This window comes from Solanum lycopersicum, chromosome 2 (assembly GCF_036512215.1).
Source record: "Solanum lycopersicum chromosome 2, SLM_r2.1".
Taxonomy (NCBI): domain Eukaryota; kingdom Viridiplantae; phylum Streptophyta; class Magnoliopsida; order Solanales; family Solanaceae; genus Solanum; species Solanum lycopersicum.
The window spans coordinates 17,517,704-17,661,882 of record NC_090801.1 but is presented as its reverse complement, the minus strand read 5'-3'; the positions used below and the strand labels follow the sequence as shown (position 1 = coordinate 17,661,882).

The 144,179-nt window shown below is 34.0% G+C and overlaps 2 protein-coding genes and 1 long non-coding RNA gene across 5 annotated transcripts; 2 read left to right on the top strand and 1 right to left on the bottom strand.

The window, feature by feature from the left end:
* The first annotated feature begins 67,117 nt into the window (after positions 1–67,117).
* Positions 67,118–68,405, top strand: LOC101246579 (large ribosomal RNA subunit accumulation protein YCED homolog 2, chloroplastic). Its single transcript, XM_004231681.5, has 6 exons — positions 67,118–67,312; positions 67,396–67,560; positions 67,662–67,847; positions 67,917–67,997; positions 68,073–68,118; positions 68,202–68,405. Exons 1-6 carry the CDS (start codon positions 67,205–67,207, stop codon positions 68,273–68,275), a joined length of 660 nt encoding a protein of 219 aa, XP_004231729.1. The 5' UTR covers positions 67,118–67,204; the 3' UTR covers positions 68,276–68,405.
* Positions 68,406–68,627: 222 nt separating this feature from the next.
* Positions 68,628–105,665, bottom strand: LOC101246878 (uncharacterized). 3 transcript variants are annotated; one of them, XR_003245108.2, is made up of 9 exons: positions 105,380–105,647; positions 100,534–100,932; positions 88,974–89,026; positions 88,471–88,866; positions 82,791–84,270; positions 82,194–82,288; positions 73,024–73,165; positions 69,633–69,759; positions 68,628–69,479 (listed from the first exon to the last, which is right to left on the bottom strand). XR_003245108.2 is itself a non-coding variant. In XM_010317521.3 (8 exons), exons 3-8 carry the CDS (start codon positions 89,006–89,008, stop codon positions 68,833–68,835), a joined length of 2,805 nt encoding a protein of 934 aa, XP_010315823.2. In that variant the 5' UTR covers positions 89,009–89,026; positions 100,534–100,932; positions 105,380–105,665; the 3' UTR covers positions 68,628–68,832. The 3 variants fall into 3 exon arrangements, 2 of the variants coding, with proteins under 2 accessions (XP_010315823.2, XP_004231730.2); XM_010317521.3 differs by lacking the exon at positions 69,633–69,759 and having other exon boundaries at positions 88,964–89,026; positions 105,380–105,665; XM_004231682.5 differs by lacking the exon at positions 69,633–69,759 and having other exon boundaries at positions 105,380–105,641.
* LOC104645652 (uncharacterized) lies at positions 69,268–71,399 on the top strand. Its single transcript, XR_739473.4, has 4 exons — positions 69,268–69,407; positions 69,675–69,714; positions 70,224–70,419; positions 71,044–71,399. It is a non-coding gene; the product is annotated as an uncharacterized lncRNA (long non-coding RNA).
* Positions 105,666–144,179: the final 38,514 nt, after the last annotated feature.

Genomic DNA, 144,179 nt, shown 5'->3' with positions numbered 1-144,179 from the left:
ACATCAAATTGCATCAATTAAAATAAATTAATCAACAATCTATACTCAATTAGTCATAGGAAATCGCAATTTATCATCAATTTAAAATTTAGAAGAAAACCCATCAGAATTGGAAAACCCCATGAATCGAGTATTTTGAAATAAACTTTGAGAGGACATCTTGGGGAAATGAGTTCCAAAAGTGAAAAAACTCATACCTTATTGAAGATTAATCGATGAAATGGAAGTAAAATCCTAGAGATATCGACCTTCTTCTTCAAGTTTTCTTCCTTTTTCAATTGAGGAATTGGGGAGAGAGAAAGTAGAGAGAGGTGATAGCTTTTGGGTTTGCATGAGTGAATAATGACTTAAAATGACCCATAATCTATATATAATCACCTCCTAAATTATCCAAATCACCCCTCACTTTAATGGGACTTTTTGTGAAGTCAAAATGTCAAAAGTATAGTTTTACCAAATCAAGGAAGTGGCTCCGCATCGCGGGGACAACACGTATTATATTTTTCAAAAATAAATTTTGGGAAAGTGAGCTCCATGTGGAATGCGCATTGCGCTGAAGTCCACTAATTCTTGACTTTCACAGACTGCTTTGGCAGCCTGCTTACCCTTGGGGTTCTCCTCCATGATCCTTCGGGTGGTCCTTGGGGCGTCATTATTGGATGTTTAGACCCAATATATTGAACTCTACATAATCAAATTCTTTGTAAAAGTATTAGGCTTCATTCGACCTTCCTAAATGATCCCCAAACATATCGACCTCAACTAGTTCAATTATGCTAGTTTTCGGACGTCATAGACGTTCTTTGACGTCTTGGATCTAAAACTTCTTGGATGAGTTATATACATTATTTTAGGTCTTAAAACAGTATTTAAATCCTTATACACTCATTAGGCTCTATATTAGGTCTCAACTTTTCGTAGTGTTACAAACGTGAAGTGACGATCAAGACCTTCGACGACTAGATGTATATGTGCTAGTATGTTTTATAGAGTGACTTTGCATGTTGTATGTGTTGTTTGGAGTCTAAATTTATAGGAGAGACCCTAATAGCTAGATGATAATGTTTATGATTTGAAGTGCAGGTACAACCCCACTTAAGACCTAGAAAGGGCCCTAGAAGAGGACCCCATCTCAAAGGCAGGATGTTTCCACGCAGTGTTAAACGACGGCCACAAGGGATGGTCAGTCGATCAAGCGAAGACCCATCGACCTTGGGCGTAGAATAATCCTGCAAGTCCTGCACAACAGCGGGTCTCTGATTAAAATGACGGACCCCATCAAAGGGGCATCGTTTGAACAACGGTCCACGTTTGAAGGGCTGTGGTTTGGTCTACAAAAGTTGTTTGCAATCCGGCCAAGCTTGGAGTGATTTGGTGTAAATTCACCCCATTCTTTTAAAGTGAATGGACAGTTATTTCATGTTTATTTATTTATTTATTATAAGTGTGTTAAACATTAATACCTAAAATTAGACTGCACTTTTAAAAATCATAAGCCATGTCCCAAGAAAAACTCTCTCAAGACTACTCCATTAAAGCTTGAACTCAAGGTAGATCTAGGATTAAAGATTTTGGGTGGTTTCTTCACCAAATCTCGTGGTCTTTCTTCATATAAGGTATGGTAGTTCATCTTTTATTTTTCTCTAAAAGGAGCCAATCAAAAGGCTTTTCAAAAAAGGTTTCATAATCCTAGATTCTTCCATTTCAAATTCCAAATACGGGTTCTTACATGAAAATGTGTTAATGAATGAAATATGATATTATTGATGTTAGTTGATGATTTTAAGATCAAAAACTCACTGAACCCATGCTTATGCAAATTTTGAACTTTTGACGTATGAATTGATTTGATTAACATGATTAGATAATTTTAGAACAAATGGTTTGTTTTTTTTATATTGTGATTATCTACTGACATTAATTCTATATTATGATGAAATATTGGATAATTGAGAAAAGGTGGTGAAAGCTTCGATGAAGGGTAAGTTGATCTATATTGCTTAATTCTTGTTAAATTGATCTTGAGTGGTATGGTCCACTTATGGTTGTGGTATTTACTTGATGTATATGATCATATATGTGAATTGTGATTGTGGCATTGAAGGCATTGAATATGAAGTAAGATGAAGTTATGTTAAATATCCATGTGATGTCTTCTGAAGTTGTGCATGTGTGTCTTGAAGATAATATGTCTAAATGAAGTATAATGCACATGTGAAGCATTATAGTGTTTGAATCACGATAAATATAGTGTGATCATGTTTAGAATTCAATGATATGAATAATGGTGATTAGGTAAAAGGTGTACTCAAATGTACTCACAAAACTATTACTGAATGAATTAAGTTAATGAATGTAAACGGGGGATTATAGGGTAGACAGTCTTCATGAGTAGAAATGAAGTGTCTAGATCATCTTTTCTATTCCTAAAGAACTCTAGTAATAAAAAGGGGGATTTTTGGGTGAACACTCTTTGGTAGTTGAGTTGAAGTAGTTACGAGCAACCTCACTATTCCAAATGAGCTTTACAAAGATAAGTTGGAGGTTAGATGCCTTTTGTGAGTTAAAATGTGATATTCCAAAAGTAACCTCTAGGTATAAGTAATCTTTGTTATTTGAGATGTGGTACTAAATAGATATACTTTAACCTATAATTAATGAATAAAATGAATGTTTAACACTCCATGGGGGAGTTATGATTAGCAACGAAAGGATTTGAAGAAGGGGTAGATACTTTTCATGAAAAGAGATGTTGTATCCAATGTATCTCTTGAGATGAGTGCTCTTCGTTAATTGAGAATGATTTACTTAGAAGTAATCTTCTTATTCGTTAACTAAGCACCCGCATAGGTAAAGCTGTTGGAGATCCATGTAAAGGCTAAACGTATGACCCTACCTTAGGCAAGTGGGGATCCTATGAAGTGCGGACACATCATTGCTCACTTTTGATTATAAAAAATAAAAATAAAAATACATTGTTTCCTGTTGAATAAATTTATATTAGTCTTGCACACTTGTGTTACGTACAACACCATATATGTTATAGTAAAATTTAATTATAACTAGTGAATTTTTCGTATAGATGTTTGAAGAATGATTTTAAATAAGTAAAAGAGAATTTTTAAATATATCTATCTTAAGCTAAAAATATTTGTAAGGTATTAGTTTCATGAATTTTTTTTGTTTTTTTACCCTCCCTAACAGCTCCCACCTATTGTGCTCCCTTGGTGACTCAAACTCACAACCTTCGGGGTGGAAGTGAAGGGTGCTTACCATCCGAGAAACTCCCTCTCATCAGTTTAATGAAATTTTGTAGTCTTGAATATAGATTTTTTAGAATGTTGAAATAAAATTTTATGAAAATAAAATATTTTAAACGCGTGCAAAAACTATTCAAAATAAATTACATTTTTTACCTTTTTATAAGCAAGATGTGTCAGACCCAAAGGTACCTTCGAGATATAACATGGCGTATAGAACCCCGAAGGATTCCATACAAGCCACATAGATTTCATAACATAAGAAGTAGAATAACAAAGAGTAAAATAACACTTTAAGTCCAAAACATTTTTATAAAAAAGCGGAAGTCTAAACTCATATCTCATCTTAGCCATCGAATACAATATAATGAAATTGGTTCTAGACCATACATCTTGTCGAAAAAGGGAATACAAGAAAGAAACTAAAACAATAAGCTCTATCCTCAAAGAATGAGGACTCACCAATGCTAGGAAATCTCGAACACAACATTTAGATGCAATGTAACACCCTAAAATGAACTAAGGTGAACTAGAGCTTCGTGAATGTTTCTTGAGTTAATATTGTGGAGTTACAATGATATTGTTAGGAAGTGTGTGAAGTTTAGTTATGTTTGGATGTAAAACGTCCAAGAACGTCAATGATGTTTTCGCAAGGTGAGCCTCAGAAATTGTTTGTATGTTCTCATGTGTTTGAATGAGTTTTATGTGTTCGTTTTGTTTGAAATTTGTGTGAGATGTTCCTAAGACCTATACTTATATGTTTAGGTAACTTTCCGGCACGAGTCCACCTAGGACCCACGAGGGGCCCTAGAAGAGGACCCCATCTCTTTGCAAGAAGCTCCTAGCAGTGACTAAACAACGGCCACAAGGGACGGTCCGTCGACCTTGGGCATCGACTGGACCTGCAGGGCAAGAAATCTTGTACATGATATATACCAAATCCCAACCAATGAACCACCACCAACGGGCCGTTGATGGATAGATGGTCTGTTGGTTCGAGTCGTCTGTGAGGCTACAAAAAAGTTGTAATTTTTCTGTTTTGACTTGGGGTGTTTGGTAAATTCACCCCAAGTCTTTTATGAACAAAGGGTGATAGTTTTAGGGTATTTTAGGTATATTAAGGTGTTTCAAACCCTAATACCTAATTTAATACTTCTTTTCTCAAACCTCAAAAACCCCTCTCTTAAAAGACTCTCTCAAACTCCATAGAAGCTAGTAATCAAGAAGGAGCTAGGAGGGTTGTGGGTGGACGTTCCTTCATAAAACATCTGTGTGGTTTCTTCTATTTTAAGTGTGGTAGTCATTCTTGAACTCTTTTCCATATAAGGAGCCCTTTCTAATGGATTTTCAAAAAGGGTTTTCAACCCTAACTTCTTCTATCTTTAACTCTAAATATGGGTCTTGCATGAAAACATTTTAAATGATTCAAATATGATGTTCCTAATGTTAATTGGTTATTTTAATGCTAATATTTTAATGAAAACATGTTAAAGTTTTTTATCAAATTTTGGCTTAGGGAATGGGTTAAACGTGCATGGTTTTGTAGTCTTTGAACTTTGGTTTCCTTATGTTTATCTTGAGGTTTAGCTACTTCCCTAACAGCTATTTTGTGATGAATTATTGAGTAAATGTGAAAAGGTGTGAATAATTTGAAAGAAAGGTAAGTTGTTTTCCTTATTAAATCTCTTTTTCAAATGCTCTTGAGTGGTATGGTTCACCTTTTTGGTGGCGGTGTTTACTTGAATTGTATGAATGAATGAAGTTACTTGTGTATTGTGAAACAGACCATGAATGATTATTATGTGAAGTAATATTATTGTGATGTTAATATTGTTAATGTGGCTTATGAAGTTTATTATGAGAAGTATGCTAGAGATTATGTCCAAATGACTTATATGAATATGTGAAGCATGTTAAATGTGTATTGTGGTGAATGAAGGACTAAGAAAAAAAGAAGTTAATGTGAATTAAATGATTCTTATGTGAAAGGTGTGTTCACGTGTACACACATACACTTGAATGAATGAATGAAGTTGAGTTAAGTCAAAAGGGAGAGTTTTGGGGTGAACACGCTTCATGTGAATTGCTTGGCAGCAATCGCACTACATCCTAAGCACTTCCTAAGATAGTTCGGAGGATGAATGCCCTTCATGAGTTGAGTTGTGGTGTTCACTAGTAATCATTAACATATAATATATAATGTTGAGAATCCGTGGGAAGATATGCTTAGCGCCGAAAGGATATGATGAAGGGGTGGTTACACTTCATGAGTTCAGATATTGTATTCCAATGTACCTCTTGAGATGAGTACTCATCGTTAGTAGAGAATGAGTTACTTAGTAGCAATCTCCATATCCCTTAACTATGCGCCCGCATAGTAGTACCTATTGCGAAATCCATGTAAAAGCTAAAAGAAAGACCTCACTCTAGGCATTTCGGGGGACCCTTCTCCGATAAGGGAAGTATCGGGATTCCATGTTTAGATCTCATGGTCTATGTCGGTTAACCTAACCCCCACAAAATAAATGAAAGTACTAGGTCTTCTAAAAACAGTGTACTACTTAGGGTAGGTAGTGGAATGGGACTCTATCGATCCATTGCACTAGGTAGGAATTTTTAAAGGGGAGTCTTGGTGAGTCTTATATGAATTGAATGAGATAAGTCTTCTAAAAGAGGTACTACCTAAGGTAGGTAGAAGAATGGGAAGTCATCTACTCATTGCGCTGAGTAGGCGTTTCGAAAGGGAAGTTTTGGTGTGTTGTTTGAGTGTTCTTCTATTGCATCTGTCATTTAGTGGGAACTTGTTCTCCCGAGGCGAGTAAGCCTAGAAGGGGTAGTCTTGGGGATGACCTAGGTGTGCATGGAAGGAGGTGTTGGGTGTTTCCTTCATGTCTTACCTTGTGAGTCTTAGGATAATCCTAGCTAGGGAAAACTCCTACGGAAATGAGGTTACTTCCTCTTGGCTTGACTTTGGGAGTTCACTGTTTTGGGATTTAAAATAGTTCACTGTAAAGGCAAAAGTGAATTCACTATAATGTTCAAAATTGTTCACTTTAATTTTGGAAAGCTTACTGTGAAATGGTCCTTTTGTTTAAAATTATGGAAATCCTTCTCTAAGTGTTAATTGATGATTCTTATGTTGTTTTACTTCTATATGCATGAAGGTTTTACTTATTTGGCATGAAGGTGTATTTTTACTAAAATGTCTCTTTTTACATGTTTTTACATATTCCAGACTTAGTACATTGTTTGTACTAACCTCATATTTTTCTATACTCTATAAGTATAGGTTTGGAAACAAGGTTCAAATCTAGAAGGCAAAGCTTGGAAAAGATTCTTTCAAGACAAAGTATGTCCTCATATATTCGAAGGCACAGTTCCTGTCTTCTTAGTTTCTTTATGTTAAGACTTATCATGTATTTCTTTCAAGTGTAAAGGGTCGTGTCCCTAAGATATTATGTCGTGTTTTCAAATTTGGCTTGTGACGATGAGATTTTCTTAGTACTTATGAAAGAATTCCTTTTTATATTAAATGTCGTGAAAAGTTTTAAATTCCGCACTACTTTTCATGACTTATGCAATGAATGATGATTAAAGGGCTTGTACAAGACCCCAAAGGGTCCAGTACGCCTTGTGATGACCCAAGGGTTCTCCCTAACTTCTAGGGGCACTTTCAGGTCGTGACACGCAAAACTGGTGACCCTAACTGTCGGACCCTACATTTGGCAAAAATGTATATAAGAGTATGCATAAATACAAAGATGAACCAAGTATGGTATCTATGCATAAAAACATTTAGAATAGTCTTAAAAGGACATTTCATTGAATAACATGCATTTTAACAATTAAATCATGATATAAGAGAGTTAAATACATAAGTCATAACATCACGGTCAATGCAAGTTAATTCAACTTTAAATCATTGACCACATATAAGATACTCCTTTAGTAACCTGAGTTTACTTTCAGTCTTGTAGTGGGATAATTAGCCTTAACCGACATAGAGACCATGTGAGCTATAACATGATCACTCGGTGGCTCCCACATCGAAAATGATTGTTCTACTTGCCTTAGGTAGAACCATGAACTTCTATCTTAAGTTAATCCACTAGATAATCAACCTATGAGGGAACATAGTTTAAGGGCTAAAGAGATTTTTACTAGAAACTCGACCAATACTAAAGAGAGAGCTCCAATCTAAAGATATTGCTTCTAGACACCCAGCCTCTACTAATAAGAGGTTCTTCTATCCCACATAAATATCCACTCAGTGCTAAGCATAATTCCCACGGAGTAGTCAATTTATACTTATTCTTAAAATTCATGGAAAGGTGCCTTTGACAACCAAGCCAAGCTAGTTTCAATAATATAGCTCTTACTCATTGATTCATTTAGAGGAGAAAGCCTTCAACCTAAGAATTCTTTCTATGTGAGAGAACCTTTCACAACATGGTTGCAAGAGTTTAGGAGAATACTCTTTCAACAACACAATAACAACAGCATAATTGATACTTTACTCTCAAAATACCCTTAAACATTTACATAACTTTCAAAAGATCATGCATAAACTAATATTTGGTCCTTCCGGGGTTCAAAGCTTACTTTAAATAACAAAAACTATAATTCAAGCAATAGATAGGGATTATATCACAAATTCATGTGATACTATCACTTCATGCTTTAGATCATAAAACTCATCTTTCATAATCAATAACCCAAATCTTAAATCACAATTATATATCGTAGGGGTTCGTATAGGTTCATGGGGAAACATCATAAAAGCATTACAAATCATCAATTCATGCATATTAATAAATATTTTAATCAATAAGATCAATAATCAAAGGAACCCATGGTAATTAAAAAACCCTAATTCATTGGTGAATTATACTTTTTCAAATACAGAATTTTGGGGACTCCATGAATCAAAACGATTAATGGATGAAAACTGTCATAGCTTGAATCAAATTGATAGCCTTTAATAGATAAATTGGAACCTTAGGTTGAAACCCTAGGTGACTTATTCTTCTTCTTCTTCTTCTTTTATCGTTCTCCTCCTCCTTCTCCTCTTCCTCCTCGTTCTTCTAGAGAGAGAATACTTGGGAGTAGATTTAGTTCTCTTTTGAATAATTTTGAAGAAAGAATTAAATGGGGTGAATTTGGGCATAAAAATTCTTATATAGGGGTTCTAAATGTAGGCAAAAAAACATAATATAGGGATTAATTTATAAGGAAAAGACCATACTAACCCTTAAAAATTAGTATCAACCATGACCGATGAGACGCCACCAGCAGACCGATGATGGACCTACGGTGCATCATTTCCGTCCATCAGTAACTTCAGAGAGATTTGCCAATCGACGAACCCTTGGACCACAAAGTGTGGGTCGACCTACGGCCCGTAGGTCTAGTTGTGGTTCTGGGTCTGACCCTACACTACAGTGACCAATCGAGGACTCTACCTACGGGTTGTGGTTCAATTCAAGGGTCGTGGGTGGCCTCTAATGGATGGAACTTGTAAGTACATCAATTTGGCAAGATTCACTCTTTTGGATTCGAGCTGTTATAATTCGAGTCATTTGATTTCTAACGACTTGTTCCACCATTATTCAAAGGCACCTCATACGGAATCTCAGATATTCTTTAAATCCACCCTCAATTTAAAATTTGAGTTGACACGACGAAATGTTGAATTTGGAAATTGACCTGGGTTGACTAAACTTCTCCATAGCATCGTGCGAATCGCTAGACTTGGGATGATAAGTTAAAAACTCTAAAACAAAAATTCTTTTAATTTTCCTTCTTTATAGTGGTAAACAGTGGCAGGGATTACTTCAAAAAATCCAAAAGCTACATCACAATGGGGAACAATAGAAAGGAGGACTTTGTGTGACAAAAGGGTACTTTTGTCAAGATTCGACCCCAAAGATCCAAAATCTCGGGTTTAGGATTTTTCATAAGTTGCTTGACATACATGTAGGCTGTGCATTCTAAACTCAATAGTTGGACATGTATTTACTTACATAACATCACGTAGATTGCCGGAGATTACATGTATAGACCTTCAAACAAGAAGTCTAAATGGTTGAATATGGAGTTAGTTGTGGTTTATCCTAATAATAGACTGAATTAGTCAATGTTAACTTTATGATTACTTTTGGGTGTTAACCTAGAAAAAGCGAGTTGTGGGTAATCGGGTTCCAAATCAAAGATTATCCAAAAATTATCGTCTGCAAGTGCATAGGTAATGGCATCTTTTTTCCGATTTATATATATATATTCATGTTAACTATCTCCAAAGTGAAACATGTACAATGCATATTATTGAAGCCATAACGGTTGAATGTGAAATGATGAATTATTGTCAATTTGATGCAATAATTATATTTACAAGTGTGTTTTTATTTTGTTGTGATTGTAATTATGGTTGTGTGACTAAAAGTTTGATGGAGTAACCTTACGGTAAATTTACTAACAGTTTGCTCAGATATTATTCAAAGACAATTTACCAATAGTTAAATGGGATACTACGTTGGATACGAGATAATATTGGCTAGTTTGAGTACCCGTCTGATATAAGATATTAATGGGTTGCTCAGATACCATGTCTGGTACATGCTTGACTCTTTCCTTACATATTATTCCATGAGTGAATCAGATTTGCTTAGTATATTGTGGTTGTTACATATTGGTCCATGACTGACTGAAATTTGTGTTTAAATGTTCTGATGAGTTTTGTATAGAATGAAATTTCATGTTTTACACTGTGAATGACATCTCAGGAATCATTGAGTGTCGGAGTACTTGAAAGGGTCTGATGAATAAATTATGGCTTGTTTTATATTGTGGGGTTGTGGACCTATCCCGTAGATTGTGGAGTTAAGGTTATATGGTAAGAGACATTGTAATTGGTTCACCAAGTTGGTCAAGGTCAAAGATATTGTCATGAGAGCTTCAGGATAGTATTAGTTAATCTATTCATTATTTGTTTTGGTAGAGGGAGAAAAAATAATACAGAAATTTTAGTGTTGGAAGGATGAATAATTCTAGAAAGTCTTTATATTATAGAAGGGATAAGCTATGATGGGTTTGGGGTGGAGTGGCCTGGTTGGTTGAGCTTGTAACAGAATGAGATAGGTGAATTGAGATAGAGTGCATAAGTTCAAGGGTAGTATTACTTGGTAGTGAAGTTTGTAATTGAAGGATCAAGGTCCTAATTATATCCCTAAGTTTAATCTTTGTTTCATTATATATGTGTTAGTATGTGGTGGATCAGTAATATCTACTAGTACGTATGCTTTGTACTAAAAATTATCATGTTATGCCAGTTGGCATAGTCTAATAACATGATCAGTCATGTTCTTAGGCGGAGATGAAGATGATCTCTAATAACTTCTACCTCTATTTCCTTATTGTGATAGTTGTGTATTCAAAACCTTGTAATCTGTTAGAAGATTTTATATCTATTTTGGATAGTTCCTTGGGAGGGTTCAATATATTTCTTTACAAGTATACCTTATATTTTAATTTTAAAATATTTTTAAATATAAATAAGGTGCTTAGTTAAATTATGATTCATTTTCGCACTGTATATTTAAAATGAGGGTAAAGATTTTCCTACTTAGGTGCTAGACTAGGTGTTCGCATGGACCAGTAAATTAAATCACCAGGCTAGATTTTATTAATAATAATAAATTAACAGGACAAATCGAGGCCCGAAATGGGCCCAAAATGGAATAGCAAAAACAAGAAAAAAGGAATTAGGACAAGATTGGATCACATGGGTCTACTTATGTATTCTCACTCTGTAGTAATGGTTTTCAAAAGGAATATTGTTCTCCACCTCAACATTCATTATTCTTCTAAGATGGTTAAGAAGGTGAGGTTCTTAAACGGCATAAGCTTTTCCTTTTTCTCTAGGTGATTAACACTTGAGTTCCTACAAGTTGTGTATCGTAGGCAAACAACTTTTAGAAGTAAGACTCCTAACTTTGTTCCCTTTTGTTGGAAATCTCTATATTCTTATGAGACGATAAATATAGCTTTATATTCCTTTTTTAAAGATATGTTATATTCTTATAAGACTTTGTAATTGTTGTTCATCTTGTATTTCAAACATACTTAGAATAAAACTTTGAACATCTTTGTAAGAAAACAAAGTTTAAGAACTTTCACAACTAGAAAATTAAAACTAGTAGCGAAACTAGAATCAGAAACAGATTTTAAAAGAATATACGAAATATTTTTCTTAAAAAAGCATTTTGTTAATATGTGTCTAAAGAATCTTACTGATTCCAACAAACATTGCAGAAACACGAAGTTACCAAGTTTAATGAACCGGTGAAGAACAAAAGAATAGAAGAACTGAAATTAATTCACAAATCTAAAATTCATAAAACACGTAATAGAATCTGGAAAATTTTTAATAGGAAAAAAATCAAGTCCACTGAACTCACAGTGTCCCCTTAAGGAAATTATTTCCCTCAAGTATCCGAGGTTTGATTTGGAATATGACCTCCCAGGGTAAAATGATCTCACTCACTAGAGTATAGATACCAAAAACTCCAGTGTCAGCGAACCACTCAATGGCAGTAAAGTACACTTAGAATAATATATTTATTAGTTGAAGAAGAATTCCATGAATTCTTTATTAAAATGAGAGGAAATCCCTTAATTTATATAAAACAAAGGAAAGTGCGAAAAGGTTCTTATTGTGCCTTACCGGAAAGGTCACAAACCTTTGGAAAAGTCACAATCTTTCAGAATGGTCGTCACCTTTCATAAAAATCACAACTTTCCATAAAAATCACAACTTTTCATAAAAGTCGCAACTTTTCAAAAAAGTCACAACTTTTTGTAAAAGTCGCAACATTCCATAAAAATCACAACTCTTCATAAAAGTCACAACTAATTCATTATTCATTCGCACCTTTATAAAATCCAATAATCCCCCGCATGAATGGGGAATGACTCGAAGACAGAGAAATGGACAAGTATGTGTACTTTACAAGCAAGAATTAATTGCATCTGGATAAGTAGGTTTCCCCTTGGACTTTCCGTAGTGAACATATGTCGGATATACTCAGTCAATCGGTAGATGCGATATCTTTGAAACTTCTAACTTTGGTGTATACCTAGACAATCATATGTCACACAATTAACCTTTTACCATTTATGGTTCTTACGATTGTGTTCGTTTTAGCCATGAACACCTCCTAGTTCTTGAGATCTCCAGTCTGCTAGATAGAGTTACCGCCATGATGACTTGTCCTAAGCCGTAAATTCATTCCCTTAGATGATCTTTTAACTTCCTCTCTAGTTAGGCCTTTTTGTAAGTGGATCCGACACATTATTATTTGCATTACATAGTCAATTCTAATAATTTCACAAGAGAGTAGTTTTCAAACGATATCATGTCTATGTCGTAATGACGAGACTTGTCGTTATACGTCATGCTCAATTCCCTACCTATTGCATCTTGACTGTGAAAGTGTATGCATATTAATGCCAATGGTTTGGGCCAAAATAGAATATCTATCAAGAAATTTCGGAGTCTTTCAACTTATTCACCGACCTTATCTAGAGAACCTAGCTCAAAGATCATTGTAGAGCTAGCGATACATGACTCTTTTGAAATATTTCTAAGAGACTGCTCCTCTTCCAATAGTAAATCCATATCCACTCGCGAATTTTACTTCATTCGTCCGATGATTTAATTTGCATCATTATATCTTTCAATATTATTGGATATTGTTTTAATGCAAGACATAGTTTTAAGTATTATTTTAAAATACTCCAAAACTCTATTTATTGTCATCTAATGAATTTATTTGGGATCACTTATGAACTGACTCAGTTTAAAATATCAAATGCTATATATGATCGCTCACACTATATGATATACATCACGCTTCCCAAAACTCTAGCACAATCCAATTGTGAGTCACTTTTGCTTTCACTCTTTTGAAATGCAAAGCTCACATTTATTGGAGACTTGAATATATTGACATCCAAATATTTGAACTAGTTAAGTACCTTTTAAATGCAATGAGACCGTGAAAATGCTAAACATTATGGAGTTCTAAGAATTCGTATATCTAAGATCGCATTAGCAACTCCAATAATTTTCATTACACTTGCTTTATAGCATATCTTTAGTAACATTAATGTCATTAGTGTCTCTATTGATGATCAACATATCACCAATATACAAACAATGACCTTATGATTTTGATGTAAACACATTTATCACTTCCATCATTCTTCAATTCATTTGCCGACATGGTTTAATCAAATTACGTCATTGTTTGGGTGCTTCCATAATGTGACTCAACAAGTTGACACATTTTCTTTTATTTACCAGGAACTACAAAATCCTCGGGTTGATTCATGTAAATTTCTTCGTCCAATTCTACATTTAAGAAAGTTCTTTTCACATTCATTTGATAAATTTGGAGGTCATATACTAAACTAATAATTTTTGCATCCGACGGATGTAATTCTAATTACTAATGAGTATATATATATTGACAAGATCAAAACCTTGATTTTTTTTGTCTAAAGCCGTTTACCCAAAGTCTTTCTTTATATTTTTCAACAGTTCTATCAACTGTTATTTTACTTCTAAAGATTCACTTTAAAACCAAAGGTTTATTTTCTTGAAGAAGATGAACTAACTTCCAATATTGTTTATTGACACCATCTTTCCAAAGAATGAGTACAGAAGACACAGGAAATATTACAAAATTATATTCGAAGGAAGTAAATGTCTTTTAACATTTACTAAGCCTCTAAATCTCTTTATTAAATAAATTATCCTTTTCATTTCCTAGGCCTTTTAGACCCTTCTTTAGACTACTCAAGTCTAATTTTACATTCCACATTCATAGGTCCGATTTTAATTCTTTTAGGAATAGGAACTTGGACTTTGACTAGATACCCTCACACTTTGAAATATTTCAAGTTGGATTTCCTTCCTTTCCATTTCTCATATGGAAAAGATTGTATTCTGACCAAACAAAAACGCTCTCTTTCAAAAAAGATAAAACTTTTTGTTGTTCCCTTTTGCAGTAAGGATAGTTCCTCCACACAAGTTTTGTGTAAACCCGAACTTATAAATAATGCATCCATCATTTCTTTCAACGTACGGTTTTTCATTAGATTGAGGTGAATATGGAAGTAGTTTGATGGATATTCCACTTTCCAAACATATTTCTGCAGAATAAGATTTATACTCTCCATTCTTATCACTTCTTATATTTTTTCACACTGATTTTTAAACTTCGACATTACATTGTTTGGACATTGATATTGCTTCATCCTTACCATTCAGCAAATAGACATAGTCATTTCTAATGCAATTCTCAATAAAAATAATAAATATTTTTCCCACCATGAGATGGTGTTAACTTCATATCACAAATATCAGTGTAAATCAACTCTAAGGGATTAGAATTCCTTTCAACAAATTTATAAGAATGCTCAACATACTTAGATTTCTCAAAAACTTGACATTTTTATTTATTGCAATCAAAGTTAGGCAAAACTTCTAAGTTGATCAGTTTTCCTTACAAGGTTTTGTAATTGACATGCCCCAAGTGTTCACATCACAAATATTGACTCAAGCAAGTAAGAACAAATAAAAACATTGAATTTGAAAAGCTCTTTGCGAGGTAGCTTTTTCCTCACTAATATTTTATTCCTATTTCTTACTTTGTATGATACAAACATTGTTTAGATTGTCAAATGTCCTTTTCAGAAAAACATTTCCATAACTTTCAATATGATTGTTATAGAACTACCTATGAACAAAGTTTCATCGGGTTCAATAAAGACAATATAGTCCAAATGTTATTTTTAAAAAACATAACAAATGACTATTCATCAATATTCATGTCTATGCAAATACTTCTATTATAATCGAGATATATTTTCATGAAAAATCACAACATTTTAAGTGATTTTTTTTTCATAAAAGAACACAATTATTTTGAAGTAGTATATATATAATTTAAATGTTTCATACTAGTCACACTATATACTAGTAATAGAGAAACTCAACAACCATAATACCAAATATACTCCAAGAATTTTGTGGGTATAACATAATACAAAAGTAACATTGAATTTCATATCTTTTGCTCCAAAGTTAAATTAGACACCAAGTCTAATCATAAGCAAATAACCCTCACATTTCAAATGTGATCTCAAAATAAAATTTCAAGTATTTGAAAATAGTTTTTCCACATATTTTAATGTTGGAAACATTATTTTACAAAAGAATTATAGTGCTGCAATTCTCTTTGACAATGTTTACACAATGTCAAAGTTCATTCCATAGGGACACAAAATCACAAATTCTAAGTCACTGGTATTTTTCCTCTATCATAAATAGACGTACCACTTAGTATTTTAAATATTAACAATAAGGACAAAAAAATTGTACAATTTATTTCTATATTACATTGAAGTTTATAGAAAATCAAAAGTATAACACTGACTTATTATATGAAGTTTTCATATTCTTCAAACCAATTGCATAGTCCAATTTTTTCGGAGTATAAAACCACAAAAGTTTTTAGTCTACAAAAATCAGACACATTAACATTTCTCATGGAGTACAAAACTACAAAAGTCTTTTTTTTCTCCAAACAGAATAACACATATTCTTTATTACATAGAAATGTTTTTCTTATCAAATAGTCTTCCAAATATAACATTTTGACATACTATTCTATCAAACAAAAATATGCATCTCTCATTTTTGCAAACTAAAGAATTTTAAAAGCAACAACATTTTCGAAGTAAAATTCATTCCACAACATATGGTTTGCAGATTTTTTACCAAAGATACACATAATAAAAAAAATAAAAAATCAAAGATGATAACTCTTAGAAACTATTTTCCTTCTTAGATAATTTAATAAGAAGGTTACATGGTAATCTTTAAACAGAATAGCATAAAAATTTTCTGTTACATTCTCACTTCGACCTTTCTAAACAAAGCAACGAATTATGGAGAATTAATGCATTTATCTTTTACTTCCATGATCAGATTCTCTCAATCAGTAGAATAGAAAAAATACTAACAGTAGAATAATTTCCTTAAGATAGTTGTTCATCTTGTATTTCAAACATACTTAGAACAAAACTTTGAACATATTTGTAAGACAACAAAGTTTAAGAACATTTTCACAACAACAAAATTAAAACTAGTAGAGAAACTAGAATCAAAAACAGATTTTAAAAAATTATATATGAAATATTTTTCTTAAAGAAGAATTGTTGTTAATATGTGTCTAAAGAATCTTACTGATTCCAATAAAATTTGCAGAAACACGAAGTTGTTTGGTAGTGGAGCCTGATTAATATATATAATTGTAACCAAAAATAATCTTATTTATTAATTTAAATATACCTCACCGCCGTGGAAGTTTACAACACGGGGTGTTACCACGAAATATTGGGTTTTCTCTTTCTCTTTCTAGATCTCTCATCTCTTTCTCTTGAAAGTTCTTGTGTTCTTCATTCATCTAGTGTATGTGCGTGAAATCGATCCTAACAACTGGTATCAAATATGAGGAGATTCACAACAATCACTGAAGATGGATAGTTCGAAGCTTGCAATTGAGAAGTTTAATAGATCCGATTTTCGTTTCTGGAAGATGCAGATCGAAGATTATTTGTACCAGAAAGATCTTAACGAACCGTTGATCGGGGTGAAACCAGAATCCATGAAGGAGGAGAAGTGGAAACTCAAGGATCGCCAGGCTCTAGGGTTGATCCAGTTGACTTTGTCAAGAAACGTGGCGTTCAACATCGTGAAGGAGAAGACTACGTCCGGTCTGTTGAAGGCAATGTCAAACATGTATGAAAAACCATCGGCTATGAACAAGGTATATTTGATGCGTAGATTGTTCAATTTACAGATGTCTGAGAATAAATCCATTTCTGATCATATAAGCGAGTTTAATATGATTGTGAGTCAACAAAATTCTGTGGATATTAATTTCAAAGATGAAATTAAGGCGTTGATTTTGATGTCATCTCTGCCCGAGTCTTGGGATATTGTTGTTGCTGCAATTAGAAGTTTCATGTGGATCTGAGAAACTGAAGTTTGATGAAATTTGTGATGTTGTTCTTAGCGAAAGTATTTACAAACGAGAAGTGGGAGATTCACCGGGCAGTGCTCTCAGCATTGATAGAAGGGGGAGAAGTAAGACGAAAGGCCAAAATCAACATGGTCGATGAAAATCAAAAAATCGAGGAAAATCCCTAAACAGATCAAACGTGACTTGTTGGAACTGCGGAGAAAAAGGGCACTTTCGGACGAACTGTACAAAGCCAAATAAGAAACAGAATCAGAAATTTGGAGATGACAATGATTTTGTAAATTCACTAGAGGACATTGGGGATGCTCTAATCCTTAGTATGAACAGCCTGGTTGAATCATGGATTTTGGATTCTGTTGCATCTTTCCATTCGTCTCCAAGCAAGGAGTTGTTCCAAAATTTCAAATCTGGAAATTTTGGAAAAGTATATCTTGCTAACAATAAAGCCTTAAAGATTGAAGGAAAGGGGGATGTTTGCATAAAGACCACCTCGGGAAACCAGTGGACATTGGCAGGATGTCAGATATATTCCTGGGATCAAGAAAAATCTGATCTCTGTTGGTCAATTGGATAGCATGGGATATGTAGCAGAGTTTGGGAAAGGTTCGTGGAAGATCGTGAAAGGTGCTATGGTAGTAGCTCGTGGCACAAAATCTGGAACCTTGTACACCACTGCAGGGTGTATAAACATGGCCGCTGTTGCTGAAGGTGCTTCCGGTTCATGTTTGTGGCACAAAAGACTTGGACACACGAGTACTAAAGGAATGAAAATGTTGGTTGCAAAAGGAGCATTAGAAGGTATGGAGTCTGTTGATATGGGTCTTTGCGAGAGTTGTGTTATGGGAAAACAGAAAAGAGTAAGCTTCACAAAGACTCCTAGAGAGCCAAAAAAAGTGCGGTTGTAAATGGTCCATACAGATGTTTGGGGACCATATCCAATATCATCACTTGGAGGATCCAGATTCTATGTTACCTTCATTGATGATTTCAGCAGGAAGGTATGGGTTTACTTCTTGAAGCATAAGTCAGATGTGTTTGCAACTTTCAAGAAGTGGAAAGTTGAAGTTGAGAATCAGACTGGTTTGAAAGTCAAATGCCTAAGGTATGACAATGTAGGAGAGTATGACAAATCAGAGTTCAAGGCATTCTGTGCAGCTGAGGGAATCACATTGATGAGAACAGTTCCTGGTAAGGCAAAGCAGAATGGAATTGCTGAGAGTATGAACAGAACATTGAATGAGCGTGCAAGGAGTATGAGGATACACTGTGGACTGCCCAAAAAACATTGGGCGGATGCTGTGAGCACAGCTGCATACTTGATCAATAGGGGACCATCAGTTCCTTTAGAGTTCATGATTCCAGAGGAGGTATGGACAGGAAAAGAACTCAAGTACTCACACATGAGGATTTTTGGTTGCATTGCTTATGTTCATGTTGATCCAGAAAAGAGAGATAAGCTTGATGCCAAGGTTGTGAAGTGTTACTTCATAGGCTATGGTTCTGATTTTTTAGGTTACAGGTTTTGGGATGAAAAGAACAGAAAGATCCAAAGACATTGTGACATGACATTTGATGAGTTTGTCCTGTACAAGGACAGAGAGCAGAAGGTTCTATAGATTACAAAGCAAGTGGGAGTTGAGGTTGAGTTGGAGAAGAGTAAACCCAGAGATGTCGAAGAAGATACTCAACCAACTCCTACTGAAGAATCTGAAGTGGAGCAAGTTACACCTGAGCAGGTGTTAAGGAGATCATCCAGATCAATCAGGGCACCAGATAGGTATTCACCTTCATTACACTATTTATTGCTGACTGATGAGGGGGAACCAGAGTCTTTTGATGAGGCCCTACGGGTGGAGGATTCGATCAAGTGGGAGCAAGCCATGATGATGAGATGAGGTCACTTGAGAAGAACGACACATGGGTGTTGACTGAGTTACCTGCAGGGAAGAGAGCTTTGCTGAACAAGTGGGTGTTCAGAATCAAGACTGGACCAGATGGAAAAAGAAGGTTTAAGGCTCGTTTAGTGGTTAAAGGATATTCACAAAGGAAAGGTATTGATTATGCTGAAATATTCTCTCCTGTTGTGAAGTTAACCTCTATTCGAATTCTGTTGAGTGTTGTTGTATCAGAGAATTTGCATTTGGATAAAATGGATGTAAAACAATGTTTTTACATGGAGATCTGGACAAAGAGATCTATATGGAGCAACCGGAAGGATTTGTGGTTCCAGGCAAGGAACACATGGTGTGCAAGCTCACCAGGAGCTTGTATGGACTAAAGCAAGCACCAAGGCAGTGGTACAAGATGTTTAACTCATTCATGACCAAGAGTGGATTTTGCAAAGCTGAAAAGGATCCTTGTTGTTACTTCAAGAAATACACTGATTCATATGTCTTTCTACTCTTGTATGTGGATGATATGTTTATTGCAGGATCTAGTATGAGGGAGATTAACAATCTGAAGACAAGGTTGTCTATAGCGTTTGAGATTAAAGATTTGGGTCCAGCAAAGAAGATTTTGGGGATGAATATTTCTCGGGATAGATCTGTTGGCACTTTAAATCTATCTCAGGAGTTGTACATTGAGAAGGTGATGAGCAGATTCAGGGTTAATGATGCTAAACCAAGGACTACTTCATTGGCAAATCACTTTGAATTGTCAAAGGAGCAGTCACCCAAGACTGCCGAGGAGCGTGATCACATGGCACTTGTTCCATATGCTTCAGCAGTTGGTATTTTTATGTATGATATGGTCTTCACTAGACCTTATATAGCACATGCAGTGGGAGTTGTTAGCAGATACATGGCAAAACCTGGGAAAGAGAATTGGGAAGCTGTGAAAAAGATGATATGGCTGGCAGATTATCTTGAGGAATTGGGCAAGAAGCAGCGCGAGAAGATTCTTTATTCAGATTTCCAGAGTGTCATACAGTTGGTGAAAAATCCAGTCTATCATTCGAAGACAAAGCACATCAGAAGGCGATACCATTTCACTCGCAGGGCAGTGGAGGATGATGATATTTGCTTGGAGAAGATAGAGAGTGCAAAGAAACCGGCAGACATGTTTACCAAATGTGTTGATGTTGGGAAACTGAGGTTATGTAAAACCTCGGTTGGTCTTCTATAGTTGTTGCTACATATGTTGCGGTGCGGTAAAGATGTTGATGATGAAGAGATTTTTTTTTTGAGAATGTATTGTTTGGATGACTGAGTCAGTCTCCAAGTGGGAGAATTATTAGGTAGGGGAGCCTGATTAATATATATAATTGTTTACGCGGTTTAACCTAAATTTTAGGCTTTCCTATTTATTCTCTATTTATTCTCTGTAACCAAAAATACTCTGATTTATTAATATAAATATACCTCACCGCCGTGGAAGTTTACAACACGGGGTGTTACCATGAAATATTGGGTTTTCTCTTTCTCTTTCTAGATCTCTCATATCTTTCTCTTGAAAGTTCTCGTGTTCTTCATTCATCTAGAGTGTGTGCGTGAACTCGATACTAACAGAAGTTACCAAGTCAAATGAATTAGTGAAGAACAAAAGAATAGAAGAACTGAAATTAATTCACAAATCTAAAATTTGTAAAACACGTACCAGAATCTGGAAAATTTTTAATAGGAAAAAGATCAAGTCCACTAGAGTTACATATTACCCCGATTAAGAATCTTAAAAAAAATTTCTTACGCAAAATTTTGAAACGTTTCGGCTCATATTCTCAACTCTCATTATGTTGATGAGTTAATCAAATACAATTTTTCACACCTCAATCTAATTTGGAGCATGAATTACATTGAATTGTTATTGAGGCAAGTATATATTAATAAATAAGGTAATGGTTTAAGTGGTTAATTTCTCTATGTAGTTGGTATTTGGCAATACACACACTAACATTTACATATTTGTATCAAAAGTGTCTAACATAAACACTTTATTGTTTCTTCAGATGCAATAGAAAGTCAAATGGAGAACAATTAAAATAGTTAACAATAGTGTTTTAGTTCCGCGTATCGATAAAAAAGAATCTTTACACAATCAAATTATCAAAGAAATTATTTTATAATTAAGAGAGTACATCTCTATGATAAACATTAAACTAAAATAAATGATAAAAAAATCAAAATTGACATAGTATCATTCAAGTGATCAAAATAAAGATCAAAATTTACATACATCTAAGCAAGAAAATATTCATATCAAATAAATATGAAGTATAAGAACCTAGTTTTCAAATGAACAAATTCAAACTTGAAAATGATGTTATTTATTTGTGAAGAACGAGGGACAAATAAAATGATCAAGAAATATCTTTTTCTTCTTCTTCTATGTAAATTGTAATTGGATCTATGTATATTCAGTAAAGGGTATAATATTATACTTTGAAAATAATAATTTTGAACATGAAAACGTGAATGATTGCTCTTTGTTACTCTTTCGATAGAGCAGAAGGAGGATCCTCAAATGCAATAGGATCCAATGAATATGAAAAAATTAAAAAGAAATCATTTGAGGTGAAAATCAGATGTAGTTTTCTGTGGAGTGAAAATAAAGGTGACTTACCTATCCACTTTTTGTCACCTTTTTCAATATCATCCAATAAAAAAAAGCAAATCCTATCTTATGTAAATGTTACCATAGTACGATTAACCTCTGAATACGAAATCACCAGTTCGAAATGTTCTTCTTTTGAATTTATATTGCATTGAAATAAACAATAAAGTATTTCGAATAAACATTTGTGACATAAATATTGAAAAAGCTTTTTGCGTTTGTTTTCAAGTGTCGATTACATAAATAAATTATTTCCTTAAAATTTTGTCATCTTTAATTATATTTCACACTCATTCATGTTCAAATTAGGCTGATGAGTGACATGTTTTATGTTTTTAGCTAATATATTGTTGGAAAATAGCATACACAGCGGAAGCAATCCTGAATCATATATCTTGCATGAATATAAATAACAATCACAAATAGTCATCACATACAAAGTATGTTAAAAATTAATTGAGGATTACCTCTTGAAGCGTGTGCAGATATCTTGAAGTAAATCCAACTCCAGCTCTATAGTCTTCTACAGTGATCCCAATCAACAATTGAACTCTCTTAATACTTGAGTGGGCAAATATTGTATAGAATACTCTATCCAATCTAGGTTAGAAGAATCCCTATTTATAGAGATGTCTTCCTAGTCCAAAGAGTAGAAGAAAGCAAATCCTTTTTTTTCAAGAAAACTTGAAACACACGTTTCTTCCTTAAAAAAAAGACACGCTACTTTTCCATCTTCTACTAGAAAATAGGATTCTGAGTTCTAGTTAAATTGAACACTGGAGGGACCACAAAATTTAATACTGAGACTTCCTATTATGGAAATAATTCTAAATAATTAATTTGAATTATTCTTACCATAATAAATTACAAATCATTCCACTAAAAATTCGTAATTGAACTCCTCTATTTATTTCGAAATTCTCCACTAAATACTTATTTAATTCCCCATGTTAAGATTACCGATACAAATAAATAAATTAAATTACTGACGAATTTAATTCAATGATTAACTTAAAAGCTTCTCATAAAAGGTGTATCATCAATCTCTATACTGAGACATGGATTCCATCAACTAACTAATTATTTCACCAATATATATTATTATCATCCAATCTACCAGGCATATTGACCCATCTCAGAATCTCACCTTTTAATAAATCAAAATGATCATAATATATACAGATCATAATCGTTATATCAAGATTAAGAATATAAGTACATTTAATAGTTTAGAGAATATGTTTTTATCAGTCTGTCTAAAACAACTATCTCTGCTTGGTCCTGTTCAATACATACCAAATGCACTAGCACGATAAGTTAGAACTATGTCATTCTCATGATCAAGATAAATTACATTTAATCTCGTGCTACAATCTTTTTGATGATTTTGTCCAAATTTTCATCTATGATTGTGAACTATAAATTTTAACTTATAAGAACTGATGATTTAATCTTCTGTGTATAATCTTAAACTCTATTCACCAAATCATCTGCTATATAAGTTAAGGACACATATATGACAATTGATCGATTTAATGTAACACTTTATTGAATTGAATAAATAAACTAACAATTTTTCAATATTAATACTATATCAAAACGCATGGTTAATAGTATATCCTAAAAATCTCCCACTTAGACTCATAACCATGCACCTACAACTCTAACACCCATTCCTTCAACATGACTATCAAAAGACTTTTGCGATAAAGCTTTTGTGAAAGGGTCTGCAAGGTTGTTCTCTGATGCAATCTTCGCCACCATCACATCCCCTCTCTGTACTATGTATTGAATCAAATGGTATTTTTGCTCAATGTGTTTTGCCTTCTTATGACTTCGTGGTTCCTTTGAATTTGCAACTGCTCCACTATTATCACAAAGCATTGTAATTGGCATTTCTATTGCAGGAACAACTGCCAAGTCTTTCAGAAAGTTTCTGAGCCACACTGCCGCCTTAGCTGCTTCAGAAGCTGCTACATATTCGGCTTCCATGGTAGAATCAGCAACACAGGTTTGCTTGATGCTTCTCCAAACAATGGCTCCACCTCCCAAAGTAAACACATTTCCTGAGGTCGACTTTCTAGAGTCCATATCAGACTGGAAATTTGAGTCTCTGTATCCTATGGGCACCAACTTATCTGAATGATAGACTAGCATGTAAATCCCTAGTCCTTTTCAGGTACTTGATTATATGCTTAACTGCTGTCCAATGTTCTCGTCCAGGATTAGACTGATATCTGCTAACCATGCCTACGGCAAAACAAATGTCAGGTCTAGTGCATAAATGGCATACGTGAGACTTCCTACCGCTGATGCATAAGGAATTGTCTTCATGCTTTCTGTTTTCTCGTCTGTCTTAGGACATTGATCCTTAGATAAAGAAATTCCATGTCTAAAAGGAAGAAAACCTTTCTTAGAATCGTGCATGCTAAACCTGGTAAGAATTGTATCAATATAAAGAGCTTGAGATAAACCTAACATCCTTTTCTTGCGATCACGTAGAACCTTGATCCCAAGGATGTGAGCAGCTTCTCCCAAATCCTTCATATCAATGTTTGTGGACAACCATTTCTTAACTGAATTCATCAAGCCCACATTATTTCCTATGAGCAAGATATCATCTACATATAATACCAAAAACACCACTTTATCCCCATTCCACTTTTTGTACACACAAGACTCATCAAGACATTGCTCAAAACCAAAAGACTTGACTGCAGTGTCGAAGCAAGTGTTCCATGCCCTAGAAGCTTGCTTGAATCCATAAATGGATCTTTTAAGCTTGCACAACATGTGTTCTTTTCCTTTTTCTATGAAACCATCTGTCTGTCGCATAAATATGCTTTCATCAAGACTTCCATTAAGGAAAGCTGTCTTGACATCCATTTTCCAAATTTCATAATCATAATGAGCAGCAATGGATAAGAGAATTCTAATAGAATTAAGCATGACTACTGGCGAAAAAGTTTCCTCATAGTCGATGCCTTCTTTCTGAGTAAACCCTTTTGCAACAAGTCTAGCTTTGTAAGTTTGCACTTGTCCATCCACTCCTCTCTTTTTCTTATATATCCACTAGCATCCAATTGGTTTGACTCCATCTATAGGTGGTTCTACAAGATCCTAGACTTTGTTAGAGTACATAGACTCCATTTCTGATTTCATAGCAACAATCCATTTTTCTACATCTTTATCTTGTAGTGCTTCGTCGTAATTCACAGGTGCAGTATTCGACTCTTCAGGGATTCTGTCAAAGGACTCTCCCAAGAGTGAATACCGAAGTGGTTTTCTTATCACTCTCCCACTACGATGAGACACTATAGTTGCAGGGGCAGCTTCAGAGAGATTTGCATTATTATGATCTTGTGGTGGAACCACATCATTTTTAGGATCTTTAGTTTCCATGTTATCTTCAGTATCTTGCGGTGTAGAGATATCAACAACTTCTTCCTCTAATACAATCTGCTCACTATTACTCCCACTACCTTGATGCAATAAATTTTCAAGATCTTGTACTTGCAGAATTTTATGTTTGTTAACATCTCTCCCACTATTATAATGCAATGGTATGCTAACTCTAACATGTGGGGTTTGAATTTGGTTTTCATTATTTTCAGTAGATTGATTTGTTTTCTCTTTGCTCAATTCCTGTAAAACTAGTTTACTTCTAGGAATATGGAATTGTTAAAAAATCCATTTCTAGAAACTTGGCATTGGTAGTCACAGTGACCTTCTTTTCTTTAGGATTATAAAACATACCACCTTTGGTTCCTTTAGGGTATCCAATAAAAACACATACTTCTGTTTTAGGTTCCAATTTTTCTGCCATCCCTTTTAATACATGTGCTGGACATCCCCTAACACGAATATGTCTCAAACGAGGTTTGTGCCCAGTCCACAGTTCAATGGGTGTCAAAGGAACAGATTTAGAAGGAACTAAGTTCAGAATCTAATTTGCAGTTTCGATGGCATATCCCCAAAACGAATGCGGCAAATCAGAGTAACTCATCATTGATCTAACCATTTCTAAAAGAGTTCTATTTCTTATTTCTGCTACACCACTTTTTTTGTAGCGTTCTAGGTGCAGACATTTGAGATGTAATTCCTTGTTCTGATAAGTAACTAATAAAATCATTAGAGAGGTATTCGCCACCACGATTAGATCGCAATGACTTGATATATATTCCATGTCGTTTCTCTGTTTCAGCCTTAAACTCTTTGAATTTCTCAAAGCATTCAGAATTACGGCGCAACAAATATATATATCCATATTTTGAGTAGTCATAAATGAAGGTCACGAAGTACTCATACCCACCTCTTGCTTAAATGTTCATTGGGCCACACAAATCAGAATGAATTAACTCTAGTTTATCATTGACTCTAATTCCTTTTGAGGGAAAAGGTCTCTTAGTCATTTTTCCTTCTAAACAAGATTCACATGATGGTAGTGCCTCCACTTTTTAATGAACCTAAAGGTCCATCTCGAACCAACCTTGAAATTCTATTTAGATTTATATGACATAGACGCAAGTGCCATAGATAAGTCTCATTACAATCAGAAGAACGTTTTCTTTTACTTGAAAGGTTAACATTATTAAATTCTACGATTTGTTGCAGTTCTGGAGAGACATTAATAATAAAAAGACCACCAATCAATGTACCAGCAGAGACAAGATGTTTGTTATAACTAATAACACAACCGTTATCAGAAAAACTAACATCATAACCATCTCTCAAAAACTTTAGAAACTGAAATCAAATTTCTTCTAACAGCAGGTGCATATAGAACGTCTTTTAAAATTAAAACTCTACCACTATCAAACAAAAAAGTAATATTTCCAAATGCTTAAACTGGACCTGCAGAGCCATCTGCTTGAAAAACGCTAACTTCACCTCTAATCAGCTTGCGCGTTTCTTAAAACCCTTGCATAGTAGTGCAGATATGATCAGTGGCTCCTGAATCTACACACCATGAAGTGGTAGAAACAGCCGCTAAAAATGTTTCAATGACAAGTGAAAGTGAGTTACCTGGTTTGTTTTTCTTCTTGGCTAAGAAATCTGGACAATGTGCCTTCCAATGACCTGACATCTTGCAATGAAAACACTTACCCTTAGACTTTTTCACTCCCCCAGTTGGAGGTGCAGTTGCCTTAGCTTTGTGAGCTTTTTTCTTCTTTTGTCCACCTTGCGGTTTAGAAGTAGAACCTTTCTCAACATTAAGTGCCATTGATGGTGCATGTTTTTTGACAATGGTCTCTGCCGCCTATAGCTCTTTCAACAATTGTGCCAAAGATAGACTCATCTTATTCATATTATAATTTAGGCAAAATTGTTGAAAACTATCAGGCAGAGACTGCAATATCATCTCAATTTGGGAGTCATTGTTGATTTCAGCCCCCAAAACCTCTAGTTCATTCAGAAGACCTATCATCTTCAGAACATGGTCTCTTACACGGGTGCCTTAAACCATCTTAGTGTTAATGAGAGTTCTCATGGCAGTCTGTTTAGCTGATCGACCCTGGTCTCAAAACATTTGTTTGAGATTCTCAGAATTTCAAAAGCAGACAACATAGCTTGATGTTGATGTTGCAAAACATTTGACATTGAAGCCATAATGTAACATCGCGCCATCTCATCAGCTTTGCGCCATTTCTGATAAGCTAACTTATCCTCATCACTAGACTGATCATTTGGTTTCAATGGACATTCCTCATGAAGCACAAACTTATATTCTTCAGCAGTTAACACAATGTCAAGATTTCTCCTCCAGTCAACATAGTTAGAACCCTCTAGTTTGTTTTGACCCAAAATCGTACTAATTGGATTAAAAAGAGACATGTTGAATCTGAGATTGAAGTAATAGTTGCAATAGATCAATAACATAGTCATATAACATTGAATATTTACATTCAAACTCATGATATACATATACATTCATGCATCTTAAATAGCCAATCGTTGGGATTGGAGAACTATTCATACAATATACATATATAATGACCGATTATTCACTCCATAAACTTATACAGACCTAACTCAGTTTGGAGAGTCTACTGTTAGTTTAAGTCAAGTGAAAATCCACTATTTGCTTTGATCCAATCATATATTACTCAGTTTAGGAGAGTTAATACAAATTATCAAACTAGCAATTAAATATGTAATGACTTGTATTAAATTCATCAGATGGGGAGGAAGGTCTAAGCCAACACATAAATTTAATACTTCATTACTATTTAATCTTGGTGATAGAAAAATATATTCATCACCATTTATTTTCTTCCAAATTTTATACTAAAAAAATTTCCACAAGAAAATATGCGCACACCAAATCTCCAGTACATTCCTTGTGTCATCTCATACATATTCATTAATATATACCTCTTGAGAAGATAACATAGAATAATGTAAAATTTAGAATTAATCTTGGTTCACTAAGATTAAAAAAAATAAAATTATGACTTCCAATAACCTGAACAAGAAATATTACATCCATATTGTTTTAAAATCAATGATTTCTTTTACACCAAATCACGTGAGCTATTTTTTATTTTTTTTTCAGCCAACACTTCTCTTAATATACCAGCAACAACCAGCCGATTTAATGAGAGAAAAAATCTGATCTATCTCACAAAGATGACGCCACAAGAAAAGAAAAAAAACGACATGTGCATTCTACCATTAAATTTCTTTTCAAAATTCTTCATCATATAGTACGAAAATTTTGCATGATCTCGTGAAAATACTTATCAGAATTTAGTGATTAATTTTTTCATAAATAACTATATATTATTGTATGCATTAAACAAAAACAAACCAATTCAAGTTTCTATCTGTTTTGTCCTTTTCGTGATAAAACAAAATTCACAATCACAAATCATACATAAATTTCACATACACATATTTTTGGTTATCTATAAAGATGCAAGTATGGCTCTTGATGCCACTTGTTGGAAAATAGCATACACAGCGGAAGCATTCCAGAATCATATATCTTGCATAAATATAAATAACAATCACAAATAGTCATCACATACGAAGTATGCTGAAAATTAACTCAGGATTACCTCTTGAAGCGTGTGCAGATATCTTGAAGTAAATCCAACTCCAGCTCTATAGACTTCTACAGTGATCCCAATCAACAATTGAACTCTCTTAATACTTGAGTGGGCAAGTATTGTATATAATACTCTATCCAATCTAAGTTAGAAGAATCCCTATTTATAGAGATGTCTTCCTAGTCCAAAAAAGAGAAGAAAGCAAATCCTTTTTTTTCAAGAAAACTTGAAAACAAACGTTTCTCCCTTAAAAAAAAGACACGCTACTTTTCCATGCACTGGAGGGACCACAAAATTTATTACTGAGGCTTCCTATTATGGAAATAATTCTAAATAATTAATTTGAATTATTCTTACCATAATAAATTACAAATCATTCCACTAAAAATTCGTAATTGAACTCCTCTATTTATTTCAAAATTCACCACTAAACACTTATTTAATTCCCTATGTTAAGATTACCGATACTAATCAATAAATTAAATTACTACGAATTTAATTCAATGATTAACTTCTTTTATAGCAATACTTAACTTATTTCATGTGCCAGATTCATAAATCTACCGGCCGGGTTTACACATGAAAACTTACAAGCTTCTCATATACTGAGACAAGGATTCCATCAACTAACGAATTATTTCACCAATATATATTATTATCATCCAATCTACCAGGCATATTGACCCATCTCAGAATCTCACCTTTTAATAAATCAAAATGATAAATAATATATACAGATCATAATTGTTATATCAAGATTAAGAATATAAGTACATTTAATAGTTTAGAGACTATGTTTTTATCAGTTAGTCTAAAACAACTATCTCTGCTTGGTCCCGTTCAATACATACCAAATGCACTAGCACTAGAAGTTAGAACTATGTCATTCTCATAATCAAGATAAATTACATTTAATCTCGTGCTACAATCTTTTGATGATTTTGTCCAAATTTTCATCTATGATTGTGAACTATAAATTTTAACTTATAAGAACTGATGATTTAATCTTCTGTGTATAAGCTTAAACTCTATACACCAAATCATCTACTATATAAGTTAAGGACACATATATGACAATTGATCTATTTAATGTAACACTTTATTGAATTGAATAAATAAATGAACAATTGTTATACTATATCAAAATACTATATCAAAACGCATGGTTATAGTATATCCTAACATAAATATGATGATATCTTGAGAAAATGCCTTGACATTTTTTTAAAAATAGAAGAAATTTTTTATTTAGATTCCTAATTTGGGAAAAGCCATTATATGATTGTCTAATTTAAATTTATTGACAAGTGTAAAGATTGCTAATATATTTCATCTTATAACAGTTATGATATATTGTAGTAAGATAAATATAACTATTGTATTATATACTTTTAAGTAAAAAAATAATGTTTATATACTAAACCTTTGAAATCTTTTATCAAAATTCTAGAGTTGCCAATAACAGCAACTATGAAACTTTATATTATAAATAACTTTTGAAGTCTTCAATAGTTAAATTATATACAAAATAAGTATACTAAAATAAATTATGCACAATTAGAAATGAAGTTTCTCTAAGAGACAAAATATTTTTATACCATCATTTTAAGATATAATCGAGTTGACCTCATCTTTTGTAAAGTGAGTGTAGCGGGAGAAATATTGCACCTTTGATTGTATTCTCCTTCAAAGAGTTTGAAGCTAATTTATATTATATTGATTTAATTCTAAATTGAAATATAGATATTTAAAAAAATATATACAAAAAATAATACAAGGTGCCGGTTTTTTCTTAATTTCCTATTGATGAACAAGAAAGAATATGGAACAATTAGATTTTGGACTCGCCTTTGGCTACATGTTCTTTGGACCCTTCACCTGTCCGCCCATCACCAGCGGAAGCAAGATATCTCCCTATGTTGAAAAGTTGGGTGAAGAGTGCATTTCCATCACCTAATATTTCATCCAGCCACAGGTTCCCCTACGGCTTCCTCACTAAAAGGGGCTTTAACCTGAATTTACTAAACTCTTTCATTTATTTCTTAAGGTCTAGTGCTGCAATTATTTTTACATTAATACAGCCAAACCGGGCCTTTTAAACATTATTCAGATTTATGTTGGTGTATATACCACAAATTAAAATAAATTATCGTTAGCATAAAATGATAAAAACTAAATAAATAAATAAATAAATAAGTATTAGGTTGATGGGTGAAATATTTCACTCTTTCTAAGGACATTCACGCCAACTGAGACAATCTTCACCGATCTAGTGATATAACTCTTGACATGTTCCTTCCAGAATACTATAGTCCAAAAACATCGTACAAACTCAAACAACCCCAGATTAAAGGAAGAGTCCAAAACACCATAAAAATACATATTCCTTCAACATATAGTTGCTCTATTTTTTATGGTAAATTAGTTGAAGACTAACAATATTTTTTGTCTCAACTTTTGTATGGTGAAAGAGAAAGTTGAGAAAAAGAAAAATATTCAAAGTCATTAACTAATTCACTATACATTAGAGAATAATTATGTGTTGATGGAAGATGTTCTTATTAGTCTACGAATTATATCCTACTTCTAACCCAAATTTACTTTTGATCCAAGTAAATCATAAAATCATTTAATAAAGAATAGATCTCATCCATACATCAGTTACTCGATAGACGTATAAGATTATGTCTTTAACATCTATAAATTGATTTCTACCTCCACCCATTAGGGTTACCAAATGTTCTTTACGTGATTCCCATCGCTAACGGATGTGGATGGGAATAATGTAGAGAGTATGTGGTAACCCTAATGGATGGAGAGAGAACCAATTTATAGATGTATAAACTTAATCTGGTACGTCCATCAAGTAACTGATGTATAGACGAGATATATTATTCATTACATAAAATTTATGATTTTACTTGTGTGACAAGTAAACTGTAACACCCGAGACTTCGCAAAAGCTAGAGAAAAAATATCAGCAAGTCATTTTTTAGTTTTTAGTCAACTTCAATTAGCCATATCATTTAAAACGTAAATAATTAGGTGGCCCATGATATATCAAATTCAAGGTCTTTGAGTCCTCTTTTCAACACCAACAAGTTTCTAAATTTCAAGCTATAAGTAAAAAACAATGGTCGTTTGAGTGAAGCCTCTCCATATAAGGCATTTTATTTGTTTTAGGAAACGGTGTTTTTGTCTATTGCTTTTTTCGATTATCTTAACAAGTTTTTCCTGTCTCAATTAAGGGTCTAATAAGATTCTAAAACACCTATAAACGTTCCTAAACACTTGGGAATTTAGAGAAAAGTTTCAGGTGGAGAAAAATGTCTAAGTTAAGGCATTCTTCAAGATTTATGGATTTTGGCCAAGAACATTTTTCTTTTTAGGTATACAAGGCTTCTCATAGTGTTGGAATTTTTCTTTTTCACGCCATAAATCTAATTCATCCATGAAATCATTATATTAAAATATTCTTGTGTAGTTCCTGATTTGAGTTTCATTCTTTAATGATGGAGGTTTTGAGTTTCTTGGGTTGAGGATCTTGTTTATGAGTTGTGATTCTCGAAAGGAATTGTATGCAATTCTTCATGTATTCGTGTTTGGTTTGAGAATTTAGAAGATCTTTGGAGAAATTTCCCATTTGTAAAGAAATTTGAATCCTAATTTATATCAAAAACATTTGTCAAATTCACTGGGGAGTGGGTGAGGTGCCACACCAGCAGTGTGCCCGAAACAAGTCTTAGTACTTTGGGGCCTGAGGTACCGCACCAGCAATGCGTCCGAACCATCCCCAATATGTTGGGCCTGGCCGTGCGCCCGTTGTACACCTGAAGTTTGTTGGGCTTGTTTTTCCTTGTTTCATCTGACGTGCTTCCCTTTAAGTTGTTGCTACATTTTACCTTGATATATTTACTACAAAAGTCTCCATTAATTCTTGAGTGATCCTACATGTCCCAATCAGATGCCTTAATTTACAAAAAAAAAAAAAACTAAAGTGTGTTTAAAAGGAAAATTTAATAGCTTCTTTTGAGTCATTTTAAGACTTCTTTTGTAATCTATAATGGTTTTGAATTAAATCACGTGAAAATGATCATATCAATTAGAAGTGTTGCATTCATGATTGAAAAAGAGTATAAGCAAACTAAGTATACCCAATCATAACACATTTACATTGAAAAAGCTCGAAAGGGTAATTTCTAAATGAGATCATAACTTCAAAGATATTTTAGAGTATAACTCCTAAGAGGGTCTTTTGAGTGATTACTTCTAATTGAGAAAGAGATATGTTTTATACATTTGAGAATGTCTTAGGATATTATTGAGAGTAGTATTGAGCACCGATATAGGATGAGTTTACACAACTCACAGTCTATACCACCCAGAATTTTTTTTAACTAAGGCTCTAACCATCTTTCGTTATGAGTAGGATATCTAGAGCATTTTTTAAGATTTTCTTTAGTGTTAAGATCACTAGATGTGTCACCTTGAACTCCAAGAATAACAAAAGATAATTCATTAAATTCATTTGGAAGTTCTTTTATTTTTTGGGTCAACTTCAAATGACCATAACTTTTAGTACAAGATGATTTTACTCATTAGCTATATTTAGAGTTCTTTGAATTATCTTTCAAACAAAACCAAGTTTGCTTAGTTTAGAGTTAAGATGAGAGAGATATTCCCTTTTAAAAGGTCTTTGTATTTTCTTTCAGACGCCACAATGTTTGCTAAGTTTAGAGTTCGGTGAGTGAGATATGCCCTTTTTAAGTAAGGTTGGACAATGAAGGAAATTTACCAAAAATTAGTGCAGGGTACTTTATTCTTTTTCTTATCCAATAAAATTTATGTCATTTTTAGTAAGGTTTCAAGGTTCTAAACTGATTAAGTTCAGTTTTATAATTCTAATATACACCTTGGTTTTTAGTTGAGAGTTCAAGAAGAGAAAAGTATAGAAAAGAGGAAAAAAGAGGAAAGAATCAAAGTGTTCGTCAAGATTCTTGAGTTTCATTGCGGGTTTTTGCCAAAGGTTTGATCCCTAAGAGCTATGTAAGTTTCCATAGTTTTGGGTTTGTTAAGACACACGCCAATGATTATTTATATATTATAATTCGTCCATAAATATTAAAAGATTTAAGTTCTTGATGATTGTTCTTGAGGTTTTATTATGAATCTTTTTTGGTTGGGTTTTGATGAATTCTTTAGAGTGAGTGTTTTAAGGTTTTATTGAGTATATTATAGTGTAATATAGTTTATTAATCAAATCCAAGTGAGTGGGGAAGAAATCATTTGATTCTAGTCAAATGAAGGTAGAAACACAAATACAAAAATACAAAAGAATTGTCTTGGGGGAATGGTGGCACGACTGTAACGACCCTCAAAATGAAATAAGTCAAATAGAGCTTAGAATGTGTTTCATGAGCTAATAATGTATTAAATTAATGAATATTAGCATTAGAGATCGGTTTGAAGAGTATTGAAGTCAAGCGTCAAGGGACGACCAAGACGTTCGACTACTAGATGTCTGTGTTCTAGTATGTGTTCTAGAGTGCCTTTGCATGTTGTATGTGTTGTTTGGAGTCCAAATTGATAAAAGGGGAACTTAATACCTAGATGATAATTTTCAGGTTTTAAACGTCCAAGTAAAACCCCACCTAGAACCCAGGATGGGTCGTAGAAGAGGACCCCATCTCAAAGCCAGGATGCTACCAGACAGTGTTAAACGACGGCCACAAGGGATGGCCAATCGGTCAAGCAACGGCCCTTCGACCTTGGGCGTCGATTGAGACTGAAAGTCCTGCACAAAAATGGGTCTCTAACCCAAACGATGTACCCCAACAAAGGGGAATCGTTAGAACGACAGTTCATCATTTGGAGGGGCGTGGTTTGGTCTTTAAAGGTGTCTTCAATTCAGCCAAGCTTGGGGTGATTTGTTAAATTAACCCCATTATTTTAAAGTGAATGGATGGTTCTATCATTTTTTTAGGTATTTTAAGTACGTTTAAACACTAAGTTCTAAAATAAGACTTCACTTTTCATAATCAAAACCCCACTGCCAAGAAAAACTCTCTCAAAACTCCATTGAAGCTTGAACTCAAGGTAGAGCTAGGATTGAAGATTTTTTGTTATTTATTCACTAAATCTCGTGGTATTTCTTCGTACAAGGTATGGTATTTCATCATTGATTCTTCTCTCATTCAAGGAGTCAATCCAAAAGATTTTCAAAATAGGTTTCAAAATTCTAGATTCTTCTATTTCAAATTCAAAGTATGGGTTCTTGCATGAAAATGTTTTAATGAATGAAATATGATATTATTGATGTTATTTGATGATTTTAAGATAAAAAAGTCAATGAACCCATGCTCATGCAAATTCTCAACTTTTTAATTATGAATTGGGTTTGATTAACATAATTAGATTATGTTAGAACAATGCATACTTGCTGTTATATTGTGATTGTCTGCTGACACTAATGATATATTATGATGAAATATTAGATAATTCAAAAAAGTTGGTGAAAGCTTGGATGAAGGGTAAGTTGATTTATATAGCCTTATTCTTATTAAATTGATCTTAAGTGGTATGGTCCACTTATGATTGTGGTGTATACAGGATGTATATGATTATATACCTAAATTGTGATTGTGGCCTTGAAGGCATTGAATGTAAAATAAGATGTGGTTATGATGAATACCCATATGATACCTTGTGAAGTTGTGCATAAGTGTCTTGAAGAAGCATGATAATGTGTCAATTATGATAAATGTTGTGTGATCATGTTTAGAAGTCAATGTCATGAATAATGGTGATTATGTGGAAGGTTCTCTCACATTTACTCACACACATTATGAATGCATGATTGAAGTTAATGAATGTAAATTGGGGATTGTAGGGTAGACACTCTTCGTGAGTAGAGATGAAGTGTTTAGACCATCCCTAATATTGCTATAGAACTCTGGTAATAAATAAAAGGAGATTTTGGGGTGAACACTCTTCATTAGTTGAGATGAAGTGGTTAGTTGCAACCTCACGATTCAAAAAAAGCTTTCCAAAGATAGGTTGGAGGCTAGATGCCTTTTGTGAGTTAAAATGTGGTATTCAAAAAGTAACCTCTAGGGATAAGTACTATTCATTATTTGAGATGTGGTACTAAATAGATATCCTTTAGCCTATACTCAATGAATGAAATAAATGTTTAGCATTCCGTGGGGGAGTTATGCTTAGTACTGAGAGGATTCAAAGAAGGGATAGATATTCTTCATGTATAGAGATGTTGTATCCAATGTACCCCTTGAGATGAGTGCCCCTCTTTAGTTTAGAATGAGTTACTTAGAAGCAATCTCCTTATCCCTTAACTAAGTGCCCGCATAGGTAAAGGTGTTCGAGATCCATGTAAAGGCTAAAAATATGACCCTACCTTAGGCAGGTGGGGATCCCTCATCCTGTAGGGGTTAATACCAGAATTTCATGTCCTAGCTCTCATGGTCTATCATGGTTAAAGATAGCCCCCGCAAAAAAATAAATGTTATAAATTAATTTTTCTTAAGAGTGTACTACTTAGAGTAGGTGGTTGAATGGGATGCTATATATCCATTGCACAAGTAACCATTTGGAGTGAGTCTTGGTGTGTCCTTATATGAAAATGATTGCATGGGTCACTATATGATGTTGATGAAGTAAGTTTACTTTATGTCTAATGTTAAAGAAGCATGTTGAAATTATGCCTTGTATGATGAAAGTTATGGAGATGATGAATGTGATGTGCCTAGTGTAGGGTGATTCCTTAGAAGCACTAAGTGGAAGTAATAGTATGTGATGATACTTTCAAAGTGCACTAAGTGTAACTTTAGAATTGTCTTAGAGGATGGTCTTTATGAGAAGTTCCTAAATGTATGTATGTTTCTTCTAATTGTCTTCAGTAATGAATGATGACTTTTTGAGTTTGAATGAAAGATCACTTAGGTGTGTATTGAAGACGTTGTATGGGCGGTCTCTTCATGTCTTACCTCGGTGAGTCTTAAGATAACTTTGGATAGGAAGAGTCTACATAATAATGGGTTACTGTTAAATGTGACTATCTGTTGAGAAATATGGAAGTTTTACCTTGTAAGCAAAATGATGAATTGTATGATGTTTGTAACTTGATTCATGAAGGCTTTATCAAAATAGCATGAAAAGTATGTTTTTACAAAAATGACCTCTTTAGCATGTTTTTGCATAATTCCATACTTAGTACAATGTTTGTACTAACTCCATACTCTTCTATATTTCAAAGTATAAGTATAAGACAAGTGAAGGCTTATTAGAAGGCAAAGCTTGGGTAGTTGATTCTCTCAAGATTGGTATGTCCACATATGTTCGAGGACATAGACTATGTTGGTTTAAGTTTCTTTATATTAAACACTTTGTAAAAGACTTATTATGTTTACTTTCAATGTAAAGGGTCGTGACCCTAAGATATTAAGACGTGTCTAAGTTGGCTTGTGATGATGAGACTTATTTCTTGGTTTTTTATAAAGAGTTTGTTTTAGTTATGTTGTGAAAAGTTTTAATTCCTCACTAGTTTTCATGCTGATGTAATGAATGAGAGATAAGAGGCGTGTAAAAGATGTCTGTGAGGTCAAGTACGTCGTGTGTCGACTTAAGAGTACTCTAACTTCTAGGGTATACTCTCGGGTCGTTACAATGACACTCCACAGATGCACAGCAGGGTTGGTGTGGCACACCGGATGGTGTCTCAAAAGTTTGGGGCTGAGGCCCCACACCAGGAAAGCAACAGGGTCACCTGCCCCAAATCCTTTTGTAACAACCCTAAAAAGGGATAAGATAAGAAATGCTTAATGTGTCAAGAATGTTTATAATTAGACCAGAGTTCAAACGGATTGATGCGCGTAGAACCATACCTCGGAACCCTTGCTATAGCCAAGACAACTAAATTGGGGAATTATTTGAGCTTGGAAAGGTTGGTCCAACCATGTAGGGCTCTCGAATATGAAGATTGTTCGAATGAGTCTTTACCAGACTTAAAAAAAATCTTAGGTTTGAATTGTCTAGGGGTAAAATGATCTTTTTCCTGGCTAAGGATAATATTTTAATTACCCTAAATATGTAATTAATTATTTAATTAATAAGGTGGAGGGGTAATTTGGGGAGAGAGGGCCAAAATTGGGCTATTGAAGTGAAGTCTTTCTCCACTCGAGTTCGAACCTAGGTGGAAACAATGAATTAAAGTGAATTTTATTTAAGCTATTGAATTAATGTAATTAATTAATATTTATTATTCATTAGCTGATTTAAAATAAAATAATAATCAGATTTTGTTTTAAATAAATAAAACCTTATTGACTAAGTCCTAAAACTAGACTCCTAAGCCTCCTACAACTCTCACTCTCTCACGTTTATCTCTCCGCTCTCACGCTCAATCTCTCTTCTTCTTTCTCACGTATTCTCACTGCCAAAATAAGATTCAAGAGCAGAAAAACAAAGCAAGTTCTTCACACTTGAAGAACTCACACGAAATCACAAGAAAACAAATGTTAATCGCATGCTAGGCTAAGGGAGGTTGTCAGTCGAGTAGAGCTGACTTTAAGGAGGCTTGAACGTGATCTTGGGTGGAGTTTTTGGGAAGAAAGTTGAGGGTTTAACGTAAAAAAGTTATGGATTCTCTTCTATACTGGTCCCTTTCCCAAGAGATCCCTTAAGGTTCAGAATATTCATTTCAAAAACTAGGATTGTTCCCCGTTGCATGTCCCTGTCACTAGCTCACATTGAATTACAGGTTGGTTATGTTTGATGGTAGAAAACTAGGGATGGAACGTGTTTTCGTGAATATTATGTGTTTACATGTATGTTTGGAATTATGTGACTTATGTTGATGTTTCCGAAAATGTAACTACATGTGCATGTATGTGTTGTTGTGGCTATTGTTCATGGTTTTGGACTTGAAATGGCATGATAGTTCTTTATATTTCATGTACACATGTTGATGTAAATATAATGTTCACATGAGTTGAAATATGGATGATTTAACGAATAATGTCTTGGATAAACGAATACATGAAGACGCACCTAAAACGTTTTGAATGCACTACGAAATTCCCCTAAGAACTAAAGTGTAACTTGATGAAAGGATGCTGAAAAATTAAAAGAAAATTTATAGCTTCTAGTGATCAATTTCGGTAAGCAAAGAGGATTCATAATGTTGAAAAAAATGAATTAAAACAAGTGAAGTTACGGAGGATTAAACCTGTGACCTAACCATGTAAAAACCATGAAAATAAAGAAGTAAAAAAATGTGGTGAAGGTGATTCAAACCATGGTATTGGGTGGAAAATGTAACTTAAAAGAAAAAATAAGAAATGAGAGGAGGGGGATTCGGACCCACCACCTCTTAATCAGATTTAAGGAAGAGCAAAAGAAAAAAAATTTGAGGCGTGGGAATCGAACCCACGGCCTCTAGGCAGTGAAGGAGAGTAAAGAAAATGAAAGAAAAGAAATGTGAGGCATGGGAATCGAACCCACTACCTCCTAGGAAGATTTCAGGAAGAAAAAATAAAAGAAATTAAAGAGGGGTTGTGGGGGTTTGAACCCACAACCCTCGTCCAAAGGAGAGAAATTTAAAGGCAATGAAAATAAAAAGTGAATGAGGTTGTGGGGGTTCGATCCCACATCCTTTAGTTCCATTAAGCGAAAAATGAAGAGAGAAATTAAGGAAAAAATAAAATGAAGGCATTGGGGCTTGAACTTGGGTCCCCAAGCCGTATGGATCAAACCAAAATGAATAAAAAAATGTAAGTGTTGTTCAGGGGATTTGAAAACCGGGTTTCCTTGCACAAATTCTGTATTGATATATAACTCATACATGAATGAAATGCTCAAGAATAATGTTGCCTACTTAGATCGAAATTGAGATCTTGGCATACATACAAGATGCAGCATATATGAATCATTTAAACGAACTATGAATAAAGCCTCATGGCTTGTATGTATAGATCCATAAGTCTAACACACGTTTAAAAAAAATAAGTGAGCCTAAAATGTATGCAATTAAATGATGAAACCTAGAAGGGTTAAGTTAGAGTTTAAAACACACTAAATGGACCAGTGCATTGGAATATGATGAAACGAATATTATGTAATGAAATGATGAAATCCTAGAAGGGTTAAGTAAGAGTGTGGAACACATAAAAGGCCAAGTGCATTGGCATATGATGAATTGAACATTCACGTAAAAAGGGGTGAGTAATTATGAAGAACAAATGTGCTAATGTTAATGAACATGGTGACAACATAATATGAGGCTAATGTAATAGATGAGAGCAATCTCAAATGAGCCTAAGCAAAAGTTACCAACACGTACTCACCTATGAGAGTGTAAAGTTAATGAAGAGACCAGTCTCTATGAACACTTTAATGAAAGTATTGAGATTAACACACTTAATACTAATTGTGAGATGAGAAATCATCTATTGAGCTATGATGTCCTCATACAAGAAGCCAGCTTCCATGAAGTATGAGTTGAATGTAGTGGAACTTTATACTGAGCACCGATACACTAGCTATGAGTGGTGATGCCTTCTTTCAGGAAGGGCGGAGGTTCACGTCACTCTCATTAGATGAGACTGTCTGGCATGTCGGGTATGGGTCTCCTTATAACTCCTAGTCTTTGAACCTATACTGCCAATATAGGGATCTGCGGGGTTCAATTCCCATTTACACTGGCATGTTTTGGGTCACATTGGCCGGTGATTCCACATCTTTTCGATGTGGGGTTTAATGACACTGGATTTCATGACGCTAACATGATCTATATCGGTTAAAGTTAAAGTTCCCAATGAATGAATGAGGCCAGCCTCAAATGATGCACATAATGAAACGAATGATACTAAAGGTGTTAGGATAGGTTTATCAAGAGGTGAGTTAGACTCAAGTAATGACAATAGGTCATTCTTGTTCATTGCACAACGAACCCGATGAAAGCCTGAAATTACATCCTAAGTATAGTTGGTGTTTACATTGTCCCATGAATGAAATAAAATGAAGTACGTATGAATGAACGAAGCAGACTCTGTGTTTGCTAAAGCAGGCTCCCTAGTTGAGGTCCCATATGTTGAGCCCTCATTTTGGGAAGTCTTAATGTCAAGTCCATGATTCCAAGGTCTCGCTCACTTCCCATAGCACATCTCCCCCTCCCCTGTCTCTTTCCCTATCGAAAAACCATCCCTACTTATTTTGTTCTACAAATGCTAGCCAAGTGGCACACTAGGACCATGGGTCATGAAAGAGGTTGACCCCTATCGTCCTTAACTATATATGGCTAAGGAACTCCTCGCTTTAGTCCGTTATTTTCCTTCTTTGAGCTCGGGTCGATAGTATCGTGGTAGTAATGCCCCAGAGCCCAGCTACCGACTCGAGGCGCCAATTAGAAAAGTATTAAAGGGAATTTGAACGTAATTCTAGAAGGGCCTTCTCGCAAAAAAAATGAGTCTTGGCAGTTCAAGTGAAAGTTTTTTAGACTAGTCCCACTAAGGAGGAGAGGAAACTTACTTTTGAGAGAGAAGCTTTTGCCTCAGTACTTACCTAACGAGAGAGAGCCGATGCAAAAGTAGTCCTTTACACAAGGAAAAGCCAGACAGACTGGCCTCTGCTAACTACGTTTATATAGACTGGAAGCTAGAGAGATACTAAGGTATAGTGTTGCTACTAGAGAAGGCTCTTTCATGCTAGGCGTCCAGACATACTATACCCGAGCCACATCCCCAACACACTTGCTATATCTACTAATGCTTCATCCTAACAAACTATACCTGATATGAAGTCGTTCAATCGAAATGAAAGACAAGAAAAAAGCAATAAAAGGATAGTGATCGCTTTGGGAACGTCATGGGGGAGGAAGATAAAAAGGTAACCTATGACATCAGGGAATTACGCTTTTTCTCTCACCTCAGCTTCGCGGATGGAAGGAGTGCGAGAGCTTAGCATGCACGCTCTATGCTTTTCGCCACCTTTCCCTCTAGTAAAAGATTAGCCCGTACCCTCTTTATGTGTCTAGGGATTCCTAGGGCATGAGTTAAGCATATAGTTGCTTGCTCTTTCTTTCGATTGAGCGTCGATACTTTTGGAGTCTCTCTCGGTAGGCATGCTAAACAACAGAGCCACTGCTCTTCGGGGTGATGAGGTGGACAATTCCATACTCCATCTTCAAAGGAGCATCTTTGCATGAATCAATACTAACTCCTCAGTCAGCTGACCTTCTATTTCGGAGATTAGAGCAGAAGAACTTCGTAACGGCGTAGAGGGCTTGAAAGCCACTTGACTCTAAGGAGAGGGGCTTCGCCTCTAATCCAAATGATTCCTCTTCTTCTTTAGATATTTCTAGTTAGGACTTGATCGAGGGATCAATTGACTCTGAGACATAAAGTAACAAAACCATAACCCCGTGCCCCCGCCTTAAAGCATCCTAACACATCACCCTTATCTCCAACTTATTCTTGGTTTTAAGGTGCTTTTGACTATTGAAAAAACTTCTTTGGAGACCAAGGCGAGGGGTCATCTTCAACAACCAACCGGGGTCATGTGGAGCCAACCTACCCGTCGTCCCCCATGCCCGCACCCTTCATAATGGAAGTACGTAGAAACATTGATTTGCTTACTTGCTCCTTTAATAAGATCGAGATGAGGAGTGACCTTTTACGAATAAATGATATGAACAACGTTTTGTGTTATATGAATTATGATATGTGTTATGTGTACGCTATTGTGTGTTGTGTGCAAAATGTTAAGTATGATGATGCATGTTGCTCTAATGTCATAACTTTCCTAATCAAAATTAGGAAAGCTTACTCACTTTCCTAATCTCAATTTGTCAAGTCCACTGACTTGACCTTCTACAATCGTGTTGTTAGGAAAGATCTATTCTTAATCATGCATATCCTTGGTATGTGCTTGCATATACCCATACTTAGTACAAGTGTATACTAACCCTATACAACTCTAAACTTTTAGGTGCATGCACAGGTGGCCGCTAGAACTATAGGATCAATGTTGCAGCTATCCGGACGTCGAGCAATCATCCGGACTTGGTAGGACCTCATGCTTTCGAGGATGATTTCCCTTTTACATTCTATCTTAGGATTGAACTAGTGGAGTATGTTCCACTACGTTTCTTTCCCGTTTTTGTTCACACATTGTATTGGTGCCATTTTGGCAAGTACATATTTATTGTTATAATAGCTGCTTCTTTCAATTGATGATCTTAATGTTAGAAGGTTGATGGTGAACAACTATATATGTAATGGAATGTTTAGTAAGCATGTTAGGAAACAAAAAGTTTCAAATTTTCCGCTAAAATTAACCTACATGAAGTAAGAATGACGTATGCAGGCTTGTCTGCGACCTCTGAGAGGTCAAAGACGCCGGTCTTGTCTGGGGTCTAGATTCTGGTCGTGACACCTTTTCCTTCGCTTGTCCTATTTGAGTCCCTTTAAAGTATCATTTTACCCCCTCCCCCCTCTTGGATTCTAACTACTCTCAATCTTCTAAAGAACCATTTTTTTACCAAAGCTATGAGAGTGAGTTGATTGTCAATTTTTTGTTGTTGCACCATGAACAGTAGTTGACAAAGTGATTACTCAACAGTAATTATCAAGTGGTTACCAGTTGACGCAATCTTGCTCTTGAAGCTCTGATAATTGTATTTTTTCTGTAGGTTCATTGAATCCATTATCATCCAGGTAAATGATTGTGTTTGTGCGTGAGTAATCACAGGATGAGTAGGAAATACTAGTCATGTTGAAACAACTTTTAGTAAGACTTATCTTGTGGTAATGACTCACAAGACAAGTTTGAATGTGAAAATTGAAACTTCCATGAATACATAAGTGTATGAGAAGGATAAGCAAATTAAACAAAATTGATAAAGTTTGATGTTGCAATTCGATCTGAACTACAAAGAAGGGATGTTACCAATTTTACTTTTTTGAACTTCTCTTTTACTCGATTATATTGTTGGGAAAACGATCAAGATGGTCATTTAATGTATCGGGTTGATTATTCTCGTCTGCAAAAAAGAGTTTAAAGTTTAATCACTATTTTACTTAAACTATAATTTAAAATGTTCAGACTCGTTAAATGAAACAAAAAAATATGTACAACACACCACTAGCCCAACAAAGACAAAGCAACAAATTATTAAAAATAACAAAACAAAAATCAAAAAAATAAAACAGGCAACTACTTAAATGGAATAGAAATAGGAATGTCCAGAATGATATTTCTCGCATCTGCCACTTCAGATCCGCGGCAACTTTCCAGTAGGACTCATCCTCCATAACTGACCTCTCTATTTCATGAAGGGTGGTGAAGAGACCAGATACTCTATTTTGCTTGAAGTGAAGGCATATTTTCATAAGCAAAAAGTGATGGATTATTAAAAAGGAGGAGATGTTGTATTGAGGCACAAGCTAGATTGTCTGTGCCAAATGGGGATGAAATTCAAGAAAGGATCATGAAGGAAGCGCATAGTTCGAGATATTCTACCCATTCTAGTTGCATGAATATGTATCATGACTAGAGAGAAGTTTACTGGTGGAGTAGCATAAAATAGTGCATTGCAGAATTCATTTCTAAGTGCCAATGTTTCCAACAAGTTCTGGTAGCTAAGAACCAAAGGCACAATGGTATGGCCCAAAATATAGAGACTTCTGTATGGAAATTTGAGATGATCAATATTTATTTTATTATGAGATTGTCGTGGTCTCACATGCAAAATTATTCAACTTGGGTGATAGTAGATATGATGACTAAACCAAACCACATTTTGCCAGTAAAGACTACCAATACAACAGAGGAATATCCCAGCTTATATATTCAAGATGTAGTCAGACTTCATGGAGTTTCTATGTCTATAATTTCAGATAGAGGTGTAGAATTTTGGAACTCTTTTCGAAATAGTTTGGGTTCGAAGGTAAATCTGAGTACTACTTTCTATACTCAGACTAGTGGTCATGAAAAGCAGAATTTAGAATCTATAGGATATGTTGAAGGCGTATGTTATCGATTTTAACGATAATTGGGATTATCACTTTCCCCTCATTGAGTTTTTTTAGAACAATACTTCTAAATCTAACATATGGTTCCTTATGAGGCTCTTTATAGGAGAAGGTGTATATCTACGATTAGATGGTTTGAAGTTGGTGTATTCGGATTTATAGGATCATACTCAGTTCATCAAGCAATGAAGAAAGTTAATATCATTCAAGAAAGGTTGGAAACGGTTCAAAGTCATCAAACATCCTATTAAAATGTTACGAGAAGAGACTTAGTTTGAAGTGGACGATTGAGTTTACTTGAAGGTTTCACCCATGAAGGGTGTGATGACGTTTGGAAAGAAGGGGAAATTTAGTCCATGATATGTTTGACCTTATAGAATATTGATAATATAGACAACGAGTTGGAGCTACTGCTAGAGTTAGTAGCAGTCCATCAAATATTCCACATTTCAATGGTGACTAAGTGTATGGGTGATCAATTACTTATATTACCTACTTAAATATCTATATTAACGACATCCTATCTTAGAAAGAGGTACCCATTCAGATGCTAGATAGTCAGGTGCGCAAGTTAAGGACAAAAGAGGTAGCATTAGTCAAGGTATTATGAAGAAATCATTTTGTTGCGGAATGTACTTGGGAGGATGAAGAGGATATGAAGAAGAAATATACAAATCTCTTACTCCATAGAAATTCCAAATCAAAGTACTAATTCTTTTGTTAATACTCTTTTAAGTTGAAACGTTGAATTTTGATTCATTTCTTGTGGGGTATTTGAGTTGGGTGTAGATGTTTCAAACCTCATTTATACTTAGAGTAGTCTAATTCGAGGACGAATGATACCAAGGGGAAGATACGATAACACCTCGCTCTTAAAAAGAGCTAATTTTAGAAGAACTAATTTGGAAAGAGTAAAAATGAGAATTTAGCAAGTTATGCTTACGTTGTGAGTTTTGATCAACTTCAAAAGACCATAACTTTCAATAGGATGATCTAGGTAACCTATAATGTATCAAATGAAAGTTATTTAAATCCTTTTTCAAAAGCCACAATTTTTTCAAAATTTCAGTTTGGATGAGGGAGATATACCCTTCTGAAGTAAGCTTGTCCAGTTAAGAAAAGAAAATTCAAACTAATGAAGGGTATTTTGGTCTTTTCGTTACCCCATAAGCTTTAAAAGTTTTAACTGACATTTTGGGTCTAAATGATTTAGGTAATTTTTCACAATCCGAAATTACATTAGGATTTTACAACAAACATCAAGAGGATAAACGGAAGAACGCTCAATATTTTTTGTGAAACGAGGATTTGTTTCACCAATCGAGGTACGTAAATTTTTAAAGTGTTGGGTTCGTTCACCCACACAACAATCATGTAAATTTTACCCTCAATTTCTTTCTCGAGGTTGAATGATTTGAATTCTTGATGGGTGTTCTTAAGATTTTGTTCATCATGTTTGGTTAATAGAGTTTGATGAATTTTGAGGCGATAATTTTGATTATAGTGGGTTTTTCTTGGGGAAAGTTAGTAGATTCTTTTGTATTTGTAATGGGTGATTGAATCTAAGGAAAATTTAAGGAAACAATAGCTTCTAGGTGAATTAGGGTCAGAAAATGAGAAACAAAATTCGTCGGGTTTTCTGGGCAGGGGGATAGCGCACGGCACTACAAGTGTGCATGAAAGTCACCTTTGAAGTTTAGGGTCAACTCGCACCACTCAGTGCGACACAGTTTCCTGCCCCATCCTATTATTAGTCATTTGCTTCTTCTCTATTCTATTAAAGTGTACCTTCACTCTTTTCTAATTCTAACTACTCAAAAACATATCCAAACATAAAGAGATCCTTCATAACATGAAATATAGCCTTAGAATTCATAATTTAAATTCAATGTAAAATTAAGAGTAAAGTCTTAAGAGTTCTTTCAAGTAATTTTGTTAAGTCTTGTAAAATATCTTAAAACTTGTTTTAAGAACTGAGTACTTATGAGGATGAGTTGAGTTGAGTTTCATTTTTCTAAATGAATACATGTGAACAAAGTATTTCCAAAGAGTAATGTTTTTCCATATAGAATGAGGTGAAACATGGATTTCCAAATGACATTATGAGGAGTTCTAAGTAATATCTAATCTCAAAGTTTGAGGATGATGAAATAATGTTAAACATTTATGCTAAATTGTATTTTTGAAGAAGTATTGAGCAGCGATATGGGAAGGAGTTCAAATAACTCAAGTTCTCATAAACCATGTAGCTAACGTGATTAAAAAGGGTCCTACTTTTTAGATGATTCTTTATATTTTTTAAGAATTAGCCTAGTGAATACACTTAGCTGATGATGTCTTATACTCCAGCAAGGTATAGTATAGTTCTGGCAGTGTGGGCGAGACATAATATCATCATAGAGCTCGTAGTGATCGTTGTCGATTAGAAAATCTACCAAATTGAGTTATTTTAATTTTTAACATATACATTGAGTTGTTATCTATTGTTTTAAAATATTTCTTTATAATGCATCTCTATTGTTTCTTTTATATTGAACTCAGTTGAGTATTTCTAAGTTTTTTATATTTCCCCTTGCATGCTCGTACATTCCATATACTGTGGTCATTTGGCATGCATCTTTAATGATAATACACGAGATCAGGGTCCAATAGGCGATTCGTTGATACTATTTGTAGTTTCTGTGTTCTTTGGTGAGCCCACTTTCTTTAGGGGGATCCATTATATATTTCTTTTATTTCAGCTTTGTTAGGATGATAAGGGGTATTTTTTGTACATCCCTCATAGTTTTATAGGATTCATCGGTAAACAGTACTAGTTCGTGATTCCTTTTCATTCTCATAGTTAATGTCTGAGACTCGAGTTGCATTCTTTTGTCCAGTTGAATGTTCTTATACATTTTGATACATTTGAGTTAAAGTTTGTACATTTGATTTTATCTATTATAAGTAATTCTTCTACTTATATTTGAGCCAGGTCAAGAGTTCTCTTAGGGACAACAATGGTTCGTGTCCAAGGTGTAGGCTCGGAGCGTTATAGATGACGACGACGACAATGACAATAACGATGATGATGACTATGAGGATGATGATGATATTATATTTTTTAACTATGTAAAACAAAATATTTTCGATGACATTTAAGCATTAAATGTTTTTTTTGAAAGATAGAAGATGGAATAACTAAAATATGAATACAAAATATATTTACATAATATGATAAATTTCTTTTAAATTAACACTAAACTAGATAAATGATGAAACATAATTTTAATTAATGAGACCATATAAAAAAGGAGAGGATTGAAGTGTGTGGTTCAAAAAAATTATACATGAGTAAATTAGCTGAACAAAAATAATAACAGGAATAAGAAAATGTTGTTGCTTAGGTTTGATCTTGGGATCATGCACATGAAATTTCATCCAATAACCAATAATCCATGTAGCTTTGTATAAAAAAAAAAGCACACAATTGAAGCAGACATGTGACGTCCAACTGTGTGCTCTTAACCTCTTCTATTAATTCGTAATTTTTCTCAAAAATAGTCAACAAATATTTCTTTTTAATAATTCTCCAATTCAAAGAATTGCATTTATTATTTTCAAATTGATTATAATCATTATAGTTGGATGGCAACGGAAGTTCAGGGGATGAAAGAGGAGAGCAAGATCCAAGAGGGAGGAGAGAGGCGAGAGAGAGGGCAGATAGTGGAGAGAGGTGAATTGTATATTTATACAATTGTAAATAAGTGTATATTATACATATACATTTGTATAAATGGCAAGTGACATTGGGAGAGGGAGGCAAAAGAGGGCGAGCGGGAGAGGGTAGAGAGTGAGCGAGAGGTGAATTGTATATGTATATAGGTTAAAATTGAATATTATACATATTTATTTGTATATCTTGGCGAATTATACATATACAAACATGACTAATTATACAAACTCGAATTCAACCAAGGTAATTAATGTATAATGTTAGTCGCGAGTGGTAATTATTGCAAACTATATCTATGATGAGTAATTAAATAGTATATGTTTGCTTAGCCGCGTAATTTTAACTAAAAATAACTATCATCTATGACCAATGAGACCCCAGTTACAGACCGTGGATGGACCTACAGTGCATCATGTCCCTCCATCAGTAACTTCAGAGAGCTTTGCCGATTGACGAACCCTTGTACCACAAACTGTGGTTCGACCTATGGCCCGTAGGTCTAGTCATAGTGTTGGGTCTGAGCCTACACTGGGGTGACAAACCAAGGACTCTACCTACGGTCCATGGTTCAACCCAAGGGTCTGTGGTGGCCTCTCGTGGATGGCACCTATAACTGCATCAATTTGGCAAGCTTCCCTCTTTTGGATCTAAGTTGTTACAATATGATTCACTTGATTTGTAACATCTTGTTGCACCATTATTCAAAGGCACCTCATACTGAATCTCATGAATTTTTTAAATACACCCCCAATTTAAAATTTGAGGTGACACAACAAAATGTGAATTTTGAAATTGGCATGGGTTGACTTAACTTCACCATAGCATCGTGCGATCCGCTAGAGTTGGGATGACAAGCTAAAAACTCATAAACAATCATTCTTTTAATTTTCCTTGTTTATAGTGGTAAACTGAGATGGGGCTACTCCGAAAAAATCCAAAAGCTACTTCACGATGGGGAACAATAAAAGGGAGGACTTATTCTGGAAAAAAAGGTCCAACCTATGATATTTTCATCTATTTTTGTCAAGATTCGACCCCAAAGATCCAAAAGCTCGGGTTTAGGATTTTTCATAAGTTGCTTGACATACAGGTAGTCTATGTATTCTTAACTCAGTAGTTAGACATGTATTTACTTACAGAACATCATGTAGATTGTCAGAGATTACATGTATAGACCTTCAAGCACAAAGTCTAAATGGTTGAATATGGATTTAGTTGTGGTTTATGCTAAAAATGGATTTAATTAGTCATTGTTAACTTTATGATGACTGTTGGGTGTCAACTTAGAAATAGTGAGTTGTGGGTAATCAGGTTCCAAATTAAAGATTATCAAAAAATTACCGTTTGCAAGTATATAGGTAATGGTTTCTTTTTTTTTCAATTTATGTATACATTCATGTTAACTATTGTCAAAGTAAAATATGTACAATTAATATTAAGGAAAAGATAAAGGTTGAACGTGAAATGATGAATTATTGTAAATTTGATGCAATGACTTGTATTTACAAGTGTGTTTGTATTTTATTGTGATTGTAATTGTGGTTGTGAGACTAATGGTTTTCTAGGGTAACCTTGAGATACAATTTACTAATGGTTTGCTCGGATATCATACCAATACAATTTACTAATGGTTAACTGGGATACCAGAACAGATACTAGCTAATATTGTCTAGTTCGAGTACTCGTGTTATATAAGATATTAATGGGTTGCTTGGATACCACTTCTAGTTCATGCTTGGCTCTATCCTTACATATTATTCCATGAGTGAATCATATTTACTTATTATATTGTGGAGTTAAGGTAATATGGTAAGAGTCATTGTTGTTGGCTCATTAAGTTGGTCAAGGGCCAAGATATTGGCATGAGAACATCAGGAGAGTATAAGTTGATCGAGTCAGTATTTGTTTTTGTAGAGGGAAAGAAAATAATAGAGAAATTCTATTGTTGATAGGATTGATAATTCAAGAAACTCTTTCTATGATAGAAGGGTTAAGTTGTGATGGATTTGGGGGTGGAGCGGCCTAGTTGGTTGAGCTGATAACAAAATGAGATTAGGTGAATTGAGATAGAGCCATAATCTGATTGTCTAATCTAAATTTATGGATAAGTTTAAAGATTGCTCATGTATTTCATCTTATAACAGTTAAGATATAATCTAGTAAGATAAATATAACAATTGTATTATATACTTTTAACTAAAAATTACTGTTTATATACTAAAACCTTTGAAAACTTTTATCAAAATTCTAGAGTTGCCAATAATGGAAACTAAAATATTTTTTATCCACAATTAGGAAATGAAATTTATCTAAGATACAAATTATTTTTAGAATATGATGTTGAGATATAATCAAGTGGACCTCATCTTTTGCCAAGTGAGTGTAGCGGTAGCAATATTGCACCTATGATTGTATTCTCCTTCGAAGAGTTTGAAGCTAATTTGAATTGTACTAATTTATTTTTAAATTAAAATCTAGATATTTAAAAAAAATACAAAAAATAATACAAGGTACAATTATTTTGATATTAATACAGTAAAAATGGGCATTTAAACATTAACCAAATTTATGTTGGTGTATATACCACAAATTACAATAAATTATCGTTAAAAATATAATGACAAAAACTAAATAAATAAATAAGTATTCAGGTTGAGGGGTGAATATATCACTCTCTTTAAGGACATTCATGTCCACTAAGACATAATCTACTCCGATCTAGCAATATAACTCTTGACGTGTTAATTCCAGTATACTATAGTCCAAAAACATCATACAAACTCAAACAACACTAGATTAAAGGAAGAGTCCAAAACTCCACAAAAATACACATTCCTTCAACATATAATTGCTCTCTTTTTTATAGTAAATTAGTCGAAGACTAAAGAACTTTTTTTGTCTCAACTTTTGTATGGTGAAAGAGAAAATTGAGACAAAGAAAAATATTTTAAATCATTAACTAAATCACTATACAATAGAGATTAATTATGTGTTTAAATAATATGTTCTTATTAATCTACGAATAATATCTGACTTATGAACCAAATTTACTTTTGATCCAAGTAAAATCATAAAATCATTTAATAAAGAATAGATATCATCCATACATTAGTTACTTGATGGACGTACCGGATTAAGTCTTAACAACTATAAATTGATTTCTACCTCCACCCATTAGGGTTATCATATATTCTCTACGTGATTTCCATCGCTAACGGATGTGGGTGGGAATAATGTAGAGACTATGTGGTAACCCTAATGGATGGAGATAGGACAAATTTATAGATGTATAAACTTAATCTGGTACGTCCATCAAGTAACTGATATAGGATGAGATCTATTATTAATTAAATAATATTTATGATTTTACTTAGGTGACAAGTAAAATTTTAACACCCGGGACTTCAAAAAGCTAAATAAAAAAAATCGTGCAAGTCAGTTTTTAGTTTTTGGTCAACTTCAAATGACCATATCTTTTAGAATATAAATAATTAGGTGGCCCATGATATATATATAATTCAAGGTCTTTGAGTACTCTTTCCAACACCAGCAATTATGCTAAATTTCGAGCTCTAAGTAAAAAAATAATGGTTGTTTGAGTGAAGCCTCTCCATATAAAGCATTCTATTCATTTTAGAAAAGGGTGTTTTTGTCTATTCCTTTTTTTTGTCTATTCCTTTTTCCAATTAGGCTTAACACGTTTTTCCTAACTAAATTAAGGGTCTAAAAGATTTTGAAACACTTATTAGCTTTCCTAAACCCTTAGGAATTTAGAGCAAGGTTTAAGGAGAAGCAAAAGGTCTAAGTTCAGACATTCTTCAAGATTTATGGTTTTTTGCAAAGAACATCCTTATTTTTAGGTATATAAGGCTTCTCACAGTATTGGAATTTTCCTTCCTCATGCCATAAATCGAATTCATCCATGAAATCATTATATCAAAAGATTCTTGAGTAGTTCTTGATTTTAGTTTCATTCTTTAACGATGGAGGTTTCAAGTTTCTTGGGTTGAGGATATTTTGTATGATTTCTGATTCTCGAAAGGGATTGTATGAAACTCTTCATGTATTTGTGTTCTATTTGAGAATTTGGAAGAGCTTAGGATTAATTTCCCAATTCTAAACAAGTTCGAATCTTAATTTATAACAAATACATTTGTCAAATTTGCTGGGGAGGGATTGGAGTGTCGCACCAGCAGTGTGCCCGAAATAAGCCTAAGTACTTTGGGCCTGGGGCAACGCACAAGCAGTGCTTCCGAACCATCCCCAAATACGTTGGGTTTGGTCGTGCGCCCATTGTACACCTGAAGTTTGTTGGGCTAGTGTTTCCTTGTTTCGTTCAACGTGCTTACCTTTATGTTGTAGCTACATTTACCTTGATATATCTACTACTAAAGTCTCCATTAATTCTTGAGAGATTCTACATGTCCTAATAACATTTCTTAATTTACAAACAAAACTAAAGTGAGTTTAAGAGGAAAATTCAAGAGGTTCTTTTGAGTCATTTTGAAACTTCTTTTGTAATCAACAATGGTTTTAAATTAAATCTTGAGAAAATGAACATGAGAATTAGAAGTGTTGCATTCATGATTGAAAAATAGTATAAGAGAACTAAGTATACCCAATCGTAACACTTTTACATCGAAAAAGAGCGAAACGGTAAATTCTAAATGAGATCATAAGTTCAATAATATTTCAGAGTATAACCCATTAGAGGATCTTTTGAGTAACTACTTATAATTGATAAAGAGATACGTTTTATACATTTAAAAGTGTCTCATTATATAATTGAAATCAGTATCGAGCACCAATATGGGATGAGTTCACACAACTCACATTCTATAAAACCCCAGAATTTTTTTGATATAAGGCTCGAAACATCTTTCGTTATGAGTTAGATTTTTCATAGCAATTTTTAAGATTTTCTTTAGTATTAAGGTCACTTGATGTAGCCCCTTGAGTTCCAAGAAGAACAAAAGCGTATTCATTCAGGTCATTTGGATGTTCTTTTATGTTTTGAGTCAACGTCAAATGGCCATAAATTTTCGTACAATATAAGTTTACTCATTTCTTATGTTTAGATCTCTTTTAATTAGATTTAAAACACAACCAAGTTTGTGAAGTTTAGAGTTAGGATGAGTTAGATATTCCCTTTTGAATGGTCTTTGAATTATCTTTCCAATGCAACAAAGTTTGCTAAGTTTAGAGTTCGGTGAGTGAGATATGGCCTTTTGAAGTAAGGTTGTCCAATGAAGGAAATTTACCCATAAATAGTGCGGGGTACTAAGTCTTTTCCTTACCCAATCAGATTTAATTTACTTTTAGTAAGGTTTCAGGGTTCTTAAATGATTATGTTCAATTTTATAATCTTAATATACACCTTGGTTTTTTGTTGAGAGTTCAGGAAGAGAAAAGAAGAGAAAAGAGGGAAAAAAAGGAAAGAATCAAAGCTTTTGTCGAGATTCATAAGTTTCATTGCGGATTTTTGCTAAAGGTTTTATCCCTCAAAGGTATGTAAGTTTTCATAGTGTTGGGTTTGTTAATCCACACTCCAATCATTATTTATATATTCGAATTCGTCCATAAAGATTGAAAGATTTAAGTTCTTGATGAGTGTTTTTGAAGTTTTATTCTTAATCTTGTTTGGTTCAGGTTTTGATGAATTCATGAGATAAAAGTGAGTGTTTTGAAGTTTGAATTGAGTATATTATAGTGTAATTACGTTGAGTAATCATATCCAAGTTAGTGGGGAACAAATCATTCGATTCTACTCAAATGAAGGTCAAAAAACAAGTACGAAAATAAAAAGGAATTGTCCAGGGGAATGGTGGCACAACTGTAACGATCCTAGAAACGAAATAGGTCAAAGTAGATCCTAGAATGTGTTTCATGACCTAATAATGCGTTAAATTAATGAATATTAGCATTATAGGTAAGTTTGAATAGTTTGGAAGTCAAACGTCATGGGACGACCAACAGGTTTGATGACTAGACGTCTATGTGCAAATATGTGTTCTAGAGTGCCTTTGCATATTTTATGTGTTGTTTGGAGTCCAAATTGATAGAAGGGGACCTTAATACCTATATTATCATGTTTAGGGTTGAAATTCTAGGTACAACCCCACCTAAGACCCAGGAGGGGCCCTAGTAGAGGACCCCATCTCAAAGGCAGGATGCTACCAGCCAGTGTTAAACGACGGCCACAAGGGACGGCCAGTGGATCAAACGATGGCCCGTTGACCTTGAGCATAGATTGAGCCTGCAAGTCCTGCACAAAAATTGGTCTCTTACCCAAACGACAGACCCCATCAAAGCGGAGTCGTTTGAACGGCGGTCCATCATTTGGTCTGTAAAATTTGTCTACAATTCGGCCAAGCTTGGGATGATTTGGTTAATTCACCCAATTCTTTTAAAGTGAATGGACGGTTATTTCATGTTTATTTAGGTATGTTAAGAGTTTGTAAACAATAAGAAGTAAAATAAGACTTCACTTTTCAAAATCAAAACCCCTCTCCCAAGAAAAACTCTCTCAAGACTCCATGGAAGCTTGAACTGAAGGTAGAGATAGGATTGAAGATTTTTGGCTGTTTATTAACCAAATCTCATTGCCTTTATTCATCTAAGGTATGGTAGTTCATCCTTGTTTTTTTTTCATTCAAGGAGCCAAACTAAAGGCTTTTCAAAAAGGTTTCAAAATCCTAGATTCTTCTATTTCAAGTTCCAAGTATGGGTCCTTGCATGAAAATGTGTTAATGAATGAAATATAATATTATTGATATTAGTAGATGATTTTAAGGTTAAAAAATCATTGAACCCATGGTCATGAAAATTCTCAACTTTTGACTTATGAATTGAGTTTGATTAACATGATTAGATAATGTTAGAACTATGGTTTCTTTATGTTATATTGTGATTATCTACTGACTTTAATGCTATATGATGAGGAGATATTGGATAATTGGGAAAAGGTGGTGAAATATTGGATGAAGGGTAAGTTGCTCTATATTGCCTTATTTTGTTAAATTGATCTTGATTGGTATGTCCACTATTGGTTGTGTTGTGTACTTGATGTACAATTATATATATGAATTGTGATTATGTCCTTGAAGGCATTGAATGTGAAGTAAGTTGAGTTTATGATGAATATGCACGCGATGTCTTGTGAAGTTGTGCATGTGTGTCTTGAATATATTGTGTCTAAATGAAGTATAATGTATATGTGAAGCATGATAGTGTGTGAATTATGATAAATGTAGTGTGATAATGTTTAGAAGTCAACTCGATGAATTATGGTTATTATGTGGAAGGTGTTCTTACATGTACTCATATACACTATAAATGAATGAATGAATGGAGTTAATGAATGTAAATGGGGGATTGTAGTATGAAATGTCTAGACTATCCCTATCATTCCTAAAGAACACTAGTAATGAAAAGGAGGATTTTGGGGTGACGCTCTTCGTTAGTTGAGATGAAGTGGTTAGTAGAAACCTCAATATTCCAAAGGAGATTTCTAAAGATAGGTTGGAGGTTAGATGCCTTTTGTGAGTTATGATGTGGTATTCAAAAAGTAACCTCAGGGATAGGTACTCTTTGTTATTTGAGATGTGGTGCTAACTTAACCTATAGTCAATGAATGTTTAACACTCCGTAGGGAGTTATGCTTAGCATCGACAGGATTTTAAGAAGGTGCAGATACTCTTCATGAGTAGAGATATTGTATCAAAAGTACCTCCTACGATGAGTGCTCTTCGTTAGTTGATAATGAGTTACTTAGAAGCAATCTTCTAATCCCTTATTAATGTGCCCGCATAGGTAAAGTTGTTGGAAATCCATGTAAAGGGTAAAAGCATAACCCTACCTTAGGCAAGAGGGGATCCCTCATCCGGTAAGGGTTAATACATGTATTCCATGTCTAGGTCACTTGTTCTATGTTGGTTAAATCTATCCCCTACAAAAAAAAATGAATGTTATAAACTAAGTCTTCTTAAGGGTGTACTACTTAGGGTAGGTGGTCGAATGGGAAGCCATCTATCTATTGCACAAGTAGACATTTAGAGTGACTCTTGGTGTGTCCTTATAAGAAAATGAATGAATGGGTCACTATATCATGTTAATGAAGTAAGTTTAGTTTATATCTAATGTTAAAGAAACATATTGATATTATGTCTTGTATGATGAAATCTATGTAAATGATGAACCTGATGTGCCTAGTAACAAATATAAGCTTAGCCCTCTCTCTCCCTCCCCCCCCCCCCCCATGAAGGAGTCTCTGTCGCAAACCACGACTGTGTAGCTCGGCACCGTCGTTCCATTAACGGTTCATCACCATGTACGTCGATGGGAACGCGTAGATTCATCTGGCATGTTGTTCATTAAAGGGGTGAATGGGAAACTAACCCCATGTCCTAATTAGTCTATAGACAGTTAATTTAAGTGATTTTAGGTTTTTAAGTTAGTATATAAGCCTTAACTATAATTTAGAATTCATTCTTCAAATCTAATATTTCCCTCTCAATTAATTTAATTGGTGCACGCTTTGGTTTTGGTTACAAGGGTTGCAGGGTTGGATTCAAGAAGATGGGTTGAATGTAATATTGTTGAGTCTTTTTTCTAGTTGATTTAAGCTCATCGAACCATTCAGCAGTTCACCGATATTCCCCATCATTCTTTTAGTTTCATGCTTTATTTGATATTGGATTTTGTAACTTTTGGCCAGAAGCGTAAGGTGCCAAAGACAGTCGGCGACTAGAGAAAAGTAATCTCGATCTCCCTTGCCTACAATCCTAAACCTTTTTTCACTATAACATTCAACAGAGTATTCCATGCTTGCTAATGTTATTTGGTGATTCACCAGCTAGTTCAACGAGTCTACCTGCAACTAATTTTCTGTGCTTTTGGTTTCTTACTTTTTCTTGATAATTTACAGACATGAATAGACTGAATGGTTCTAGGAGAATCATTCCACCCCAAAAAAATGAGAGCACATAATTTTGAAATTAATGTAGGGAGGTCAAATCCTCCCAAGAATGGAAGAAAAGAACCTCCATATGAAGATAAAGGCAACAGTTAGAGGCATATTTATGAGAAGGATACGACACCCCGAGGCCCCTCCATTCCTTCATGGTCCCAAGGATTCTATGCAGTTGTGAATACCATTTTGGCGGATATACCGATGGAGACTCCGAACGGGTCTAACACTACTGCTATTTTATAGGTGATTCCCTGTACTGATGCTCAGGACCAGGGCAATGCATCAGGCACCAATGCCAAAAAAGATAGAGCGCCTATGACACAGGATCCCTCTTTACCTTTCTGTCTGTCGCACTTTATTTCACCTTTGAAATAGTTTTATTTTCACTTGAGGACAAATGATTTTATTTGTGGTAGGGTGAGGTCCACCATTTGTGATCTATTATGACTATGGTTTTGTTTATTTAATTGGATTTTGAGCTTTATTTGGTGTATTAATTGCATCCTGCGGATTATTGAGCTTGTGACTCCTGTTTTAAATTGTAAATTATTTTGACCCTTCCAAAAAAAATTGTCACCTCTTGTTTTTGTTTGAATGTAGCTATTTTTTGCAAATTTTAAGTCTTGGTCTTTATCAATATCAACTTGAACAATGTTCATAATCGAACAAACATGAATGTGCATCTTTGGTGAGGCCAAATGAAGTTGAATAGGTAATGTGTCAACTCTTTGCATCTCGATGTGACTAGAAGATTATCATATTAGTCTCAATGTCGTGTATGATAAGCTGACTGTGAACCATGCATGTGACACCTAGAATTTGCAGTGTTAGTCTTGTTTGCTAAGTTATGGAATCTCATGATTAAGTTTGAAGAGTGTGAAAAAAATATGACATATACCTCTTTTGTGGATAACCTTGTCATCTTGAGTGAATTGAAGCCATTGCTGGTTGGATAATAAGGGAAAACCTTTGGGTGAAATCATGCATCGTGTTCATGTTTGTGAGTGTGAGAATTGAAATTGATTCTGGAGGTTTAAATTGTGATATGTTGTGTTTGAATATGGAATCATTCCTTGTGTAACGATATTTGGATACCTTTGTTGAGCTTGAACTTGCATTTGAAGCAAGTATTGCAAGCTTGAGATTCTTTGCCAATAGTGAGTTACAACTTGAATCTTTGAATTCTCAATTGATCCTTGCATGAGTAAGTTAAGTCTTATTGTGTGCATTCGTGATTAAATCTTTTGTAGCACTGTTTGATACATCCTTGTTGAACTGGACTCATTAGGGCCTTATTTGAACATATTTAGTGTCTATGAATGCATATTTTGTGCGAAAAACTAATATAAATCCTTTATTTTAGGGATTTGGATTGAGGAACAAAGCATGGACACTAAAGAGAAAAAACAAACAAGGAAAACAAAAGATTGAAGAAAAAAAGTTTTGAGGGGATTGCCTAACCCATTAAGCAAGTTGTCGAATGGCCTTGATCTCGCCTTATGTTCCGGTGTGCGAAGCCATAAAGGAGAAAATCAAGTTGGCAATCGAAAGGATCAGTCAGTGAGTCACCAAATGTTTCTACGATGCACTGGCATATCGCCCAAAGTTACAGATGCTCAAGGTTGTTGAAGGCAAAAGCAAAACAACTATACAAATGATAAAAGGCAGATCATCGAATGGATCGGCGATCCCGACTTATTTCTATAAGTGATCCTTCAAAACATAGTTTTTGATAAATATAAATACATTTTTAAATTATTTGGTCGCTATGGACATATCTGTATTTGTTCGCTATGGACATATCTGGCGAACAATCTATCTAGTTTTTCATTTTTTTAGTTTGGAGACAATTTTGCCTTAGCTTTAAAGCTTTGAAGATTTTCAATTCCAAGAAATTGGAAGTGTGTGTTGAAGATTTTTCACCTTAGGCATTTGTAAGGAGAATATTAACCATACCTAGTTGATGGAAACATATTTTAGTATCAATTTCTATCTTTGTACTATGTCTAGCTAAAATCTCTATTCTTGTGATGTGATTATGTGATTGTGGATTTAATTAAGTATTAGGTATTGCTAATTTATAGTTTATTTGTTGTTTAAAAGTGATTTCGTTGTTTAGTAATTGTGTTTATATTAATGTGTTGTACTTGCAAATACAATCTTAACTTCTTTTTTTGTGACTTTCTAAGAGAGAGGTTTTAAAACCTAAATTACTAAATCGATGGTCTATGGGTATTGGGTTGTCATGGGTTCAGCTCAACATATTCAGCTCTAGAGAGTGAATGGACTAAAGTAAAGGATAGGCTTTATTAAGCGTTTATTGGTGTTTGAGAAAAGACAATATGATTTGAGGTAAATTGTATGATAGAAAGCTTACCCTCCCCAAAGTTTAGCTTATTCACTGATTTAGGGTGGTTTACAGTTAATTGGAATTATTCGGTTGTTTACCTTAGCTCATAATCCTATCACATCCCAATAATACCGCCACTATATTCATACTTTTGTGTTATTTGCTTTTTTTAGTTGATAATTTAATACTAACCCCGTTTTGATATTTGAAACATATATCACCCTTTAATTTAAACCATGTTTTTATTCGTAAATGTGTTGAGCTATGACTGACTTGAACTGATTCGCACTTGACTATTGATTCTCGAAACACCTCCCTGTAGGAACAATCCCAACCGTTGGTTGGGTTATATTACTACTAACAATCGTTGGCACATGAACTAAATGTACCATCTTGATATGGTTAAAATCAATACGCTTTTCTACATCTTATCGTGATGCAATTTTAGGTCCTCAGTTTAACACCCCGAAGATTTTAAGTTAAGCCCAATACATTCTTGAATTGCATATAAGGTCATACCGAGGGACTCTTAATTTTCATAAATGTTAAGGTAATTTCATTTTTTTGGAAATGGTTTTTTTATATCAATTAAGGTCACAAGAAACTCCTAGCATAAAATAGGGTTTAAAGTTTCCTTAGCGATTAAGTTTTTATATAATAATTTATTTAGGTTAGCTTAAAAAGACCATAATTCTAAGAATGTAAAGAATATGTGCTCCATCACCTATTCGTGTAAGGCTATTTGATCCTCTTTCCAACGTCTTCAATTTTGCATCAATCCAATTTTTGAGTAAAAGTTTTGACAATTTTAGTAACTGATGTAGCGCAGTGCGGTTTTAGCCACAGGAATGTTTTAAAGAAGGTAACTTTTTTCTCCTTATACCAATAGGAAAAACTCATAAACGAATTTTTCAAATCCTATAAATTCCTACACAATCTTATTTCCATATTTAAATCCATAAATTTCTTCTCTCTCAAATCCTAAGAAAAATCAAAGTAGAAGACTACATTTAAGATTGTTTCACTCTTTTTCAAGATTCTTTCCATCTTTTCCAAGATTATTCTTCAATGTATTTTCTTTTCCTAGAATTCCTTCTTTCAAACTCAAATTCCTCCATACATAGAGATTTTTTATTTGTTTGAACGAGATATTCGTATATGTCGATTACAAGAGTGTTATTATTTTTCCTAATTGAATCAATAAAATTTTTGTATGTATTGAGGTTTATAGCTTTTTTCGAATGCATCCAAATTATGATGTATAACGAATGAAATTATTTTTTTTAAGTTTAGCAGTTGTTTTTCTATTTGAATGCATACAATAATTTGTATCCCATTGAGTTAATATAACTAATCGATCATGAACTATATGCTGAATAAAATAATATATGAATATAAAAGTGAGATGAAAATACAAAATGAGATTGAATATAAAATTGTGAATACAAAAAAATACTTTCTTCATTTGAAATACAAAGTGACTTTGAAAGGTGAAATTCAAACTAATTGATCATCAACTATATGTTGAATACAACAATATATGAATACAAAGTTATGAATACATAGTGAGATTGAATATAAAGTTGTGAATACAAAAGAAATACTCTCTTCATTTGAAATACAAAGTGCTTTTGAAATTTAAAGTAGACACATAAAATACAAAATTTGTTGGTATACAATTAGGTTGAATACAAAACAAAAGAGAAATACAAACTTGTTCACATATAAATTGAGATTGAAATACATAATCAATATCCAATAAAAATACAAAATTGTTAGCATGCAGTTAGGATATTTACAAATTAGGAAGGAAATACAAACATGTTGGTATACTAATTGAGATTGAAATACAATGTAAAAATAAAAAATGTAAAACTTTTTGATATATAGATAGAATGAACACACAAATAAACTATTCATTCAGACATTGTACACAAATAGATTTTTTTCGAACCTAAAACCCTAAAAGCAACTATAAATGTATTAAAAAAACAAACAAAATAAACATATGAATGGATTTGTAGGTTCTAATAAATCTAAAATATTAAAAGGAAATTAGAAAAAAAAACATTGAAAAAATTGTTTAATCGATAAAAGATCTGAGATACATAAATATTAGATGAATATGCAAGCAAACTTGCATAAAAATAAAAAAAACGTATTGACAAATAATTTTAGTTATATGTACAATGTGAAATAAAAATTATAAACGGTGATATTGAAATCTGTAATATATAGAATCAAGAATATACACCATATTCGGTGAATTTAAACCGCAAATCAAAATAAATCTAAATAAATAATGAAAATTACCTTGAAAATCGAGAAATCTGCTTGAATTAATAAAGAGTTTTCGTTTAGCAATAGGGAAAATTTCTTAAATAAAAATATATATTTTGATGAACAATTTGTGAGAACCTTGAAGAAAGAGAATCTGAAAACGTGAAAAAAGGGATAGAAACGTGAAAGGTGAAGAAGGAAGGTTATTGAGTATTGGTAACTGATTGGTTAAGATTTTGGTCCAGCATATGATTGTTTTCATTTATAAAAATAATTTTAAATACTAAAATTTGAATGCATATTATTTTCTAAAATATTGTCATTTTGACATTTTAAATAAATATTTTAAAGTGTTGTTATTTTGTAAATATGTTAGGTATTATGACTTAATTGCTAGTTTTCAGTATATTTATTTCTAGCTAAGAGATTAATTTTCTTTAACGCTGAAGCTATCATAGACTAAGATTTTATAAGAATCAAAAGTTCATATCAAGTTATCAAATAAAACGTATATAGAGAAATTAAATTGAAAGCAACATACAAATTTAGATTAAAATGTTATAGATCTTATACTCCCCAAAAAATTATCTCGTTATTTTATTTAATTAAGATAAAGAGTATTCTTTAAATATTTCTATTTCATACTTAGAATCTTAATAAACTTACAACTTTAATCTAAAAGTATATCTGCATTTGAGTTGGGTTTATCAACAAAAAGTTTATATTGAAATAATTTTTAAAAAACCAATTAAAAGATTATGGTTTAAAATTTAAATTTAATACTAAATAGTTTTTGAGGATACAATTTTCCCGCTTCGAGAGTTATATGCTAAATGGAAAAAAAATGAGAGTAATGAAAAAGTCTGATCAATAGCTATTATTGTTGGTTTTTTATTATTCAATGATATAAGCCCTTTATTTGATGTGGCTATTGAATTGCAGGTGGGGAAATATTTCTTCATAATTTAAATCCCAAAAGTTATAGTTATTAAGGCTAGTGAAAAATCTTACAAGATAATAAAATTGTAAGATTACAATTGAAAATAAAATGAAGAAATAAATCTCTTCAGGCTGAGGCGCGGATATCTCTCTCTCTTTAAGAAGATTCAAGTTCACTGCAGCAAATGTTTTCACCGGTCCAGCAGTAGTCCTCTTTGACTTGTCCCCTCCAGGATACAACAGTCTTCACAAAGTATAACTCAACAATTCTGGACAAGAGTTGATTTCAAAGCTTCATAAATAAAACGCATTTCTTCAACTAATAAAAACTCTCTTGTTGACTTACTTTTTTATTTTTCAAAGTAGAAGTAAAAGAACTAGGTTATGACAAAATATTTTGTTCAATTCTTTGACCCCCACTATTTTTAGTATCAAAAGGAAATTTATTTTCATGAGAAATAGCATCACCTGAATCTATCACAGTATTATCTTCAAGATTAAAAAATTTATAGGTTGTACTATTTGAAGCATAACCAAGAAGCACAAGTAATAATTTTCTTACACAACGTTGTAAACTGAGATCCATTAGCCTCAAAAAGGCTAGACAATCCCAAACTCTTAGATATCCCAAACTTGGGTTGTAACGTTTTCACAATTCAAAAGGTGTCAATTTAGACTTTTTATGGGGCACACGATTCAACACATAACAAGCAATTAAGATAGCTTCACCCAAAAATTTAAAGGTGCATGTGACTCAATAAGTATGACATAAGTCAATTCAACCAAAATTATGTTTTTCCTTTCTGCTACTTCATTAGATGAAGTAGAGTAAGGAGGAGTAGTTTCATGGATTATTCTCAATGATCTAACAAAATAATAAAACTCATTTGATTCATATTCATGTCCTCTATCACTTCTAATTCTTTATATTTTTCTTCCAAACTGATTTTCAACCATATGGAGATAAGTTTTGAAATTCTCAAAAGCATCACTTTTATTTTTCATCAAGTAAACATATGTAAACTTAGAAAAATCATCAATGAAAGTGAGAAAATATCTATTACCTCCACGAGTTAGAATTCCACCATGTTCACAAATATCAGTATGAACTAATTCTAACAAATCAATTTTTCTTTCAACTTGGAAATGACGCCTTTTAGTGATCTTGACTTTACTACAAGCCTCACACTTTTTAAAATTCTTTTTAAACATTTCGATTAATCCTAAACTACTCATGATTCCAACATAACGATCATAAATATGATACAAACGAGCATGTCAAAAGTTAGTAAAAGAAAGCATATAAACAGAAGTAGAAGTTTTATTCATTTCAACATTCAACTTAAACATCTCATAACATGCATACCCTTCCCCGTAAAAAATACCTTTCTTCACTATACATATTGATCAGATTCAATTATCTGTTTAAAGTCTACTTTATTAAGAAGAAAACTAGAGATCAAATTTTTTCTCATTGAAGGAGTATAAAGTACATCTTTCAATGCTAATACCCTTCCAGAAGTAAAACACAATTCAACATCTCCCTATCCAAGCACTTGAGTAGTGTGAGCATCACCAAGCATGATGGTTTTGGGCTCCTCAAAATGAGTGTATTTATTAAACCAGTCTTTGTCATAACAAACATGACGGTTTTTACTAGAATCAACCCACCATCCATCAACATTCTCAATCATGTTTATGTCGGTAATCACCACCACAAAAGGTTCTTCGATAACGTTCGCTTGAGGATTAGGACCACATTTCTGGAATCTGCAAAATCAAGCAATATGTCCACTTTTGCCACAAACAAATCATGGTCCCTTTTCTTGAAATTGTTGATTTTGTGCTTGGTGATTTTCACTATTATTTTTTTTTGGGAGGTCTACCATTGTTTTTCTTGAATTTTTTCTTCTTAGACTTCAAAGAAGTATTTTTTGAGTTTCAGGAGTAGCATTATTCAAAGTAATTAAATTTACATTCGATGTGATGTTGTTCTCTTCTATTTGTAAAAGTGCATCTTGGCCCTTTGCTTCTTCTTCCATGCGGATTTTCATTATCAAGGTTTCAAGAGAAGTTTCCTTTTGTTTGTGGCGCATAGTTTTTTGAAATTCCTTCCAAGAAGATGGAAGTTTATCCACTATGCCACAAACAATAAGGTTATCTCCAATTTTAACATCTTCAGACTTAAGCACTCCAACGATCATCATAAAGTCTTGAGCTTGGTCTACCACTGATTTGTTGTCCACTATTTGAAAACGAAAAAATCTACTAGCCACATATTTTTTGCTCCAGCCTCTTCGGTATCATACTTACTCTGCAATGCTTTCTAAATTTTCTTTATAGTAGAGTAAGTGCTATCATAATAATCATAAAAATTATCAGATAGACAATTAAGAAGATAATACCGACACTTATAGGAATCACTATCATAGTTTTCAACTTTCTTTGGATGAGAAATAGTTTCATCATCATTCATAGAGGTGATGTCTTCTTTTTTAGGATTCTTCTCAGTTAACACATAAGAAACATTGAGAAGACTTAAGTAAAAAAGTACTTTACCCTTCCATCTCTTAAAATGGTTACCATTGGACCGAAATGGCTTGTTAAGATCTCCCATCTTGACACCCGCAGTTTTTTCAATTATAGTCATTTTCAATCTCCGTAAAAAGTATTGGTGTAATATACACAAATGTAAAATATTACAGTTGAAATAAAATGAACAAAAATAATTATATTAATCTTTAGGCTGAGGCACGGATATCTCGCCTCTTTAAGAAGATTCAAGCCCACTGCGGCATAATCTACACCAATCCAGCAGTATAACTCTTGACTTGTCCCCTCCAGGATACAACAGCCCAACTACAGCGTATAACTCAAACAATTTCGGATTAGTTGAAGAGTCCAAATCCACAAAGGAACACCTCCCTTCAATTAACAAGAACTCTCTTTTTGACTTACTCTTTGTTGTTGTAATTGGCAGAAGGTGGTCAAATATGACCACTAATCCTTTTCATAATTTCTCCATTATTTCTTATAACCTATGTAACCTATGTAACTCCTATGTCATTCATCTTCAGTATTTACAACACCATTTATCTTCCTATTCATTGCTAGGAAGACTTCTACTAGTATAAATAGTGGTGGTCGTCATTTGGTTTGGGACACACAATATACAAGAGAAAAACATAGAGCGAAAGAGTTAGTCAAAAAGAGAGTTCTTGTTAGTTGAAGGAAGGTGTTCTTTTGTTGAGCTTTGGACTCTTCAAATAATCCGGAGTTCTTTGACTTATACACTGTTGTAGGGCTGTTATATCCTGGAGGGGACAAGTCAAGAGTTATACTGCTGGATCGGTGTATATTATGCTGCAGTGTGCTTGAATCTCCTTAAAGAGCGAGATATCTATGTCTCAGCCTAAAGATTAATATATTCATTTTTGTTCATTTTGTTTCAACTGTAATATTTTATATTTGTATATATTACACCAACAAGTCTCACTTACAAAATCATAGTATAATTTGCTACTTGAAATCTTAGTATGAAATTAATGAGTAGTTTACTAAATCAATTCTCGAAAACATCATACGACTTCATTGATACACTTTGAATATTATTACTTATACCATAAGATTTAACATAATTTTAGACCGAGAAAATATTTTTAAATATTATTGATACTACCATTAAGTTAATATGATCATATAAAGAGTAACTATGTATTACTATAACTATTTCAAAAAATAAATTAACAAGTAAATATATTATTTATAATTTAAAAATTCTGACATTTTAAACATGAATACTAGTTATTCTTATACACAAAAATGTATATATGCCATAATTAATGTATTTTTGGCAGGGGCCATATATGTGTGTGATGTGTAGTTAAGTGATAGAAGATAAGGGGAGAGAGAGAGAGAGAGAGAGGGATATGGCAAGCAGAGGTGGAGGTTGGATATCATCAAGAAGCTGCATAAACACTAGTATTCCACAAAGAGATAGTAGTACAAGGATCAGCAAAGGAAATCACTTGTCATTGGTAAATCACAATTATTATTATTATTATTATTAATTGTTGTATGTATATTTGTTGTTACTCTTAGACTACTATTTGTGTTGAAGATAACAAAAAAAAGCAAAAAGCCTCTGGTGAGAATTTCTAGCTCAGATGGAAAATGGCATGGAGAATGGAATTCTGATTACATTTTCACACTTAAAGACCTTCAACTTGAAGATTTAGCTGAAGAAAGGGATACTCCAATTTCTATTCAACTCTCTATCCACAAGGTATACAACACACACACACACACACACATATATATATATAGGTTCCTTTTGATTGACCAACTATACTTTTAATTCATAATTCAATGTTGATGAGCAAGCAGCACGCTGGCTTTGGGCTCTCAGTGGATGGAACAATTATCACATCTTTCACCACAAAATGTAGCAACTGTTATTCTCCATACTGCAGAGAGGTACATACAAGTTTTAAAGTTTGGGTATTACCATCAACCAGAGACAACAAAGGATGTGCACATCAACTTCCACTGCTTGGTTGGGATGATCCATCAGTAAGTATGTATGATTTCTTTTGTTACTTCTTGTTAATCAACTAACCAAAAAAAAAATATTATCCTCAGGTCATCTATGTCAAACCAGGATTTGAAGCTGACCTTGATTCCTTGATACAAGACACCGTTAGACTTGCTACCTCTGTAAAAGTAACTACTTTTCTTCTGTTTATTATAGGGGAGAAAAACAAGTAGATTATCAATATTGCTTCTTTTCTTTTGCAGGAGACTTGTTCAGAATCATGTGAGAAATCTGTACCTAAATTGCAGCGTACGAAACTCTTCCTTATATTTTTATTAATTATAACAAAAAAGTATAATCAATTCATATTTATTTGTTTATAATAATTGCAGCTTTGGGTAAACAAAATGCTGCCTCCATTGATAGGAGGTGGTCCAGATTATTGGAGCTTAAGAAGGAAACTTAACTTTCATCAAAATCTCAATATATATATATATGCACTGTAAAACCAAACAACATATTACTTTCTCCCTCTCTTCAAACTATTATCTTCTCATAGCTCAAATGAAAATAAAGGAAAATAAACTGTTTGCTTATTTACTTGCTCAAAACACTATTATACAGCATTAGCTTTTCGCACATAAAACTCCCACAACACAAAAATACTACTGTTAAGCTTTTGTATCGTTCAGAATATCCAGATATTCCCAAAAAAGACCATATAATAACTTTGTCCGCGAACCAAACAACCCCCTTTAACTTTACACGTGAAAAGAGGTACAGACTATAGAGGGGAGAGGGATGGAAGGATGGACAGATAGACAAGACTCATCAAGATGCCATAGGCAAATGAAGTGTATGATACATAAAATAGGCTGCGCTAGGATATTTGAATGTTATTTATCCAACAAAAAGGTTACACACTGCCAATTAAAAATCAAATTCTAATACTCTTGCTGGCTCTTGAAAGAAATAAATACCAATAATAAATTCAGCAATTTAATATAACGCAGAAGATCTAGGTCATCTCCAAGCCCAATCTATTTGTTCCTCATCATGATTTCTTACCATCCAAGCTCCTTCAGCAATTTCATCAAATAGCTGGCCCCAACCCCAACTTGAAAATCCCAAAAAGAACCACAAGTCATGGATAGACTGGTTTCCTAACCTTAGCTCTTCTATGATAACTACTGTGGCCCTTTGGTCAAGAAAAAATACATTTGGCAGCACCTCCATTGACTGGTTAACTATATACTTTCTGGAAAACGCAACAAAAGGCATTCCACGTTTCATGACAGGGCCACCAAAAGAAAGAGGAGCCTCCTTCAGAAGCTGTACTCCATCTTCAAGTTCATCAAGAGAGTCCCAACTGATATGTTTGTTGACAATCAGACCTTGAAATCCGGTGCTTTGATCCACTTTCACAATAAGTACTTTGGATCCATCAAACGGGTGAACATTTAGAAGCTTCTCTGTAGCAACAAGGATGGAACCAACAACAACACGAGGAGCTGATTTTGCCGAGCTACCAAGAGGAGCTCTTGTTTGGTTAAACTGATCATCTAATGTTGATCCTTCTTGAAATATAATTTCATGTGGTGAGTTCTTAAATCGAGCCTGTGAATTCATGTTATGATTTATCCCTGGTTCACCTCCAGTCCACAGTATACCTGATGTAGGAAGAGGGAAAGACAAACTTAGAAACATATTTTTTTAAAAAATTAAAAAAATGTACTATGCAGAATACAAAGATAACTGCGCCAAGAAGCAAATCATCAGAAAAAATTATTGATGATAGGCTTCAACTGCATACAAGTACTCACCATATACTATATGAATAGACTTATTCTTTGCTCATTTTACAGGCAGAAGGGAGGAGGGGTTGTTGTTCATACTATGGAATTGGTAATAATTTTATCCTTCCGCCTTCGTTGTACAGCATTTACGTCTCTTCAATGTTTGACATGAAATGCAAACCATGACATATGGAATTAGAACAATAGAGGATTGAGTTATATACTTTTCAAGCAAAAGAGAAAACAATCTCAAATTTACTAGCTTTCCTAAACAAGGCTGGGAATTTTTAAAAAAATTCTTGAAACTCTGGAACGTGGTTGTTTTAATTATTCCAAGAATCCATTCCACTATATGCCTTGGTGCTTAATTCAAGTGGCAAAGGTTGAGGAATTTATGACTTAGATATCAAGTACGAGCTCTGCGCCATGGCATGTTAGCACCCCATTAGTCTACCAACAGTTTACACATGTAACTATTACTTTGGCCCGAGATGGGGTTGTTGTTTATACAGATGCAGGTCTAAATAGGGAGAAGGATAAAGAAAGCATTGGAATGGTGGCTATAGATAGTTGTGGTCATTTTTTTAATGCCTTTGGTACCCCTTATTCAATTTGTAGGGAAGGACATAACTGCTGAAGCACTAGCAATTCGGGAAGCTGTGGAAAGAGCACTACAAAAGGGTTGGTCAAAGGTTCACATACTGATGCAAAGAATGTCATACAAATGTTGCAAAAGAATTTGATAACATCTTTGGAAATAGAGACCATTTGCGAGAATGTCTGGCAATAGATGAAGTCTTTTGAAGAAATCGAGGTTATATATATTCCTCGAACATGGAATGTATTAGCTCACAATCTAGCAAAAATTTCTATTTCGTGTATAAATAGGATTGCTTGGGATTCTTCCTTCCGAAGTTGTGTTCTAACGGATGCAATGGTGTCTTATGGACATTTTAAACATATTTTAAAGTAATGCAATAAAGTATTTTCCTGAGAAAAAAAATGAAAATGAGTCTGATTAGGGTGATAAAAAACTTTGGGATGAAGATTAAAATTTCGAATTTTTTAAAAGGTTTTCCTTCTTACTTTTGAATTTCAAAAATTAATTTCCTGCCTTTTCTTTACATTTTCATCTTATTTTGTCCTTCTTCTCCTTCTCTCTGCAATTCATCTTCTTTTCTTATTTTATGGACTGTTTTCCGTTGGTCACGAGTGTGGAGAAAATTTGAAAATAACATAAAATTCAAACCATTGAAAAAAACCCTGCAAATCCAACAAATTGTAGAAGTTGTTGTTGCAACAAATTTCAGTAATTACTGCAACTTCAGAATTTAATGCTACAATTACGAAATTTGTTGCAACTCAACAAATACCGACTTGCTGCACAAACTTTTAATGTTATTTAAACAATTGACTGAAGTTGTTTGATTTTCTGCAGAAGGTGCAGGGACGAAAAGTGAGGCGGAAGAGGTGGAGGAGGAGACGGTGCAGATGGAGAGAGCAGAGAATATGGCGGCGGTGGAGGTAGTGGTTGTGGTGGTGGAGGTTGAGGTGATGTCGTGATGATGATGACGGAAGAGGGGGTGACGGGACGGGGAGGGAGAGGGGGAGACAGGAGCTTTGTGTAAATAACAATATCTGATGACCTTTAAAAATTAGTGCATTAACAATAATCTCGATTGTAAACATTAAAGCTTTTAAAGATTTTTAAAATCAGCACCAGAAATCCTATTACAATGCTCTGGTGATGTGCCGACCTTTTCATTTGATAGCCAAAATTATGTGATTGTCCTATCATATTCTAATGTTATTTTCTTTATTGACAGAAATTTTGTAGTGATATAGCTGACAATTAAAAAGACAAAACTTACAAGGTTAAGTCTAATTTTAGATATTAATGATGAATTTAAATTAATTATAGAATATTTTTGTGTGCTAACCAGTGGCTGATCCAGGATTTCCGTTAAAGAGGTTCGAAAAATAAAAATATAAACGTGTAAATAAGTCTTTCGAAATGGGCTCTTTGAATTTTTTTGGGTTATGTTTTTAAAGTAAAAAATGCTTGAAAAACAGAACTGATTTTTTTAAACAAATATACAGTGAAACTATAAAGGAAAAATAAATAAATGTTGTTGCATGGATTCGAACCTGGGGCATGCAGCTTAATATTCAGGAGTCTTACCATTGAGCCATCTATTTTTATTTGTTATTGAGGGGGTTCAAAATATATGCATCTACAAAAATACAGAAAATTTACCTTATATATATTGTGTATTTTTTTGCCGAGAGTGTTTGGGTGAAGACCCTGGACCCAACGTGGGTCCGCCCCTGGTACTAAGAAGTAGTTCAGTAAACCAGGTGGTATTGCTATATACTGTTATAAATTGTAATAAATAAAAAGTATCGCTAAAATTAGTAATTATTTATTAAAAGGTACCTTTTTAAGTAATTTTTCCTATTTTGAATATACTTGAGCACGTTAGAAAAAAATGAAAGAATATTGTATTCTAATCATTCATTCAATTGGGAAGGTATTATACTCGGTTCATTTTATCCCCCTTAAGCACTTCTTTATGCATCTTACCCCCCCCCCCCCCCCAAAAAAAAAAAAAAAAACCATTTCCTCGTTTATAAAGCATGCTCACTTTTTCAGTTTTCCTAAACGGAATGATATTTTATGATTATGTGCTTTATTGAGCCAAGGGTCCTTCGGAAATAGCCTCTCTACCTCCACGGAGTAGGGGTAAGGTTTGTGAACACTCTACCATCCCAAAAACATACTTTGTGGGAGGATTTCACTGCGTATCTTGTTTTTGCTCCCAGAAATGCCTCCTGCCTCTAACTAATTGGCATGTATGTCTTATTACTAAATTTACTGCCATTCACTTTACATCACAGTTTCATTTTCTTCACCACTGTTTCATTAATTTAAACCAGTCCTACATTCCAATATAGAAACTAGATTCCATTATAGAAACTATTTCCGTTATAGAAACTAATTCCATTATAGAAACTATCCAGTGAGATATCTGTAATGAGTAAGGCACGTAACATCTAAAATTATATTGACCGATTGAGACAACAGCGATCTATGTAGGTTATCAAACTAGCAAATATGGAAGATAAAGAAAAGAAAATGTATATCAGTGAATCTTGACTATCAACAATTTTCTTCTTTCAAAAGAAGAAAATAAATAAAACTAGAACGATATACTGGACATATGAAACCTCCATATATGTTTAGTTAATCAGATTGACAGCTAAGTGTGAATATACCAATGATAGAAAACATGCACCAAAGTTTTTATGAATAATATGAACAATTAATGATATTTTCCTTCCTGCATCCTCTTTTTTTTTCTGCTTCACTCAGATGGGTGGTGTGCAACCACAAATAATTTTAAATCAGGAAACTCACCTTTCTCCTGAGGAAAATCGTAAAAGTGGCTCCCGTGGTGAGCAAGAAAGTCAATGATATTAGATACTGCCATATCTCCACCATAGGGGATAGCTTTCTTCCTCCCAGCTGGAAATAAGAGTAGAGATGGATATAGTTCCCTCTGCAAAATTGCAATGGACAGGCAGGCGGTTTAACACTCATACATATAGATGCATGACTATGAACTGCTTAAGTTTAGTCAGAAAGCATTAGAGTTTAGAGACTACAGAAGCTTTTGATTCTCCCACCTGCATTTCACATGCCAGGAAGAAACTTGTAACAAGATTTCGGCGCAGAAGTGCATGAGTTTCAGCCATTAAACTTTATTTGATCAACAGGATCACTCAACAGCAACGCTCTTTCGAATTAGTCAATTAGTTAATTTTTTTCAAAAGATCTGAGCATGGGAAGCACTTGTCTTCTTTTTTTTTTATGACCTTAGTGTATGGGCCAGCTTTCGCACACCTCAGCTAATTTCACAGGATACCTCCCACTAACAACAGGTATTAGACAACTCTATCCACCAAGGCAATGACAGTTGGGAAGAAATCACCTAGTGTTTTTTTTTCTTTTTGTCTCTGTTGGGATTTGAACCCAAGACCTAATGGTTCTCAACTTACTTCATTTGACCACAAGGCAACACCCTTGAACGCAACATGGGAAGCACTTATCTTGGCAGATCCCTAACTATACAAAGAAGATCTCAGCCCAAGCATGTGAAATATTAAAGGCAGTGGCATCTCTTTGCAGAAGGGTGAAAAGAAGCATCAGAAATGAGATTGCAGGTATTACTGCATGCCTTTGAGCCCAACCATTTGCAACCATCTAAGTATGCTAAGTTGCTTATGGAATCTAATACTTCTACAAGTAATCAGCTGAAAAGGCTGTCTTGGGAAGCCAAAGTGTATTGCATACAGGGAAAGTTCTTGGATCATAGGAATCTGTTTTTCCCCTTTTCTAGATCCATGAATTTTAAGTTTAGTACTTATCAGCTCACATAAAAGTAACTTGTAAAAGTTGGTCGTTAATAGGACGGAAATGGTTTCTCACATGGTGGCTATCAACACTAAAAAAGCCAAACCTTTTTTCTCATTAAAAATTTGCAGATCAATGTAAGAGTTTAGCCATGCGATTGGGGCAACCAGAAACGGCAGAAATTTCAAGAAAAAGCATCAGTGTCTAGATTTCCTTGATGAGGATCCCTTCAAGGTTTGTTTTTAATCAAGTAAATGTATTTTCATTCATAAACATGGTATATAGCCGGAAGAAGTACGAACCTCAACCCAATTTAAAACTTGAGCGAATAATCCAATGTCATTCTTCTCCCCAACCCAATTTAAAACTTGAGCGAACAATCCAATGTCATTCATCTCCCCAACAGGAAAATGTCACACTTCCTCAAATTAATTTTAAGGCCTAAAATCAAATGAGAACTTGGCCTAAATAATCCAGTTTGGCCTCAACTACATAAAAAAAGAAACAAAGATATCATACGTAGACAACACTGGAAGGCCAATGGAAGTGGAAAAGCCTAGGTTTTAACTAAGATGGTGGAATATGGTGCTGAGATGCCTTCCAAACACCATGAAAATCAAAGAAATTTGGATCAAAGTCGGGGGTGTTCCTATACACCTTTGGAAGCACAAAGTTTTCGAGGAAATTGGACAAACTCTGTGGTGGAGAAAGAGTTGAAGAACCACATGAAGTGGGCAAGGATTTAAGCTGCAAATGATGCAGAAGCATACCACAAGAGGGTAAGACAAAGTAATGCCAATCTCTGTGACTCGGTACAAAAATCCCTAAGAACATGTTGGGAAGGTACAGATGGCAACTGGAAAGGGGGATTTAAATAAGTCATGTGAAAGCCACATGGATTCTTCAATGAAGAGCTCTGGATTGGGCTTAGAGAGGCCCTAGGGAAGGTAATTTATTGAAGTGGAAAATCGGCCTCATCAGGCAAGCATAGTTATTTTTAACAAAATAACAAATTCATCTCAGTCCATACTCAATAGACACATACTTCATGAAGACATGGAATTCCGTATCTCTATTCCAGTCATGCAAGACACATAACACAACATTGTGCAGGAGATGATAGTGGTAAATCCAAGTGAGGAATGGTGGAAGATTCTATGCAAATCACGGAAGAGACAGTTACATAAGAAGTTTTAAGGGGGGAGATGAGGGGGGAGCCCATGCACAATTGCTGGTCACAGATCATTGACCTCTAAGACAGAATGGGAGATCGAAGAGGCAGAGCCTTTGCACACACAACAACAATTAATTACAGAAAAGGAGGAGGTGTCTATGTGGGTGAAGCAGAACACGCTGAAACTGGGAAAACAATTGGGGGCTGATTTGGGGGGGGGGGGGGGGGGGGGGGGTGTACAGATAAGGGAAGGAACATCCTAACTATTACATGATGCAATTCAAACTAGTATCATGAAATATCAGGGGTTTAAATAGCAAGTATAAAAGGAGGCTAGTCAAGAACATTATGGGGTATTGGAAAGCTGATATTATCTGTGCACAATAAACTAAATTAGAGAGGGTTATCACGATTGATAATGCAACTATGGGGGCGTAGATGGATTAAAATGGCATGTTTGGAGGCAAGTGGAACTAGAGGAGGGATAATGATGCTATGGGATAGTAGAATCTGGAAAGGAGGAATACCAGATATAGGTGCATACACAGTTACATGTAAATTTCAAGCACAACTGTAGGACTTCACCTGCCATGTAACAAGGGGAGTATGCTCCTAATTACTATGTCGAAAGAAGACTAGTATGGGTGGAAAAATCTATCAGAAGATTAATAGAAGGTCCCTAAGTAGTCTTTGGAGACTTCAACATGGCCAGATATGTCTCAGGGAAAAGGAACTTTGTCAGAAGAAAAAAGGGCATGAGGAAGTTTTCTGATTTGATTGAAGATATGCATCTAATTGACCTCCATCTTGGGAAATGCTCATTTCACTTTGTTTAAAGGGGATAAGGGGGAGATAGCCTTGAGAATTGACAGGATTTTGTTGTCTCAAGAATGGGACGACTCTTTAGCAACTGAAACAAATTGCAATCCAAAGAATTATGTCAGACCTTTCTTCAATTTTTTCATTTTTTTAAGGGAAAAAGGATAAATATACCCCGAACTATCATAAATGGTATGTCAATAACCTCCGTTATACTTTAAGGATGTATATGCCCTTACCGTCATTCTTTTGGGTTGTGTGTATCCTTGAAACTAACGGACGAACACGTAGCATCATCTAAATGATTCACCCGATTTTATTTATTTTTACCCGAAAATTAAAAATCCACCCGACCCACAACCAAAATGGGTGGTGCCAAAATCCACTCTTCATTTTCATCAAAAAACATCCCTTTATTCTTCTCAACGCACCGTAACCATGGATCAAGAACTCGTTTTTCAAGGATGAAGATGTCTTGTTCACAAAAACTACTGTTTTCTTCACTTTCACTTCAAATATTGTACATTCCATATACCATTCAGCTTCTATATGAAACATCCCCTGCAAGTTTGTCAATCGTGTGTCTTTCGAATTCTTTAAATTTGTAGCATTATGCTTGCTAGCCAAAGATAAATAAAGAATCTTCATCTTCATTTAGCACAGTAGGAATCTAGGTTATTGGGTGTTTTGTACATCATCTATTTCAAAAACATTTTCAACACCTTTCAATAATAACAATCGATTTGAGCTTGAAATTTTTGATTTGATTGTAGCACCACTTAAAGCTTGAAGCTTTGTCCATCAATGGTGGTAGTATTTTCTCAAATCCTTTCAACAATAACAAATCGATTTGAGCTTGAAATTTTCGATTTGAATGTAGACCTACTTTAAAGCTTGAAATCCATCAATGGTGGTAGTATTTTCTCAACCCCTTTCAACAAATAATATGATTTGAAAAAATAAATGAAATTTGGTTTTCTTGATTTTGATTAAAATAATATGCTTCTGGGTTTTTGTTTGAGAGATATGGAAAAAGAATTGAAGAATATTTTTCCTTTTATTTGATATTTAATAATGATGAAAAGCTATGTTTTTTTAATTTTAGTTGTAAATGTCATGGTATTTAAATTTGGGCCATGGGTGGGTAAATTATAGAAAATGGGAGGGTTTACAATTTTTTTTTGATAAATAAATAAATAAAATCAGGTTAGTTATTTAGATGATGTCATGTGTCAATCGTTAGTCTTAAGGGTATAGATGATCCAAAATATTGATGGTAAGGGTATATACAACCTTAAAGTATAACGAAGAGTATTGACATACCATTTATGATAGTTCGGGGGTATACTTTTCCTTTTTCCCTTTTCTTATAACCGAGAAATCCGTCTGTGACCCGACCCTTGGACTAATCAAAGCCTTCTAAACTCGGTGTATAATGGACCCGCCCCTCTACCCTTCTCCACTTAAATACTGAGCTTGGTTTTGCATGGTGTGGGGCTTGAACCTGTGACCTAAGCCACAAATCCTCCACCTTTTGCCACTCGACTAGGCCTTAGGGGGCAAACTGTTCTCTAATTGCAATTAAAAAAAACCATGCAAATTAGACATTGAGAAAGCAAATGATCATGTAAACTGGGGCCTTGTTATGGATCTGCTAGAGAAGAAGGGATTTGGTCACAAACGGAATGAGTAAATTAAATTTTGCATTTTAAAAGTGAACTTCTCTATACTAATTAATGGTTAAACATCAGGTTAATTTAATTCACAGAGGGGCGTAAGACAATGTGATCCATTATCACCTTTTCTTGTTCCTCTTACTCATGGAGGAACTAAACAACATGACTAAGATAGCATACGGAGAAGGTTGGTTAAGAGGATTTGAGGTTTCCAAAGCTAGAAGAGATAGCTTGAAGATAACTCAACTTCAATATGCAGATGACACACTTATATTATAAGATCCTGAAGAGGAGCATCTCAAAATACTGAGATTAATCTTGGTAATGTTTGAAGTAATGTAATCATTGGAGGTAAAACTTCCTATACCCAATTAGTGAACTGCCAAATATGGAAATATTAATAGACAATCTTAGGGGATGAAGTGGCTTGGATTGGCTTTTGGTGTAACTCTTAAGTCTTATGGAATTTTGGAATGGGTGATCTAGAAATGTGAGAAAAAGTTAGAAAGGTGAAAGTCGACACTCATTGGTTAGAAAATTGACTTTGATAAACTCTGTGATTGATGCACTCCCATTCTCCCAATATATCTGACATCATTATTTCTTGTCCCAACAAGAAAAAATTCTAAGGCAGGAGAACAAAGATAGAAAGGGTTACCACCTCGTAAAATGGAAGGAAATGATCAATGAGAAGAGATTTAGGGAAATAGAAATGTTCAAATGAAAAATAGAATCTACGGGGCATAGTAATCAAAGTTGAATATGAGGAGATTGATAACTGGATGACAATGGAGGTCAGTACTCACTGCTCCTTATGATGTTAGCTAAAGGAAATCAATCAAAAAATTGTGGAATGAATTCAATGATAACACCATAATCAAAGTGGCAGATGGAGTTAAAACTATATCCTGGAAAGATGATTGACATTAAGCAAGCTACAAAGAGACACTATTCCTAAATATTTGCAGAGTACAATATCAAAACTGTGGACACCACAAGGAAGGAATTTTGCGTTCAGGAGATACCAAGAGTAACAGAATTCTTCAAAACATTGACCAATTTAGCGGTTTGAAGTCAAGACTAGACATCTTACAGTGGCAGTGAAATAGTAAAGGGACTTTAAAGTAAAAATGCAACCTAAAGGAAGATGAACCAACCAAATCAGCATGGAAAGCCAAAATCGCACACAAAGTAGCTTGATTTGTTTGGTTATTGGCTAAGGAAACTGTGCTGACAGGAGATAACTTGATGAAGAGGGGGATCCCTTTATTTCTCAAATTTTTTTATTGGGGGGAGATTATTCTAAGTCTCAAAAACATACTTAGTCCATGCCTGGAAAAATCACAGAAGCATTACATAGTTGGGAAGAAGCAGTGGTACAGGAACAATTGGAGAACTGTACTTGCAACTATATGGTGGACACTATGGAAGGAGAGGAACCTTAAGGGTCGTTCGGTAGAGTGTATTAGCAAAAGTAATGCATGCAGCATGCATTAACTCTATGTATCAGTAATATCTTGTTAGGTTCACCTTTTTATGTTGCATTAGTTATGCACTCTATTGTGTGTTAAGGTGTGCATTACTAATACCATGGATTTCTAGGAATTGGTAAGGCTAACCCATCAGTAACCCCCTAACGTTGGCACTATATTTCACTTAGACACCTCAACTGCCGATGTTCATTTTAGACACTTTATGTAGGGTTCTGCTGTGTCATTTGAGTACATGGCATAATGAGTCCGATAAACTCATTGACCAGCAAGAATGGTGCTTTAGTTAATTTTTAATTATTTAATTTCTTCTTCCCCATTTTTCTGCCACCATTTTGCCCAAGTTAAATTTCATCTATTGTGAATGAAGGTTTCAGCAAAATGACTGAGCTAAAAAATTTCTCTGCACTAACAAAAATCTCCCATTCTCTATCAAGCTATGTTTTAGGTAGAAAAAAAAAGGGGAAAAAGTGATCGTAATTTATTTTGTAAGGGCAAAAACATTACAATGGTGCCAAATTTAGAGTTTGGAGAAGACAAGGTGGAGCGTCTGTATAAGGATTGGGGGAGGGAGTGATTTACTGATTTAAATTTATTTTTGTAATTATTTGGGTCATGTGTCATTAATTTATTGGTTATTTTTTTTATTTTTACTCAAAATTAATCCAAAATCACTTTTGACACAAATGTCATTGTTTTATTTGTCATTAACGAGTGTAACACACCATTATATATTTATTTTTGCTGATATTAAAAAAGTGTCAAAATGACATAGTAGGAACCTAAATGAGGTGTCCAAAATGAACATCGTCCAATTGAGGTGTTTAAGTGAAATATTGTGTTAACTTCAGGGGCCACCGATGGTTAGGCTTATTAGTAATGCGAAGGTTTTAATGCATGCATTAGCATGACTAAAGACCTCATTGCCCCTTAAAATCTTTTTTACATCTTTTCCACTATAATTGATGGATATCTTTGTAAATTATTTTATGCAACATGCTATTTTAATGCACTAAATCAAACAATGTTGTTAGAACAACATATGTGTATATATGGTAGGTAGTTTGATTTACTCCTATTTTAATTAGGTATTGATTTGTATTGATTGGATATGATTTCCTTAGGACACGTTACTTAGTTATATAAACCCCAATAGCTTGTGAAAAGAATCAAAGCTTAGTTCTCGCTAAAACTCTTGTTCTCTCACGTGGTATAAACTCTTTCTTTAGTGAGAAAACAAGAATAAAATAAGAGAACAAAATTGCTACACATTTTTCTAGCAAAAGCTCCATGTTCCACGATTTTGACACTCTTAGGGGTATTGTGCATATACCAATACCACCATTACGATCGCCATCCTTGTGATGGTATTTTTCGAAAGATTTTTTTCGTTAACTTTTCCAACGAGACAGCAAGCTGTTTGCCGATTTATTCTTCAGGTTTTTCCCGAATTTATTTTAATTTTGGACACTAATAGATTTGTTTTCATAATCTCTCGAATCCGATATGTTTAGCACTAAATTTGTGGGCTCCAACACCAATCAACTATTTTTTTTGTTTGAGGTATAATACAATGACTTTCTTTTAAATGATTTGAGGGTATTTTTGTGTTTACATAGACTTATCCCATGGTATTATATCTCATGTATTACTTATACCTCCAAATGGAAGGTATTAGAAATACATCCTATAAAACCATGTAGAAGGTATAAGTAAACCATGGATTAGCTATACATAAGCTCAAATTCCTACCAAACATAGTACTAAATAATACCATACATAATACACGGACTATTTGTTTTAATGTGGCCTACCAAGCGACCCTAAGTATTGTGGCACGAACCAGTGTAAAAGCAGAGTACAGATCTATGGGTCATGGAATCTGTGAGACCATTTGGCTTAAGAAAATGGAGGAACTAAGAAGACCTATGACTCCACTGATGAAGCTATATTGCGCCAATAAAGCTGCAATAAGCATTGCCCACCATCCAGTACAATACGATAGACAAAATATATTGAAATATATTGAAGTGGATAGATATTTCATCAAGGAGAAGCTCGAAGAAGGAATCTTGCGCTTTCCATTTTTGCTGACTGATCAGCAAACACCCGATGTTTTTATTGTGTGTGTTTGAACCGAGATTCGAAGGTCCTGTAGGTAAGTTAGGCATGTTACATATCTTCTACATGCCAACTTGAGGGAAAGTGTTGAGTTGTATAATCTGATTATGATCACATGGAATCAAATCAGATCAGATCAGATCAGATAAGTTGAAATGTTTCAGATCTTTTAGGGATTACTTTAGATTACTTTATATTAGAATTATCCCTTAGTTTTGGGGATTACTTTAGATTAGGCATGTTATTTCATTTTTTATTGATTTGTTTTCTCCATAATTTGTATACTCTTCGAATGAATAGAATGTACAATTCTGATGCCATACATTCAGTATTTCAAATGTACAAATCAATTTTTAATACCCTCATACACTCTCCTATTTCTCTGCCTCCATCCCATTCCCTTTGTCTGGCCTCTGCATCTCCTTGATATCTTCTTATCAAATACTCCCTCCATATCAAAATAAGTGGTGTTTTTACTTTTCACTATATTTCAAAATAGTGGTGTCTCACAACATCAAGATGGCATTGATTTTTTTCTTCCAATTTTACCATTACTTAAATAAATGTAGTTTTACATTACCAAGAAACCAGTAAAGAGATACTCTTTTTCAATACAATTGATTAAGAGTAAATTAGTAAAAACACTTCTTACATTCTAGGAGTGAGTAATTTTCTTAAGGGTGTGCCTGAACTAAAAACACCAGCTATTACGAAACGGAGGGAGTAATGCCTCTTGTTTACTGTTCAAGAGAAATAAGAATGTTCAAGAAATGAAGCATGAAATAATTACTCTAAATATGACCTTAGAATGATATACTTGGTAATTAGTAGGAGTACAAACATAACAAGCATACCAATGCCAAAATAACAATTTCAATTTGAAATTAGTCACACCTGAAGCACTGATTTCAGGATTAAGCCGCAGTCATTGAATGTACAATCCATCAAGTAAATCACTGGAAACTTCAGGAACGCATTTCTCACCTCAGCTGCCACAAATTTAATCACTCATCAATTAAAGCAAACCCAAGCACGTTGCCATAATAATAAATCAACATTGCTTTTTACCGCAACCAAGAGATATAGCAAAGCTTTTGCACTAACTTGATTAATTTGTAATGCAGGATATCGCCTGAACAAACTAAAATTGGTTTGTTCTGATTTTATGTTTATTATTTATGGCCTAAGAGCGAGGATAGACATGAATACAAATTGCTTCTCAACTTTAAAGAAGTATGTATCACACTTGTTAAGTATCTTCTAGTAGAAAATAGGTCTTTTATACGATGAGATGAAATCATGCGGATTTTATGTTTTAAATGATACGATAATTTGACAACTTTTTTTTGATACAAGTGTTTAGAACTTAAAACATTATGCATGCTTACAATCATAATCTTAGACCTAGTTTTATATAAACATCTTATAAAAAATTAGATTATAAGTTGGCTGGAAATCCAAAGAAGAGCAGATATGGGATGAACTTCTTACCCCCATTCAACAACGGTTTGTGAGTCTTAAACCTATTCCTCAGGGTTCTATTATACCCCTTGATTGCACGGTATACTTCACGAACAACCAGTTCCATCCTCTGGCAAAAACCACACCACCTATTGCTGAAAAGAACTAAAATATCCCTATCTCGAGAACTACCAGAATTTTTGGAATCGGACTGATTATAAAGGACCAGCTCATTGAACATATGCCCCGTCACTCGAGGGATAGAATCCGCCTCATGAAAATCCAGATTAACAAATGGTGGAATTGGAGCCTCCCTAATGGTTGGAACAACATGCTCAGACTGTTTATATGGGTTAAGACTTCCATTGAGAAAGCTATCAAGAAATTCAGATAGCAAAGTGCAGCTGAAATCTTCTTGCTCACTTAAAACATAGTGTTGCGGTGAAGCGGGATCAATAAGTACCACAGATGGTATTTTTGAACCTGATGTCAGAGCTATAAGACGTCTATAGTGACCATCGTGATAGAAGAAGGAACCTCTGAAGTTTTTATTTTTCTCCTGCTCATTCAGCTCCTTGATTGTTTCCTCTACAGTAGGGCTATTAGCAAGCTTCTTCAGATCATCATAACCAAATTTTACAGATATTTGTGAACTTTCATATTCAAGGAGATTCTTCTCGTCGTTTTGCTGAAGTAATTCAGTATTAATAGGGTTTGATTGTTTGATGTGCTTCTCGTCCTCAACATGCAGCATTCGATAATCAGTAGGTTCTTCTGGAATACCTTCTAAAGGACAATGTTGATCTGACTGAAGTTCTGTGAGCACCAATATAGTGTCAGAATACTTTGGGCAAACATGAGAAGACTTGGCTTCATTTGATTCAGATTGCTCATTGTATTGCTTCCCCAAAATGGTATCTCCAAGCAACATTATTTTTCTATCTGGATCAATAATACCTTCAGAAGCACCTTCCACAAAGATCTCTGAAACTTTGTTTGACTGAAATTTTGTTTGACCTGGTAAAGCTTCAGCAGTTTTGATGTCAAAATCTTCAGATAAAAGTTGAAATCCTGCTTCATTCGCAAGCGAGCTCAATTTAACTTCCTTCTTTTGCTGAAGTGCATATGTCAAGATTTTATGCAATGTACTACCTTCTAAACCTGAAACCAGATCTTTTAGGATGACTTGTTTCCCCTGATTCATTACAACAATTGACATCTTGTCTTTGCTATTTATCTTTTGAGATGCTGTCAACAGCCCCACTTTAGGGTGTCTGGAGGTACTACTTGATGCTTGAAAAGCCTTAAGAGATGTCATTTGTGATCTGAATGTTTTTGGTTCACTCATTTCATTTGACATCTGAACTTTCAGGGCAAACTCTCGAAAAGAATCAAGAGCCTTCCTGCTTTTTTCTCTAATCTTCAACGAGTCAGATGATCTATCAATAAAAAGAACAACAGATGGCATATTTGCTGGAAGAGCATTCTCAAGATCATCATCATCCTCCAGCTGCATAGTAGGATATCAATGAATCAATATAATATGATAGATAAATGAACTGACAGAGAAACCACATCAGCGCAAAGAAAATTATCTGATCATCTTTACATATAAAAAATCTGATGCCAGGCATTATCTGCTTGGACCATGACTTAAGTAGTTTCTCCTTACATTAATTTGTTAGCTGTGATGATTGAATAGAATTCAAAAGGTCATTAATACCCATAGTTCTATCCAAAAGAAAGTTAATATCCCATAGTTCTATAGTTCCTAATTTTTCGTTTGGCTTCCCTCAATCTTCCTTTCCAACAATAGCTTGCTAGTCAAAACGTCATCTCTCTGCAACACTGTCGTCCGTTCTTTCCACAATTGTCTCCTCCTACTTTTTCTTTTTTTGAGAAGGTAACACATTTATTATAAAAACAAGGAACTACACCAAAGGTAACACATTTCAGTAATTATTACAATAGCAGTCAATACAGCAAAACCTTCCACCTATCTACTCCAAAGTAATTTAAACGGAAAAGGCTCAAAAATACCCTTGAATTATCGGAAATAGCTCACATATACCCATAAACTATATTCTAGCTCAATAATATCCTTCCGTTAAAGTATTGGGTCACATTTACCCTTACTATTAACAGCGGTGTGTTAAGTGTCATGTGGATGCCACATAAGCACCAAACAACTCTCACCTCCACATAGACTCATAAGACCTAATTACTAATTTTGCCCTCATTTTTCATAAGAGATACAGTTTGACCCATTTCATTTCTCTAATACACCATACGATTTCCCCTCTTTCTCTCTAATATGATTTCCCAATATGATTTTTCACATCTGTAGCCTATAAACATGGTTAAAAACATGTTTTCCTATTCTGTTCAGTTGCAAAAAAGTCTAATGCCTTTTCAGTTATGGTTGGCAACCATTTTGTCTAGTAAAACCTTACTGGTCCTTACCAAAATTTGTTGAGGTTACGAATGAGTAGGATGTTGATTCTATAAGAGATCACGCTAAATTGTCTTCCTTGCTATTGTATTGATTGATCCAGAATGGTTATACAAAAATTAATGACAACAATCATCAAGGAAGAAGCTGCTGAGAAACAGAGAACAGCAGCAACAAGTTCACCAAACTCAAGAACTACAACAAACTCTAGCTGAAGCAATCAGCAATGCAGCATCAAGAAGAGCAGTAGAGGCTGCTGCTACGTCGAATACCAGCATGATCACCTCTATTAGAGAGAGGGAAATCATATTAGAGAGAGAGGGGAAATTGTATGATTTATTAGAGAAATGAGAATAGGTGAAATTGTATCTCTTAAGAAAAATGAGGGCAAAATTAGTAATTAGGTCTTATGAGTCTATTTGGAGGTGAGAGTTGTTTTGTGCTCATGCGGCATCCACGTGGCACTTAACATACCTCTGTTAATAGTAAGGATAAATGTGACCCAATACTTAACGGAAGGGTATTTTTGAGCCAGAACAAAGTTTAAGGGTATATGTGAGCTATTTCCAATAGTTCAAGGGTATTTTTGAGTCTTTTTCATAATTTAAAACACAAGGAGTGTCCTCAGCTCTAAAGGATATTCACTTTTACACCTAGAGTAGAAAAGCCCTAGACAGTTCATCTTTAAGATCTAAAAAGTAAAACTCTTATCTTCAAAACACCTCTGATTCCTCTCCCTCCAAATAGTCCACCATATGCAATCTAGGACGATCTTCATCTATTAAGTAATAATTTGTTTCCTTTTTCTACTAGGTAAATAATTAGTTGATAATGGGAAGATCTCTATATACAGGCAATATATCAAAAAGTACACAATCTACAACATAATTTGATTTTCTATGAATGACACTCAATCTACTGTACAAACTACAAACGGAGTGATACTGTACATAGACGTTCTCTATTCCTTCAAAGTTCTCCTATTTCTTTCCCTCCACAAGTGAGTGCCAATGGTGCAAGATCCCAGTCTTCGACTACTCTTCCTTCTTCTAAATTCTAACTAGACAGTGCCTCCTTCACTGAGTCTGGCATTGCCCATTGCAACCCGAACCATCTCAAATCTCACATCACAAACAAGTTGCTACCTGACAATGTAGGAGGAGGGTGGTCCAAATATTCACCAAAACATCTGCACATAAAGCACCAGCTAACATGTGTAATCCACCTTTTTGTCAAATTCTCAGCTATCAAGATTGCTCCTTTGCTCTAGTCAAGTGAAAAAACTCTGGGATCCAAACCGATAAGTCTGGGGAAGTCATTTCTTCCCTCACTAAGAGCTTATGATAATATGATTGTACTAATTATGATCCATATCTTCCCATCACATAATCCTCTCCTCCCATCAATTTTCATCTTATGGCCTTTGGAGTTGTTTCAATCATTGGAACACCAACTTGTGATTATAATTTATATCTAAGTGATTTGCTCTTCTTTTTTTCTTATGAATCCCCAATGGAGAAGCTTAAACACCAAGACAACAGTTCCAAGCTGCTTGTGTCCTGAAAATTAAGGCTTGTTAATAACACAAAATGAAACACTCTATCTTCTAAGTCAAGGTTCTATTTGATTTATTACCCGAGCGTTTTTTCATGTTTGGGACTACTTTCAGCCACATTTTTTCAGTCTTCTCCTTGATACAGAGTGATAAAGGATGTACTTACAAGACAACTCACACGACCACAACTTAGCCTTCTCTTGAACTGTTGAAGCATTTCTAACAAAACTAACAAAAAGGTAGCATACAGCCCCCCCCCCCCCCAGTACTTTCAAGAGTAAGTGTACTACATGTGCGAATATTACATATACATAATTGGGCTCCACAATGTTGTCTCCATGCCCACCTACAACGGTACTAAATAATAAGTATATGATGGGAAATAGATTTTTTAGCTGTTCAGGAAACGAATGAAGAAGCACTTTTTTCTTACAATACATATACATGTGTCATTTTTTCTTCTTTGCGCCTTTTTTAACTAAAGTTCGGTTCTTTGCGGTTAAAGCCCCATAGATTTTGAGCACCTTTTAATGTTTTTCACTTTAACAACACTGTTTTCAAACACCACATCCTTTACCCACCTCCCCAAGTCATTCTCTAGGAAATTCCATATATTCGTAGTAGTTCAAGTCACATACTCCCATAATCCATTTTCTCTTCAAAAAATTCCCTTCGAGCTGACAGAAAAGCAAGAAATCGGCTTTTATGTTATCAATATAACTGTGTGATTCGGTGAGACCTAAAATTTCTCCATACTCTTTTCTTCCTAGAACAAGGATAAAAGGATTTGGTTGACTAGTTATATTTTAATTTTTCTTCAGCATTTGAGTTGATGAACTAAATCAGATTAATGGAAATTCCGCAAGTATTTCAAAAACGGATAGTTCGACAAAACTGCTATTTATTTTTTTGGAGATTGGAAGCAGTTACTAATTCATGATCTGGCATGTACATAAGAAAAGAAATTTGTGATTTGACTTTTCTAAATGAGAACTGTTGAAGATATAACGAACTAAATAAGAGTGTGTACTCCATACCCACTTAAACTTTTAGAGAAGATGGTAGAGATCCTGCAATCAAATCTGATTTCCAACTTTCATTGATAGAATTTTAATGTGCTTGGTTCAACAAAACAATTACGCCCGCACATGTGAGGACATGTTAGATATATATTTAAGCAAATAAAAGTATATCCTCTAAAACAACTTTAACTTTCAAATGAGATAGTCACACATTTCCATAAAGAAACACATTAATTGATTAAAAAGAGATTTCCCAAACATAGGAAGTAGACGAATCAATCTCACTAAAGTACGAGTAAAAGGTTATCAATGTAGCTCGGCTTTGTGTTAAATTTGAAGATAAAGGACAAAAGTAGAGAGGAAATTTTTACGCCAAATTTCGGAGAAAAAAAATCAAATGAGATGTTGAAGATTCAATAGTTTAACAGGAAACCTCTGCATAAAGGATGTACAAGTATGGTAGAGAATCCACATGGGAAAAGCGAATAAATAACTAGACTATCATGAGTAATACCCCCACTAAAGGAAAATCAAATCTGTAACTAGGAAAATATAGAGAGTGCCATTTTATAAAAAGTAATCAAGAATCCAAAACACAAGTTTCCAATCATTTACACAAAGCCAAATGGTCCATTAAATTGCTGGATCAACATAAGTACAAAGGAAACAACAAAAACTTGCCTCTGCAACTGGCCAAGCTTGAATCTTGGCAAAAGCTTTGAGATCATCACCTTCTTTGAGAACCTTCAAACAACTGGGGCATCCAGCAAAATGCAATGTCACCAACCATGATCCAGAATCCTTAACGTTCAATGATGAAAGCAACGCTCTATCAGGAACCAGACCAAACTTTAACCTTTCAGGAGGAAGAAATAAGTCTCTCGAAACTGTCAAAAACTTTGGTAAGAATGATTCAAAACGTTGGAATTCATCAATTTTACAGGAATCCCCACTATTAAGACTTGTATTATCAGGCCCAAGGAAAGCACTACGGTTTGCTGAGATAAACTCACTAAACCAAGGCATGTCACTACACAGATTGTCAACACCACAATCCAACTTCGCATTTTCCATCCCCTATTATTAGAAACAAAAAAAGGCAAAGTCATTAACTAATATGTATTTTTCACCAAGTCAAACAACAGTTTTGTAGTCATAAGCAATAAGAAGCTACCATCTGCCACCTGATTTTCAGTCTCTTTAGCTGCAATTGTTCCATTAAAATGTTCGTGAAATCCTGTTTCAGAATAAGAGTGTTATGTTATTGATGCATTCATCAGGAAACAACATTACAGATAGGAGAACTAATACGAACAGATAATGATTTAATATTTTCTGAATAATTATTTTACACGAATAGAACTTCCCCCAGTGGATTAGGATTCATATTATTTCAGTTTTATAGGTCTTCTGTTATTTCTAATTTATTAGGACTCTTGCTACTGTAGACCTCCATTTAAGAGAGTTGATGTTACTAATTGGTAGGGAGGATTATAGGTTGGCATACCAAGCTCCTCTCCAATGGTGGGAGGGCTACCCTCATTAGACATGTTTTGCTTGCTCTTACAGTTCATTTGCTTGGTGCTATTTGTGAGAAATAGGAAAAAAATATTATTGAATTGTTGTTGTGTCTACATTATTACATTTAGATCACACTAGAATACAATCCTTTACCAAGTAGGATACTATTTACCATTACTATTCCTATTCTAAATAGGACTGTATACACTTATTCCTATTTTAATAGGATTGTGTAAAACTATTCCTATTATAATAGGGAGGACCAATGAGGGGCTTGGTGAGATATCGACAAGTTGATCAGTCGACTTCACAAAATTGACAGTCAATATCAATGTGCTTGTTTTCTCATTAAATTACTGAATTTGATGCAAAATGTAAGTCAATCTCAATGTGCTTAATCTTCTCATGAAATACTGAATTTGATGCATACTATCGATAAAACATTATGCATTATGTTTCAGACCAAACTTGCAAAGATTATTTCAGGCCATAGAGTGACTCACATAATTGACATACAAGGCTACTAACTCCCCTTAGCAACAAAGTGCTCAAAATTCAATGTAAAGTATTGGATCATGTTAGAATTGATAGTTGAAAGTGATCACAATCTAAGAAATAAAATTATATAGGTAGGGTCGGAATGATGTCACGACCCAACTAGAAAATAGAAATTATATAGGAAAGATCGGATTGACTGCATGATCCTATTGAAAAAGAGAAATAATATGAGAAGGGTGGGAATGAGGGCATAACCCTTCTGGAAAAAAAGAAATTATATGAGTAGGATTGGAAAGATGGAACAAGTTACAACCCTATGCAAATCAAATTTGAGGAGTCATCGGAAAGACGAATAGAACTACACAAATTAAATATGAGGAGTCACAGAAAAGACACACGGTGCTATATAACTCAGATATGAGAAAGTAGTTCAAAAAAATCCACGGTACGACGCAAATTAAATATGAAAAGTAGTCGAAAGAGATGCACGGTGCTACACAAATAAGATATGCAAAAAAAAGTAGTCACCGAAAATATTGGTTCTTCCATCTCCATTCCCTCTGAATTATTTGTTCTCCATTCCCTCCGAATTATTTGTTCTGTCATAATCCTATTTGAAAATTCAAAAGGAAACATCTTGTTTGCAATCTCGTAAATATTGATCCCAAATACAGCTTTCGAGACTGAGGACCACTTCCTGACCACATCATGACATTTGGTAATGACGGGATCTCAATTTCTCCTTCTCCGAAAGATGCTACCAGGCACCTCTAGTACAACCTAGTATCCTTCACTCCAGGAGGTAAACTAATTCTAATATCGCCTTTGCCAGCTATCACTGTTGAATCTCGAAGGTTTGAATGTCATTTACTCTCCAGCCACCCTAGCATAGGGTAGATCTTCTCTAATGAATCTTGGTTGTTCAGCCAATGTCATATGATTGGAGCATTGAATGAACTTTCTCTCTTAAATCTTATCTCTTTCCAACCTGCCTTTTAGGCTAACTGAGGAATAATAAGGATTGTTCTCTCTAGACCATGAAGTGAAATGATGCTCATATAACTGCCATATTCATTTGACTTTCTTATGCAGAAATATTCAGATAGATTTTTCTTGGTCTTCAACTTACTAAACACGGTCTTCTCAATATTCTAGAAACAATGGATTGTGCAAAGTGTTGTACCACCCCAGACAAAGACATCTTTTCACTTCAAGGCTCACAAAGACTTGGCAAACTAGGAAATTGAAGGAATGGAGCAAGAATAGTAGGAGCACCTGGAAACAACAAAAGAAAGCAATCCTTGACAATTTGGCCAAATGGGAGATCCTTCAGGAGCAAGGAGCAAAGAGCATTTGCAGATGATGAACTAATGCAAAAAACAAATCTGGCAATGTCTTGAAAAAGTTGCAAAAAATAAAGAGATAAGGTGGAGACAAAGATCCAGAATACAATGGTTGAAGCAGGGGGATAACAACACAGTTTTTTCATGAAGTAGCTATATCTCGCAAAAGATACAACACCATAGAATCTTTAAAGGTGGAGGGAAGCAATGTCACCGGTCCTACTGATATCAAGGAGGTCATCAAGAGTATCCGACGATTCCAGCCCCTTAGTTAACGCGGCAGCATCCTATCGAGGCTCGGAGGGTCAAGAGATTGTGCCAAACTCCAGCCAACCGTTGGGGGTTTCTTGTAGGCAAGGATGAACATTTAATGCCCACCATGTCCAGCAAAGAACACCCCCCCCCCCCAATGCTGAAGACAAAATCTGTGCAGCAGTTTCTCCAAGTGGCAATAAAGCAGAAAAGCAAATCTGCCCACTTTTTCAGCCTTGTAAAGATTGCCACTTGTAGCCTTTCTTTTGGAATTTGTTCCCAAACGTTTTAACTTACTTATAAGCCCTTTGTATATTGTTTTAGGCAGCATATCTTGTATCTCATCTTGTAAAAAGATACTTGGAGAAAATATTGGAAAATTGGTTCTTGCCTCCCAAAGAACTTTGTCTTCCTTACTTGCTTCCCTCACTGTTTTGTGGCCTTGTTTGTTTGACTGTCTTGCTTGTTGTTTCCTTGTGTGTTTGGTTAGCTGTTGGACTGAGTTTTGAAGAGTTGTGCAAGCCTTCATATACTGTCCCACGAGGTGAAAATTTGACCCCGTGACAAGTGGTATCAGAGCATCGGTCGAAGCATCACGTCGAAGTCCCAACGGAATGAGGAGGCTGTCCAAGACAAGGAGCCCGAAGTTCGGAAGGATCCTTCCAAGAAACGTGACAAGAGCAAGGTAAGAGAACCTTCTTGTAACCCTTCTCTTGGTAGTAGAGCTGCTAGTGAAGAGGGGGAAGGTGCGGACAATAGCCAACTCGATGAGAAAATCATCGGAGTTGAGGCGGGGTTGTCGGCCTTAAATAGAAGGATTGTTGTTGTTGAGAACAACTTTAGTTCCCTCGAATCTGTATCCATTGAAGGGATGGAACAGGTGAAGAACAACCTTGTTGAGCTTGAGGAAGTTCACAAAGAGGGTTTGTCCCACCTCGAACTCAAGCTCAACGAGGCCATCTCTTCCCTTCAAAGAGAGGTTGAGGCACTAAAACGGCAGGTTGATGAGGCTGCCGAGATGGGGGGTTGCTGCTCCTGTTACTGTGCGTGAGACACGCATTGAGGCTCCCAAACCCAAGGAATTTCATGGGGAAAGGAGTGCTCAAGATGTGGAAAATTTTTTGTGGCAGATGGATGTTTACTTTGAGCACGTAAACATGCAAAACGAGGCTGCCAAATCAGAACGGCAGCCATGTATCTGACTGATACGGCAATGTTGTGGTGGCGAAGGAAGAAGGCGGACATGGGGAAGGGGTTTGCTGTATTGATGGCTGGGAGCAGTTCAAGGTATAACTCAAACGTCAATTCTACCCACAAAATGTTGTCCATGAGTCCCGTCGGAGGTTGAGGGAGTTGAAACAAACTTCCTCTGTTCGGGACTATGAGAAAGAGTTCACGAAATTGACACTCCAAATTCCGAGCTTGACCAGCGAAGACTTGTTGTTTTACTTCATGGATGGACTCCAGAACTGGGCCAAACAAGAGCTTCAAAGACGTCAAGTTCACGACGTGGACGAGGCGATAGTAGTGGCAGAATCGTTCATCGATTTCCGGGCAAATGCGGCAAAGGGGAGGGATAATCGGAGCAAAACTATTCCTCCCAAGGTTGACAACAACAGGAACAAAGGCAGACCAACTCCCAATCGAGGCAGCGACACGAGAGGTAACACCCGTGATCAACCTTCTAATTTCCGCAAGAGTTATGAGGACCTCAAGAAAGGCGTTCCTCATCGTGATGGTTGTTATATTTGTGGGGAGTCGACGCATGCTGCTCGTTATTGTCCATCCTTGAGAAAATTGAGTGTTATGGTGGCTGTCGAAAAGCAGCAAGAGAAGACTGCGACGCAAATTGGAGGTTCTGCTGGGGAGCAACGGGGGCAGAATAGCGGGACGGACAAGGGAAAGAACGTTGTTGTTGGTATGTTCAATCATATGGCCTAGTTTAATCATATTTCAATTGTTGCTTTGGCTGCTCAACCGGCTAGTATCAAGCCGCGAGAATCACTGTTTGTCGATGCCAAGTTAAATGGCAAGGACGTGCGAATTATGGTGGACACCGGTGCAACGCATAATTTTGTGACGGAACAGAAGGCCAAGGAGCTTGGCCTGAATTATGTTGCCAGCAACACCATGTTGAAGACAGTCAATGCCACTCCCACTTCCGTCCATGGCTTTGCTCCTAAAGTCCCCATCAATTTAGGAGATTGGACGGGGCTGACCGACTTCACCATTGCACCGATGGACGTGTTCGATGTAATTTTGGGGCTGGACTTTTGGTACGAGGTTAACGCGTTTATTTCACCGCATCACAACCAGCTGCACATCAGCGACACCAGAGGTTCATGCGTGGTACCCCATATTCGGGTACCACAAAACGGGATGCACTTATCGGCGATGCAAATTGTTAAGGGTTTTAAGAGAGGTGAACCAACCTTTCTTGCTGCCCTTATTGGAGGCATCGAAAGTTGTTCCGAGGCAGTTACATTGCCTCATTGCATTGAGCAGGTCCTTAGCGACAATAGGGACGTGATGCCAGAAGAACTTCCCCAACGGCTGCCACCCCGAAGGGAAGTTGACCATCAGATTGAGTTAGTTCCCGGGGCAAAATCGTCTGCCATGATGCCTTATCGTATGGCACCCCCTGAACTGGAAGAATTGAGGAAGCAACTGAAGGAGTTGCTTGATTCGGGACACATCAGGCCATCTAAGGCGCCGTTTGGTGCGCCTGTTCTGTTCCAAAAGAAGAAGGATGGGAAGCTGCGATTATGTATCGATTACCGAGCCCTCAACAAGGTCACGGTGAAGAACAAATATCCCATCCCCTTGATTGCTGATTTGTTTGATCGATTCGGGCAGGCCAAAGTGTTCACCAAAATAGATTTAAGGGTTATTACCAAGTTCGGATTGCCGAAGGTGATGAACCCAAGATGACTTGTGTGACGCGCTATGGTGCCTTTGAGTGGCTGGTCATGCCCTTTGGCTTGACGAATGCACCAGCGATGTTTTGTACGTTGATGAACAAGTTGTTCCACCTATACTTGGATCAGTTTGTGGTTATCTATTTAGACGATATCATCGTCTACAACAATAGCATGGAGGATCACGTGGAGCACTTGTGCAAAGTGTTCAAGGTTTTGCGCGACAATGACTTGTGCGTGAAGCGGGAGAAATGCAGCTTCGCTCAACCTACTGTCCAATTTCTCGGGCACACAATCAGCCATGGCGAGATAAGGATGGACGGCGACAAGGTGGAACCTATTAAGAATTGGGAGGCTCCAACGAAGGTACCCGAATTGCGGTCCTTCCTTGGCCTTACCAATTATTATCGACGCTTTATTTTCAGCTATTCAGCTATTGCAGCCCCACTCACTGATTTATTGAAAAAGAATCGTGAGTGGGAATGGTCGGATGCTTGTCAAGCTACCTTCGAGAGGCTTAAGGTTGCTGTAACGGAGGAACCTGTTTTGGCCTTGCCTGATTTCACTAAGGCGTTTGAGGTTCACACTGATGCGTCGAACTTTAATATTGGTGGCGTCCTAATGCAAGAGGGCCACCCGATAGCATTTGAAAGCACAAAGTTGAATGAGGCGGAGAGGAGGTACTCTGCTCATGAGAGGGAAATGACGGTTGTAGTTCACTGTCTTAGAACTTGGCGTCATTACGTGTTGGGTGCTCACTTTGTCGTCAAGACGGACAACGTCGCGACGATGTATTTTCAATCTCAAAAGAAGTTGACTTCTAAGCAGGCCCGTTGGCAGGATTTCTTGGCAAAATTCAATTTCATGTTTGAGTACAAGCCGGGGAAGGCTAATGTTGTTGCCGACGCGCTTAGTCGTAAGGCTGCTTTGGCTGCTATTGTGAGCTCGAGTTGCAGCTCAATTGTTGAAGAGATAAAGGAGGGCATGCAGCATGATCCCGTAGCCAAACAACTCTTTGCCTTGGCCCAACAAGGCAAGACAAAGAAGTTTTGAGAAAAGGGTGGTCTGCTCTACACCACGGGCAGGCGTGTGTACGTTCCTAAGTGGGCTAATCTTCGGCGTACGTTGATCAAAGAGGGGCACGACACTGCTTGGGCTGGTCATCCTAGGCAGAAGAGAACTTTAGCCTTGATAGAGGCTTCTTATTATTGGCCTCGAATGAGGGACGACATTGAGGCGTATGTGCGGACTTGTCTAATTTGTCAATAAGACAAGGTCGAGATGAAGGCGCCGGGTGGACTGCTTGAGCCGCTGCCCATTGCTGAAAAACCTTGGGACAGCGTCACGATGGATTCCATTACTTGCTTGCCGAACTCGGAAGGGTTTGGAACTATTATGGTCATAGTGGATCGCTTCTCAAAGTATGCAACGTTCACTACCACGACGGCCAGTTGCAAGGCTAAGGAGGCAGCCCGTATCTTCTTGCGCGACGTCGTCAAGTATTGGGGCATCCCCAAGCACATCATTAGTGATCGAGATCCTCGATTTACCGGCACATTTTGGAGGGATTTATTCAGTCTCTTGGGGTCGAAATTGCACTTTTCGACCAGTTTCCATCCTCAAACGGATGGGCAGACCGAGCGGATCAGCACGCTCTTGGAGTGCTATTTGCGGCACTATGTTAGTGCCAATCAAAAGGATTGGGCCAAGCTGCTGGACACTGCCCAATTCTCTCACAATTTGCAGCGGAGCGAGGCGACGGGGAGGAGCCCTTTCGAGTTGGCAACGGGGCAGCAGCCGAATACGCCCCAATCCTTGCCCGTTGATGCCGGTTTGAAGATTCTAGGTGCCTATCACATGGCAAAAGCCTGGGAGGAGCAAGTCGACCTTGCCCAGTCGTACCTTGATAAGGCAACCCGGAAAATGAAAAAGTTTGTTGATCGAAAGCGGCGTCCGGTTGATTACAGAATTGGGGATCGAGTTATGGTGAAACTCAATCCAAGGCAGTTCAAGTCATTGCGGGGTGTGAGTCAAAGTTTGATTCGCAAGTATGAGAGCCTTTTGAGATCATTGCCAAGGCTGGCAAGATTTCATATCGAGTAGACATGCCCCATCATTTGAAGATTCACCCCGTCTTCCATGCGAGCCAATTGAAACCGTATTTTGAAGATATGGAAGACAAAGAGCTGGGGCAATCCGAGAGAGCTAGAATTTTCATCACACCGCCAATCGTGGACAAGCAGATTGAGGCCATAATTGATCTTCAACTTGTTCGTGGAAAGGGTTGGAACAACTCAAGCTCGCAAGATATGCTGCCTAAAACAATATACAAAGGGCTTATAAGTAAGTTAAAACGTTTGGGAACAAATTCCAAAACAAAGGCTACAAGTGGCAGTCTTTACAAGGCTGAAAAAGTGGACAGATTTGCTTTTCTTCTTTATTGCCACTTGGAGAAACTGCTGCATAGATTTTGTCCTCAGCATTGGGGGGTGTTCTTGGCTGGACATGGTGGGCATTAAATGTTCATCCTTGCCTACAAGAAACCCCCAACGGTTGGGCTGGAGTTTGGCACAATCTCTTGACCCTCCGAGCCTCGATAGGACGTTGCCGCGTTAACGAAGGGGCTGAAATCGTCGGATTTTAATGCAACGCCTTGCGGGGCGGTACACGCTCCCCACCTGATTTGGCGACGACCCCGACGCCACACAATTGCAAATAATTGTGGACCTTGTCGCGAAACTGCCATAAGTCCTCATACTTTTCCCACGTTGCCTCCTCCGGTGCCGTCCCTTTCCAATGAACTAGGAACTGCGAGCTTGAGTTGTTCCAACGCTTTCCACGAACAAGTTGATGATCAATTATCGCCTCAATCTGCTTGTCCACGGTTGGCGGTGTGATGAAAATTCTAGCTCTCCCGGACTGCCCCCGCTCTTTGTCTTCCATATCTCAAAAATTTGTATAAGGAGACAGAAGTTTGGAGGTCAAAATTACAATTTTAGGGGATTACTTATATTAATGAGGATGAAAAGGAAGAGTTATAGAAACAATTTGAGGTGGAGGAGATTCTATAATGCATAAAACTTTAGGCGATGGATAAACCTCCTGGGCCCGATGGTTTTCCCATGTCCTTTTATTCTGGGAAAAACCATCCATCAAATGGTTTATCTTATATTCTGGGAAGTAATGAAACAAGACATCAAAGGTATGATATACAAGTTCTATAATAATCAGAGTCTAAGAGAAACTTCAATGCAACTTTTGTGGCTATCATCCCCAAGATAGTACGTGCTTCTGAATTGAAGGACTTCAGACTTATAAGTCTAATCATAGGCATATACAAAGTGTTGGCAAAGATACTAGCCGAGAGACTAAAAAGGTAGTAGATAAGTTGGTCAACAAGCATCGATCTAGAGTTGGTTGTTGTGGTGTTCGATTTGAAAATATGGCTGGAGAAAAATAATGGATGTTGCACTTATAGCTAGTGAACGTGTGGAAATCAAGATTGAAAGGTGTTAAGCCTGGCGTAATGTGCAAATTGGACATTGAAAAGGCATATGATCATGTAAATTGGAAGTTCTTGCTGAACACCATTAGACAAATGGGCTTTGGAGAAAAGTGGTTGGGTTGGATTCATTTTTGCATCAGCACTGTCTGTTTTCCTGTTCTGGTGAATGGTGAACCTGTAGGCTTCTGCCCTTTAGAAAGGGGACGTAGACAAGGTGACCCCTTAACCCTCCTTCTATTTAGCTTGCCAATGGAAGGTTTTGATAGTATGATGAGAATAACAATACAAAACAGATGGATCAAAGGTTTTCAGATACAGGGTAGCAATGGACAAGTTAAAGATATTTTTCATTTGCTATATGCAGATGACACTATCATTTTTTGTGAACCTCGAGGGGACCAGATAAGATTCTACGATCTTAATCTTTTTTTAAGCTTCCTCGGGTCTGAAAGTGAATAGAGGGGGGAGCAATTTATTTCCAATCAAGGAGGTGGCCAACATTTTGAATTTGGAAGATATTTTGGGGTGCAAAGTGGAGAATATGCAAACAGTTTACTTAGGTATGCCTTTGGGCAATGAACACAAGAGCATACAAATTTGGGATGGCATTGTGGAGAAAATAGAAAGAAGATTAGCAAGATGGAAGGCTTAATATTTGTCTTGGGAGGCAAAATTACTCTCATCAATTCAATGCTAAACATCCTACTTATGCAATGTCACTATTTCAATTACCCCCCAAAGTTTTGAAGAAGCTGGACAAACTAAGAGGGACTTCCTTTGGCATGGATACAAAGAAATTGAAGGTTATAACCTAGTCAAATGGGAGATAACCTTGAAAAGCAAAGACAAAGGGGGTATGGATATTAGAGATTTAAGAAAACAAAACAATAGTCTTTTGATGAAGTGGTTATGAAGGTATAACGGAGAGGAGCAAGCCTTATGGAAGGATGTCATTGTATCCAAGTATGGTGAGTACAACCCTTGGTGCAGTTGTTAGTATTGATGCCTATAGGGTGGGGGTCTGGAGAACTATCAGAAACTTATGGCAAAAACTTGAAAGCTAATACGTACATTGAAGTGGGAGATGGCAGGAGAACTAAGTTTTGGACAGATGTGTACAGATTCCTCTAAAAGAATCCTTTCCAGATCTGTGCTTACTATGTAGTCCAGATGCAAATATCAATGAATGTTGGACAGCACAACTGGGGTGGGATCTGATCTTCAGAAGGCTTTTAAATGACTGGGAAGTAGAGAGAGTGGCCAAATCGCTAGAGCTATTAGAAAAATTCTCCGGCATTACTAATGCTCATGATCCTTTGAGATGGAAGCATAGTAAAGATGGGGTTTTCATGGTTAGCAGGGTATACAAAATGGAGAGTCCCCAGCAACGTAACTCTAAGCAGAGTTTGTGGAGAAAGGTATGGAGAACCTTAGCACTAACTAAGATAAAATGCTTTACATGGTTGGTTGCTAGAAGGGCTTGCCAGACATATGAAGTACTAAGGAGAAAAGGAAAGATTATAGTATCATGGAGTTCACTATGCGGGAACACAGTGGAGACCAACTAGCATCTATTCTTGCATTGCAACTTTACAACACAAATTTGGGCCATCTTCCTCAGTCTCACAAAGACAAACTGGACCATGCCCGAGCATAGTGCAGACTTGTTGTGTTGTTGGATAAGAAGAGGGGGGAGCAAGACCAAAAGGCAAGGTAGAGGATAATTCCACATTGCATTTGGTGGACAATATGGAAAGAAAGAAATAGTAGAAACTTTGAAGATAGGTCCAATTCCATCCGGAAGGCTAGATGGGATTGAATAATATCCTTTTATTTTTGGTGCAAAGAGGAAGGTTTAGAGGAAATAGAACAGTGTAGAATTATTAGGACCCTTGGTAAGGGTTTTTTTTTCCTTCCTCTTCTTTTGCTCCCCTCTGTTTGCAGGTCCCCAGCATTAACGATATGCTAAAGATTACAACATTACCATTTTAAAAAAAAAAAGACTTACCATACTAAAAGATATAAGAAGTTGAGCCCTTCTGGGGGGCCCATCCAATAGTTCTATATGCAGGAGATTTTAGCATGTATAAGTAGGTGGTAGATATAGAGGATGCAATAGGATAGCAACTTCAATCACAACATTGTAGGAAATCATAATATTTCCCAAATTTAGAACACCAGCAAGGAACATGTCCTTTCAGAACCCAAATGCTCAGACAGAGAAATGTGTACACTTGTAAATGTTACTTTATTGCTCCCCTGACCAACTAAGCTCCCATTGAGATGTAAATATGTAATGACTACTAGACTTTTAAAAAATGACAATTTATTAATAATGACGTCAGAAGAATCTTTACATTAGGATGTCAATGACTCCCCTACCTTTATTCAAGTATAACTAGGACCTGTCAATCATAATTGTAGAACAGTTTTTTGTGGATGCTCAAATATGGACAGAACCAATCGTTCAGTTGAAATTTCAGAGAACACGGTTTGTTAAATGGTACACATTGCTAAGACAAGTAATAACTTTGAAATTATTAGAAAGGACAATAAAATCATTTTAGACTATGACTCTACTTCTTATCTTCGATGAGGAAATTTCACTTTTGTTTTTTTTCTTCTACTTTTAAATGTTAAAACATTATTCACCTTTCATTTACTGGAAATAAAGCAACAAAAACCTGAAATGAAGTTCATAATTTACCAAAATCAGATTCGCTGCTATTATTGCCACCTTCCGCAAGCAATTTCTGGGTCCATCCACAAAATTCAGAAAGAATCAAAGCCTTGTCGGTTGAACCAAGAAAAATTTTCAAGTCTTCAGGTGTTTTTAGAATTTTGAAAGGAAGCTGTTCTGGCAACAGAGACATAACATAATGGACAGATGACAATATGTTCTGCACACGAAGTCTTCCCATATACTTGTAGGAGTGTGAGTGATGATAATAAAATATTGTTATTCCCTCATCAGCTCCAACTGCATCTGCCAGCATTCTCTCACTGCTTCTATATAAAACCATCAGCTTCAGTGAAGCAAATCTTCCGTGATCATGAGAAACTACACCAGTCAACTCCTTCATAAGGGACCGAGACTCACCCGACCCTAATCAATAAGCAAACTCATCAGACAACATATAGAAGTGCAGAAGAATCTAATGGAATATGGTTGCCAATTACCATGTCTCCAACAAAATAAACCCTAATCAGCTTTCTGTATTATTAAAGCTAAAGGATGGGGTAGAGGAGCAACGCTAAACTAAAACAAATAGAAAAAGGAAAACTGTACAATAGTAACAAAAATAGTCTAACACGGAAGCAATCACTAATTTTAAATGAACTCAAAGAAATAGTAGCAAAGCGGTGACAACCAACTGAACCATGAGTGTTAAGCTGGAAGGTAATAAAGTTGTACGTAGCTAATGACAAATCACGTGCCCCCTTTAGAACCTTAAATTGTCTAGTGATGACAGATTAAATCTAAAAAGGATATTAAGGATTCAATGGGTTATCGTGTTATACTCCGGCCCACATTTGATACTGATAGATGATGCAAACGGTTTCTAGCTCTTAAGGTCCTTTTCTGTGACAACTTGAGCTTAAGTTTCACTTTTTAGATATATTCCAGCCCACATTTGATACTGATAGATGATTCAAATGGTTTGTAGCTCCTCAGGTACTTTTGTCTGACAACTTGAGATTAAGTTTCACTTTTTAGGAAATAGAGGATGAACGCATATCTTAAGACAAGGGTCTATCACAAACAAACTCTCTACCTCCCAAGGCAGGGGTAAGGTATGCATACACACTACCCCAGACTTTATTTGTGAGATAACACAGGGTATGTTGTTATTGTTGTTGTTGTTGTACAGGATGAGAGCATACAAGATAATTGCACCTATAGCTGGACCCAAGTGACAACCAGAAGTCCATTAAAGAAATTAAAAATCCATGACAACCTGATTTCTAGCACTATACTCAATTTCATCGCAAAGTAGCCACCCTTCACACCTCTCAAACTTCTTATCTTTACTGAACCAAAAGCATAAAGCTCGAGTAGAGAAAGGCCCTTATAATGTCCAGAAGTAAAGCTGAATAGCATTCTGCACAATCCTTTTCAAATAATTTTTTTATTAAAGAATCGCATAGAGCCTGCATTAGATGAGTAATACAACCCCAGTAATATGCACCTTCTTACACTAGATACACGTGAAAAGAACTATGCAATTCACCATCCTATCTACTTGCTGTACATTCTACTTCTTAAACCAAAAGGCTATGAGAGCTACATATCTATGTTTTGAGGTACAATTATTTTATTTTATTTTTAAAAAATTGGTAAATTGTGTGTATAATAGAGAAACCAGTACATAGGTTGTATTGATACCATATTTAGTTATTTACAAATGCACTTCAGGCATTCAAAGCTAAGTTGTAACATAGGTGCTTTTTTTTGTTTTCACCACTGCAGGGCAGTCACGCAACTCTGCACAACTTCAGCCACACACACAATCTTCTAGGAACTTGGAAAAATTCAAAGGCACCAGCGAACAGCAAGAACACAAACAAACAAGGCCACAAAACAGTGAGGGACGCCCCTACCCTTGATCTCCTGTAGCTTACATGGTGCCAGGAACGCCCCTACCCTTTGTAACTACCGACAGGCAGATTCCTTTCTCTAGGTGAAAAAATTGGCCAAGGCATTATTTATTTTTTTGAGACGGTTTGGCCAAGGAATTATTTAGTTGTAAGCCTTCCAAATTTTGAAAATCCCTTTGCATATATTTGAGATGATAAAAAGTTTGAGATTCATCTCATAAACATTGTATTCTTGTTGTTTATTGTTGCCTTTAAATTATTCTAGACTATTGTGTGTGTGGCTGAAGTTGTGCATAGTTGTGTGACCTCCATCCTAAATACGACTCAGAACATCTATAATATCAACTGAATCTTTTGAGTAGGTTTGTTTACACCAAAAAAAAAAAATTCAAAAGATAATTCAACTTGATCGTTAAAGGAGTTGCCAACATCCTCAAAGCATCTGGAACTTATTTCCTTCGAATTGTCCACCAAATACTTACTAGGACAGTTCTCCATCTATCCCTATATATTGCCTGAGAACTTGATTCCTCCCAGCTGTTTAGAACATCAATAATCCTTTCAGGCATTTTCCAAAATATCCCTCTAAGGTCGATGAACATTCTCCAAAGTTATTACGTAATGTTTTCGCAATGTAAGAATAGATGATCAATTATATCTGCTTTCTCACCACATAGATAGCATCAGGAGCATAAAGAGATCTTTTTTTTTCGCCAAATTCTCAAAAGGCTCTCTGGCCAGCAGCCAAACAAAAGAAGAAACTTTGTCTGGGATTTAGTCTTCCAAAATGTGTTTCCATGGCTAGTTTATCACCAGATGGATGGTTTGATTCATTATGCTATATGCACTGCCTCCTTAAATAAGCTCTTGTTGTGTCCCAGCCACCACGATTTATCAGACCCCTCCAGTAGGCCACTGAAGAGTTCTAGTGCCTTGTAAAATTTTGTCATCTTCTGAATTTTCCATTCGTTTAGCAATTTTCTTAAGGTAAGAAGATCCCATCCTTGGTCTGGACTAAGTTCTGCAATATTCTTTTATGAGTGAAAAAATTAGGACAGAGCTCTCTTGTAGGCTACTATTCCCAAGCCAGATTTCCTTCTAGAATTATACTCTAACAGATGTGTCGTTCTTCAATTCAGGATATAGAGCCCTTATGGATCTCCATTCTCAACAGACAAACTCCATGAGGTGTATTTACATCGTTGGTCATCCATATCTTCCTCCCCATAGTAATTGACTTTCTTCTGAATCTCATAGTCATTTCATTTAAAGAATTTAGTTCTGAATTTTAAGAATTCTAATACCCAATTGTCTTGGATATTTGCCAATGATAACAACTTTCCACTTAAGAAGGTGAAAGCCTCTCTTTTTCCTATTTCCTAGCCATAGAAATGTCCTTCTGATTTTATCAGGTCTATCGAATGTGGAAGTGCATCTAACACAAAATTGAAAGAGTAAGCCTACCTCCCACAAATAGGTATTGTGACTTCCATCTAGTCAGCTTACTTCCACATTTTTCTATAACATTGTTCCAAATCACCTTCGATTTTGACTTAGCTCCCAATAGCATTCCCAAGTAGATAGTAGATTAAGAGTCAACATCACCACCTAGGATTGTGGCCAGTTGGGAAATATCACCACTTCATTGATAGGATAAATGCAACTCTTCCTCTAGTTAATGTGAAGCGCAGATATTCCTTCAAATAACACTAAAATTACTCGCAAGTACTCTAGTTGCTTTCTATAGCATCACAAAAGATTAGCATATCATCAACATGTTGTAGGTGAGTGACTCCTAACTTGCTATTGGTATTCCCGTTCATCTCAAATCCTTTAATCCAACCATAGGAGCTTGTAGTCTTAATCGAATTCTTAAGACTCTCCATTGCAAAATAGATAGAAAGGGAGACAAGACCTTACCTAAGATCTCTAGGAACTCCACGTGAAGAGAACAGAGAAACTCAAAATTGAGATACAAGGTTCAGCCTATTTGATCCATTTGGATCCAAAACCCATCCTTTCCATCATATAAACCAAAAAAAATACCACTAAAATGATCATATGCTTTCTCAATATCCAGTTTGCAAAGAAATCCAGGCTTATTTAGTGTGATCCTAGAGTCAACTGCCTCATTGGCCACCAAGAAAACATCTTGGACCTTTCTTCCCTAAAATAAAGTCATTTGTTGAGAATCCACAAGCTTTGATGCTACACCTTCTAATTGTTCGATAAGTGCTTTTGCAAATAGCTTGTAAACGCTGCCTATCAGATTGATAAGCCTAAATTATCCCAATTTCTTGGCACCTTTCACCTTTGGAATTAATGATATGAATGTTGCATTAAACTTCTTTCGAAGATTTTCCTTATTGGCTTCAAAGTATCTCTGACTTCTTCTCTTCCACATGATCCACCATTAGGATTGGTGAAGGGTTCCCATTCCAAAAATTTCTTTCCTTCAAACTCATGACATACGCTGTACCCACACATGGCATGACACATCCTTATTACTGAACCAAAGCTTTGAGGAATCAACTCACAAACTTACAATCTTTTTTTCAAAAAAAAATGACAAATCTATTTATCACTACTTTTAAAGCTCACTCGAGTATAATATTAATAAGAATAAAGCTTCAATTTGCTTACTATCCATGTGGTCCACTACTTCATTGGTAACACAAAGAACATTTAACATTGCAGCACTCTATGTTCACAAAGTACATTTCCCAAAATATCTTAAGCGAATGGACGCTAAATCACTTCTAAAGAACCTTTGTGTCAGCGCCTCTTTTAACCATTACAACTATACAGATATATAAGCATAAATGATATCAATTTTGATTTGATTCATAATAGAGGTGGGTCTGTCTTGTAGAAAAATCCTCAATTTTCAGAACAGTTCTATTTTCGGAGACAAGTAATCAATATAAAAGAAGATTAAAGGGAAGTGGGATTACAAGGGACAGTAACCAAAAGAAGAAGATGGGGATAGAGGCGAATCTGGGAAGAGTAGTTGAGCTTCGAGATGATCTGCCATTCGACTAACGAGTTGGTGCTGCCGGCTTCAGCACCATCGGCAAGAAGAAACGCCGCTGACGCCAATATTAGCAGTAGAAGCAGGATTCTAATATTCGTCCTCATTTTCTGACGAGAAACATCTCAGGTTTACAACCACCTCATTTTTACTTAAATTCACTAGAGAAAATTAAATCAAAGGTGTCAAATAAGTTCGGTTTGGTTTTTGGTGATGGATCGATCAAAAATTGGTTAAATCATTTTTAAAATGTAATTACGTAAATTTAGAAGTAAGTTAATATTTTTAAAATTTTTTAATTTTTTATAACAGCCAAAAAAATCCTCATTATTTCAACTTTTATAATTCTATTCAAATCATTCTTTAAAAAAAAAAAAGTAAATGAAGATAGGTATTTATTTCTTCTTCTCTCAATGTTCTCTCTTATTCTTCCTCTTTAGAAAATCTGAAAATCCGACTATCAAAACAAATATTCTTCCTCATTATCTTATCTTCCTTCTCAACTCCGATCGTGACTCTCTCCTCTTTCTGAACTGAAGATTTTGTTTGACTTAAAATGGGTATATCATTTTTTGAGATATTTTACAATTTTGAAACAATACTCAGCTTTTTTCTTGGGTTAATGAAAAATAATTCGTTCTATAGATGTGAAAAATGAATAATAGTGTAATGGTACCTATTATTTATTGTTTTAGAAAGAAAATTAACAAACTCAAAAAGCCATAATTTGAGAAAATGTATGTGTAATGTTAACATTCAGTGAAAATTCATTTTTTGTTGTTTTTGTTGTTCTTTTTGTGACCATTTTGTTCATATGATTTAAGAAATACAGTTCTATTCACTTGTCCACAAATATATGAAGTGTACGAGCTTGAAAAAATCTATTTCTCAATCACTATCTATAATTAGTGAAAGAAAAAAACAATGATTGTTGCTCTGTTTCACACTCAAATCCAAAACGCAAGGAGAACAAGAAGGAGAAGGACCTAGAGATGGAGAAGGAGAAGTTGAAAAAGAAAGCTAAAGAGAGAGAAAAAAGTTGAAGTTTTATTTCAACTTTTATAATTTTATTCAAACCATTCTTTAAAAAAAAAAATGAAGATATGTATTTCTCTTTTTCTTCTCTCAATGTTCTCTCTTCTCTTATTCTTCCTCTTTAGAAAATCTGAAAGTCTGACTATCAAAACAAATATTCTTTCTCATTATCGTATCTTCTTTCTCAACTCCGATCGTGACTCTCTCCTCTTTCTGAACTGAAGATTTTGTTTGACTTAAAAAGGGTAAGTCATTTTTTGAGATATACAATTTTGGAACAATACTCGGCTTTTCTCTTGGGTTAATGAAGAATAATTCGTTCTATAGATGTGAAAAATGAATAATAGTGTAATGGTACCTATTATTTATTGTTTTAGAAAGAAAATTAACAAACTCAAAAAGCCATAATTTGAGAAAATGTATCTGTAATGTTAACATTCAGTGAAAATTCATTTTTTGTTGTTTTTGTTGTTCTTTTTGTGACCATTTTGTTCATGTGATTTAAGAAATATAGTTCTGTTCAGTTGTCCCCAAATATTTGAAGTGTAAGAGCTTGAAAAAATCTATTTCTCAATCACTATCTATATTTAGTAAAAAAAACAATGATTGCTGCTTTGTATCACACTAAAACCCAAAAAAAAGGAGAACAAGAAGGAGAAGGACCTAGAGATGGAGAAGGAGAAGTTGAAAAAAGAAAGCGAAAGAGAAAGAGAAAAAAGTTGAAGTTTTATTTCAACTTTTATAATTCTATTCATACCATTCTTTAAAAAAAAAATGAAGATACGTATTTCTGTTCTTCTTCTCTCAATGTTCTTTCTTCTCCTATTCTTCCTTTTTAGAAAATTTGAAAGTCCGACTATCAAAACAAATATTCTTCCTCATTATTTTATCTTCCTTCTCAACTCCGATCGTGACTCTCTCGTCTTTCTGAACTGAAGATTTTGTTTGACTTAAAATGGGTATGTCATTTTTAGAGATATTTTACAATTTTGAAATAATACTCAGCTTTTTTCTCGGGTTAATGAAGATTAATTCGTTCTATAGATGTGAAAAATGAATAATAGTGTAATGGTACCTATTATTTATTGTTTTAGAAAGAAAATTAACAAACTCAAAAAGCCATAATTTGAGAAAATGTATATGTAATGTTAACATTGAGTGAAAATTCATTTTTTTGTTGTTTTTGTTGTTCTTTTTGTGACCATTTTGTTCATATGATTTAAGAAATAAAGTTCTGTTCAGTTGTCCATAAATATTTAAAGTGTAAGAGCTTGAAAAAATCTATTTCTCAATCACTATCTATAATTAGTGAAAGAAAAAAAACAATGATTGTTGTTCTGTATCACACTCAAACCCAAAAGGCAAAGAGAACAAGAAGGAGAAAGACCTAGAGATGGAGAAGGAGAAGTTGAAAACGAAAGCGAAAGACAAAGAGAAAAAAGTTGAAGTTTTATTTCAACTTTTATAATTCTGTTCAAACCATTTTTTTGTAAAAAAAAAAAAGTAAATGAAGATAGGTATTTCTCTTCTTCTTCTCTCAATGTTCTCTTTTCTCTTATTCTTCCTCTTTAGAAAATCTGAAAGTCCGACTATCAGAACAAATATTCTTTCTCATTATCTTATCTTCCTTCTCAACTTCGATCGTGACTCTCTCCTCTTTCTGAACTGAAAATTTTGTTTGACTTAAAATAGGTAAGTCATTTTTTGAGATATTTTACAATTTTGGAACAATACTCAGCTTTTCTCTTTGGTTAATGAAGAATAACTCGTTCTATAGATGTGAAAAATGAATAATAGTGTAATAGTACCTATTATTTATTGTTTTAGAAAGAAAATTAACAAACTCAAAAAGCCATAATTTGAGAAAATGTATATGTAATGTTAACATTCAGTGAAAATTCATTTTTTGTTGTTTTTGTTGTTCTTTTTGTGACCATTTTGTTCATATGATTTAAAAAAATATAGTACTGTTCATTTGTCCACAAATATTTAAAGTGTAGAAGCTTGAAAAAATCTATTTCTCAATAACTATCTACAATTAGTAAAAGAAAAAAACAATGATTGTTAATCTGTATCACACTCAAACCCAAAAGGAAAGGAGAACAAGAAGGAAAAGGACCTAGAAATGGAGAAGGAGAAGTTGAAAAAGAAAGCGAAAGAGAAAGAGAAAAATGTTGATGTTTTATTTCAACTTTTATAATTCTATTCAAACCATTCTTTTAAAAAAAAAAGTAAATGAAGGTAGGTATTTCTCTTCTTCTTCTCTCAATGTTCTCTCTTCTCTTATTCTTCCACTTTAGAAAATCTGAAAATCCGACTATCAAAACAAATATTCTTCCTCATTATCTTATCTTCCTTCTCAACTCCGATCGTGACTCTCTCCTCTTTCTGAACTGAAGATTTTGTTTGACTTAAAATGGGCAAGTCATTTTTTGAGATATTTTACAATTTTGGAACAATACTCAGCTTTTTTCTTGGGTTTATGAAGAATAATCCGTTCTATAGATGTGAAAAATGAATAATAGTGTAACGGTACCTATTATTTATTGTTTTAGAAAGAAAATTAACAAACTCAAAAAGTCATAATTTGAGAAAATGTACATGTAATGTTAACATTCAGCGAAAGATCTTTTTTTGTTGTTTTTGTTGTTCTTTCTGTGATCATTTTGTTCATATGATTTAAGAAATATATTTTTGTTCAGTTGTCCACAAATATTTGAAGTGTAGGAGCTTGAAAAAATCTATTTCTCAATCACTATCTATAATTAGTGAAAGAAAAAAACGATGATTCCTGCTCTGTATCACACTCAAAGCCAAAAGGCAAGGAGAACAAGAAGAAGAAGGACCTAGAAATGGAGAAGGAGAAGTTGAAAAAGAAAGTGAAAGAGAAAGAGAAAAAAATTGAAGTTTTATTTCAACTTTTATAATTCTATTCAAACCATTTTTTTTAAAAAAAAGTAAATGAAGATAGGTATTTCTCTTCTTCTTCTCTCAATGTTCTCTTTTCTCTTATTCTTCCTCTTTAGAAAATCTGAAAGTCCGACTATCAAAACAAATATTCTTTCTCATTATCTTATCTTCCTTCTCAACTCCGATCGTGACTCTCTCCTCTTTCTGTACTGAAGATTTTGTTTGACTTAAAATGGGTAAGTCATTTTTTGAGATATTTCACAATTTTGGAACAATACTCAGCTTTTTTCTTTGGTTAATGAAGAATAACTCGTTCTATAGATGTGAAAAATGAATAATTGTGTAATGGTACCTATTATTTATTGTTTTAGAAAGAAAATTAACAAACTCAAAAAGCCATAATTTGAGAAAATGTATATGTAATGTTAACATTCAGTGAAAATTCATTTTTTGTTGTTTTTGTTGTTTTTTTGTGAGCATTTTGTTCATATGATTTAAGAAATATAGTTATGTTCAGTTGTCCACAAATATTTGAAGTGTAGGAGCTTGAAAAAATCTATTTCTCAATCACTATCTATAATTAGTGAAAGAAAAAACAATGATTGCTGCTCTGTATCACACTCAAAGCCAAAAGGCAAGGAGAACAAGAAGGAGAAGGACCTAGAAATGGAGAAGGAGAAGTTGAAAAAGAAAGTGAAAGAGAAAGAGAAATAAGTTGAAGTTTTATTTCAACTTTTATAATTCTATTCAAACCATTCTTTTTTTTAAAATAAAGTAAACGAAGATAGGTATTTCTCTTCTTCTTCTCTCAATGTTCTCTCTTCTCTTATTCTTCCTCTTTGGAAAATCTGAAAGTCCGACTATCAAAACAAATATTCTTTCTCATTATCTTATCTTCCTTCTCAACTCCGATCGTGACTCTCTCCTCTTTCAGAACTGAAGATTTTGTTTGACTTAAAAAGGGTAAGTCATTTTTTAAGATATTTTACAATTTTGGAACAATACTCAGCTTTTTTCTTTGGTTAATGAAGAATAACTTGTTCTATAAATGTGAAAAATAAATAATTGTGTAATGGTACCTATTATTTATTGTTTTAGAAAGAAAATTAACAAACTCAAAAAGCCATAATTTGAGAAAATGTATATGTAATGTTAACATTCAGTGAAAATTCATTTTTTGTTGTTTTTGTTGTTCTTTTTGTGAACATTTTGTTCATATGATTTAAGAAATATAGTACTGTTCAGTTGTCCACAAATATTTGAAGTGTAGGAGCTTGAAAAAATCTATTTCTCAATAACTATCTACAATTAGTGAAAGGAAAAAACAATGATTGTTGCTCTGTATTACACTCAAAGCAAAAAGGCAAGGAGAACAAGAAAGAGAAGGACCTAGAAATGGAGAAGGAGAAGTTGAAAAAGAAAGCGAAAGAGAAAGAGAAATAAGTTGAAGTTTTATTTCAACTTCTATAATTCTGTTCAAACCATTCTTTTTTTTAAAATAAAGTAAATGAAGATAGGTATTTCTCTTCTTCTTCTCTCAATGTTCTCTCTTCTCTTATTCTTCCTCTTTAAAAAATCTGAAAGTCCGACTATCAAAACAAATATTCTTTCTCATTATCTTATCTTCCTTCTCAACTCCGATCATGACTCTCTCCTCTTTCTGAACTGAAGATTTTGTTTGACTTAAAATTGGTAAGTCATTTTTTGAGATATTTTACAATTTTGGAACAATACTCAACTTTTTTCTTTGGTTAATGAAGAATAACTCGTTCTATAGATGTGAAAAATGAATAATAGTGTAATGGTACCTATTATTTATTGTTTTAGAAAGAAAATTAACAAACTCAAAAAGCCATAATTTGAGAAAATGTATATGTAATGTTAACATTCAGTGAAAATTCATTTTTTGTTGTTTTTGTTGTTCTTTTTGTGAACATTTTGTTCATATGATTTAAAAAATATAGTACTGTTCAGTTGTCCACAAATATTTGAAGTGTAGGAGCTTGAAAAAATCTATTTCTCAATAACTATCTACAATTAGTAAAAGAAAAAAACAATGATTGTTAATCTGTATCACACTCAAACCCAAGAGGAAAGGAGAACAAGAAGGAGAAGGACCTAGAAATGGAGAAGGAGAAGTTGAAAAAGAAAGCGAAAGAGAAAGAGAAAAAAGTTGATGTTTTATTTCAACTATTATAATTCTATTTAAACCATTCTTTTTTTTCAAAAAAAAGTAAATGAAGATAGGTATTTCTCTTCTTCTTCTCTCAATGTTCTCTCTTCTCTTATTCTTCCTCTTTAAAAAATCTGAAAGTCCGACTATCAAAACAAATATTCTTTCTCATTATCTTATCTTCCTTCTCAACTCCGATCGTGACTCTCTCCTCTTTCTGAACTGAAGATTTTGTTTGACTTAAAATGGGTAAGTCATTTTTTGAGATATTTTACAATTTTGGAACAATACTCAGCTTTTTTCTTTGGTTAATGAAGAATAACTCGTTCTATAAATGTGAAAAATGAATAATTGTGTAATGGTACCTATTATTTAATGTTTTAGAAAGAAAATTAACAAACTCAAAAGCCTTAATTTGAGAAAATGTATATGTAATGTTAACATTCAGTGAAAATTAATTTTTTGTTGCTTTTGTTGTTCTTTTTGTGACCGTTTTGTTCATATGATTTAAGAAAATATTGTTCTGTTCAGTTGTCCCCAAATATTTGAAGTATAGGAGCATGAAAAAATCTATTTCTCAATAACTATCTATAATTAGTTTAAGAAAAAAATAATAATTGTTGCTCTGTATCACACTCCAACCCGAAAGGCAATGAGAACAAGAAGGAGAAGGACCTAGAGATGGAGAAGGAGAAGTTGAAAAAGAAAGCGAAATAGAAAGAGAAAAAAGTTGATGTTTTATTTCAACTTTTATAATTCTTTTCAAACCATTCTTTTTTTTTAAAAAAAAAGTAAATGAAGATAGGTATTTCTCTTCTTCTTCTCTCAATGTTCTCTCTTCTCTTATTCTTCCTCTTTAGAAAATCTAAAAGTTCGACTATCAAAACAAATATTCTTTCTCATTATCTTATCTTCCTTCTCAACTCCGATCGTGACTCTCTCCTCTTTCTGAACTGAAGATTTTGTTTGACTTAAAATGGGTAAGTCATTTTTTGAGATATTTTACAATTTTGGAACAATACTTACCTTTTTTCTTGGGTTAATGAAGAATAATTCGTTCTATAGATGTGAAAAATGAATAATAGTGTAATGGTACCTATTATTTATTGTTTTAGAAAGAAAATTAACAAACTCAAAAAGCCATAATTTGAAAAAATGTATATGTAATGTTAACATTCAGTGAAAATTCATTTTTTGTTGTTTTTGTTGTTTTATTTGTGACCATTTTGTTCATAAGATTTAAGAAATATAGTTCTGTTCAGTTGTCCACAAATATTTGAAGTGTAGGAGCTTGACAAAATCTATTTCTCAATAACTATCTACAATTAGTAAAAGAAAAAAACAATGATTGTTAATCTGTATCACACTCAAACCCAAAAGAAAAGGAGAACAAGAAGGAGAAGGACCTAGAAATGGAGAAGGAGAAGTTGAAAAAAAAGCGAAAGAGAAAGAGAAAAAAGTTGATGTTTTATTTCAACTTTTATAATTCTATTTAAACCATTCTTTTTAAAAAAAAAAGTAAATGAAGATAGGTATTTCTCTTCTTCGTCTCTCAATGTTCTCTCTTCTCTAATTCTTCCTCTTTAGAAAATCTGAAAGTCGGACTATCAAAACAAATATTCTTCCTCATTATCTTATCTTCCTTCTCAACTCCGATCGTGACTCTTTCCTCTTTCTGAACTGAAGATTTTGTTTGACTTGAAATGGGTATGTCATTTTTTGAGATATTTTACAATTTTGGAACAATACTCAGCTTTTTTCTTGGGTTTATGAAGAATAATTCGTTCTATCGATGTGAAAAATGAATAATAGTGTAATGGTACCTATTATTTATTGTTTTAGAAAGAAAATTAACAAACTCAAAAAGTCATAATTTGAGAAAATATATACGTAATGTTAACATTCAGTGAAAATTATTTTTTGTTGTTTTTGTTGTTCTTTTTGTGAACATTTTGTTCATATGATTTAAGAAAATTTAGTTCTGTTCAGTTGTCCACAAATATTTGAAGTGTAGGAGCTTGAAAAAATCTATTTCTCAATCACTATCTATAATTAGTGAAAGAAAAAAATAATGATTGCTACTCTGTATCACACTCAAAGCCAAAAGGCAAGGAGAACAAGAAGGAGAAGGACCTAGAAATGGAGAAGGAGAAGTTGAAAAAGAAAGCGAAAGAGAAAGAGAAAAAAGTTGAAGTTTTATTTCAACTTTTATAATTCTATTTAAACCATTCTTTTTTTTAAAAAAAAGTAAATGAAGATAGGTATTTCTCTTCTTCTTCTCTCAATGTTCTCTTTTCTCTAATTCTTCCTCTTTAGAAAATCTGAAAGACGGACTATCAAAAAAAATATTCTTCCTCATTATCTTATCTTCCTTCTCAACTCCGATCGTGACTCTCTCCTCTTTCTGAACTGAAGATTTTGTTTGACTTGAAATGGGTATGTCATTTTTTGAGATATTTTACAATTTTGGAACAATACTCAGCTTTTCTCTTTGGTTAATGAAGAATAACTCGTTCTATAGATGTGAAAAATGAATAATAGTGTAATAGTACCTATTATTTATTGTTTTAGAAAGAAAATTAACAAACTCAAAAAGCCATAATTTGAGAAAATGTATATGTAATGTTAACATTCAGTGAAAATTCATTTTTTGTTGTTTTTGTTGTTCTTTTTGTGAACATTTTGTTCATATGATTTAAAAAATATAGTACTGTTCAGTTGTCCACAAATATTTAAAGTGTAGAAGCTTGAAAAAATCTATTTCTCAATAACTATCTACAATTAGTAAAAGAAAAAAACAATGATTGTTAATCTGTATCACACTCAAACCCAAAAGGAAAGGAGAACAAGAAGGAAAAGGACCTAGAAATGGAGAAGGAGAAGTTGAAAAAGAAAGCGAAAGAGAAAGAGAAAAAAGTTGATGTTTTATTTCAACTTTTATAATTCTATTCAAACCATTCTTTTAAAAAAAAGAGTAAATGAAGGTAGGTATTTCTCTTCTTCTTCTCTCAATGTTCTCTCTTCTCTTATTCTTCCTCTTTAGAAAGTCTGAAAATCCGACTATCAAAACAAATATTCTTCCTCATTATCTTATCTTCCTTCTCAACTCCGATCGTGACTCTCTCCTCTTTCTGAACTGAAGATTTTGTTTGACTTAAAATGGGCAAGTCATTTTTTGAGATATTTTACAATTTTTGAACAATACTCAGCTTTTTTCTTGGGTTTATGAAGAATAATCCGTTCTATAGATGTGAAAAATGAATAATAGTGTAATGGTACCTATTATTTATTGTTTTAGAAAGAAAATTAACAAACTCAAAAAGTCATAATTTGAGAAAATGTATATGTAATGTTAACATTCAGTGAAAATTATTTTTTGTTGTTTTTGTTGTTCTTTTTGTGAACATTTTGTTCATATGATATAAGAAATATAGTTATGTTCAATTGTCCACAAATATTTGAAGTGTAGGAGCTTGGAAAAAAATCTATTTCTCAATCACTACCTATAATTAGTGAAAGAAAAAAACAATGATTCCTGCTCTGTATCACACTCAAAGCCAAAAGGCAAGAAGAACAAGAAGGAGAATGACCTAGAAATGGAGAAGGAGAAGTTGAAAAAAAAAGCGAAAGAGTAAGAGAAAAAAGTTAATGTTTTATTACAACTTTTATAATTCTATTCAAACCATTCTTTTAAAAAAAAAAGTAAATGAAGATAGGTATTTCTCTTCTTCTCTCAATGTTCTCTCTTCTCTTATTCTTCCTCTTTAGAAAATCTGAAAGTCCGACTATCAAAACAAATATTCTTTCTCATTATCTTATCTTCCTTCTCAACTCCAATCGTGACTCTTTCCTCTTTCTGAACTGAAGATTTTGTTTTACTTAAAATGGGTAAGTCATTTTTTGAGATATTTTACAATTTTGGAACAATACTCAGCTTTTTTCTTTGGTTAATGAAGAATAACTCGTTCTATAGATGTGAAAAATGAATAAGTGTGTAATGGTACCTATTATTTATTATTTAAGAACGAAAATTAACAAACTCAAAAAGCCATAATTTGAGAAAATGTATATGTAATGTTAACATTAAGTGAAAATTCATTTTTTGTTGTTTTTGTTGTTTTTTTTGTGAGCATTTTGTTCATAGGATTTAAGAAATATAGTTCTGTTCAGTTGTCCACAAATATTTGAAGTATAGGAGCATGAAAAAATCTATATCTCAATCACTATCTATAATTAGTTAAAGAAAAAAACAATAATTGTTGCTCTGTATCACACTCAAACCCGAAAGGCAATGAGAACAAGAAGGAGAAGGACCTAGAGATGGAGAAGGAGAAGTTGAAAAAGAAAGCGAAATAGAATGAGAAAAAAGTTGAAGTTTTATTTCAACTTTTATAATTCTGTTCAAACCATTCTTTTTTTAAAAAAAAGTAAATGAAGATAGGTATTTCTCTTCTTCTTCTCTCAATGTTCTCTCTTCTCTTATTCTTCCTCTTTAGAAAATCTGAAAGTCCGACTATCAAAACAAATATTCTTTCTCATTATCTTATCTTCCTTCTCAACTCTGATCGTGACTCTCTCCTCCTTCTGAACTGAAGATTTTGTTTGACTTAAAATGGTAAGTCATTTTTTGAGATATTTTACAATTTTGGAACAATACTTACCTTTTTTCTTAGGTTAATGAAGAATAATTCGTTCTATAGATGTGAAAAATGAATAATAGTGTAATGGTACCTATTATTTAATGTTTTAGAAAGAAAATTAACAAACTCAAAAAGCCATAATTTGAGAAAATGTATATGTAATGTTAACATTCAGTGAAAATTCATTTTTTGTTGTTTTTGTTGTTTTTTTTTGTGAGCATTTTGTTCATATGATTTAAGAAATATAGTTATGTTCAGTTGTCCACAAATATTTGAAGTGTAGGAGCTTCAAAAAATCTATTTCTCAATCACTATCTATAATTAGTGAAAGAAAAAAACAATGATTGCTGCTCTGTATCACACTCAAAGCCAAAAGGCAAGGAGAACAAGAAGGAGAAGGACCTAGAAATGGAGAAGGAGAAGTTGAAAAAGAAAGCGAAAGAGAAAGAGAAATAAGTTGAAGTTTTATTTCAACTTTTATAATTCTGTTCAAACCATTCTTTTTTTTAAAATAAAGTAAACGAAGATAGGTATTTCTCTCCTTCTTCTGTCAATGTTCTCTCTTCGCTTATTCTTCCTCTTTGGAAAATCTGAAAGTCCGACTATCTAAACAAATATCCTTTCTCATTATCTTATCTTCCTTCTCAACTCCGATCGTGACTCTCTCCTCTTTCTGAACTGAAGATTTTGTTTGACTTAAAATGGGTAAGTCATTTTTTGAGATATTTTACAATTTTGGAACAATACTCAACTTTTTTCTTTGGTTAAGAAGAATAACTCGTTCTATAAATGTGAAAAATGAATAATTGTGTAATGGTACCTATTATTTAACGTTTTAGAAAGAAAATTAACAAACTCAAAAAGCCATAATTTGAGAAAATGTATATGTAATGTTAACATTCAGTGAAAATTAATTTTTTGTTGCTTTTGTTGTTCTTTTTGTGACCATTTTGTTCATATGATTTAAGAAATATTGTTTTGTTCGGTTGTCCCCAAATATTTGAAGTATAGGAGCATGAAAAAATCTATTTCTCAATCACTATCTATAATTAGTTAAAGAAAAAAACAATGATTGCTGCTCTGTATCACACTCAAAGCCAAAAGGCAAGGAGAACAAGAAGGAGAAGGACCTAGAAATGGAGAAGGAGAAGTTGAAAAAGAAAGCGAAAGAGAAAGAGAAAAAAGTTGAAGTTTTATTTCAACTTTTATAATTCTATTCAAACCATTCTTTAAAAAAAATGAAGATAGGTATTTCTCTTCTTCTTCTCTTAATGTTCAAAACAAATATTCTTCCTCATTATCTTATATTCCTTCTCAACTCCGATCGTGACTCTCTCCTCTTTCTGAACTGAAGGTTTTATTTGACTTAAAATGGGTAAGTCATTTTTTGAGATATTTTACAATTTGGAAACAATACTCAGCTTTTTTCTTGGGTTAATGAAGAATAATTCGTTCTATAGATGTGAAAAATGAATAATAGTGTAATGGTATCTATTATTTATTGTCTTAGAAAGAAAATTAACAAACTCAAAAAGCCATAATTTTAGAAAATGTATATGTAATGTTAACATTCAGTGAAAATTAATTTTTTGTTGCTTTTGTTGTTCTTTTTGTGACCATTTTGTTCATATGATTTAAGAAAATAATGTTTTGTTCAGTTGTCCCCAAATATTTGAAGTATAGGAGCGTGGAAAAATCTATTTCTCAATCACTATCTATAATTAGTTAAAGAAAAGAACAATAATTGTTGCTCTGTATCACACTCCAACCCGAAAGGAAATGAGAACAAGAAGGAGAAGGACCTAGAGATGGAGAAGGAGAAGTTGAAAAAGAAAGCGAAATAGAAAGTGAAAAAAGTTGAAGTTTTATTTCAACTTTTATAATTCTGTTCAAACCATTTTTTTTAAAAAAAAGTAAATGAAGATAGGTATTTCTCTTCTTCTTCTCTCAATGTTCTCTCTTCTCTTATTCTTCCTCTTTAGAAAATCTGAAAGTTCGACTATCAAAACAAATATTCTTTCTCATTATCTTATCTTCCTTCTCAACTCCGATCGTGACTCTTTCCTCTTTCTGAACTGAAGATTTTGTTTGACTTGAAATAGGTATGTCATTTTTTGAGATATTTTACAATTTTGGAACAATACTCAGCTTTTTTCTTGGGTTTATGAAGAATAATTCGTTCTATGGATGTGAAAAATGAATAATAGTGTAATGGTACCTATTATTTATTGTTTTAGAAAGAAAATTAACAAACTCAAAAAGTCATAATTTGAGAAAATGTATACGTAATGTTAACATTCAGTGAAAATTATTTTTTGTTGTTTTTGTTGTTCTTTTTGTGAACATTTTGTTCATATGATTTAAGAAAATTTAGTTCTGTTCAGTTGTCCACAAATATTTGAAGTGTAGGAGCTTGAAAAAATCTATTTCTCAATCACTATCTATAATTAGTGAAAGAAAAAAATAATGATTGCTACTCTGTATCACACTCAAAGCCAAAAGGCAAGGAGAACAAGAAGGAGAAGGACCTAGAAATGGAGAAGGAGAAGTTGAAAAAGAAAGCGAAAGAGAAAGAGAAAAAAGTTGAAGTTTATTTCAACTTTTATAATTCTATTTAAACCATTCTTTTTTTTTAAAAAAAAGTAAATGAAGATAGGTATTTCTCTTCTTCTTCTCTCAATGTTCTCTCTTCTCTTATTCTTCATCTTTAGAAAATCTGAAAGTCGGACTATCAAAACAAATATTCTTCCTCATTATCTTATCTTCCTTCTCAACTCCGATCGTGACTCTCTCCTCTTTCTGAACTGAAGATTTTGTTTGACTTGAAATGGGTATGTCATTTTTTGAGATATTTTACAATTTTGGAACAATACTCAGCTTTTTTCTTGGGTTTATGAAGAATAATTCGTTCTATCGATGTGAAAAATGAATAATAGTGTAATGGTACCTATTATTTATTGTTTTAGAAAGAAAATTAACAAACTAAAAAATTCATAATTTGAGAAAATGTATATGTAATGTTAACATTCAGTGAAAATTATTTTTGTTGTTTTTGTTGTTCTTTTTGTGAACATTTTGTTCATATGATTTAAGAAAATTTAGTTCTGTTCAGTTGTCCACAAATATTTGAAGTGTAGGAGCTTGAAAAAATCTATTTCTCAATCACTATCTACAATTAGTGAAAGAAAAAAATAATGATTGCTACTCTGTATCACACTCAAAGCCAAAAGGCAAGGAGAACAAGAAGGAGAAGGACCTAGAAATGGAGAAGGAGAAGTTGAAAAAGAAAGCGAAAGAGAAAGAGAAAAAAGTTGAAGTTTTATTTCAACTTTTATAATTCTATTTAAACCATTCTTTTTTTTTAAAAAAAAAGTAAATGAAGATAGGTATTTCTCTTCTTCTTCTCTCAATGTTCTCTCTTCTCTTATTCTTCATCTTAAGAAAATCTGAAAGTCGGACTATAAAAACAAATATTCTTCCTCATTATCTTATCTTCCTTCTCAACTCCGATCGTGACTCTCTCCTCTTTCTGAACTGAAGATTTTGTTTGACTTGAAATGGGTATGTCATTTTTTGAGATATTTTACAATTTTGGAACAATACTCAGCTTTTTTCTTGGGTTTATGAAGAATAATTCGTTCTATGGATGTGAAAAATGAATAATAGTGTAATGGTACCTATTATTTATTGTTTTAGAAAGAAAATTAACAAACTCAAAAAGTCATAATTTGAGAAAATGTATATGTAATGTTAACATTCAGTGGAAATTATTTTTGTTGTTTTTGTTGTTCTTCTTGTGAACATTTTGTTCATATGATTTAAGAAAATTTAGTTCTGTTCAGTTGTCCACAAATATTTGAAGTGTAGGAGATTGAAAAAATCTATTTCTCAATCACTATCTATAATTAGTGAAAGAAAAAAATAATGATTGCTGCTCTGTATCATACTCAAAGCCAAAAGGCAAGGAGAACAAGAAGGAGAAGGACCTAGAAATGGAGAAGGAGAAGTTGAAAAAGAAAGCGAAAGAGAAAGAAGAAAAAAGTTGAAGTTTTATTTCAACTTTTATAATTCTATTCCAACCATTTTTTTAAAAAAAGTAAATGAAAATAGGTATTTCTCTTCTTCTTCTCTCAATGTTCTCTCTTCTCTTATTCTTCCTCTTTTAGAAAATCTGAAAGTCGGACTATCAAAACAAATATTCTTCCTCATTATCTTATATTCCTTCTCATGTCCGATCGTGACGCTCTCCTCTTTCTGAACTGAAGGTTTTGTTTGACTTAAAATGGGTAAGTCATTTTCTGAGATATTTTACAATTTTGGAACAATACTCAGCTTTTTTCTTGGGTTAATGAAGAATAATTCGTTCTATAGATGTGAAAAATGAATAATAGTGTAATGGTACCTATTATTTATTGTTTTAGAAAGAAAATTAACAAACTCAAAAAGCCATAATTTGAGAAAATGTATATGTAATGTTAACATTTAGTGGAAATTCATTTTTTGTTGTTTTTGTTGTTCTTTTTGTGACCATTTTGTTCATATGATTTAAGAAATACAGTTTTGTTCACTTGTCCACAAATATTTGAAGTGTAGGAGCTTGAAAAATCTATTTCTCAATCACTATCTATAATTAGTGAAAGAAAAAAACAATGATTGTTGCTCTGTATCACATTCAAACCCAAAAGGCAAGGAGAACAAGAAGGAGAAGGACCTAGAGATGGAGAAGGAGAAGTTGAAAAAGAAAGCGAAAGAGAAAGAGAAAAAAGTTGAAGTCGTCAATTATGATGTCTAACAATAATATCCACCATTGATTAGATTGATGGTTATGTATACCGAGATCCCATGTATACCATTTTGAATTAGTTTTTTTTATAAGTAGTATAAAACAATTGGTGGAGTATTTATTTTTTCTGATAATATTAATGGTCTTTTTGTTGAAACAAATGTCAATTATGATGGGAAAGAAGAAATGTGGTGTATGTGACGACATATATAACCTATGTTGTAAAAAGTAATACAAAATTATTTGCATATACCCCAACAGAAAGGATATATGTGGATACATATGTCACAGAAAGAAGATATGCAACATATGTCACAGAAAGAAGATATGCAACATATGTCACAGAAAGAAGATATGTGACAACATATGTCACAGAAAGAAGATATTTGGCAACATATGTCACAGAAAGAAAATATGTGGCAACATATGTCACAGAAAGGAGATATGTGGTAACATATGTCACAGAAAGGAAATATGTATTAACATTTCATTGTTATCAATGTGGTGTCTATGGCAACAAATATAACCTTTGTTGTAAAAAAAATTATAAAATTATCTGCATGTACCCCAATAGAAAGGATATATGTGGCAACAGATGTCACACTATGAATTGTTAAAAAATATATTTAAAAAATAAAATAAAAATGTCTAAAACAATCGTTCTTTCATTTTATATCTCTCTCCTCTCCTCTATAAAAGGTTGTTTCGTTTCATATTTCAAATTTAATTTATTTTTACTAATTTTCATTTTCTTTTCTCTCTTTTCTTTCTCTTGTACCATTATTTCTTTACAATTCAAATTGTTACTATGTTTTCTACAACATCAATGGTAATATGTTGTGATTTTATTCTACAACAAAGCGACGTTGTCCTCATCATTTCTAGTTTATCGTTGATATCTTCAAAGATAAAATATAATAGTTATTGGTATTAAATCAGGACTTTTTTAGTGATTTTTAATCACTTATTTGTTTGTAGGATGGTTGAGTTGTAATTCCTTTTGAAATATTATCTGGAAGCAAATACATTTTAAGATGTACATGTTGCCACATATGACATGTCTAGTGCAATTTTTCCAACAAAACGTGCATAGGTTATGATATTTGTCACTTTAAAGTTGACTTAATTGATAATTGAGCGATTTAGGAATGAGAAAATGTCAAATTAGATCAAATTTTAGTGATATGATAGTCTTTGTAAAAATAATTGATAATGATGTTATATGACCATCATATGAAGTTACTTGGTCATTGTATGATGAACTAGTGATATGATAGTCTTTGTAAAAATAATTGATATTGATGAAAGTTGTTGTATTAGACCATATTTTTATTCTTAGACATGTTTTGTGATTATATATTAGTGTTACATGTTGAATTAGGTGACAATTTAATTGAATTAACCCCAAAAACACCATTTTATGATATACATATGTTGCCACATATGACATGTCTGTTGCAATTTTTCCAACTAGACGTGCATATGTTGCCACATATGTCACTTCAAGAATGGGTTAATCGATAAACTGAATGATTTAGAATTGAAAAATGTCAAATTGGACCAAATTTTAGTACTTTGGACCATAATTAAGCAATAAAAATATGCTATAACACTTGAAATAACGATTTACAATGATGTTATATAACTATCGTATGAAGTCAGTTTATCATTGTATGATGAACTAGTGATATGATAATCTTTATAAAAATAATTGATAGAATTGAGGAAGATTGTTATATTAGACTATATTTTTGTACTTAAACATGTTGTAGGACTATATATTAGTTTTACATGTTAAATTAGGTGACAATTTAGTTGAATTAACCCCTCAAAGACCTTTTTATGATATACATATATTGTCACATATGACATTTTTATTGCAATTTTATCAACAAAACGTGCATATGTTGTTACATATGTCATTTCAATTATGACTTAATCAATAAATTGAGCAATTTAGAATGGAAAATGTCGAATTAGATCGATTTTTTAGTAATTTGAACCATAAGTATGTAATAAAAATATGTTATAACACTTGAAACAACAATTTATAAGGGTGATATATAACTATCATATGTAGTCACTTGGTCATTGTATGATTAAGTAGTGGTAAATGATAGTCTTTGTAAAAAATAATTGATAGAATTGATGACGATTGTTTATTAGACCATAATTTTGTACTTAGACATGTTGTAGGGCTATATAATAGTGTTACATGTTAAATTAGGTGAGAATTTAATTGAATTAACCCCCAAAAGAACATTTTATGATACACATATGTTGCCACATATGACATTTCTGTTGTAATTTTTCCAACAGAACATGCATATGTTGTCACATATGCCACTTCAAGGATGACTTAATCAATAAATTGAGCGATTTAGGAATGAAAAATGTCAAATTGGAAATTTTTTTAGTACTTTAAACCATAATTAAGCGATAAAAATATGATATAACACTTGAAATAATGATTTACAAGGGTATTATATAACTATCATATCAATGACGACATGTAAGTAATATGTTGCTATATGTCTAGCTTATATGTTGCAGCTTGTATAAGTTATATGTTGCAACATCTGTCAATTATGTTGCTATTGAAATAACCTTTTCATTGCTACATATGACTATAATTTGTTCCAATATTCAATTGTTGCAACATATAGCAATCTGTTGTAACTGCGATTGCAAATTATTGAAAAAATTGCAGGTGCCCAAATGATGATGAATGATTTCAAAGAACTATTAATTGTACATATCAAAATAATGGTGTGTGACCCTAATCATTTGTGAAGTAATTTCAATTGAGAGCAAACAAAATCTAATCCACTGATTAAGTTAGTTAAATCTGATTCAAGAAGAAGAAAAGAAGAAAGTTCAAGGACTAGCAGCCAAGACCAATAATGTATGAAAAGAAAAAGAAAAAGATAAAGAGAACGGGAAGAAAGACAAGCAAGCAAGCAACAATGACGAAGAAGAAGAAGAAGAGAAAAAAAAATATGACGAGGGGGTGGGGGAAAATAATTTATTTTCCCTTTTGGTACAACTTGCTGGTGGCTTGCCCCTATTTTGATTTCCGCCAAAATTGGTTAAATTAGGTTTTAGTCAATTTACCCTTTTACCCTTCATTTAATTTAATGGACCAAACTGTCAACTTATAAACTTGAGGGCAACTCCACAATTTTTAATCATTAATCACATCATTGTCACTTACACCCAATGCTTAAGACTTGTGTCACCGCCCATTTATTTTGAAACCATACTATCATTTTTTCTAAAAGTCCCAATTCACTAGGTGACCTTCGGCTCCGCCGACCAATTTTTAGCTACATATAGTCTAAGATTTAAATTACATTTTATTCATATATTTTTTTATTTTACAAAATTTCTTAAAATACAAGTCATTTGGATATACACATTTTATTTGGATACATTAGGTTTAATACATTCTGAAAACTAGTTATTACACATAATAAGGAAAATGTTATAAAATCAAACTCATAACAATATAAGTATAAAGAGAAGAAGACACGATCTAGAGATGAAGTAGAGAACTTTTCTTCTATTCAAGTGTATCTTCCATATGGTGAGTGATATCTCTATTTATAGGGTTGGCATATCATTCCCAAAGGTCACAAATGAGTTGATACATAGTTATCCAAATGGTTCTTATCACCTTGGAAACATGTATACATGAATATAATTAAGTCTTGAGTATATCTAAAGAACAATCTACACAATCAATGGATTTATAACATCCCCCCTCCCCTTGGATATCTATAGATAATGTGCCTCATTAAAACCAACTCAATGGGAAAAATTCTAATGAAGAAAAAATAGTACACATATTTTTTGATACACACTGTTTGTTGCCTCATTAAAAACCTTGCAAGGAAAATCCAGTGGGACAAAACCTCGGTCAAGGGGAAAAAAGTGTAACACGTATTATATTCCACTAACTAAAACATCACTTAATTTCTTGTGATGATGTCTCCAATCTTGTACACCAGTTTCTCAAATATTGATTTCATAATGTCTTTGTGATCAAATCACATTCACGAAGATGTTGCATCATTCAACTTGTCCTGATATTTCATTTTCCAATTTGATGAATATGATGAGGCTTTGAGCTTAACCGAATTTGAATATCATTGTATTCGTCATGACCTCATTGTTGCAAGTAAATTTCTCATTCAACTTATTCACATCAATAATAATCTTGTGGAGACTTTTATTCGTAATTGATTATCTTCGTACATTCTGGTTGGTATATTCTCTTTCAAAGAAAAAGCACACATTTCCTGAATATGGTATGTCATTGATCTTAACCATACACACTCTCAACTTGCTTCATAGATCGCCAAAATATTATTGTCACATCCCAAAACCACACCCTAGAAGTTAGGGGCAATATCGGATTGCAACCAGCGTACTTGACCTCTCAGAGGTCTTGTACAAACCTTACATATCATTCATCGCATAAACATAGTGAAAAATAGTGCGGAATTAAAACTTTCACAGTCTTTAAAAGCTCTTTGATATAAAGAAATAGGAAAATACTAAGTCTCAATCTCATCATCTTAATACACAAGAATACTTGGGACACGGCCCATACTTCAAAATATATAAATACTTAGTCTATTATAATACTTCAAATAAAAATATAAAAGACATGTATGCGCTCGAGTCAATTGAGGACATACTTCGACTTCTCTTGAACGATGCTATGGTCCAAGTCTTCACTTCCCAAAATCTCCTCACCTACCAGGAACTATAGAGATAAATAAAATCATGGAGTTAGTACAACCACATGCACTAAGTATGGCATAATGCATGAAAATCATGAGAATGGACATTTATTCAAAATATGCATTTTTTTAATTTAAAAATCATATTATAATCATAAAACAACATTTAACAACTTAGAAACACATAAGATAAGATTCAACCAATTATTCACAATTTTGAACTCACTTTACAGTAAGCTACTTTCATTGTACAGTGAAGTAATTCATTGTTACAGTGAAGTTCTTATCCTTCCTTCTTAACACTTCTCAACATGTAGTCTTCTCACTTAAAGCTTTCCTAAGACCCACTTAAGCAACACAAAGGGAGACCACACATACAACCTCCCTAAGCATACCTAAATGACTGTCAAAAACACTTATAATAAGTCAAGACATCAAAGTACCAACACATAGATAATATGACATTTCCTCATCAAAGGCTATCAAAAGACTTACTTAAGTAGATCAACAAGATAACTTCCATGATTGACCTCTTCAAGACTATCTAAATAATCCTTAAGACTTCCTATGTTTGGATCATATCCACATAATCAACATCTTCCTAACTAGAGTCATTCTTAAGACTCATCTAGGCAAGATATAAAGTGACCATGCCTATGCCCCTTTACACCTTAACTAGACAACCCTTAACTACTCTAGATAAGTACTCAATCCGTTAACATACTTTCTTAATTAACTTAAGTCATTACAATCATTAGTTCATTTAGGAGACATTGAACACTTAAAAGACATTCAAGTAATGGTCTTGTACAAGACCTAGGGACTCTAACTAACACCTTTAAAGCCTATTGTGCAATGTCTAGATAGCGTCCCAAGCCACTACTTAAACTTCATAGGGTTTCCCTAGTACTAGTAAGTATCCCACATGATGAGAATAGGCAATAACTGACATAGACCATAATAGCTAGACATGGAATCTGGAGTTCTAACCTGCTCCGATAAGAGCGTTCTACTTGCCAAGGCTAGAAATAGGACACATCCCATGTAGGCACATGGTTAAGGAATATGAAGGGATTTTATGCACTCTAGTCTCATTTTCAAGTAGAGGTACATTGTACTCTAGTCTCATTCTCAAGTAGAGAAACTTCCCATAACATAATCACTCGGTGTTAGCCTTAGTTCTCATAGAGTAATTGACATTAAAGGATCACATGAAGGGGTTCCTTATCTAGTTCATAACCCAATCACATTCACCCTACCAAAGAGGTCTACTAGGGCTACCTTTCAATGGCGACTAAGATAGATCATTATGACTTTCCTAAGGATTAATATGATGCCATTCCATCCAATTAACCTTAAGTCCACCATTTACTTACTTGAAGGATATTATTATGTCTCTCGACTTCAACATTCATAACATAACCTTTACCACATACATGACCTTAACATTCTCTAAAGTCTCACATATATTTCATTCATACATGACAAGCGCGCACTAAGCCTACTTAGTCAAGAAATATCATAATCTCATAATATTCATACATATATCAAGTAAGGGACACAAGTCCACCAAACAAGACACTACATTCTTTCACCTTATCACATATAGCATATCATTCTTTAAAGCACTTAGAATGACCCTTATCATATTTATTTCACCCTATACATTACTACAACATCATCAATATAACCATTATATACTCATATAGTCAAGTAGGAACAATCATGCATCACTCTAAGACTACACATATAAGCACATAGTCGTAGTCTAACATGATCTCCTAATATACATCAAACTTTCACATTATTAGCATATAGGTAGATATGAGCATACTTAACATAATCTACTACACAAATAGCCACATTACTTCAAGTAGTGCCGACAAGGCCATGATCTTCATATTATAAAGTAACGCCGATAAGACCACGTCAATTGCAAGTAAAGCACATAACACCGCCACCATAAGTGCACCATACAAATCACAATACAATTGAAGTATAAACAACATAAAAATAAATGAAATAGGGCAGAGTACCACCACTCCATCATCAAATCATCAACACCTCAATTTGATGCTAAATCATTTAATTCAATACCATAAGGCCCTTACCAATGACCATGAACCATAATTCAATGTAAAAACTATAATAATCAATGAACTAGGTCAAATCAATGTAAATTCATCAACCTTATGCAACCTAGATATCAATTGAATACAATTATTACATCATAGATAGCCCATATAAATCTACACCATAATTCACCAACATTAGGTCAATATCAAGTAATCCGTAACTTAGTCAAAAACTAGGGTTCATCCAATTCATGGGTTCATAGGTATAGGTTAAAATCATCAATAAAATATCAACTAAATCATTATCCAATGTTTAGAAATCATTAATGGTAGAATCATGAAATTGGACAATTTAACTTTGAAAACTTTAGAAAACATCTTGAGAGTTGGTTTCCTTGATGAAATGAGTTTCAAGGAAAAAAAAAATACCTTGATGAATCTAATTCTTCACTTTGATGAAGAATCTCCACTCAATTCGTCATACCGAGCTCTTCTTTGATTTTGTACTTCAATGGAGTCCCCTTAAGAACCGTAAAACCTTCTATTTGAAAGTGGGGTGAAATTACAACTTCACCCCTCAACTTACAGTGAAGCTGCGTGCAGGACACATACCACCATCGACGGGGTGTAGGTCCAAACACGGTCCGTCTTGTGCTCCGTCGATGGGTTCAAAGACTTGGTATTCGTATCTTAGATCCCCAGGCTAAGTACCAAATGACGCCACCACCTACGGGGTGTCGACCAGGACACTGGATGTCGATTGCCATTCGTAGGTGGATTGCCTTGGACAGTTTTGGCCACCAACATGGGTCCTTCCGCAAGGACCCTTGGATGGTCCTTGGGATGTTTGACCGGACATTTCCAACCCAAACACGTTTGTATACAAGTTTAGAAACTCTCACATGAATTTCATCCAAAAATAACACGTAAAACTCAACGAAACATGCTTAGACACACAAGGTCATTTCAAGGCACATCTTTCGAACGTCATGGACGTTTGAACTCCAAACTTCATGAAACTTGACACACTGTCTATATATATGATATAATAACTCATTTAAGGACCTTAAAACCTCATAAATCACACAAATATAGATAACCACATATGAAGCACATGGGTGACTTAGTTGTTGAACGTCTTGATCGTCCCTTGATGTTTGACTTTCAATTCACCTAAACTCTTAGACACCGCCTCTTACCATATATTTGACCTATTTAGTACCTTATACTATCAAGACCAACATTTAGGCTCTATTTTACCTAAGTCATTTTCGGGGTCTTACAATTATTATGCCTCCACATGCAAACAAATTGCGTGCTTAAGATCGAGCTTTATGCGAATCAAATAAATATTTTATATCTACATAACCAATCAATTCTATCTTGGATTCCTTGTATAGAATAAAACCATAACTAATATCCTTTGAGGATATTCTAGCATGTGGTCAACACCATTTCAATATCCTTTTATTGGAGAGGACTGATTTTTGCCAGTAAATTTACTTCAAAATAAATAACGAATCAAGTATTGTGCGTGTAACACCCTAGAATGAACTAAGGCAAACTATAGCTTTGTGAATATTTCTTGAGTTAAATTTGTGTTAAAATGAGTTATATTAGTGTCCTTAGTCTGTGTGTGAAGTTTGGTTAAGTTTGGAGGTGAACGTCCATGATGTTCGCAAAGTGTGACTTAGAAAGTGCTTGTGTGTCTTGACTTGTTTGAGTGAGTTTTACGTGTTCATTTTTCTTGAAATTGGTGTGAGATATTCCTAAGACCTAGACGTCTATGCTTAGGGGTTTAACGTCCGGGTACGACCCCGCGATGGTCCTAGAAGAGTAACCCATCTCTTGGCAAGAAGTTGCCAGGTAGTGACCGACCGACGACCCAATGGACAGTCCGTTTGTCAACAAACGGTCTGTCGACCATGGGAGTCGATTATACCTGCAAGAAAAATCTTGAATGTATCTAAGTCCCAACCAATGACCCTCCACCAATGGGCCGTCGATGGACAAATGGTACGTTGGTTGGAGCCGTCTGTGAGGACTGCCTAAAAGTTATCACATTTTGCAACTTTGTCTTGGAGTGTTTTGTAAATTCACCCCAAGTCTTTTATGACCCTAGGACCAGATTTTTAGTGTTTTAAAGTTATATTATATTAGTTTTAAGTCCTAGACCTAGACAATATACCTCACTTCAAAAATTCAAAACTCTCTCTATCTCTAAAGACAAACTCTCTCAAAGTCAACATTGGAGCTAAAACTCAAGGAAAACTAGGAGGGCTGGTTTGGACGTGTTTATTCATCAAAACATAGTAGATTTTCTTGCATTTGAGTTATGGTATCTATCCTTAAACCCTCTTTCATTCAAGGAGTCATTTCCAAAAGATTTCAAAATGGGTTTGCAAATTCTATCTTTTCTTAGTTTTGATTCCAAGCATGGGTCTTCTTGTTAAAGTGTTTTAATGATTCAAATATATTTTTTCTAATATTAATATATGATTTTAATTTCAAAATCCTAATTAACTCCCGTATATGCATATTTCCAACTTTTAGCTTGAAGAGTGGGTTGAATGAACATGTTTGTTTAAGGTGTGAGTTTTGGTTTCATATGTTATTATTATGATTTAGATACTGCCCTAAGGGCCTTATTATGATGAATTATTGAGAAATTGGTTATAGGTGGAGATGTCTTGGTTAATTGGTGAGTTACTTATATTGAATAATTCTTATTATGAATTGCTCTGAAGTGGTATATATCGGTGTTTACTTGATGTATTTGGTTATATTTGGTATGTATTGTGAGTAAGTATTTGAAGGCCTAATGTGTAAAGTGAAGTGATAAAGAAGTTGGTTCTTGTTGATATGTATTGTGAAACTAGAATTGAATGTCTTGCTTAGATTATGCCTAAAAGAAATAAGTGTGTATGTTGAGTATGCTAGTGTGTAAGAGATGATTAATGAATGTGTAAGCATGTAGAGAATTCAATGTTTGAATTTAATGATTTATGTGAAAGGTGTGCTCACATGTACTCACACTTTGAATGAATGAATCAATGAAGTTAAACAATATGAATGAAAAAGGGGAGTTTTGGGGTGAACACTCATTGTGAGTTGAGATGAAGTGTTTAGTAGCAACCTCACTACCTCCCAAGAGCTTTCTAATGTAGGTTGGAGGATGGATACCCATTGCGAGTTGAGATGGGATGTCCAAAAGTTATCCTTGACCTTTAGGAATGAATGTTTAAGACTCTGTGGGGGAGTTATGCTTAGTACCGAGAGGATTTGAAGAAGGGGTAGGTGCAAATTGTGAATAGAGATGTTGTACCTAATGCACCTCTTGAGATGAGTGCTCCTTGTTAGTAGAGAGTGGGTTACTTAGTAGCAATCTCTTTATCCCTTCACTATGCGCTCGCATAGGTGTAGCTATTGGACAAAGCCATGCAAAAGCTAAGAAAAAGACCCCACCCTAGGCAAGTGGGGGGGGACCCTCATCCGATAAGGGTAGTATTGGGATTCCATTTCTTGCTCTCATGGTCTATGTTGGTTAAAACTAATCCCCCACAAAATATAAAAGAACGTACTACTTAGGGAATGTGGTAGTATGGGACACTATCTAACATTGCACTAAGTAGACCTTCTGAAAGGGGAGTCTTGGTGTTTTCTATCTTGTGTTGTCAATGAAGTTAGATAACTTAAGGTCTAATGTTAAGGAAGTATGTTAAAGCTAAGTTTTATGTGATGAAGTTAGGAGTGACTAATGTAGAGTGCTTAATCCAAGGGAATCCTCAAGGAGCACTAAGTGGGAGTAGTAGCACGAGATGCTACTCTCACATTGCACTTAGTGTAACTTATAGGTCCTAATGGATAAGGGTGCTTACATGAAATCCTTCTTGTATGAGTGTCTTTCAAATATATAACCAAGAGTGTGACTTGTTTTCCCACCAAGGTAAGCTATGGTTGGTAGTCTTAAGGATCTTTACCTTAGGGAATCTTAGGATAACTTGGTTAGGTAAACCTCAAGGGAAATGAGTTTACTATGCTTGGGAAGAATGGTTCACTGTAATGTTTCTCTATGTTTCACTATAAATGAACTTGAGTTACTGTAAAATTACCTTTTGGTTCTAAAATTATGAAAATCTTACTTTATGTGGTAAATGATGATTCTTATACTATTTGAACTCTTAAATCATGTTGGTTTCTTATCAATTTAACATGAAAGCTTATTTTACGAAAAATGTTCCTTTTTACATGTTTTCGCATATGCCATACTTATTACATTGTTTTGTACTAACCCCATACTTTTCTATACTTAATTAGTATAGGTTAGAGGCGTTTAAAGACTAGAAGACAAGTTTGGGAAAGATTCTCTTAAGAGTAAGTATGTCCTCATATATTGGAGGCATAGTCGTATTTCTTAGTTTCTATTCTAAAGACTTATTATGTATTTTTATTTAATATAAAGGGCCTTGTACCTAAGATATAATATCGTGTCTTTAAGTTGACTTGTTTAGACGAGATGAAATCCTTAGCTTTTATGAAAGAATGTTCTCTTTATTAATTTATTCCTGAAAAGATTTAATTATGCACTACTTTTCGTGTCTTATGTAATGAATGATATCTAAGGCTTGTACAAGACCTCCGAAAGGTCAAGTACATAATTGTTCCGACCCATAGGTTCTCTTTAACTTCTAGGGGTACTTTCGAGTCGTTGCAGTGAGCGAGATGCATTAGTGCCCTAATTGCACCAAGATAAGTAGTTTTATCACCGAGAAGCTCAATCCTTCATTTGAGATCAAAGTGAATCTTTATTTATATCAACCGATCTCATAATCATTGTGGTACTCAATGAGCGATTTATCCATTAAAAAAATCACATTAATACCTTTCTATGTATTTTGATTGATGGACAAGTATTTCATTTGTCAAATTATCAATCTGTAGGTCAAGACAACATTCTGTCTTACCAAGACCTTTTCACCCTTTCGAACACTCAACATCTTTTGAAATCTCTTTACGAGTTCTCATGACGTTCAAGTCATCAACATACACAACTATAACAAATTCAGATCCTGACCTTTTCATAAAATTCAAGAACAATTAGGGTCATTCTTTTTGTACCATTTTCTTCCTTGATTATTTCAATCCATAAAAGGATTATCGAAGTTTTATTGAAAAAATTTCCTTTAAACTTTATATACTTCAAACAGCTCGATTTCTTCAAGATTTTTCAAATAACCTTCATTATCTAGATAGACATGACAATTATTGTTTATATACATTCAAGTTTTAGATAGGTTGACAGATCAAAACAAACCTCATTGCATCCCCCATAGGATAAAACATCTCCAATAATGTACGGACTTTTGCGAAAAACCTTTATGCCCCAAGGCATAAACTATACTTTATATATTACAGTTATACAATCGCACAATTATTAATTTGTACCCTACTGACATTATACCAAGATTTTTGTACTATCAATCCAAAACATCACTTTTCCAAGTGAAACAAAATATACTTGAATTATGCATTTTACTTAACCAATCATCTATTTATCCACACTCTATGGCAGATTTGAATTCAAGATCCTTGTCACAATTTATTTCATTGAGCGCGCTACCTCTTATAACAGATACCGTCGACGATTATTTGATATCGATTACAATATGACATAACTTATCGAGATCTCGTTATTTTTCTTACCATTTATAGGTACCTGAACCTTTCTGAACATTTTATAAAGTGCTATGTCAATGTGTTTCTTATAGTACTTTGCTGATTATCATGATCATATTGATCATTTGCTCCTCTCCTTCTTTAAAGAATTTTATATATCAGAATCGATTGGTCTATTACACTTCAGGCGTGTCATAGACTCTGTCTTTCAAGGACCTTTCATTGGAGCATTTGCAGCTAAACTATAACATAGAGCCAGTAAATTCATTTTGCAATAGATTTGCAACATTATATGAAAAAAATTATCCTTTGAACTTCAAGTTTACATTTTTTTTGAAGAGGATCTAGATAATTTATAATTAACCTCATAAGTAATTTTCAACTGTCAATCATCTCTCCCCCTAATGTTAGGAAACCTAACATTTATCCCAACCTTATCTGAAAATTCATCTTTGTGTGTGGTGAAGTAATTAAAATCATAATCGCACACTCAATCTTTAGATGAAAATTATTTGGTTCATGACACTGAACCAAATTATGATGGGAAAACCTTGTTGGCTTGATGCATACATGTGTTGCTACATATTAAATAAATTTATCTCATAGCAAATCTTATTTGGGATTTTTCTCCCGTACCCAAGGTTTAGATATAACCGGAGACATACAATTATTGCTAAACCAATCAACATTATCAATATAATTTCATAGTTTGAAACTATGTTCTTAATTTAACAATTCGTGCGAACAACCTTAGAAATATATATATATATATATATATATATATATATATATATATATATATATATATATTTTGTAAGTTGACAATAAATCACATGTAACCATCTCATAAATGAATCGTTCATATAGTTGCAAATGGTCCACATGATAGGTGAACGTGCGCACATTCACCTTTTTATATGTTCCAAAATTTATAGGGGATTACAATATCAACCTAAGTTGGTATAATGATCATTTTATCAAGAGAACAAACAACACAAGAAAATTCTTGAAGAACATTTTATTTTTTCATCATATAATCTACATGAATTCTCAATTACATTTGCATCACATTTAAACCAGAATGGTCAACTGGTCATGTCAAATGATCTTTATTTTAGTACACTTATAATTTACTTTTGTATGTGATTCCATCAACATGCTCACGTTTGTGTGAAACAAACAAGAGGAAAAAATGGGTAATCTTATATATAAGTAGTTATAACCCACTTTGGTTGTAGTAATCTATTTTCAATTCATCTGAAATTTAAAAGTTTATTTTTATACAACACCAATATTATTCCTCTGGTAATTACACAACTCGTTAGAGCTTGCAATTAAATTTTGTGTACTAACAAATATTTCATGACACCATTCATATGGTGACCATCTCCTTCAAGGAGAAAATTATATTATTACTGTCTTGGTCAATTTTTTTACGAGAAAGAAATGTTTCTTGCTTTACCTTTGGTGTATCATAGGTACACAACCAATTATAAATTTTTATTGCCACACAATAATATTATTTTGATCATGGCCACAACCTTTATAGACAAAAATTATTTCTTTCTTTTGAACTTTTGGTAGTTCACAATAAACTTACCATAATGACGTATATACGTACACGATCATTGATCATTCTTGCCAAATAAAATTTATTTATTTATCTCAATTCTTCCGTAGAATTCAGTTGTGATATATATTCAACCATACATGAATTTGCTCTTATCCATATCTTCCTTCATATTTTCCATATTCACTTTCGAGAATAGGCAAAGATTCCACAATGTTTAATACAAGTCACAATCTCTTCATGAGTTGAGTATAGCCATTTAAACATGTCATACCTTTATATTTTACATATTTACATGACCCACCGCAACATCACTTTGAAAGATACATAAAACCATCAATTTACATTATTTATTTTGACTGAGGATTTTTTTAAATAAATTAATCATATTATTAGGTCGCACAATGACCACGAGTCCAATGAACATTCATACCATTATGGTGATAAAAATTGCCATTACAGTTTGAAGGAATATTTGGAGAACTCACTGTGTTCTCCTTTTATAATTACCACAATGATGACTACTATAATTTTGTTTATCCACACCCTTATTCATACATTCAATAACTTCTCATCTTTCATATGTATTATTTATCGTACCACATCCATATAATAGAATGAAGTAATTCAACGGATTTCAAACTTATCATATATTGCTACCACATTTGCTTTAGGGATTGGAGCAAATTCAATAAGACGAATTTTATTTCATCAAATATATTATTTTTCCTTAGTTATCATTTATCATCACTGTGGTGCATTGAATCAAAATCAATGTCTGATCCATATAAGGTGTGTCAGGTCATCATTCTATAGGACTTGAACCCTATCATGATGCATCAAAACTCAAATTGATGTCTTTACCCTCTTGGTGCGATAGAACATAAATCTATCAACTTAACCTAATTTTTTTTTATTATGGTGCATCCTGACTTTAACCTGATGTCTTACCCTTTTGGTGCGATAAGACTTAAGCCACCGTCTTACCCTTAACCAATAATATAATAGACCGAAGTACAACATGACTCACCCTTTGAGTTTTTAAAAAGAATCAAAATAATATTCAAACTCATGCTATTAAAATCTTATACCTTCTTCAATTTAAGAAATATTATATAACATGTCATATTAAACCAATAGAAGTATATGTCTTTGGTTCGTAGTAATTGTTAGAGACCAAACACTATTGTATTCTAAATCTTAAAAATATTTTAGAAAATACTTACATGATTTTATGTATATAATATCTTGATTCTCATAACGAGATCAACCAAAACATGAATAAAAGAAAAACTAAAACTCAATCTCAATTGGATAGAGTCTCGTGCTGATAACATGTTATAAACTCAAGCTTATATCAATATAAGTATAAAGAGAAGAAGACACGATATAGAGATGAAGAAGAGATATTTTCTTATATTCAAGTGTATCTTTCAAATGGTGAGTGATATCTCTATTTATAGTGTTGAGATATCACTCTCAAAGGTTACAATTTTGTAGATACATAGTTATCCTAATGGTTCTTATAACCTTAAAAACATGTATACTTGAATACAATTAATTCTTGAGTATATGTAGAGGACAATCCACACAATTCAATGGATTTATAACATAAAATAAATTGTTGTTGCACTAAGTAGGAATATTAACCTAAAATTGATTCTAATTGTCATTTTCACGTATAAGTGATTGTTATCAGTTCATCTCAATCTATAACAGATTCACAAATGTAAAACTTTAAATTTTTATTATTTTTATCAAGCCGTTATCACAACCCAAATCATGAAGAATTCAAATTACTCGAAAAAACTGATTAATACAATACAAATATATCATTTTATTGAGATATTTAAAAATTTGGGTACGCGACATGAATTATGAAGGTTATAAAATATATAATATATTAGAGTGGCATTAAAATGTTATTATTATGAGAACCTTCATATTTATGTTTCACTCTTTTCTTCCTCTATGACGACATTCACATATAAATATGTACACTCAGTTTCATAAATCCGCCAGTATAGTTGCTACAACCAACAACTATTTGATGTTGGTCCTGTGGTTTGTATATTATGTGGCTGGGATTGATGCTAAATGAGAAATAGTTTTGTCTTTGAAAAGATTGCATGAATACTAAGTTGATATATTGTGGATATCTCTATTTTTTATGACATTCAAGAATTCAGAAAAGTGAGGTGAGTTATCAAATATATAGAAGTGATGAAATAGTTATTGGACAAAATATTTCTTTTGTTAGTGTTTCATCAGTCATTGCAGCTTGGAGATCGATGCGTTGAGTAAAATCTAGAGATCTGATACAATATGGACTAGAAGCGAAATTGCCGTAAAAACTGAGGAAAATAAAAAATGTCAAGTAGAAAAGAACAAGGTCTTACAACACAATCACCATATATTTGATTTTTCTTTTTCTCTCCTTGGATTGAGCCGAGTGAATGCATGAAATGAGTCCGAAATGAAAGCCATAAGAGCAGGAGTAAAGAGAAAGTGCAAGAGGAAAAGTGTTCTCTCATTTGATTGACCTATTCAAAGACTAGTGTTGCTTTATCCCTATACAATCATTTGAAAATCCTTTGGATTTTTATTCAATTTTCGAAAAAATAATTGAGATTCAAAATTCTTCTCGCAGTTCATCAAAGATCCTTCCAAATTTTGATTCAAAATTATCAAAAAAGTTTGAGATTCAAAAGTTTTCTACAGTTCATCGAAGATCCTTTTAGTTTTGATTCAAACTGATAAAAAAAATGAGATTCAAAATTCTGGTCCCAGTTCATCAAAATGTCTTTCAATTTTGATTCATAATTATCAAAACTCTTGAGAACATATATCATGACTATCTTCATGAGTTTGTACTTGATGGTCAAGAAACATGAGTTGACTTGCAATGTATCTATTATGCATTGATAAGACACACAAAAAAGGTGGAGAAATATTGTGTAGTGAATTTTTTGATATCTGATCTCCAAATTGGTATATTACTCGTGATACATTGAGATTTTTAAATTTTTTTAGTAAATTCTTAAGTACTGTAATTCTACATTATACATTAAAGTAGTAAAGGTTGCCTATAAGGTGTTTGAGTTTAGATCGATGTATTACAGTGTAGTAATTACTACATTTATGATACATGTAGTGTTAATTTTTATGAATGTATCATGATGATCTATTTTCTTTGAGATAGATATATTACTCATGATACATTATTATCCCTAATATATTTACTATATTGCTAAGTATTGAAACCCTACAGGTACATCAGAGAAGTAAGATTGCTTGTAAAGTGTTTGATATTATATTGCAACATTACTATGTGATAGGTATTAAGTATCATATGCATGTAGTGTTACATGTAGTGTTAGTTTGTGTGAATGTAGCATTGAAAAAGAATGTATATTTCATTTGGACACCTTAATTAAGAAGTGTTCCTATTGAACACCTCTGTTGTTCAAAATATGTACCTGTTAATTACTTTCTGATGACATGACATCATGGGTGTAAATACACCCTTCAAAGAGCGTGAATCCAAAAAATTTAACTAACAAGCCAAATGAAAATGACATATCAACATTTAAAAATCCAACAAAAATTTTAATAAAAAAAGTCCTTAACAATGTCTTCTTAACCAATTCCAAGCCATCTTAACCCTCTACATTTCCTCACCAGCCAAATTCTTTGCCACCGTCCCTATTCCATTTCTCCTTCATTTTTTCTTCTACTATAATTTTGCATTACAAATATCGTCTTCATTATTGTAGTTGGAAAAGTGACCATTAAACAAATGACAGTCAAAATAGAAAAAATCGGAAGAGTTGATTGGGACAAATATGAAATATCTAATCTTATAAAATATAGAAAAATTCAAAAGAGTTCAATTCATAATAGGAAATTTAACCAAAAAATAAAAATTAGATTGAGTAAAAAAATTTGACAAACCCCACTTTTTTTTGGAAAGATTACTACAAATCAAAATTATTTTTTTGAAACTGTTAGAAAAATCAAACCTTGAAGCATCCACAATATAAAAAATGTCAATCTATCTTAAGTATGTTTGAAGAAAACAATGAAATGAAAATTACAGTTATAGTGTTGATGTCGATAACCAAATCGAAATAAAAGGGAGAGGATATGTAGCCTCTATGGTGCTGATGACATAAATATAGAGTGAAAATACTCATCACTCGCTAGCGATCACCATGTGGAGACAGACTATGGTGGCCGATCGGTGGGTTCCTGTCTGGAACGTTTTTGGTCGTTGGGATGAGCAAGTTATGTTTGTTTTTAAATTTTTTTCTTTTAGAATATTTAATTATAATATATTTTAAAATAATTTTATGTACTCAAATGAAATATGTCACAATTTAATTAGTTATTGTTCCATGTTATCGCAAGTGTATGTCACACACTTTAAGTTCTTGTGTGATAGCAAACAAAAATGTCTAAAAGGTATCAATTCGAAGTTTAGAGGTGTTCAATAGGTACAAGGCTTAGTTTAGGTAGTTAAGTGAATAATGCGGATAACTTTAAGAGGCTCTCGATGACTTAAACCATAATAATATGTATATTTCTATCATGACAATTAATGTTTATCACAAACATGTGATTGAAAAATTGCATATCCTATAAAACCAAATTGCATATCTTGTTCGAAGGAAATAAAATTAAAACTCACTTGATATAATTGGAAAATATTATTGATACATTACAGATCTTGATATATAGAAAATGCTACATTATGCATTACTCACATATCAAGCACGTTTGAATTGAACATTAAACCCACTAGTCGAACTATCAACAACATTAGGTTATGTATAAGTATAATAGATATAAGTATTATGCATTGCATAAAAATCACTAGTCAAATTATCAACAACATTAGGGTATGTATCAGTACGATAACTACAATCATGATACATTGCATAAAATCCACTAGTCGAAGTATCAACAATATTATGTTATATATCAGTATAATAAGTATATTATGATATATTGCATAAAACTCACTAGTTGAAGTACCAAAAATTTTAGGTTATACATAAAGTATAATTAATATAAACATGATACATTACATAAAATATACTCATTGTATCAGAAAGCTAAATTATGAAACAAAATAAAGTAGACATATTAAGACTATGTACATTTGGTAACGATGGGCACGATAATCCAAGTCCAATCTTTTTCTCCTTTTCTTTTTGAAGTTTTTTCCATAGTCCATCTAGAGGTCAATGATAGATCCTTCTTCGACTTTAACTTCTCTAATCTAATATTCTTCATGAATAATGGATTGTTTGATACATTGAGAACTTGTAACTTCAAGAATCAATATAAACGAGATACTTTGAAACCTTTGTTTTTGCTAGAGACGAACGTGATAAGAAAAATTCATCTTTTTTTCATCTTTGAGCATTTTTCACAATAGATTTAGAAGTCAAAATTCTTCTTCACTTTGATATCTCCAACTCCTGATTTTTCATGAATAACAGATCATTTATTTGTTTAGATCTATTTTCAACAAAATCTTCATCATCACAATCAAAGATACAACATACATTATCTTGAGTATTTGAATTTAAATGAGTATTCCCAATACAAAAAGATGGAGCATCATTTATATGTACCCGAGTTTTGTAGATTAAAAAACAAAAAAATAATAAGAACGATGATGATGATGATGTTGCAATGGAAAGAAAAAATGAATCAAGAAGAGCTATCTCTTGATTAACTTGAAATCAATTATCTGGAAAAAACAAAATATTTGAAATTCAAAAATATAGTGGTAAAAGGTAATTAATGACATAGTGGAGTGATTATAGGCTTGAAAAAGGAAAGAAAATCGTGGAGTTGGAAGATTGGAAATTATGTACCTAAAAAAGAGAGAATTTGAGAAAAAGAAGGAGTTTGTAATTTTTTTCAAATGGTAGGGAATAATAAAATAAGGGGAAAAAAAGATGTTTAGTTAGATAATTTATCCAATTTTACGGTTTGTTTCACTATGAATTTGTTGGTATGTTAATACCCAACACCAAATTCTATTTAGGCCTCATTCGTTATCATTACATGTCTGAGAATTGAAAAAAACTCCCTAAGGCTTGAGAATTGAAAAAAACTGAGTTCCAACTATGTTTCTAACATGTATGATTAATTTGTTATCTTTAGATTTGAATAATGAATTATTAAAATGATTTATGTTTAAACATATGAATACGTATGATTGTCACTATCAAAAATCTTATTAGGCACATACCCCTTCCAATAGGTGAAGCCCCTTCCTTTATTAACCATTTAATAATATAAATAATGCGGAAATTATATATATAATTCAACTCAAACTATCCCAAGACTTGGTGCGTAACGACCCTATAAACGAACTAGTGAAGCTAGATCCTAACGTGTGTCCATTTGATATTGGTGTGAAGTTTGACGGTGTTTAATGTTGCCATGGTTGAGGTGTTGAGGGATTAGACGTCAATGTACATGTAACAACTCGTATTCTACGTGCACTAGTTCTATTTATATGACGCTTATAGATTCCCTTGTGGTATAGTTATGAACTCGGTTTCCTATGCGACTAGTGACAATAGAATAGGTTTAAAGCAAATTGTCCGTAGAGATTAATGCGACCCAATTAAGTTGAAATTGATGGAATTATTTAAACTTGAGATGGTGGTATTTGAGTTTAAAGTTCAAATTGGTGTCACGCCCCGAGCTACCCCCGAGACGCGGACACGGAATCTAGGACCACAAGTGATCCCAAGCTAACCCTGCTGGCATGATCATGAGCATACTAAAGATAATAAACTGATGTGGAAGCTAAATCATAATTTAATCTGAAAAGATGGGGAATACCAATATTCTATAACTGAGATATTTGAAAACAATGAGTTTAATACAAATGAAATATTAACTCAACACTGAGCTAAATCTATCTATGTCTGAAATAAGCCTCTAAACTGGACCAGAAATACTGGGACAAGCCTTAGCTAAATCTAGCAAAACTGAAACTAAATGACTAAGAGAAAACTGAAATAAACTCATGACTATTGTCCTCGGAGAATGAGGACTTCGGACCGTCGTCTGACCTAAGGACCGTAAGTCCGTTCGTTGTTCAAGACTTAACCAATTTTTCTGTGCTGAAATATTTGGGAGTTTCTTATCCCATCAAGGTTGTACAGGATGGACCATAGGTCAGGCTACAGTCTGTCGATGCCACCGTTGGTTGCACCTGCAGATTTTGTTCTGTAAAGCTAGTTTTTGGTCTGTTTTGGCTACGGGGTGTTACATTATCTCCCCCTTGGGAACATTCGTCCTCGAATAAAGAATAAACTAGCTGAAGTAGAGGGAGAGAGCTGCCAACCCTACTACTAAACAATGAGAACTGAGTTTCTGACTGAACTGAGTTCCGAGTACACGCAAATATGCTGAAAATGCAAGTATAAACTGAGGGAACATGATTACAAAAATGAATTTACACATGAATGATCGGAAAACTGAAGAGGAACTATTACCTCAAGCTGGAGTGGAATCGGAAGGAAAGAGGTGAGGATACTTGGCTTTCATGGCTGCTTGTGATTTCCAAATAGTTACCTCTGTGGACTGACTCGTTCACAAAACCTTGACTGAAGCGACTTCTTTGTTTCTCAACCTTCTGACCTGAAAGTTAAGAATATCGACTGGTACATCCTCATAAGAAATACTATCTTTCACCGCCACACTCTCTATTGGCACTAGAAAGGCTGGATCACCCACACACTTCTTCAAGAGTGAGATGTGGAAGACAGGATGCACTACTGCTAATTCTGCTGGCAACTCTAACTCATATGACACCTTGTTCAAGATCTTGTAAGGGCCTACACATCTAGGACTGAGCTTCCCTTTCTTTCCAAATCTCATTACCCCTTTCATAGGTAAGACCTTTAGAAAAACCCAATCATCAACTTGGAACTCTAGTTCCCTTCTCATTACATCTACATAAGATTTCTGACGACTTTGTGCTGTCTTAAGCCTATCTCTAATGAGTTGCACTTTCTCCATAGCATAAAGGACTGAATCTGGCCCTATCAAAGCTGTTTCACCTACTTCAAACCAACAAACTTGAGATCTACATCTACTCCCATATAAAGCCTCATAAGGGGCCATCTGAATGCTTGAATGGTAGCTTTTATTGTAGGCAAACTCAATAAGAGGAAGGTGATCATCCCAACTATTTTTGAAATCGATCACACAAGCTCTAAACATATCCTCTAAGGTCTGAATGGTATGCTTTGTCTTCCCATCCGTCGGTGGATCAAATGTTGTACTAAGGTTAACTTGAGTACCAAGACCTTTCTGAAATGACCTCCAAAAATGAGAGGAAAACTGAGGACCTCTATCTGAGATAATAGACAAAGGAACCCCATGAAACCTCACAATTTCATTGATGTAAAGTTTGGCATAGTCCTTCGCCGAATCTGTAGTCTCGACCGCTAAAAAGCGAGAAGACTTAGTCATTGTATCAACTATAACCCAAATAGAGTCATGCTGTCTGCGAGTACGAGGTAACCCTGTGATGATATCCATATTGATCACATCCCACTTCCAAGTAGGAATATCGATCTCTTGATTCATACGTTCTAGTTTTTGATGTTCTACCTTGACTCGCTAGCAATTGGGGCACTTACTCACAAAATCTGCTATATCCCTCTTCATGCCATTTCACTGATAGACTTCTTGCAGATCACGGTACATCTTAATGGAACCTGGATGAATAGAATACCTAGAATTATGGGCTTCTGCAAGAATATGCTGTATCAACTTTCCCACATCAGGAACACACAGTCTACTCTTGTAGCAAAGTACAACATCTTCCCATTGGGAGAAAACCTCGACTCTCTAATTATGGAATGCATCCTTAAGTTCAAGCAAGATTAGGTCACTGTCTTGCTTTTCCTTAACCTCCACTACCAAGGATGATTCTGCCCCATTCTGAACTGTTGCTTCGCTGTCTGATATACTCATAAGCGAACTCCCAAAGGAGCAAGCCTATGAACATCCTTCACTATCTCCTTTCTTTCTTCCTTAACATGGGATACACTACCCATAGATAATCTACT

Excerpts from the sequence above, each read along its gene's own strand:
- LOC101246878 (XM_004231682.5), bottom strand. The coding sequence starts at position 105,563 with ATGAGGACGAATATTAGAATCCTGCTTCTACTGCTAATATTGGCGTCA. Across the intron at positions 100,933-105,379 it reads TCTTTTGGTTACTGTCCCTT|GGTCGGGTGAGTCTCGGTCC; the intron begins GTAATCCCACTT and ends CTTATTGATTAG. Across the intron at positions 84,271-88,470 it reads AAGCTTGGCCAGTTGCAGAG|CTGGAGGATGATGATGATCT; the intron begins GCAAGTTTTTGT and ends CCTACTATGCAG.
- LOC101246579 (XM_004231681.5), top strand. The coding sequence starts at position 67,205 with ATGGCAAGCAGAGGTGGAGGTTGGATATCATCAAGAAGCTGCATAAAC. Across the intron at positions 67,313-67,395 it reads AAGGAAATCACTTGTCATTG|ATAACAAAAAAAAGCAAAAA; the intron begins GTAAATCACAAT and ends TTTGTGTTGAAG. Across the intron at positions 67,998-68,072 it reads GACTTGCTACCTCTGTAAAA|GAGACTTGTTCAGAATCATG; the intron begins GTAACTACTTTT and ends TTTCTTTTGCAG.